This window comes from Somniosus microcephalus, chromosome 27, assembly GCF_052327205.1.
Source record: "Somniosus microcephalus isolate GS21.2 chromosome 27, FLI_Smic_1.0, whole genome shotgun sequence".
NCBI lineage: Eukaryota > Metazoa > Chordata > Chondrichthyes > Squaliformes > Somniosidae > Somniosus > Somniosus microcephalus.
In genome coordinates, this window is record NC_141013.1 from 17,880,013 (window position 1) to 18,013,595 (window position 133,583).

Genomic DNA, 133,583 nt, shown 5'->3' on the forward strand with positions numbered 1-133,583 from the left:
GGGTTGTTAATTCTAGCCAGATTAATGTTAAAGTGGTGATTTACAGGGTATTAGTTATTAATTGGAAAAAAAAAACACTTATTCATCTGCTACAATATGAAACTTATAACATCGCCTTACATTATTATCCTAATTTTCTTATCACCCTTTATCAAGCAGAATGTTCACTTTGTTGATAGGGAACAAACTGTTCCAATTTTATTTCCATGTATTTTGTATTTTACAGCCTGCCATTTAGCTAAATGGATGACATGTGCTGCAGTTGGCATGGCTTTTCTGCATTGCATTCTGGAATGTTTACTCTGGCACAGAGATTGCTTAACATTTAACACTGAGGTTATACTGGCATTGAACTAATCATTAAATCAGAAGCACCAGACATGTTTTTTTATACGCTTATAGTTTGACTTGGAATATTTCGACTGGATGTTTGTACAATTAGATTGGATTTTTATCAGTACAAAGTTTCCAACGTTCCAAGATAATTAAAATAATTTACTAGCTTCTACTTCATTTACTGCCCTTTGTTTCCTCGCAGACATCATTTTGCTAAAGATTCCTGATGACTATTCCAGGAATGGTCTTTTTTGTTTAGCTGAGAAATCTAGGTGAATGCCAAGGTCTAAAGTTGAAAATAAAGTTTAAAAAACTTACATTTATATAGCACCTAATCACATCTGAGGGTGCATTATAGCTATAGCAGTGACGTTAAATGGTTTCAGCCGTGTCTCAGTGGGTAGCACTCTCGCCTCAGAGTCAGAAGGTTGTGGTTTCAAGTCTCACTCCAGAGACTTGAGCACAAAAATCTTGGCTGACACTCCAGTGCAGTACTGAGGGAGTGCTGCACTGTCGGAGGCGCCGTCTTTTGGCTGAGATGTCAAACCGAGGCACCGTCTGCCCTCTCAGGTGGACATAAAAGATCCCATGCCACTCTTTCAGAGAAGAGCAGGGGAATTATCCCCGGTGTCCTGACAAATATTTATTCCTCACTCAACATAACAAAAACAGATTATCTGGTCATTGCTTTTTGTGGGAGCTTGCTGTGCACAATTGGCTGCCGTGTTTCTTACATTACAACAGTGACTACACTTCAAAAGTACTTTGTAGGCTGTAAAGTAGAATCGAAAAGTAGGGAAGTTATGCTAAACCTGTATCGAACCTTGGTTAGACCACACTTGGAGTACTGCGTACAGTTCTGGTCGCCATATTATAAATAGGATATAGAGGCACTGGAGAGGGGGCAGAGAAGATTTACAAGGATGATACCACAAATGTGAGGGTATTCATATCAGGAAAGGATGAACAGGCTGGGTCTCTTTTTTCTTGAAGAAAGAAGGCTGAGGGGTGACCTAATAGAGGTCTTTAAAATGATGAAAGGTTTTGATAGAGTGGATACAGAGAGAATGTTTCCACTTGTGGGGAAGAGCATAACTAGAGGCCATCAATATAAGATAGTCACCAAGAAATCCAATAGGGAATTCAGGAGAAACTTCTTTACCCAAAGAGTGGTGAGAATGTGGAACTCGCTACCACAGGGAGTTCTTTTTACCCCAGAGGATAGTAGATATTTAGGACAAATTGCCAGCTTGTGGGTTGTGTGCTGACTCTGCAAACTTTTAAATGATAGCTGAACCAATTTGTGGCTGGAGTGGAGATCATGCTTTATAAAAGGCATGGTCAATGACGTCTCCTAGTAGTTTCAATCACCTAAGGGGGGGTCAGAGAGGAATTTTCCAGGTTTTCCCCTTAATTGGCCTTGTGTTTCATCTGTCATTTTTGGCTCTCCCAGGAGATTCACGGCTGATGGTAGGGGGTTGGGGGGTGGAGGATGTCCATCAGACTGTGTGAGGCAGACTTGATGGACCAGATGGTCCTCAGTTTTTCTTAAATGAGGAGATTGCCATTGAGAAAGCAGCACTGTCTGCTGCCTAGAACCCATCCACAGATGTTGCAGTATGAAAGCACGACTGTTTATGTTTAATTAGAGGAATGGCCATAATTGCCTTACCAACACACGCGTTAATTTGTGGAATGACTTACCCAAACTGCTGTAAACCTCATTCTCCGAACTGCTCATTGTTAGCGCACTTCACTCTGAAAGGAAGGAAACTTGAGAGATGTAACAACAGAAAACGCTGGAAAAACACAGCAGGCAACATCCGTGGAGAGAGAAACAGAGTCAACGTTTCGGGTCGAAACCCTTCTACAGAGATGTAACGTTGTGGTGACGAACTCAAACACTGGGAATGTACCTTTGCCGACACACCACTGATATATATTAAATCCGTATATAATGAAGGATGGAGGCCTGCAAAGCTGCATGCGATGGCTTCTTTTGTCAGTCTGTTAATTGTATATCATTATATTTCAGTTGAATAATGATCTGTTACAGCCAGAGATACAGGTTGGACGCTTGCTGACTCCTCTCTCACCCCTCCAATTAATTGACGGAACGTGTGGTTTATAATTAAACTGATGGGGTAAAAATAGCATAGGTCAGACACTGGTTAATCTCTCGAAAGATTATCCCTATGGAACATGTCACCCCAACGTAAGCAGAAGCTCAGTAAACAGATTGGTCTAGCGTGACCAAACGTGACCAATGGACAGATGTACAAGGGGCGAAGAAGAAAATAAATTGAAGCTTGGATCTTATGTTTATGTGATTAACAATCCCAACTCAACGCACAACACCCACCCCCCCCCCCCCCCCAAACTGACCTTGACAACACACACACAACCCAGCCATTCCCACAGCCCTGTTCACATGTACATCTTCGAGTTTCAGGGCTCCTGACAGATTTCAAGTAGTTTGCCCACTGTTCTGTCAATAATTATATTGATCACTTCTGTCATTGCCGTGGAGAAAGTTCCCATTCTTTTCAGTATGTAAAAATGTTCCTCTCAATGGATATGGTCATCGTCTAGAAACGCGGATTGTATTTATGGGATGCCCATCAATATTCACCTTGTCGATCAATATTTATCGATTTAATGGGAGGGGCTGGAAACACCTTGAGAAAATCCCGAACGATCTGTTAGAAAGTTAGATTTTGGAGGCAATTTTATGAAAAGTCAAATTGCAATAAGGGAAAGTGATGCTGAGTGAAGGAGCGGTTGAGTTCGGGCAGAAATAAAAGGAAATGTTGGAAATGCAGAGTATCTGGAAATCAAGGGACCAGAGAACCTTTCTCAGGCTTGATGGGGATTCCCAGCATTTTCTGTCTGTATTTCAGATTTCCAGCATTGGCATTTTTGTTTAAAGTTGGGTGACAATGTTTTATTGTTTCGAGACCATTAATCAGGAATTTAATATGCTATTAAATGTGATCTGAGAACAGCATTGCGATAGTTATTCTTAGGTAATTAGCACAGTCAGTCAGGTGGAGCTTTTGACATAAGGCGGCGTGTGGGTGCACCTTCAGTGATTATAGATTTCCTGAACAACAATGTAAGAACGAAGAATGATGTTCCTGTCTGCAGTAACTGCAAGAACTGACCTTAATGATCCGAAATCCGTCTCCTTACGGGACACAGCTGAAAATTCCTTCGATAAAGGATTTTCTGGGAAATAGTGTGACGTTTTCTCAAATGTCTTTATAATATATATATCATGTTCACCAGCCACTAGTTTTAATCTACAAACCATCATCACAATAGCAGAGGACAATAGACCAGAATGATTCTGGATTTCAGATAAATAAGTGTTGCATTTCTCCATTGGAAACCATCCAACGATAAGGAATCACTTAAAAAACCAAATCGCAATAGCCGGTGTACAAAACACGTTAGAATTTATGGCAACTTCTGTCTTAAGCTCTAAGCACTGCAGCCTGTGTCCTATCGCCTTGATGTTCTATATAAAATATTCTACCGCAAAAAATTATACTGAATTAAATTCAAAACACTTAGAGATAAGGAACATTTTTAATGTGTAGCTTTATAAAAAAAATACTGTGTCTCCTGTGGGTAAATATCCCATTTCTTAAATATTGTGACACCTATAAGTGAATAATGTCCTACTATGACCTAAATGCCATGATTGGTATTTAAAATTGCTTACTGTTGGGAATCAGGTCTGGGAGCGAGTTGCTTCCTTCAAACAATCTTGGCGAAAGCGGGAGTTGCAGAAAATGCTCTGTCCAATCTGTTGGAGAGAGGCTGCTGCTCACTCGAGTAACCTGGTGAAGTCAGTGATTACCGAATAGAGCTTCTTAGCAGGATGGACAGAACAAGATTTTCCTAATCCAGCGGGATATTAGGACACAGCTACTACCGTGCGTGTGAAGACATCACCCCCGGCGCCCGGCCCCTTTTTTTTATAATAACAACTGGCATTTATATAGCGCCTTAAACGGAGGCCAACGTCCCAAGGTGCCTGAGGAAATTGAGGGATGATGAAGATTTGAATCAAAGAGCTGACCAGAGACAGGGAATTGGAGGAATCTCCTTGTGAATCAATGTAGCACAAAGAATGGAGAAAAAAAACATAATTACAGAATCACAAGAAAAACAAAATTAAAAGAGAAAAGAGCCTAAAAAGAGAGAAGCAATCACAGGAAACAATAAATTATATCATTCTGTAGTTCTCTTAATTATTTTCTCTGCTCCTTGTGCTATGTTGATTCAAAAAGGAAATCCCTCCAAAAAAAACTATAAAGTCTTTATGCACATGATGGGAACAAATGATCAATGTGTAGGAACACTGTTTTCTTGGAGACAGGACATCTAAATCGAGCACTTTGAATTGGGTCAAAATTCTGATTGTTTCAATCTAAAATATGGCCAGATTTGGACAACTTTAAATTGAGATTCAGAGGGGATCTCATTGAAACTTATAAAATTCTAACAGGACTAGACAGACTAGAGGCAGGAAGGATGTTCCCGATGGCGGGGGAATCCAGAACCAGGGGGTCACAGTCTAAAGATAAGGGGTAAGCCATTTAGGACTGAAATGAGGAGCAATTTCTTCATCCAGTGAACCTGTGGAATTCTCTACCACAGAAGGCAGTTGAGGCCAACTTATTAAATATATTCAAGAAGGAGTTGGATATATTTCTTAAGGCTAAAGGGATCAAGGGATATGGGGAGAAGGCAGGGACAGGGTACTGAATTTGGATGATCAGCCATGATCTCATTGAATGGCGGAGCAGGCTCGAGGGGCCGAATGGCCTACTCCTGCTCCTATCTTCTATGTTTCTATGAGATTGCTCAATGCTGTTCTCTAATCTTATTGTATCCAAATGCAGCAACATCTTAGCCTGCTGCTCCAGGACTAGTACCAGACCGTTCCTGAAGAGTCTAGTAGCATCATACACGACATGGAAATATATCTGCACCTTGGCTACACCGGTTACAAAAAGTCAAAAGTGATCTCTTTCCAAGCATTTACATTCATTTTTGAGGGGGGAAAAACCCACCAATTTCTTTGGTTTAATTATTGGAAAAGTAGTAAAATATCTATAATTTTACAAGTGGGGAGACCAAACGCAGTTTGGGTGACCGCTTTGCGGAACGCCTCCGTTCAGTCCGTAAGGGTGACCCCGAGCTTCCGGTCTCCTGTCATTTCAATTCACCGCTCCATTCCCACTCAGACCTCACCGTCCTCGGGCTCTTGCATTGTTCCACAGAAGCTCAGCGTAAGCTCGAGGAACAGCACCTCATCTTCCGATTAAGCACCTTGCAGCCTTCCGGACTCAATATCGAGTTCAACAATTTCAGATCATAACCTCGGCCCCTATTATATTTTTATATATTTTTTATCCACACTTTTGGTTTGTGCCTTTTCCTTTTTTTTTCTCTCCCACATGGCAGCTGTCTCTCACTCTGCCAGCGCATTTCACACTTCATCTAGAGCCATCCTTTGTCTCTTTACCTGTCCTATTACCATCTCGTCTCGTCTTGAATATCTCTTAATGTCTCTTCACCTCCCAGACCTTCCCTTTTGTTCTTTCATCCCGCCCCCATTTCCCAGCCCCCAAACTGGCCTTTTAATCTGTTTCATTTCCTGCTTTTTTTCTCAGTTCTGAAGAAGGGTTTCGACCTGAAACATTGACTCTGTTTCTCTCTCCACAGATGCTGCCTGGCCTGTTGAGTTTTTCCAGCGTTTTCTGTTGTTATTTCGGATTTCCAGCATCCGCAGTATTTTGCTGTCGTATAATTTATAAGTTACTCCCTTGGAGTTACTGCCACCTGCTGGAGATAGAGGCAAGTTTAGCTGCAGCTCACAAAAGCCAAAACAGAATGGACACAATGTGCTCCTGCAACAACATTTTCTTACCTGCAGAGCTATACCTGAATTTCAGTGATTTCTATTGAACCAAAAATTGATTGTTCTGAATCCAAATGTATCCTTTAAATTCTCTCTCCCTCCCTAATCCTTCTTTGCCTCTCCAACTTGTACCTTACTCTGCCTCTCCTCAAATCCAGCAGCAACTTTCTCACCCGCTCCCCAAACACAACTTCAACCACTTCAAATGCAGAACAAAAATAAATGAAACATCTTTCCCTCCAAATGCAGCAGTGTTGAATCATATAATTTACAGCACAGGCCATTCAGTCCAATTACACCTGTCATCACCTGTCAGAGATCTTAATGATCTCTGAGTTCTTGGACAAGACACCAATAGGCAGCCGCCAGTATGTTTGAGCAATAGATCAAGATTTATTAAGCATACAGCATAATATACTTAATATTAGGCGATAGTTTTAACGAGTAGCTCACAGCCCTTGGTCTCTGGAACCTCTCGGACACAGATGACGTCGTCTTAAGTCTGTTCCTTTGTTCTCGCAGTACGTCTGTGTGAAGTTGTTCTTTGAGTATCGAGGTTTTAACCCTTTTCTTATCAAAAGTTGGTTTGGCCAGTGTCCATATATGGTCTTTAACAAAATCACCTTTTATAATTGGTTCTAATGGTCAAAATACCATTGTCACTCAGACTAAGGTAGCATTCCGACTTTCCAGTATTTTTCCACCAACTTTGCCATGTTCAGTGTTATCTTGTTTATAGTTTTTCGCCCCATTGGAATTTACTTTATCTTTTTCATTTCTAGCTTCCCTGGTACAAGGCCTTTATACCAAGGGCCCATATCAGCGCTGTTTCACTAGTCTTGAGGTATCCAAACTATCTCACTTTAATCTACCAGATAAATACCTTATCTCCATGAACTCTCTCATTTTATGTCCTTACACTAATTATTTTTAAAATATAATTGCAATTAGTTTTGATAAGCGAATTCTAATTTCTACTTAGCATATTTTTTAAATCAATTTAACCTTCACTCGCAGCCTGTGGCTGTTTGTTATCAAAACTTAGTCAAAACTGCTTTTGACTGTACTTGCAGCTGCATTTTGAACAAGTCTTAGCTTTTTAATTACCCAGGAGTAATTATGGGTAATATTATTTGGTCAATGGCTACACTTGAATTTATATGTATATGATTCTCGTCTACTAAATATCAGCCTTTCGTACATCACTGTTTACCCTCTCAAAATCTTTCTGAATTTTTAAACCTTCTATTGGAGCCTTTCTTAATCTTCTCTGTCACAATGAGAAAAGCTCCAATTTTAAGAGCCATTCTTCATAACCATAACCTCTCATTTCCAGTATTCCTTCCATGGCTCTCGTATGCTTCTTATATACTTGCCATTGAGGGAGTGCAACGAAGGTTCACGAGATCGATTCCTGGGATGGCGGGACTGTCGTATGAGAAGAGATTGAGTATTCTCTTGAATTCAGAAGAATGAGAGGGGATCTCATTGAAGCATACAAAATTATTACAGGGCTTGATAGGATGGATGCTGGGAGAATGTTTCCCTTGGCTGGGGAGTCCAGAACCAGGGGCCACAGCCTCAAGATAAAGGGTAGGCCATTCAAGACTAAGATGAGAAGAAATTTCTTCATAGAGGGTGGTGAATCTTTGGAATTCTCTACCCCAGAGGGCTGTGGAGGCTCAGTCATTGGGTATATTCAAAACAGAAGTCGATAGATTTCTGACTAATAAGGGCAACAAGGGATATGGCGATAGGGCCGGTGAATGGAGTTGAGGCAGAAGATCAGCCATGATCTCATTGAATGGCGGAGCAGGCTCGAAGGGCCAAATGGCCTACTCCTGCTCTTATTTCTTATGTTCTTATATGGATGCTCCAACTGTGGCCTAACCAATGTCTTGTGTGAGTTTAACATCACGTATTTGCTTTTATATTCAATACCACATTTATAAAAGCTAGATTTCAATTTGCCTTTTTATCTGCACTCAGAGCTGTAACTATTTATTTATCTGCACCCCAAGCATCTCTTCCTCCAGTTTATTAAGAATCTTACTATTTAGGGTGTACTTTCTTTCGGTCTTTTTGCAAAATGTACTTAAGTTCTTTGCATTGAACTGCACCCAGCACCAATCTGTCCATCTGTAATCTCCTGCTTTCTTCCACAGTTTGCTATGCCCTTAATTTAGTACCAACAGCAAACTTCAAGATCATTCCTTTTCTGCCTACGTCCAAATCATTTATATAATTGGAAATAGGGGTCCTTGCTTCTTGGGGCACATTACGACTAATATGCCACCGATCCTAAAAATATCCATTTACCCCCACTCTTTGTTTTCTATCCACCCCTCTACCCATGCGGCTCTATTTCTTTTCATACAAATGTGACTTAATTTTTCTAAAATGCTTGTTGTGGCATTTGGTCAAAACACCTGCTGAAAGTCCACTCTACAACCATCCCTATATATATATTTTATATATATATGACGTTCTCAAAAAAGGCAGTTAGTCAAATATGCCGTTACCCTGCTTGTCCAGAATCTTCTGGCAACTCAATCGCATCACCCGCTTCAAAATCATGTTGTACTTCAGCTGTAAAGCATCTCCCCTCCCCACTCCACCCCTGTAGCACATCACTTGCTTGCCCACCTACCAACATGTCACTCAGCTCCTGAATGTGCAGCAGGGTCTCATTCTGCCTCTCCCTATCAAAACAGAACTTCATTCATTGGAATTTGTATCATTGGAGATGGCTAATGTGTGAGTTATGCTTAAAGAAAATCTAGGATGTTCTTGAGGTGTTAAGAGCATGTATGATGTGGCAATTATACGACGACCATGGGATTCTGCAAAGGAGTATACCCCAAACTCTCTAGGGTGCCTTAAACAGTATTATCTTTAATATGTTTGTTTTAACTTTATTTTAAGAGATTTGCATTTAGCAGTTGAAATACATAGGTGAAATAGAATTATTTTCCCCTCAGTATTCACAGTACCTCAATAGCTGGCTGGTGGATTGAACCTCCCTAATGGAATGGTAGGACTTTTTACATCAGCCCTTAGGAACGAGAAATCTGAGAATGGGGCGGAGAGAGAACAAGCAACACTGAACTGCACCCAAGCAGCAATTTTATGTTAAGGACATGTGAAATAAGAAGGAATGGAAGCAATAGGCATGATTGCATGCAAACTGCTGCTTTGTAAAATGTTAACCTTCCTTTCTCCCTCTGGTTATATTCTCTCTTTAGGTTCCACATGGCACACAATATTCCCATTTGAAAGTCAATCAATGAGCCAGTGACCAAGGGAACACGAGCGTGGCTAGTCTCAACTGTGCAGCTGCAGAGAGGTAACCAGCAGTCAACTCTCAGTCACATTACGAGGGACTGGCTCAAAAAGTTGGTACTAGGCCACTTACTTGCCCTTTCAACTATTGAATATACATGACCTGGTGGGAAGAGAGGAAATGGGGGAAAAAAACTACACAGGAAAGAATGAATGAATGTGCAAGCTCAGGAAGCTCCTTGGGAGTCTGAAGATTTAAATAAAAATGTAATTTTTTGCACCCCTCAAACACAATCTTTGTACAGACTGTTAAGAAAATATCTTCAAATGTTGAACTAGCTCCTGATCAATAATATTACCCATTTTACAGAACCAGGGGTGTCACTATAGCTGTTAATATGAGACCTCATTAAGTTAGAATATTTAGCTTAACCTGAGACACGTATATTTACTGCCCCAACTGGAGTTAAAGCACAGGAACAAGAGGGGAATAAGAGAAATATGAGAAATTCTGGCTAGAAATGTCACCAATTGAAATATTGCTAATTTCGTAATTCTTTTGAAATACTTCCTGTCAATTTTTTTTCAAATTCCCATGTGCACATTTATAATTGAAACTTCCTCTGTAAAACTTGTCAGCCTGTAATTATACCCTGCCCTAGTGGGTGTGGGAAGGAGGGAGGGGAGGAAGGAGGGAAGGACAGACAGACAGAAAGACGTAGCGAAGACGAAAAGAAAGTTAGAGAGGAAATAGGAGAAAAAGAGGTAAGAGAGAAAATAAACATATTTCAGGGTACAATCCAGAGGATCATCGCTAGATTAATCTAAAGCCTGGCTTCTCTCCCACGCCTTCTACTGATCTAGAGAACGATGAGCAATACAGTAGGAGGGTGCAGCATGATAAATTTATACAGGCAGTTTTTCATTATAGAAATACTAAAAAAGGATAGAATGTATGGCTTTGACAAGCGGACTAATTACTAATTATCTCCTCTCCCTCTAACCCCACTTCAGCTGAAGACAACACTTGGTCTCAACTCCCCAGGAGATCAACTCAAAATATGAAATTTGATATGTCATACACTCCATACTTGGGCATCACTATTCTGTGACACACAGTCACACACCTGCATGGTTCTACCACTAGACGGAACTTCATACGCTCCAGAAACTGTAGATCCCCATATGTAGCATCACTACAGCATCACTAATGCACTGAGGGAAATTTGCTTTGTCCTGCCTTTATGCCGGCAGAAATCCACTAGTTTTATAAATTTGGGATGGTATCAAAAGTCAGAGAACTCTTAAACAAGGTGAATTCATCTTTATTATAAAACAGACACTAATCGTTAATAAAATACTTCAGCCACAGAGAAGAAGGATGAACGGCATCAACTCTCATTCTGTTTGAGTGCAGTCGCCCACGTGTCAGAAGAAGGTGGAAGTGGAAAGACCCAGCCCTGGGGAATACTGCTTCCGTCAGGATGATCTCCTGGCACAAGATATCGATCCCATTCTTGCCTAGTAGGGAGAAAGAGGAAAAACATAAAATCCAATTGCTGTAGTCACCACACCCTATATCTTCAGAACTGCACCATTATGCAATTATTGGAAGTAGAAATTGGTTCCACCTGCTCTCAAAGCAGGTTTCAAACAGCACCTGCAGCAGAATTGCACCACAAGTTTTTGACAGGGGCTAAAAGATTCTGCTTAATCTGAAGCAGAAAAAAAGTGTGTATTGAAGAAAAATGGGATACCTACTTAACAAAAAGTCAACTATTTTGAGCATGGTGACCACACTGGTAGATTACGAGGCCATTCCATTAGAAGGCAGAAAGCAGACAGCAGGATCCTCTGCCTAAACAGGTGACTAGCATCACAACAGATCCTTTGGAAATTAACATGGGAGTCTGGCAAATACTGGGCCTGAATTTGCGGTCGGAGGGTTCCCATGGGCGGATGCCTCCAAGCCGCAATAAATCTACACACCAACTGATGGCCCTGGATCTACGGAGACTCGCGCGCCTGGACCTCTCGCGTAGGCTTGCGTAGAGGTCCATGTATCCCAGGGCACATGCGGCTCGCAAACGCCCCTGGGATCACGTGGACCGGCCCAGCCAAGCAGAAAGGGGAGTCCCATTATGCGTATGGGGATTCCATTTACATACGGAATCCCCATAAGTTTAATAGGAATCCCCTAAAAAATACATTTTTACAGCACTAAAATAAAAAAAATAATTTTTTTAATTAATTAAAATACAATTTCATTAAACATTTAAAACAAAAACTTAATTTTTGAAAAATAAATTAAAACATTTTCAAGGGGCCAAAATTACCAAATTTATTTGACAGGTTTTTGAATGTTAAAAATGATTTTAAAATGTTTATTTTAATATTTATTTGCACCCATATGCTGGTAAAAGAAGGCATTACGCCTGCTTTTACCAGGCTTGAGAGTTTCATGGGCATTTGCTGGGCAAGAGTTGGCCCAAATAGCCCAACTCTCCGCCAGAGGATGTCCACTTCCTGAGCATGCGGAGGATCTGTCAAGAAGATTCTTGACAGATCGCATGTCCTGGGTTTTCGTGCATGCGCAGCGCAGGCATAAACCCGGAACTTGTGCACGTACGCAGTCATAGGCCCCGGAAAATCCAGGCCATTATTATTATGCAGTGCAAGTGTCCCATCTGAAAAAGAACTAACTTTTCGTGACAGTGGCTAAGTGAATTGCTACAGTGAAAGATTAATAGAATGCAAGGGGCTTTGAAGGTGGCAGAGGCCTTGCCTGTCTCCAAGCACTGGCGTCAGGTGGCTACCTATTTCCATTTAGAAACAGCTTGGAGTCTTGGTGACTCCATTACTGCTAATTAACAGTGCAAAATAATCCCTTTCCATGTGGAATTTCTTGGCCAATTTCTCTCATCGCCTTCAACTCCGTGATACTAGCAAAAATGCCTGCCCTCACTTGAGGAGGAACATTTCCTTCCTCAATTCATCCTATTATCCAGGACGAGCTCCAATTTATAAAGTGCATTTGGAAAGAGAGTTATACCAATAAAAATCTCTGAACTGTGTGAAGTATTCAAACTGTTTGAGTAACCATTCCTTTTCTTCATTGTTTTCTAGGTACCAATTACACACAATGATACCAACAGGTCGTAAGGCTTCAGACATCAACATATTCATTAATAATTACCTGATCTGCACAAGCACATGAGAAGAATGCTCCGCCTGCAGATAATATTGGCGAAATGGCTGTAGTGGGTGGTCTGAAGGCAATTCTATTGTAAGAAGCATACACAAATCATTTGGGGTTTGTAATTGCCATAACAGCAATGTTACTTTAACACGGTAATCACCAACACTAATACCCGAGTGAGGTGGGAGAGATATAAAACCAGACACAAGGATACGTGGCACAGATCTCAATGTTATGGAGTAGATGCGCAGTAAGGGAATCTCTGCACTGTTCCTACACTATGGAGCTCTTTAAATAAGGTTTTTTTTTAAAAACAATAAGGAGGAACAAATATTACTGGAGACTGATGTAAGGCTATGTACACTACAATCCATAGCCTTATAAAGATCTTTAAAACGTGAAAAAATCCCATTAAAATAGCACTTCGCCCAAAAAAGGGATATTTAAAAAACCTAACTCAATAATGGAACAAGATGCTGTCTCTGATCTCAGTTATTTGACTTGCTCACGATAACAACGCCTTTTTAAAAAAGTGAATTCATTTATAATATTAAAAAGGTGAAACTGGCTATTACAAATACCTGGATCTCCAAACATCATGGATTCCACTTCACGTTGCTGTTTCTCTAGCTTCTCCCTCTCTTTTTTCAGCTTTTTCTCGTTTTCTCTTTTTCTTTCTTCTTCCTGTTCTCCCTCCAGCATAACTCTCAAGGCTCTTTCTTCTGCATCATACAGGTCACTGCGCTTTTTAATTAGTTTTCTCAGCCTCTCGACATGATGTTCAAAGGTTTCGTCAGCTGGAGGAGGAGGATGGACACCTGTACGAGCAACACTGATCGTTTGAGTCATCAGATTGATTTAATTACATAGTTACAGGTTGAATTGTTACAAAAGCGTCTGATGAAAACTGTGCTCATCAGTTTGGGTCTTTATTTAGCAAACTTGTGCAATCAACAGTGTAAGCCAGTACCATAAAATTGTGGGACTCAGAATTTATTGAAGTTTATAGGTTTGTTCCACCCAAGTTACTGAGTGGGAACTGGAAGTGTAAAACAATGCTGCTACAAAGAGCCACAGTGACAAAAACTGTCCCTGCTTCAGAGTCTTGCACGAGGCTAAAATCCATCAGAAATTGCTACTCAATCAGGTCACAGTTTCCATATGATAGAATATTAAAAATCGCAGTATCTTTTTTCCTCAACGTAGAACTTTGTGTAAAATATTATTTTTCTATTCTTAGCCTATTTGTAGTTAGTGTTCCATATTCACCAAAAGTTGCATAAAATCAAACACAAGACATGATTATTTTTTTAATTTGTTTTTAAAAGTGTAGGGTTCTTAACTTTGAAAGTCGAATATTAGATGCAGATAAATATTACCAATGCTGGATAACAGAAATATTTAGTTCCAAATGGGGAAAAACAATGGAAGTCTGTTGCGAATTACATTTTTTCCTATACTTTATATTTAACAAAAGACAAGACATTCAAATATTTGAGTATGAAGTTCCATTGAATTAATAAGTGGTGAAGAGATGTTTTTCTACCTAGACAATTATCTGGGTAGTCAAGGGTTGAAGGTTAGAGATTACCAGTACAGGAGTCAACCACAGTCTATGCTCGACAAGGCCTTTTGGAAGCAGGATTAATGAGGTAAACGGCCTGTTATCATGTACAAAATACAAGTGATTATAATGGGAAAATTAACCTACTCACAGGCAATGTTCCCATTAACTTTTCTTTGGGTACGCGGCCCCTTTAAAGGGCTGTGCGGCCCCTTTAAAGGGCTGTGCGGCCCATTCAAAATACTGCTCAAGCGTGGATTTTCCCAATGAAAAGCCGGCAAGCCGTCTGCACGGGAGGTGTCCAGTGAGCCGCATGGCTGCGCAGCTCAAAGGGAACAATGCTCGCAGGGTGAGTTTCTATGTGCTAAATTGCCTTTTCGCATCCTTGAACGTTTGTATGCTCTTACGCACACACACTATGTTCTTACCAACAATTTGTATTCAGATAGCGCCTTTAATGCAGTAAAACATCCCAAAGCACTTTACAGGAGTGTTATCAAACAAAATTTGACACTGAGCCCCATAAAGGAGATATTCGGGCAGAAAGGGGTAGGTTTTAAGGGGCGTCTCAAAGGAGGAAAGAGAGGTAGAGACGCGGAGAGGTTTAGGCAGGGAATTCCAGATGCCCTGGATTTCAAAGTTCCAATGCAAGTGCACAACTTTCTAAGGACACGGGCATGTACAGTCAGTCATTTTGTCTTACAACACTTGAAAGCAATCAAAACTTGGATGAAAATATACCGGTACTTATTTTTTGTATATATTTTGGTGCCATGTCTGCAGGAAGCAACTGAAAGAACAGATAGCTTGTGAAATTGCCTAGTTACTGCCGAGATTGAGAGCCAGAAGAATCTTTGCTGACATACCAAGGAATAAGCTTACCGTATGTTGCGGCCTAATGCGTGCTTTAACCATGGCTCAGCAAGACTTTGCGAATTCTGCGCTGTAACTCTGTGTGTGTGAATCAGAGTTCTAGGTGCTAACACTCTCTGGGAGAATAATCTACAGAATAGCACGTTGAGTAGTTGAGGCAGAGACCACGGCATCTTTTAAAGGGGAGAGTAGATAAACATTTGAAACAGAGGAACATATGTGGCAATGGGGAGAGCAGTGGAATTAGATCTGGATTGCTTTAGCAAAGAACCAAAAACAGACAGGATGGGCTGAATAGTGGTCTTCTGTGCTAAAAAACCTCTATCGTTCTATGAGCAGTGTTGTACAAAGCCTTTCTATTGATATTCCATAGTCTGTCTAGTTTGATATAAAATGTTGAGCTCTTGACAGTCTATCAGTATTGTGTAAAGTTGTTGGCTGTCACATCACACCAGTGACAGATGCGAAGCAGCAATCTCAGGCCCTGTGGAAAAGATTTGTTGAACTAAAGCTGAAAATATACGCCTGTGTGTGGACAACTCCCTTCTTACCAACACACCTTTCCTAGCTGCAGCTTCCTTCCTCAGTTTCCGCAGCTTCTCCAGCGCCCGCAGGATATCCACTAGTCTTTTTGCATCGGCCTGTTTTTTCCGCACTTCTGACAAGACAGCGTCTGCTGCAGCTTTCAGTTCCCGTTCCTACAAGCCAAAAAAACAAAAAATAAATCTTGAACAGAATATTCAAAGTACTGCCACGTTAGAACATTAAACAACATGGAACAGGGAATGCCTATTCTTTCCACATCTGACTATCTACATTATCATGACACCTCTTCCATTCACTGATCCGAGAAAAACGATTGCAAATTCCACAATCTCCGTTGCTTTACAGAATTGACCCAGGTATACTTTCCAAGTCTTGTTTGTTTTAATAAAAGTGAAATACAGTGTCTGTGCTCCAAGTAAGGATTCTCATGGTTTTGAGAACTTAGCCACTTTTGGCAGTCAGTTAACAGTAGCAAGTCCTTCATAGGCTCTCTAATTTGCCACTGCAATTCCTTAATTACCGACTGCACATATTCATTTACCACACCAGCCATCCTTGTGGCTGATGTAAGCAAAGTGCGTATGTGAGAGAGAGAGAAGGACAGAGTGCTAACAAACTACTGAATCCATTTTTTTTTTTTTTTTTTAAAGTCCTACGGTGGGCTGCAAGGTTAAAACTGTTACCCAATGATCTGTCAAACATTTTAGTTTTAATTTTACCCCAAAACCGTAGCAATATGCTGGTATAACATACTGTCAAACCCATTACAAATTCATTAGGACCGATCGCTTTTGATAATAGGCTCAAAGTTTGGACATCTCTTTCTATATTTAACAATCTGATAGAACAAGAAACAAATATTATGGTAAAAATATCTAGTGGACATTACCGTGACCACAAAACTACAGAGTAACATTCTGACCTGGAGTCTTAACTTATTTTTATGCTGTATGAAAGAGAATTCTGAAGGGCATACGTTCTCAGCAGCAGAGTATGTGGCTAATTATGGAAACTATTTAGCTTTAAAACAGATTAAAACCAATAAAACTGGACAATTTATTGGATAACCCTTCATTCAGTGTTTTGCAGTTAAGTAATCATCAAATCCCAGCTCAGAGTATTTTGTGCAATCTGAAGAACTGTATCAATACTAATATCCAGATCACAGTTCCATGTTTACAACTGAATGAACTACAAGTTTGTGTTCTATAGTATATCAAGGCTTCAACTGCATTCATTTTATCCACTGATTAAAGACGGCTTTGTGGTACTGAACTACACCAACCAAAAAGGTACGAGTTTCCATCTCTAACCTGTGCTGTGTAAACTGATCTGTGCTGGAGCAGCTGCCAGGGTGCAACAATTGGCCTTAATGCACCTATGCTGGAGAATGGAAGAATCTGCCTGCTTGGTCATTCCAGATTACCATCCAGTGGCCTTTGCTGCAAACAGTGCATGTCGATACTGGCTGAGAATAGAACTGGGCTTGGCTGCGAGGTCCCACACAGCCAAATAGCTGACTGGCACTTGCCATCTGGGCTCACATATGGAGAATGGCCACCAGGGGGTTGTCTGCACACGTGGAACTGTAGCACAGTGCCATCCACCTGAACATGCAACGAACTAGCACATCCCCAATAGCCTTCTAATCATCAGTTTTGAATAAAGGCTAGATGATGACCAGCAGTGAGATTTAAAGTATTTACTGCACTGCGTAATCTATAAACATGCCTCAAATCTGTATGTCTTTATTTACCTCAGTTAACAATGTATTTTTGTAACTGCCTGGATATTACAATTGGTAAGATATGAAGATGACCATGCCCTGGTCACACATGCAATATGATAAAGATACGATTAAGTACCCGCTTTTTTTCTTCAACTTCTCGGACACGCTTCATTCTCCATGCATCAATTTTTGCTTCTTTTTCGGCCGCCCTTGCCTCTTCCTCTTGTTTTTCTAAATACCACTCTTGCTTCTTCCTTTGAATACTGCTTCTTTTCTTTTTAATTGCTTCCAGTTTCTTTTTCACAGCACTGATGTACTTGCTATCATTTAGTGTCTTTAATTTTTCCTGTAATACCGTCTTTATTTCAACTGCTTTGAGATAAGAGTCATTCCAAACTGCTTCATTTTCTACATTATGCCTCAATTGCTGGCATAAAGCAGTAAGCTCAGTCACAAGTTTATAAGCACTTAATACAGATTCCTTTACTTCACTAACTAACGGCAAAGATTTGGGCTTTTTAATCTCGGAAGACGGCAACCTTCGTTTTGACAAGAACCTCATAACCCAAAATTCATCTTGCTCTTTCGGAGTTTCATTACATTTAAAATTATGAGAGAATTGGTCTGGCGATGACATTCTGGTCATTGAGTCATTTCTACGTAGCTGTTCCACACTGACATCTTTCGGACTCGGAGAGAAATTAGCAGCACTGGGCCACGGTGTTGCCATCTGATCATTGTTATACTGCACGCCATGATCGTTTTTCCAAGATGGTCTCTCCCCAGATGAATTTGGAAAGCTTTGCTGATTGTTATGGCTATGATTTATTAACTGAGAATTTTGAGGTCCATATCCAGCAGGTAAATTAAGGCCTCCGCCATGAAGTAAGGTTTGGTTTTGGCAAGAGCTGTTCTCAGATTGAGAAGTCATGCAGTGGATGTGAGGTGGCACATTGTTGGCAACTCCAGCTCTCTCAGAGAAGGGTGGATGTTGCTCGGGATGTGAATGTTCCCGAAACGGATACTGTTGCTGAGAATCCAGGTGCTTGTGTTGAAAGGGATGTTGAAGACCATGATACGACTGCCCCTGCTGAGGATAATGTTCTTGATACTGATGAGCTGAGCGGTCCTGGTGTGAAAATCCCTGCGGGAGGCGAGCTTGGTCTCTGCATTCATACCCCTGCAGGTGGGGCGGCTGTTCCTTCTGCTCGTGACCCTGTGGGAGGGGAGGGTAGTCCTGTAGTTGGGGAGGTTGACCTTGGTGCTCACGATCCCATGGGTGGGGAGGACGCTCATGTCCTTGTGAGTGAGGCAGGTGCTCCTGGTGCTGATGTTCCTGCGGGTGAGGTGGGTGGTCTCCGTGTTGCTGAGCCGGTGGGTGAGGTGGGTGGTCTCGGTGTTGCTGAGCTGGTGGGTGAGGAGGGTGGTCTCGGTGTTGCTGATGTTCCTGCGGGCGAGGTGGGTGGTCTCGGTGTTGCTGAGCCGGTGGGTGAGGAGGGTGGTCTTGGTGTTGCTGAGCCGGTGGGTGAGGAGGGTGGTCTTGGTGTTGCTGAGCCGGTGGGTGAAGAGGGTGGTCTCGGTGTTGCTGAGCCGGTGGGTGAGGAGGGTGGTCCTGGCCCCATGGGTGAGGGGGACCCTCCAGGTGCTGATGTCCCTGTGGGTGGGGAAAGAAACTCCGCAGATGGGGTGGGTGGTCCCGGTACTCCTGATCCCACTGCTGGCTGTGCTCTTCTAGTGGCTCCACTCTTCCCAGACTGGTCCCAGGCCCGCCCGGGGCCCGGCCTGGGTGAAGGTAGCTCTCTGCGGGGGGACCAGGCCGCCAGTCTCCCCCCGCCCGTCCTCTTCCCGGCCCAGCGAAGCCATGCTGCCGGGGGGGAGGAAAGGCGGGGCCGGGTTTCTCCTCACTCAGACTCCCGGGGTTATAAAACGAATCGCGGGCGGGGTTCTGCGGGGTGAAAGCCGCCGCTGGTGGCCCATTGCTCCGCTCGGGGAGGCCGGGATAAAATGGCGGCCGCTCCATCGCCGCCCGAATCAGCCGGGCTACCCGGCGTCTCACGTCATCTAACTGACAGCACTGAGTAACCAACCAGCGTGCAGTATGGGCGGGGCTTCCTAGGTGCCACTCGGAGTCTGGGCTTGAGCGCCCCCTCGAGCCGAGCAGACCAACCCCGCCAGGAGTGGGCAAGCCAGGTATATTCCTGGAGGAAGAAATTGCACCCTAAGATAAAAGGTAAAATCAAAAATTGGTCAGGTGGCATAAATACTGTGGCTACAAGAGCAGGCCAGAGGCTGGGAATTCTGCGGCGAGTGTCTCACCTCCTCACTCCCCAAAGCCTTTCCACCATCTACAAGGCACAAGTCAGGAGTGTGATGGAATACACTCCACTTGCCTGGATGAGTGCAGCTCCAACAACACTCAAGAAGCTCGACACCATTCAGGATAAAGCAGCCCGCTTGATTGGCACTCCATCCACCACCTTCAACATTCACTCCCTCCACCACCGGCGCACTGTGGTTGCAGTGTGTACCATCTACAAGATGCACTGCAGCAACTCGCCAAAGCTCCTTCAACAGCACCTTCCAAACCCACGACCTCTACCACTTAGAAGGACAAGGGCAGCAGACGTATGAGAACATCACCACCTACAAGTTCCCCTCCAAGCCACACACCATCCTGACTTGGACCTGTATCGCCGTTCCTTCACTGTCGCTGGGCCAAAATCCTGGAACTCCCTTCCTAACAGTATTGTGGGTGTACCTACACCATATGGACTGCAGCGGTTCAAGAAGGCAGCTCACCACCATCTTCTCAAGGGCAATTAGGGATGGGCACTAAATGCAGGCCTAGCCAGCGACGCCCACATCCCATCAATGAATAAAAAAAATGTTTTTTTAAACATAGAAGATAGGAGCAGGAGTAGGCCATTCAGCCCCTCGAGCCTGCTCCGCCATTCAATGAGATCATGGCTGATCATCCAAACCCTGTCCCTGCCTTCTCCCCATATCCCTTGATCCCTTTAGCCTTAAAAAATATATCCAACTCCTTCTTGAATATATTTAATGAATTGGCCTCCATTGCCTTCTGTGGTAGAGAATTCCACAGGTTCACCACTCTCTGGGTGAAGAAATTCCTCCTCATCTCTGCCCTAAATGGCTTACCCCTTATCCTTAGACTGTGACCCCTGGTTCTGGATCCCACTTGACTCTAGAAACTTGAGCACAAAAATCTAGGCTGACACTCCAGTGCAGTACTGAGGGAGTGCTGCACTGTCGGAGGTGCCGCCTTTTGGATGAGACGTTAAACCGAGACCCCGTCTGCCCTCTCAGGTGGACGTATAAGATGCCACGGCACTATTTCGAAGAAGAGCAGAGGAGTTATCCCCGGTGTCCTGGCCAATATTTATCCCTCAATCAACATCACTAAAACAGATTATCTGGTCATTATCACATTGCTGTTTGTGGGAGCTTGCTGTGCGCAAATTGACTGCCACGTTTCTTAACATTACGACAGTGACAACACTTCAAAAAACAACTTCATTGGCTGTAAAGTGCTTTGGGACGTCCGGTAGTTGTGAAGGGCACTATATAAATGCAAGTCTTTCTTTTTGTATTCATAGGCAGTATGATAGGTTGGCCTTACCTTTCTGTACAGACTTGGAAAACTCCACAGGAAAAAAAATACTTACAGGAGGGTACTATGATTACCTACAGTGAAGCAAAACTGCTCTTCAAATCCATCCCATCACCCGTCTGTTAATGATTAATTTAGTGCAAACTGTACAAAAGGAAGTCAACATCAGTCTTAATATATAAATATAGTAGATGCCATTTAATCTAATAACAGGAAACACCAACACAATTAATTAATTTCTCTGAAGGTATCAAGAATACAAATAATTTTATTTTTGAGCATTTTTTATCAGTGTTTCCAAAATGTGCTAGAAAATGCTAAATATGAAAAGAAAAAAAAGAAACTTGCATTTCTATGGGTAAACATAAATATAAGTTTATGATTTGTCGTCTTTAAAATTAGGAACATTTTGACAAGTAGATCTTTGATGATTAAATATATTTTTGCTTTCCAAAATGTTAGCAATAACCTGCTAACTGACGCCCAGTTTGGGTTCCGCCAGGGCCACTCAGCTCCTGACCTCATTACAGCCTTGGTCCAAACATGGACAAAAAAGCTGAACTCAAGAGGTGAGGTGAGAGTGACTGCCCTTGACATCAAGGCAGCATTTGATCGAGTGTGGCATCAAGGAGCCCTAGCAAAACTGAAGTCAATGGGAATCAAGGGGAAAACTCTCCATTGGTTGGAATCATACCTAGCACAAAGGAAGTTGGCTGTGGTTGTTGGAGGTCATTCATCTCAATCACATGACATCACTGCAGGAGTTCCTCAGGGCAGTGTCCTAGGCCCAACCATCTTCAGCTGTTTCATCAATGACCTTCCCTCCATCATAAGGTCAGAAGTGGGGATGTTCGCTGATGATTGTACACTGTTCAGCACCATTTGAGACTCGTCAGATACTGACGCAGTCCGTGTCCATATGCAGCAAGACCTGGACAACATTCAGACTTGGGCTGACAAGTGGCAAGTAACATTCGCACCACACAAGTGCCAGGCAATGACCATCTCCAACAAGCGAGACTCTAACCATCTCCCCTTGACATTCAATGGCATTACCATCGCTGAATCCCCCACTATCAACATCCTGGGGGATACCATTGATCAGAAACTGAACTGGACCAGCCATATAAATACTGTGGCTACAAGAGCAGGCCAGAGGCTGGGAATTCTGCGGCGAGTGTCTCACCTCCTGACTCCCCAAAGCCTTTCCACCATCTACAAGGCACAAGTCAGGAATGTGATGGAATACTCTCCACTTGCCTGGATGAGTGCAGCTCCAACAACACTCAAGAAGCTCGACACCATTCAGGATAAAGCAGCCCGCTTGATTGGCACTCCATCCACCACCTTCAACATTCACTCCCTCCACCACCGGCGCACTGTGGCTGCAGTGTGTACCATCTACAAGATGCACTGCAGCAACTCACCAAAGCTCCTTCAACAGCACCTTCCAAACCCGTGACCTCTACCACTTAGAAAGACAAGGGCAGCAGACGCATGGGAACATCACCACCTACAAGTTCCCCTCCAAGCCACACACCATCCTGACTTGGACCTGTATCACCATTCCTTCACTGTCGCTGGGACAAAATCCTGGAACTCCCTTCCTAACAGCATTGTGGGTGTACCTTCACCATATGGACTGCAGCGGTTCAAGAAGGCGGCTCACCACCATCTTCTCAAGGGCAATTAGGGATGGGCACTAAATGCAGGCCTAGCCAGCCAGCGACGCCCACGTCCCATCAATGAATAAAAAAAAAAATACGAGTTGCCACTAGGATTTCCTGGAATACTGGCAAAATATACCCAGTTGAAAAGAGAACACACAGGCGCCATTAACTGAAAATAACAATTTAAGGTTTGAACATCTTTAAGGGTCAAATCTGAGTGTGCTGCAGCTTCCTGTACATTGATTGAAATACCATACCCTATAACTTCTAAATCTATGTGGAGCTGTGTAGTAGTTTCAATACGAGCAATAGCTGGATGAAATTGGATGCTTAAACAGCTTAACGAGCACACGGGGTAGTTCTTCAACATTGACAGGTGTCAGTAAAAACAATACTTTCATTGGCTTTGATGAATTTTGTCCATGCATAGGGTTAAACCGCATGTGTGAGGAACACATTTTAGCACTCCTATACATTCACTGTCTGAATCGACTATGCAAAGGATACAATTGATGCCAATATTCTAGTCAGAACTCAAAGCATTTGCTGAGTGTTGCGACAGAATGAACCTTCCTGATCATTCATTTTGTTGAACATGCAACTTTTTTTCCCTAAGATTTATTTATTCTCAATAAATTGTGGGATAGACAAAACCCTGACAGCCTATGAGACTAGGTTATAATCATTAGTTGCTGTGCCTGAAGAGGAAGTACTTGGATTATATTAGCAGCGAGAAGCACCATGCCCTCTTGCAAGTATTTGAATGATGGGTCTCTTTACTAAAACAAAAATTCAAATCTGCTGGTAGGTCATATTTGATCAATGTGTCCACTTTGTCGATCACTTATATTGTCCGCTGGGTACCCTGTCAATGATTGAATCGACAGGTTCAGCAGAGGGGGTTGGTGTAAAACTGATCAAAAGGGTCTCTGAACCTTGTCCAGTTTATTTATAGTAATGTGCATGGAATGAATACTGTTTGTTACTAGTCACAGCTCTTGTTGGCCTTTTCCCATGAAGAGAGATTGATCACTGTTTTTCTAATTCCTAATCTCCATGGCATGTGCATAAGATTTATCATTACATCTCCTTAGTTCAGGGGGTATGAAACTTTTAAAGAAATGTTACAATTTGGGTTTTTATAGAACTAGTTTTACAGTGAGTCCCATGAACTGAGCTTGTCTCCTACAATCTAGAAGCTGAATCTTTTCAATAATTTGCTCTTAGGAGAGGTGGGTAGCTAACAATTAACAATTACAAGTACCCTACTTGCAGGAATCTGTTCACTGGATTAAATGTAATTTTGTATTATGCTACCCACCTCACTTTGGAATGGCAGCCATTAAACACAGACTAGGTTTACCAGACTGAAGCAACTATTCTTTATTTACAATCAAATAGAAATATGAGGTATAACATTTCAAATACTATCTGTACAATATATGGAATGGAATAAGTATCATACTTGTGAAAGTTTTGCTTTGAATGACTTTTGATATCAACATATTATCTTGTACCATAATATGAGGGTAATATTTTGTAACCCATATATAGGGAACAATAACAGTGATTTGACCATATATGAGTAATCAGAAGAATTGGTGAACTGGAAACTCCTTTCAATTGTTTTCTCTTTTTGAAACGGGGATTTTCAAAGAAATATCATTACGTTCAAAAATAAAGCTACATATAAAAATCCAGTGACATAATGCAAGTGTGGCGCGTAACAGAATTAATATAATCCAATCATAGCAGTTCACAAACTTATCCATGGAAATACAAATCCTGTTAACAAGTCATCAATGAACCAGGCCACTTCAATCCTTTGATTAGACACCAGCTCCTCTTTAATTAACTACATGAAACAAGGAAATTCAGAATCCATAACAGGAAGAATGTCATATTGGAATTAAAATATTTTCAAACATTTGGCTTGGAGCCTCTCATTCTCTTGAGTGATGTGGCTCTGGAGGTAGCCCCGTCCCAAATTAGGATAGAAGAATCATAGAAATTACAGTACAAGAGGCAGACATTTGGCCCAGCAGGGCTTTGCTGGTGCTCAGTCTTCAACTGGAGCTATCTCATTGAGTGCCAATATAATCATAGAAAATAAACTAACTGTGGACACACCTAGCATTTGGCCTTTGACTCTCCAGCTGCTCTTAGGTCAACGATATATCAGTCCAAACAAAACACTTAGGCAGCATTGTCGTCCAGGGAATACTGGTTCATTATAATAATAATTCAACTTTATTGTCATTGCACAAGTACATGAACAACGAAACGTGATCTTGCAAGCTCCCATGACTGGGAGAAGCAAAGCCGCTGCGTCGGTGCGCGCCGCCATTCCATTTCCACCATTCCTCCTGTCCGACAATCTTCAGCCCAACGCCCGGGCCTGCTCACCAGCCGCTCCTCCTTCCGTGACCTTCTCACCAACCGCCCCTCCTCGGGGCTCCTTCCGTGACCTTCTGCACCTGGTCTTCCCTGATGGTCACCCCTCCAGGTACTAACCAGGCCTGGCTCTGCTTAGCTTCCAAGCCTTGCCAGTGACCCTGTCCCTAGTCCCAGGAACAGGGCTTTGTCTTATAAGGACTTGCCTTATTGAGTGCAAGGCCAATTGGAAGCCTGGTAACTGATGGGTAACCTGCTGGGCTGGGGTCACAACTGATCTGGAATACTTTGTGGATTGTGCAATTGGATTGCTATCCTCTATACTGTCCAGGTTGGTGCGTTGAATGGTCCAACAGCACAGGCATGATGGGCCGAATGGCTTCCCTCTGTGCTGTATCATTTTATGATTATGCAGCCCACACCCCATACCCACTAACTTCTGGTAGAGCCCAGAGGTTCACCACTTTCCTCAGGAGAACAGGCACAATACCATTTGCAACAACTTCTATACCAGGGCAAGAGCCTCCATATTTTAAAATTCCGAGCCAGATCCCGCTGGTCTCTAATTACAGAGCATCTCTTGCTTTGGTTTTAGTTGCTTTAAAAACACGAAAGACCTACAATATCTTTCTCATCTAATTATTTCTTTAGGGGATTAAAGAATGCATGCTTCTTTTGAAAATCCATATGCAAGGCAGGAAAAATGCCAATTTTCTCCTGGAATAGCGTTATGTTCTCCATTTCAATCGTGTAATAGTAGACCACCAGTTTTACATTTGCTCTTTAAAGTAGCTGCATTCGGAGCAGGTAATGATGTTGTAGCATGCATAATCTTGAAGTCTTTTTCAACTCAAATAAATCCATCTTTTGTCTTCAGTGCTGTCTCTTACTGCACCGTTTAATCAATTTGAAATATGTTGCTTCACTTCCTGAAGAGGTTTATTAATTCCAGTATATCAATTTGGAGTCTGTTACTGTGCTCGGGACAGAATTGCCTACAAGCAACTGGCCATCTCTTCGAGGACGGTGGTAAAATAACGCTCAGCCCAGTTATTTCCTTAGCAACATTGGGGGGCAGGTCTGACTGCTCATGCTCGCCCCTCTCTATTTCCACTGTTCAGTACTTAATGCTACTACAAATGATTCCAACATTCGTGAGTCGAGAGGTTTAAATGATCTTTTGTGTTCTGTGATCACTGGTCTAATGAAATTATCGCAGGAAACCCTTAGATACATGAACAACAGAATACATGGGTTTCCTATTTAGCTGAAAGGCAGACATCTTTTATGTTTCCACAGTTACTGTAAATCTGGTATATGGTAGTAACGAGGACAGGCACCAAAGCTCATAGTGGAGGACATGACCATGGTGAAAAAAGAGGCAAATCAAGTAGTAAAAGGCTAGGTGACATCAAACTTAGGTTTGAAAACCTAAAGATGATAGATGGAAGAGGCTGAATGGCCTACTCCTGTTCCTACGTTATAGAAGGAAAGACCGAGGGAGGGAAGGAGCTCCAAAATTGAGATCCTAGGATGGAGTGACTCTCAATTTAACACGAGTGCAGGGAGAAGGAAGAGCATTTAGGAGCTTAAGATGAACGACAGAAGAAAATTCAGGGATTGCGGACTACAGTAAAATCAATGAAATAGAGAAAAAGACAAAGTTGGAGAGAGAGAAAAGAGTTGGAGGCTAAAAAAGGATTCCCTCAGCTCAGCTGTTACCAGTATCATGTTCAAGAACATGGGAAGTGTTAGAAGTCTCCAGATAATGGGAGTACTTTTCAAGTCTTTGGGCCTTATAAATAATTAAGAGGAAATTATGAGATGAAAATTATGGAGGTAGCTTCAGCAACAGAGGGGATGAGGTTTTAGCTAATTTTATGTACAAGCCTGTTGATTATGACTGAAGCGGTAGTTTCAAGACGTCCTGCTTTTTCCTTTGGATGGGCGGGGGGCAGGAGACACACAGAAAGGAAAAGGAAAAAATCCCAGCAAGAATCCCAAACCCTCCCGATGGCTAAATGGACCAATATACTGCCCAGTAAGGCACTGAACCATACAAGACTAGGGAAGTCACAGGTTGGATTCTGTGCTCGAGATCCCTAGTCTCAGCTGGGGTGGCAGTGAAGCTGCTCACTTTGCCTCAGAACTCCAGGGTTACTGATAGGTATTCAGTGACTCCTCCTCCAAGTGCACATATAGACATCGAGGCTGATAGGCTTGGATTCAGCTGCGATGCACTCCACGACTGAACAGCTGATACATATCGTGTAAGCTCAGACATGAAGAATGCCATTTGTTAAGGTATCCGAGGGCTGCTGACACCTGTGGAAATGTATCTAAATAAGTCAGGAGAGGAAGGGTGGAAAATTCCTCTCATCTTTCTCCCGTTTCTAAAGTTTGCTGTTCCGAGGCCCAGCACTCTCAATTCTGATCACCTTGGTAGAAATTACAACCTACTGTATTAGAATTATTTGTACCAAAAGTTTTCTCCCCCCAATTTTTAAAAAAATTTTTTTTTTTTTTTTTTTTTTTTTAAATGGAACACAAAATGCCATCTGGCATTTCCCCTGCTGAAGCTGCTCTATACAATACCAGTTCTGGATTACACATACATCTCTGAATGGGTAACTGGATATCAGTTTCTGTGTTTTTTCTAGAAGTCTTCCTTATTTGTTTAAATAGTTCTAATTCTGCCTGTTCATTGTCAGTTCTAACAAGTGCCAAAGTCACAAATGCCACAATTTGATAAGTGCTTAATTTGTACACTTTATTTATACAACCAGAGATTTACAATACAGTAATTCATCTTCAAATCCTTTAGTTTTCCAATGAAGTCAATTTCTAAAGGATTAAAGTCAATCCTGTTTCTGGTCAGCAATAGCATAAAAGGAAATACAGAAAAATATGGTACAAGTTTATTTCTTGTGCTTAGTATTAAAGGTATCTAAAACAATGTTATGTATACTTTAGCACAAGCAGAATGAAACCAAAATCATGTCCAAACTATTGTAATCAATAATTGAAGTTGAAATCTCTGCAATACCTGTGTTAGTAAAACCTGTTTATTGTTTAGTTTGAATGACACCTGCTGTGATCACTAAATCTTAAATGCAAATATGAAATTCTGAATTTTAAAAAGAAACTAAATTTTTGTAATATGACCACAGCACATCTAGCGCAAACACTGAAGTATTCAGATGCATTAAAGAAAATTAAAGGGACATCCAGTAAGTTCTTCTGTTTCTTGTACAAGGGCTGCATCTTTTGTTCCTAAACAGTTACTGTAGGGAAGCAGTTGTTAAAAACTGTAACATATAATAAACACATTCAGAAATGTGTTTACAATAAAATTCAAAGACAGCATAATGTCCACTGTACAAAGTTTTGCTACTTTACATGTACATGATCAGTTTCACTGGTCTGTTGAGATCATGTCGAGGGAGAGGAGACTTTCAACCCTTATCCAAAAACTATTCTCTTCCATCGGTAACTCTCTGATGAGAGCAACAGGTTAATAACACATTAAAATAAAATAAAACAGTAGCTTCAATGTTGTACGAGGCTCATATTTGCACAGATTGCTCCAATTTTTGGCTGTTTAGTTGTTGGCTGCATCTGCTTGGCGATGCCACCGATCATCTTCCACTCCAGAATCGTACTCTTCGTCAACAGGCTCCTTAGGTGGGGCTCTAAATACGAGAAAATATCTATTCAGTTAAAAATGATTTGTGTGAGAAATCTACATTTAGATTTAACATCGGACAGTGAAATCTAAAACCTGTCCTCTTCCACCGGTCTGTCATTTTCCTAAAATATTACTTTTTAAAGAGGTGAGCAGATGCAACAGAGCGGATTCTCAGGGCCAATGTAGTGCTGCCATTCATGGTCAAATTCAGGCAATGCTTGATGAAAGTGTGCGGACTACTCCGTGTTGATGCGTTACAGCTGTCCTTTAGGCAAACAGCCTAAAATGAGTCTGCATTACAAGCAATGATCCAGTGAAAGTGTCACCTACTTTAGGTGTGCTTTTTAAAAAAAATAAAAAGTTTACATATATTGGGATACGCACAAAGGAGGGAGGGGGACAAGACAGCAAAAATTGCTGCATGGCTTCAGAGCCGAAAATATTTTACATGCTGTAAGAGTATCTACTAGGAAGACATAGCAGCTTAATAACCAAGCCACCAGGTGACTGCTGTAGATGGAATTTTGCCAATGAGACAACCCACCCAAGACAACAAATGGAGTCTGAAAGAGCCGGTATAGTTACAAATGAGCTCCGGCAGGTTCGAGAACCAAGTTTCCCCTTGGCTAGTATGCAGTTACCAGAATTAATGTTCTGTCAGCTTGGTCCTTCTGCAGATCAGAGGGAACATTCCGTTACATGACTCCTACAAAAGAATTCGGTCCCGAATCCTACAGAAGAATTTCTCCAGCCTCTGTTCTAAAGAGTGGCCATCAGATCTGATTTACGGTATTTGCCCAACATGAATTCTGCATGGAGTTTGTGAGAAAATGCGCTGCTGCATTTCCTCGGGAACTGCACTCCATCTACTTAAATAAATAAAATGAATGGAAATCAGTGACAGAGCTCCTGCTGTGAGAAATGACTTGGGACGTCTACCCGATATGCTTCAGGGGGAGAGGAGAAGAAATAAAATACATGTTCACATTGTGAGCAGGATTTATTGAGTTAATTGAAAGAATATTTAAAACAATAAAGGGAGGTGCTACACAAAAGTCTCTCGGGAGACCACTGTGCCTGCAGGTGGTCACAAGAAACGCCTCAGACTCGGAGGGTGGCTGTTATACTGTCCAAGGGCTCGGAAATGGGTTTTGACTTGCTTCTTCCTCCCAACACCACCTGGAAACAAGCCCAATCAACCACAAATTGTGGTAGGGTTACAAATGGCTTATCCCAGTTTGTCAGGACTGACAGGCAAGTGAGCAAAGATCTTGCACAGCCCCAGGCACTGCCACACTAGTGGCTTTCAGGGAGTTCACTGGGAAAACCTGTACTCTCAGGAATCTTAAGTGTGTTACCATCACCGACAATAATCAAATCACTTTCTCCTCCACCAATTCCAGTTCTGTGGACAATCAAAAGTGGCTAACAATGTTAATAGAAGCTTTTACCCATCTTACAAGTGATGCACTCTAACTTCAAGGGTACAAATGTGCAGAACAAACCAGGCTCATACTCAAAGTTTGCACCCCATGAAGATTCTAAGTTGTCAGATCTTCACTTTACCCAGAGCTAAATGACCATTGAAAATTTACCGTATGTATCCAGGAGGTTTCTTTCCATCCACTATGTCTTTGTCCACTTCTACAGCTACAATGTCAGAATTTGGCACTTCAAACATTGGCTCCAACAGCAACTTTTCCTGAAAATACATTTTTCTTTTAGGAGTTGCAGTTTTACCTCACCTGAAAAAAATCAACCAACTATATAAACCCCCAAACTAGATTTTATGTACTTAGGAACTTCTGACCATTTCACTTAATTCTAATTCGAAGGGCTACTCTAGTGTCCGGTGCTTCAATAACCCTTCCTTTCAAATAGAAGACTGAAATACGTCTTTGGTGGCTGTGCCTTCTGTTGCCTAGGCCCTAAGCTCTGGAATTCCCTGCCTAAACCTCTCCGCCCGCTACCTCTCTTTCCTCCTTTAAGATGCTCCTTAAAACCTACCGCTTTGACCAAGCTTTTGGTCACCTGCCCTAATTTATCCTTATGTGGATTGGTGTCAAATTTTCTGTCTTAAAATACTCCTGTCTTAAAATAATGCCGTGGGACATTTTACTACATTAAAGGTGCTATATAAATACAAGTTGTAGTAGTAGTAGTAGTTAGAGATTTCACAAAACTGCTAGGCGATGTTCCCCGTAATTTTTTGGGGGCCGTGCGGCCCCTTTAACGGGCTGCGCAGCCCATTCAAAAGTACGCACATGCACACTTTTTTCAATTTGAAAGCCGGCTCACCGGCTGCGTAGGAGCCCTGGAGTGTTGTGCAGCTTAATGGGAACATTGCTGCTAGGATATTAGAAAGTAAATAAAACCCTGTCACACGCTGCTTACTGTATACCCGCGACACCATAACCTGCCAGTGAAGAATTTCAAGTTTGAATTTAAAATATGCAACTAGTAAATGGATTTTTTTCACTCTGACCTTCTGAGTGGATACTCTAATCCAAACTGTCCAGTCAGAAGACTACATTTTCTGAACCCCCCACCACCCCTCACTCTTAAATTAAGTTGTCAAAGGGAAACAATAACCACGTACAAACTTCAAGAAACATAAACTAGACTTTTTAAGCAATTTTTTCAGCAACTTACCATGATTGACCTAAGGCCTCGAGCCCCAGTCTTCCTTTCCAGAGCGAGTCGAGCGATAGCTCTCAAGGCATCCTCAGATACATTAAGATCACACTAAACAAATTGTTAAAAGTTAATCAGTAACACTAACAAAAACAAATATCCAGTTCACAAATTATTGCCTCCAGACATAATTTTTTTTTAAAAGAAAAATGGTTAGATCCAAATTGTACATTCTCTAAATGAAAGCCTCTGGCGATCTTTCATTTTTGGAAAAGACAGGTTTGTATTCAGTTCAAGTCTTTCAATTATTTCATATTACCCACTGTCCATCCAGTATACCTCTTGGGTATAAATTTTCTACTGATTTAGAAATTACATTTTTTTTCCCATTTAAAACATGGTTCTCAGAGGGCAGCTTGTAACATATTGTAATTATGTTAACTGGGAAGATGGATGTGCATTTCGCTTAGCAAACTGCCATTCCTAGCCAAAGCTGCCGAACAAGGCCTGAAGCTTCAACAAAATGGACAAGCAGTAGCTAAAATCAAAGAGTCATTTTTGTGTAAATTAATTAACTGGTTCCCAGCAGAGGAGTGATATATTGCACAGAGAGAATTTTGAGTGGGAAATATTTTACATTTAAAAAAAAGCCACACAAGTTAACTATGAAAGTCTTTAACCTCCTTAATTTTCAGCAAACAGTGGTTCCCAAATGGCGCACATACTTTATGAGCAATATAAACAACAAAGGAAATTGAGAAAATCTGCATTCCAATGAGGAATGCAAAAATGATCCAAGGAAATTATTTAGATAGACCTAAACAGGTCATAGTTAGATGGGCTGAGAGTCTTTTCATTTCTTCCCTCCCACGTTCCACGTCCAATGCAAGATCTAGATGCAGAGAAAGCTACTAATATTTATTACAGGAAACTTTCTTTTATCCGGCACGGACAGGACCGACGTGGTGCCGGTTCATCAAAAATTTCAGATAACCGAAAGTTATAGTAAAAGATACGGAGCTGAGAGCTCCGTATAAAGCAACAAACCCTGTTACTTAGCAACAGGTTCAGAACAATGGCCACAAGTTGCAAGCGTCTCTGTAGCTTAGCAACAGCTGCAGCCACACCCTTGCACAGCAACACATGGAGGAAGGCAAGTAATAAAAGTTACCTGAACCTACTCCTGAATTTTGCCGGTTAACCGACATTTCCGGTTATTTAGGTGCCGGTAAATCGAAAGTTTCCTGTATGTGGAAAAGAACTGCTTCAAAATAAACCCCCTCCTTGATAAATAAAAAAGCAGCTGAGAATAAGAGTAGTGGTTCACACCTTATCCATACTAAACAAAGCCTGGTACTGCGGGACTACAGCGTTTCGAGGTTCGGTGAGAATTCGCACCAAGGTGTCCTCATTTAGACTATGTAGTGGAACTATCACAGGCAGGCGTCCTACAAATTCTGGGATCATTCCAAATTCGATCAGGTCCCGGGCCTCGACATGGCGAAGTAATCTGTCCTTTTCTTCCAGTTCCTGGACAGTATTGTTGTCGCCGCTTGTATTGGCTAAATCAGCAGCAGCTGCTGCCCTTCTCCCTTTGCCGAGGTTTGAGGGAGTGCCAAATCCCAGGTACTGCAGAGAGAGACAGAGAGTGTCAGTGCAAAGCAAGAAACTTGCTAATGCATGCAAATTATTGACTTTGGCAAAAACAAAAGAAGAAAGTAGTTTGGTAAATCAATTACTTAATTCACAAGAACTGTTCACAGAACTCCGTTTACAATAGTGAACACTTTAATTATGGTAGAGTTGATAATCCCATTAGTGCCCCCTATGATTTTTACAAAAACTTCCCTTTCCTAAAATGTATTCCTAATCTCCATAGAGGGTTGTATTCTTTTAAGGAGTTGAACAGTGTTCCAATATGTCACCATCAAGGATCGTGGGAATTTTAACCAGCAACAGTCAGTGTTTGAAGCGAAGGGGGAGAAAATTCAGGGGGAAAAAAAAGCAGTGATTGCAGAGTAATGTGGCCAATGGAACATGCTAGAAGATGCCAGAAGCCTGATCCAGTCAATATCAACCATTTTCAAAGCGAAGATGTAGGGAGAACAAGTCAGGGAAGCCTTACCTTTTCATTCTTTCTCCTGCTGATAATCCTATCCAGACCATTGAAAGCACCAGATGCCACAAATAAAATATTCGTAGTATCGACCTGAACCGTCTCTCCTCGCAATTTTCTTGAATTTTTTTCCGGAACATTTACAATTGTCCCCTCAAGCAGCTTCAGTAGCCCCTAAGTGGAAAAAAGGAAATCATTCTTTAAAAATATATACACACTATGCAAACTAATTCAATCAGAATTTTTAAAAATGCTTCAGCTGTTCCACTATTGTTACATTCCTATAGCACCGTCAGCAATCATAGAATCACAGAATAGTACAGCACAGAAGGAGGCCATTCGGCCCATCGAGTCTGCGCCAGCTCTTTCGAAGACCAATCCCGTTAGACCCACACCCCCACTCTTTGCCCGTATCCCTGCATTTTTTTCTCCTTCAAGTATTTATCCAATTCCCTTCTAAAGGCGAAGCAGGCTCGAAGGGCCAAATGGCCTACTCCTGCTCCTCGTTCTTATTTCTTACGTACTGAATCTGTATCCACCACCCGCTCAGGCAGTGCATTCCAAATCCTAACCACTCGTTGAGTAAAAAAGTTTTTCCTCATGTCGCCTCAGGTTCTTTTGCCAATCACCTTAAATCTGTGCCCTTTGGCTATCGACCCTTCAGTTCCTCTTTATTTACTCTGTCTAAACCCTTCATGATTTTAAACAACTCTATCAAATCTTCTCTTAGCCTTTTCTTAAGGAGAACAACCCCAGCTTCTCCAGTCTCTCCACGTAACTGTAATCCCTCATCCCATTCTAGTAAATCTCTTCTGTACCCTCTCCAAAGCCTTCACGTCCTTTCTAAAGTATGGAGCCCAGAATTGGACACAATACTCCAACTGGGGCCGAACTAGTGTTTTATATAGGTTTAGCATAACTTCCTGGCTTTTGTACTCTATGCCTCTCTTTATAAAGGCCAGGATCCCATATGCTTTATTAATTCTTTGTTAACCTGTTCTGCCATCTTCAAAGGTTTGTGCACAAGCACCCCAGGTTTCTGTCTTCTTGCACCCCCTTTAAAATTGTACATTTAGCATGTATTGTCTTCTCCTCATTCTCCCTACCAAAATGCATCATCTCACAATTTTTTGCCTTGAATTTCACCTGCCATGTGTCTGCCCATTCCACCAGCCTGTCTATGTCCTCTTGAAGTCTATTACCATCTTCCTCACTGTTTACTATAATTCCAAGTTTTGTGTCATCTGCAAATTTCGAAATTGTGCCTTGTGACCCCAAGTCCAACTCATTAATGTATATCAAAAAGGGCAGTGGTCCTAGTACTGAACCTCAGGGAACTCCACTGTATACCTCCCTCCAATCTGAAAAACAGCCATTCACCACAACTCTGTTTTCTATCCCTTAGCCAATTTTGTATTCATGCTGCTACTGCACCTTTTATCCCATGGACTTCAATTTTGTGAACAAGCCTAATATGTGGTACTTTATCAAATGCCTTTTGAAAGTCCATATACACATTAACTGCACTGCCCTCATCCACCATCTCAGTTACCTCATCCAAAACTCAAATCAAGTTAGTCAAATAATAGCAAAATACTGCAGATGCTGGAAATCTGAAATAACAACAGAAAATGCTGGAAATACTCAGCAGGCCAGGCAGCATCCGTGGAGAGAGAAACAGAGTTAACGTTTCAGGTCTGGGACCCTTCATCAGAACTGGAAAAAGCTGGAAATGTAACAGATATTAAGCAGGTGCAGTGACGGGGGGGGGGGTTTAGGAGGGGAGGTAGGAATTGAAAGAACATGCTGTGAAAATGTTGCAAATGGGAATGGCAAAATTATACTGCATGAAAAATGGCGGCAGGGATTATTATCTGAAATTGTTGAACTCGATGTTGAGTCCGGCAGGCTGCAAAGTGCCTAATCGAAAGATGAGGTGCTGTTCCTCGAGCTTACGTTAAGCTTCATTGGAACAATGTAATAGGCAGAGGACAGAGAGATCAGAGTGGGAGTGAAGTGGAGAATTAAAGTGACAGGCGATCAGAAGCTCAGGGTCACCCTTACGGACTGAACGGAGGTGTTCCGCAAAGCGGTCGCCCAATCTGCGTTTGGTCTTCCCAATGTAGAGGAGACCGCATCGTGAGCAGCGAATACAGTATACAGATTGGGCGGATTTGCGGAACACCTCCGTTCAGTCCTATTACACTGCCGGACTCAACATAGAGTTCAACAATTTCAGATAATAATCCCTGTTTCAAGTTAGTCAAACACAATTTGTCCTTAATAAATCCGTGCTGGCTCTCCTTTATTAGTTCATGCTTGTCCAAGTGGCTGTTAATTTTCTCCCGGATTATTGTTTCTAAAAGCTTCCCCACCTCCGACGTTAAACTGACTGGCCCATATTTGCCAGGTTTAACTTCTCTAACTCTTCGGAAAATTTTATAGCCAGGAATATTTAGCTGCTAGTCTTGCCCAGTTGAAGCCAAATTTCTGTCAAAGTCATAACATCACATCTTTCCATTCTAATTAATGCCCAAAGCTTAGTACATTTCTATTGTCCTCTGCAGGCAAAAACTAAAACCAATAAATAACCAGAGTCAATTATTTTATCACAGGCATGTTGAAAACTGTTTATCTAAAAACATTTTCCTATTTGCCAATTTGTTTAATTGAAATTCCTTATCACTCACCTGCTGAACACCTTCACCACCCACATCACGTAGTTGATGAATCCCTGGCACACTGCCAATCTTATCTACTTCGTCCAAGAATACTATTCCTGCAAAAGAATGAATTTTGGTAAGACAGCAGCCAAATTGCACACCAGGTCCCACAAACAGCAATTAGATAAATGACCAGTGCATCTGTCTGGTGATGGCTGTGGCATACATGTTTGCCAGGACACCAGGAGAATGTCTCTGACCCTCTTTGAATAGTGCTATGGAATCTTTTACATCCACCTGAGCAGGCAGGCAAGGCCGCAGTTTAATGTCTCATCCCAAAGACAACACCATCAATAATGCAGCCCCCCTCAGTATTACTGAAGAGTAAGCCAAGGTTATTTGCTCAAGTCTTGCAGTGGGGCCTGAACCCATAAACATCTGATTTCAAGTTAAATTCCAAAAGGAAATAAGACTGCGTAATTTATCTCCAACTCCATCTAGATACAGCCAACTCCAAGTATAGTTACTGTTGTAATGTAGAAAACGTGACAGCCAATGGCTTTGGGGGAACGAGCATCTGGAGGAGGGTAGTGGGACCCTTGATGGAGGAAATGCCATCAAAAGACAGACGAGCTAACCTTTCAATTAGCCAATGGCATCCACCAGCTGCAAGCACCAACACAACTGTAGTACAGAACAAGTAAATGAAAGAGCGACCGTGGACAGTCCAAAACACAGCACCAGCGTTCAAGACCCTGCCTTAAAACGGCGTGGATTGACAGTCACAGGTGCCTCGACGATAGTGGACCTATGATGACGATTCCCCATTTCTATTACTTTCAGGGGAAAATTGTGTTTTTTCTTTTGAATCCAGATCATTCCAAGACAAATATTTTTAGTAGGAATTAACACTGCAATAGTTTAATAACAAATGGAGATTAAATTTAATGTCAAATTTGACAAATTATCAAGTGTAAGTTGAGAGTTCAAGTTCTTGATCAGATAAATCAATGGTAGGAAAAACTGCCTGAGCATTGCCTTTGTTCTTTAAATTAGTTTAATCCCTTCATTGGCTGTAAAGTGCTTTGAGATGTCCGGTGGTCGTGAAAGGCGCTATATAAATATAAGTCTGTCTTTCTTTTCATGAATGTGTGTCTTATTTTCTTTGCTCTGTATTTACAGTTTATGAAGCAGCTTGTATTGTTAAACACCACAATCTTAATTGAAAAGTTGCCAACATAAAAGGCAAAGGCTTCAACCACAATACACCAGCAAATGCAGAGTTTAATATGTCTATCAATAAAGGATGAAACAACCAATGTTCTTCCATGATCTGAGAGAATCATTTTGAGGGCATTAAATTGTAACAACTGTTATTAATTTAATAAATGAAATAGTTGACAAAGATAGCAGTACATACAGTGATGTGCTGAGAGTACACCACTTTTATTTAATTTGGTTGGACAATAAGAATATTTGAATATAAAATTGAACTTGGCCTCAGCAGCATTGCAACGTGCTTAAATACAATGGGCTAAAAATTGAGTAGCGCCTTTGCCGGGGCGCTAAAAGTAGCGCCCCGGAAAAATTAGCGCCCCCGTGCCGGAAATTGAGTGGTTGCACCCCAAGAGGGTGCTACTGGAAGCGCCCTGCATCCCTCTTGGGGCGCTGTGAGTCAATATTGCGGCGTTATGTGCCACAGTGCCACACACTGCAGCACGTCGCGCCGCAGTATTGCAGGCCTTCCTCCCGTTCTTAAAGGGGAGGGGCCTTGTGCAGCGCAACCTTGGGGCCCAGCTGGGCCCCGGGGTTTGGGAATGCAGGCAAAAGAGCCCGGCACTCTCTTGGAGCGCAGCCGGCACTCCGCCGGGGGGGGGGGGGGGGGGCGGGGGGGCGCACGTTTCAGGAGGTCTGGGACGGGAACGCAGGCAGGCGGCCTGCCCCGCACCTCGCCTTTAAATTGCGCCTCCCCGGCCGCAGGTACGCCCCCCTGACCCCGTCGGACATAGCGTCCGGCGGTAAGTCAGGGGGCGCTCCCGAAGATTGTGGCTGGGGCGGGAGCGGGGCGCTGCGCACATCAATGACGTCATCGCCAGCGGCGCAGCGCGCTACCAGTTAGCGCCACCACTAACCTCCCGCTGAATTTTGCGGGAGGCGTGGGCAGTGCCGCGCCCGGGCGCTAGTTGCGTTGCGTCCCGTTAGCGGCCTCTTAAGGCGCTAACGGGAGGCGCAACCAACTGAATTTTCCCCCCAATGATTTGGGCTCTCCAAAGTTTACTATGGCTAAAGTTAATGGCCCACAAATCCTACCTTGCTGTGCTTTATCCACACTGTAATTGGCATCCTGCAGGAGCTTAGCAACAACTGATTCAATATCTTCACCCACATATCCTGCTTGGGTCAGGGTAGTGCAGTCACAAATAGCAAAGGGAACCTCTAGGCATCGGGCAAGAGTCTGGGCTAGCAAGGTCTTGCCTAAAATCAGAAAACAAAACATGTTTTATTTTACATGTCTACTATCTTAACGGCTACACACCTCCATCCAAAGGATGGAACAAACAATACTACAGTCACCTCCACGATTCTAATATGGGTGCAGCTTTAGGAAAGTACACATTGTATGCACAAAGGAAAATCACCATGGCCCTGAAATTGCAATCGGCAGCGTAGCTAAGGAGTACACCGCCGACCTCCGGATGAAATCCACACTTACCTGTGCGAAGGCCCAAGCGTAGTGGCCCCCGAATCCAGGAGCGCGTAAGCGTACCTGGGATCACGTGGGGTGGTGCTCCTTTCACTAGCCAATCAAGAAACATAGAAAGCCCTGTGTATTACAACTTTTAAATTAAATGGTGTAGTACTAATTATATTTATTTGACAAGTATAGTACTTGGCTTTAAAAAGCACAGGGAATACTTTTGAACAATAGTTATTTACTGGAGGACTCTGCAAGATTAATTTTTTTTTTTTTTAATCTCATCCCTCAAACCAAGCCTTTACAGCTGCCTTGTAGGTTCTTTTACGTGTTCTTTTTTAATTATTGTACAATTCTCTCATCCACCCTCCCCTTAAGCTGTGCAAACAGGCCCCTGTGCCTGTTTGCAGCAGCTGTAAAATGTTCCCACGTAATTGATGCGCAGTTGGTGCACTTTTCGTCAGCAATGAGGATTTGAAAGTCGCAGTGGATCATCTTTCTGTTCGGAATTTGACAGATCGCAAGTTCAGGATTTAGCTCATGCACTTAAATCCTGAACTTGTGGTCAATTTCAAAGGCAGTACGATGACGCACTCAGAGTACACAGTCATACCGACCGCATATTCAGGGCCAATATAAACAAGTCTTCTAAGAACCGGAAATTACTTATTGATAAATAACTAAATAATGTCAATTATTTTTAAGTCTGCTTTCATTCACCAGGGGGTATCAAGGCAATATACAATATACATCATGTTTAAAAGCCAACATGCCAAAATAGTTTGAACTTACAACCATCCATCTGCAAGAACAGCCAGCGATACCAGATTGGTCATACGTAGAACCAATATTTCAGCACGTTTCCTTCCCTCTTATTATTCTGAATACTCGCTTGGTCTTTAAGAACTCAAATGTTGTACAATTTTGACAACATTTGCTGAACTAAAACCTGAGCATTGCAGTGTGTGTGCACTGTAAAGACTGCTGCAGCACCAGAAAGACTTAGCTTTCATTTTTAAACTGACCTGATCCTGTGGGGCCAAGCAACAGAATATTGCTTTTCTCCAACTTAATGTCATCGTGAATTGAGTCAAGCACCTCTCCTCCTCGCTTCTCTTGGGGAATCGACTGACTTGCCTGCTGCTGCATGGAAGCTCCGAGTGCATTCCCGTGTGGACTGATACCTGCAATCTGCAGCAGCTCTACAGGAAAGAGAAACAAGTCTTCACATAAGAACGATAATAGAATCTCAATATTATACAAATACTTCCAAAGATCTTATACAAATTGGTATTGTGGCAACATACTTGTAAAATGTATTTTGCAATAGTAATCAACTGCTGATTTTTCTAATAACTTTGTAGCAAGTGTATCAAATGCGAAAATCACATTAAGCAAGAGATTTAAATAATCTGTTAATGGGAGCCCTAAATACCTGTGCTGGCACAATTTTTTAAAGAAAAGCTACATACAATGAAATAGGACAGGTTATAAAGAAAGATACCAGACAGTGATTTTAAAACTGTAATATAAAACCAGTACTTTCAAGGTCACATGAATTTGAATCCCACATCTATATAACTTTTAAACATGTTCCGTTTTTCAAACTGCCTCACTTAGATTACATGCGTAAAAAACGTTTTCTAATGATTTGATTCAAAACCAAAATGAGGAAAGAAAAAGTTACAATATTTAATGGAGGTGGGGGGTTGGGAGAAGATTAATCAACATAAGAAATGGGGAACGAAAGATTTTCCAATTGGTCAGCCAGTATCAGTATCATGCACGCAGAAGGTCAGGTATAACACTGGCACAGTAAAGCCCTGTCTGAATAAAGTGCATTCACCGAAAAGAAACACGTGCTGGACCACTGCTGTGAATTTTATTCTACTCTGACAGTAAACATACTTTCATCTCGTGAGATAAAGTAAAACTGAAAATGCTGGAACTCTGAAATAAAAACAAAGATAGCTGGAACTAAGGTTAAAAAATTAAAAACAGCCTCAACTTTGTAATCCCGATCCACATTACTTAATCTGTCAGCATCTCTGCTGAAGAATTTTTCTTTCCCACTAACTCATGCCTTTTCCTTTTTCCTTAACTTCATCGTTATCCTTTTCTAGGACAGGGAGCTTATTTCCAGCTGTGGAAGCAACAACCATTCAGAAATGGCCCACGGCCCCCTGACACCTCGATGAACTTACCCCACACCAGTGTGTAGCGGAGCCACACTGACCAGGAAGGTACTAGATTTGTTCCCCGATCTATGTGACATTAACTAACACCAGCTGGATCAACAATCAGGGGCACAACAATTGGCCTCAGTGCCCCTGGGTTAGTTAGGAAAATTAGCCAGGGTCCCTTTTCTTGATTGCTATTCAGTTCCCTTGCTGGAAATCTGCACGTATGGATGCCAAATGAGGGCTGATGCAAGATAAAAAATATTGCACTTACTGATACTGAAAGATACAGGGCATCACAAATATATTGGTAGACTAATTACCGAGCACTTTATAAAATTTGGTTAAGGTGCAAGTGACTTTGTTCTTCCTTCCCAACAATCTCTTATTCTGTTACTTAGATTAGATTTTTTTTCTTGCTTTACTTACCATGAAGTATTTTCAGTATTTGGCTCAGATGCAAGTACTTTATTTATTTGTTTAGGTAGCTCTCCTCCCTCCCCAAAACCTTCCATCTTTTTCTCAGTTATTTACACAATGAGGCCCTTTTTTTCTCCCCCTTACTTCCTATTGTGGATTGTAGCTGAGGTTGAAACTGTTGTTGGCGTAGAGTTGCACCAGCAAGTCTCCAATGACAATCACCTTTAACAGGTGGACACTTGCCATGGTCTGGCCCTAAATAACTGTGACCCCAGCCAACTCAGGCCAGTGTCTGAACTCAGCCCTGGCACAAATATCAGCATTCCTCAATGGCAGATAACAATACCACATTCAAACAACGCTGTTAGCTCAACATTTTTAATTAATGGCTTAAAACTGTATACAACACCAAACAGAAATTTGAATTCCCTCCACCGCTTGCAAATAATTTTTCTGCACGATTGTCACTTGACATTGGTTTGCAGGATGTACTCTAGCTATCCTAGTTCCACAGAAGCAGATCGAGAACCAAACTCCCACATCACACCTGCCTCTCATGCACACAATTTGCGCACAAGATCTGAAAATCCCCAGCCCAGTTGAAAGATCCTTTTCCAGCTGGTTGCCATATGACATGGGTTATCATGGTGCGCTCTAGGTATTGTAGATCCACCACAGCAGAGTAAAAGGTACAACTTTCACAATTTATCTCTTACAGAATTTGTTAACACAAGCTGGTCATTCTCAACAACCAAGGCCCAAGTGAAATTTCCAATTATGGGACAGAAGGGGAACTCAAGTCCCAAGGCCCAGAGGGATGTGCAACCTTCTTATAGGCACTTTTAATGTTGAATGACTAATTTTATAGGGCTCTTCAGTGATTTTTTCCCCCAGTGTTTATGCTATAAATGTTAGTGTTTTATCGTTAACTATATATACACACTAACAGCCATTTTAGTATCTAAATGCTAATCACAAACAACTTGCATTTATACAATGCCTTTAACGGAGAAAATATTCCAGGGTGCTTCATAGAGCAGTAGTAAAAAAGTTCAGAAAGATGACTGAAAGCATGGTCAAAAAGATTGGTTTTATGAAGGCTTTTAAAAGGGAGAGCAGATAGTTAGCTGTTATACCTGCGCAAACAGCACAGGACTACACATGCTCATCAAATAAGTTGAATAATTGTCTGCACAGCAGTAACTAGATTGAAGGGTCTATCATAAATAAAGTTACCCATGCAAAATTATTTGCGTCACTCTCATCAGTAATGAATTAGTAACTAGGTCAACCAACCAGTATGTTCATTTAAGTACCATAGCCTTTAAATAGACTTCATCTCATATTTCAAATGTACCTAGATACCAAATGCTTTGACTAAACCTTGGGTTGATTAATAATTATATACAAACCAAAGAAAGTTAGAAACTAACAATACTAAAAAGAAGCAAACGGAACAAGATAAATAGTGTAAGACAAAGAAGAATATAGCTGTTTCAGAATGCACCCATTATCCTCAAGTGCAGTGGCTTCAGATTTCAACCAGTCACTATAAACCCACCTGAAGACACGTGTCATCTCTGCTCTCAAAAATGGGTATAAATCATGTGCACGAGTGCCTAAATGATTTGATTTTTTTTAGTTATAATATACTTGAACTATTATACAAAACATTCTGCAAATGAAAAAATATAGAAAGTAAAATATTTTGAACAAATGAATGTGCATGATAAAATCACTTATTTAAAACAAAATAGGCGATTATATCATATATATTATGGCCACAGACAGTCACAACTTTCAAGTGAACAGAACTGACTGATTTGTTCCTGGCAGTTACTGACAGAAGGAAAGCCTGGAGAAGTGGCACTGGGTGTCAGATTTCCTGGAGGCTGCATGCACCAGGATTCCTGATTCAGCAACTAATGATCAACTTTACATTTGGCCTTCTGTGTCTAAAGGGAGGAGCTCAGGGTGGCAATGCTGTCTGGGAGAAGGTTTGACAGGTAGGAGCAGTGTAAGAAGCTTTGCTGGTATGATGTGGAACTTTTTTTTTTGAACTGCTACTTTTGTGCTACTGGCATAAAACGTGGAGGTTAGGTTTAAGTGCCAGCAACTCTGCGGTGCTACTATAGTCATGATTTTGTAGAGGGCTTACAGCTACCACTTCTCTTTGATATTGAAAAAAAATTGGTCAATGCTAGATCCAAGTAGGCATCCCCTCGAGCTGGACAACTAGTTGGACAGTTACACTACTGGTTTAGTGATATTAGGGCCCATCTGACTCAAAAGTTAAGCTAAACTTTCAGTGTAAATCCAGAGTCAGGCTCAACCTGACTCCCTGGAGGCAGGAGCCGCACAGAGCTTCACTTTGACACTACTAAGTCCAGTGCAATGCCAAACCTGGGTTACAATGTACGCATTGTACAATCTACAATGTCTGTAGATTCTCCCCTCCCATTTAAATATGTAACTGCTGGAGGGGGGCTCTCCACATGAGCGTATTCAAGCAAGTGCTGAGCTCTCTCCTGATCAGGACACTTAGGGGGGAGAAATTCGGTATCGCCCCATTTGGGACGCAATTATCAGCCAGGCGCAAAGTTTAGCGCCTAGCGCTAATTATTGCCTCTGACTGCAAACTTGGCTGTTATCGCCCCAGGATGTGATTGGAGCGCTAAATCAGGCGCTACGCACCTCTCAAGGCGCTAACGCCGGGGAGCAAGGCGCTACCTCAGAGCGCTGGTGAAGCTCACGTGCTGTCAATCAGCAACGGAACACAGACACACTGGCGCCGGCCACTTCTTAAAGGGGTCGATCTTGCTCTCCATCCACACCCTGCTCATTGCAGCCTTGAATTTCATCCTGGAGACCTCTGTACATAAATTCTGCTGGAAAGGACAATGGAGAGGCCCAGGGAAAGAACTCAGAGTGCAGCCCCCATAGTCTCTTCTAAATCGATGCAAGGTCAAATCAAAATGAACCTGCAAAGTGCTGCTCAGTACCCAAAACTCCTTCACACCGCATTGAATCTCTTCAGAAGTCTCTCTCTCTCTCCGAATGCGTGGTGCAAAAATGTTGCCGACAAAAAAAGGCCAGAAGCGGTCGCCTTTAAATAGCGCCCCCCCAGTCCCTTCCCGACTGCAAAACTCTCCCCATAACCTGTCGTTGCTAGCGGCAGGCGGAAAGACAGGGGATGCCACTCAATATTTGGTCCGGGGCGCTATACGCTCGACTGACGTCACGATCTGCGGGCGCAGGAGATCGTGGCGGTAGTGCTTAGCGCCGCCACAAAATGTCTGGTCAATTTCGCGAGCGGTGCAAACATCGCTGCGCCTGGGCGCTAATTGTTTTGCGCCCCAGCTAACGGAAGACGCAAAGCAACCGAATTTTCCCCCCTTAAAGTTCTAGCCAGGCAGCAGCAAATAAATGTAAACATGATTCTGCCTGGCTGGCAGCTGCACTGTAAATGCACCCATTGTGGTCATTAACAACTACAAGGGAGTGTGCAACAAAGCCATGATGCTTTTGTTTCTTGCCACTCACCATACTTGAAGTTGGCAGTTAGGAGAATGGCACATCTTAAGTTAGGTGACCAAATTCGGTCAATGCACTCGACAGCTGAGTGAAAATTGACTCGTAAGCAGATGCACTATTATATGTTGCCAAAAGGATCACTTTCCTCTTGAGCACTTCTGCTTTAATGGTTTCAAAGTTACTAAATTCCAAATCTTGGCAGTAAATGTCTGCAAACTCATGGTTGAGTGTAGGGCTATTCTACCATAAGAACATAAGAAATAGGAGGAGTCGGCCATTGGGCCCTTCGAGCCTGCTCCGCCATTCAATGAGATCATGGCTGATCTTCTGCCTCAACTCCATTCACCGACCCTATCGCCATATCCCTTGATGCCCTTACTAGTCAGAAATCTATCTACTTCTATTTTGAATATACCCAATGACTGAGCCTCCACAGCCCTCTGGGGTAGAGAATTCCAAAGATTCACCACCCTGTGTGTGAAGAAATTTCTTCTCATCTCAGTCCTGAATGGCCTACCCTTTATCCTGAGGCTGTGGCCCCTGGTTCTAGACTCCCCAGCCAAGGGAAACATTCTCCCAGCATCCACCCTATCAAGCCCTGTAATAATTTTGTATGCATATTCTCAATTATTCTTCCCAGTATTTGGGTTTTTGTTTTAACTCTTTACTCTTTGGGTCATCAGATCAACCACTTTTTTTTTACTAATTGGTGTAATTAATATTAAAATACAAGGCACGAGAAATTGATCTGTGCCACTGTAAAAGGTCAGTCCTAGGGATGGTTACAAGTTTGTTCATTATCTGGCCAAATACAAATGCCAGTAGGCAGCATTTCAGCACCATTAGAAGCTGCAGTGCCAGAGAGACGGCAAGCTGGTCTGAAAGTCAAATACTTATTATGCATAAAAGCTCATGTTTGAGACCAGTTTGGACTGCACATAGGGGTTAAGACCACCTTCCTTCAATTAACCCATGTTGTGTCGCTTGAATCTGAAACTTGGACAGAGTTCTTGCATTCATTTTTGCTTCCCCCTCCCCCCATTTGCTGCCCAGATTGAAAACCCATGCTCTAGGGTACAGTCCTAGAATCACTACCGTCTGTAACATTTATAAATGATTTTGATGAAGATATTAAAAGTAATACAGGTTGAGCGTCCCGAATCCGGCAACCTCGGGACCGAGGCCGAGCCGGTTTTCGGGACTTTGGAACGTGTTTCTGATGTCCGAAGTCCGGAAACGCCCGAGCCCAGGTTGCGATATTTCCGGACTTCGGAAACACGTGCTGAGTCTGGAAATGCCTGGGCCCAGGTTACGCTATTTCTGGTTTTTGGTAAGCCTCCCTCAGGGTGTCCGGATTCCGCAACATTTTACGGATTCCGGACCCCTGCCACCAATCGTCCCAGAGTCCGGAACTCCGGATTTGGGACGCTCAACCTGTATGTCTAAGTTTGCCGATGGTATCAATTTCTGTAGGAAAGTGCAATGTTAAGAGGTAAAATACAGAAAGACTTACCAACTTGTACAGAAATGTAAGTCAATACATACTGGTACTAAAAGCAGCAAGAGAATTACAAGCGGAAGGGTTCATTATTAAATAAGACGAGTCACTAAAGAAATTTAGATGCAATAATCAGCCAAACATAAAGAACCATCATAACGTATGATGGCAGTTACAAAGAAAAATATGTTCAGATACATAAGTAGATGCAGAGAATATAATGTTGCCTCTCAGAATTTTTAATAAAGCATCAAGAGTATTTATTTGGAATACAGTCACCATACTGTTCCAAGTGCACCAGCTTATATAAAAGAAAACAACAGATTCACCATCAATTTATTTTGACTATTTTTTCCCTTAAAAAACTTTAAATCTTATTGCCAACATAGTCAGGAATCCCTCCCAGCTCAGGTGATAGCAATTAAGAGGGCATCCCCAATTGTCTCCAGCAAACAGCAGGGCAGATGTGACTTCCAACCAGGCTAAGTGTCGCTGAGCTCAATGAAACAATGCTGTAGGCTGAGAATGCAGATTTGCCCGTCGAGTAGCTTTTGGGATAGGGTGCCTCCACAGCAGCTCTAAATCTGGCTCAAGTTGCACGCCAGCTGTTTGCAATGGAGTCACCATGGGACATTACTGTAACTGACATCAATAGACATTCAAAAGGGAACTGTATCAATTTCTGATTTAGCAAGAGTAGAACGATAGAGGCTTGGAGAAAGAAGAAAAAGAGTCTGATCAAATCCCAAAAAAGGTCCTGGATGATGGGGTGAGTTGGAAGGACTGAATGACTTTTTCTCATTCCAATATTCTAAGAACTGTCTAGTTTCAAAAGATACAGCTGTTATTTTAATGGGAAAAAAGTACAACACGATGATACGGCATTAGTTTTCTCATCATGTGGGCGCACGCACATATGTATACACACACAACGCACAACAGCAGCACTGCAGATCTGTGGAGTCACAAAGACATTTTTAAAATGGTAAACAAAATAATGGTTTAACATACAGATGAAGGAATAAATGTTAACATCACTTTCACCAGATGTTGTATACCAAAAAGCTGAAAATTGTCAAGTTCCATCTTTTCAAAAGTTATGTTCTGTAAAGGCTAGTGTACAGATTATACTTTGTGGGTTTTTATAAACTACAAACATGGTGATTCAACTTTATGCAGTGAATTGATTATGAAATGTTATTGGCTAGCGTAAAAATTGTGGGTGGGATTTACCACACGGAACAATCTGGGAGACGACTACCCTTGTGCTTTTCACCAGCACTGTGTATGCCTCAGATATCATGAAACAAGCCTTTCTCAAATCAAGCTTTCAATGAATGTCAAGAATTTAAAAAAAGAGTTGTAAATCATAAATGTAATCATTGTTTTAGGAGAGGTAGAAGGTGGCAAATGGGAACGGCTCCTATAAAAATAAGGATCAGGCAGCTTTAGAGACTTGCAGAAAATTATGAACTTGTAGAAATTAGTGATGAATTTTAATAAATGTTCTCTTTCCAAAATTAGTTTTCAATTAAGTTTCAGAAACTTGTTCAACATGTTCTGTATTCAGTACAATTTGCTATTTAATGAACACAGAAGTCTTTTCAAATGCAATTTATATTTATTCTTGTCCTTCTGAAAGGGTTTCAGAAGAAACCTCAATTTGAAACAAATTACAGATTTAGTTTTATGATCACCTGTGTCCATTTTTAGACCACCAAGAACTATCCGTGTGGCTGGATACACAATTCAGTTAACAATTGAACTGTTTTCAGTTTCAAACAAAAAAAGAAAGAAAAACCAAAAAAAGGGCACAGGTGAGAAGATGGAGTCAACTTACTTGTAAATCTGTACTCATCCTCCCGTCTTCGGATTTCTAACTCTACAGAGAAAGGTTAGAAATAATATCAAAGAGCGAACTAACTAAAGGCAGCAACAGGCATAGATGAACGTTTAATCTGCACAGTTAATAAGTATATCTGTTGCAGTTTGCTTCTTCACACTAGTCTACAGGCCTTTGAATATACAGAACCGATTCAGACTGGAGTAGTTTAACTGTACACTGATTCCTTATGTAAATGCAAGTCTTCCTTTTAACCACCTCGCACCCCTACAAAAAAGTTTGAAACAATGGATACGAGTTGAGGGCCACACAAAACTGACATTTTGTGGCGGGGCGGGTAATACAAATCCAGCAATGATTTCTATTACAATACAGGACAGACAAAAATTGCCATGGCAGATTAAAGATTTTAAAAATCACCTTCTCCATATACTCGGCGTACCACAGCAGACATCAGTTAATAGTCTACTGCATAAAAGGTAGACCCTTCTGGGGACCTAAATTAAATGGCTTGTTTTTTTTTCTATCTAACTAGAAGTTACAACAGGTTACTCCACTGTTTAGGCAGTTTACAATAAGTATTAAACAAGCTACATTAGTGTTAATAATACGTGCCTTGCATTTAAGTTCACCCCAATTAAATTCTGGTTGGATTAAAAAAAACACAGCTTTAAAGCTGAAATCTCAGTAGTTTCTGTTTCAAACACTGCTGTACTCCACTAAAGACACACACTTAAAATAGTTCCTACAAAATTGGAATTTAAGTACACTTTTGATGCATGAAAATAAAAAAGTTGCTGATTTTTAAAAAATAAAAATGCTTTTTTATTTCTGTGCTCACTAATCACAAATATTCACTTGATACTGAACTGGCAGAGAGGACCTACAAAAGAAGTACAGATAAAATTTGTAAATGGGCAAATCAATCGCAGATGAAATACAATGCGGACAAGTGCAAGATACTACACACTGGAAAGGAAAATGGGCATTACAAGTATGCAGTGCATGGCACAGCTAATGTTAAGACAGATAGTACGTATAGCACTTAACATGGCAAACCACACTTTAGTAGTGATAAACAATGCAAACAGAATGCTGAACTATACTGCCAAGTCAATTGATTACAATTCGGAAAATTACTAGGTAAAACTATATATTAGCCTTGAAATTGTGGATACCAAAGGCCCCAAAATGGCAGGCAGGAATCATGCTGCCCGCCATATTAGGTCAGGATAAATAAGAGGCATCCTTTACCCACGCCTGCAGCAGGCGATAGGCCCTTTGCATTTGCAAATAAAGGGCCTAACGTCTGTTTGAAGTCCCCTCTCCAAGATTGGTTTGATATTGCAGGCTGCACAGGGAGACCAGCCCCAGGGATCGCCTGCAACAACGCAGGTAAGTCACTTACCTGAATGCAGAGCCGAGAGGAGCAGGAGTGCTCCTCCAGACTCCACATTAAAAAGGACCCAATCGCTGCTCCCAACCTCCCCACTACTCCCCACATCACCAGCCCCCATCGCCAAAAGAACATCTAGTACTTTAAGGTTAACGAGTAACATGCTGTAGTGAGGGTAATTGTACCAAGGTTACATCTTACAAAATAAATACTAGTTGCTAGGAGCTCAAACCACAAGGAGAAATTGTACTAGAGCACCAATGGACAACTGATTATTTCTTAGCATAATGCACATTCCAGGAACTCTGGTTCAGTAACGGATGGTTTACCACATTTAAGCTTCTGTATCCAAGGGGCAAAGTTCCAGGAGAATGACAGTCAAGAATTCCACATGCAGAAAAACTTGAAACTTCACACCTAGCAATGTGCAGACATTTTGAACTGAAACTTAAACCGAATGCGGAGGTGCAGCAGTAGCAGCTGGCATGCCTAGTACAAATAAGGCAGTCTGTCTTAAACTCTAACAACACTCGCAGTCCGGCTTCAGTTGTAATTTTGTAGAGATTAACAGCCAGCCTGGCTACATCTCTACTGAATACCAAATACAATGATCACAGTTTACCATTCAAAGCAAATACTGCAAAAATTTAGCATCAACTACTTTATACTTCAGTACATGAAAAATATTTATGCCTCACAATACTATGCTGATGATATGCTATTTTAAACATTAATGTTAGCTGCCAATATTGTTCAGCACACAGTCCATTCATAAATACCATAAATATATTTTACTGCTAAAACAGGTTGACAGCATTTTTGACCGTGGAAACATGTATTACGTTAATTCTGGAATTCCCATTGAGGCCACAAAAAATATTGTCTATGAACAGTGTAAATAAGTGTGGGCTGTCATTTAGCGTGGGTTTCCTCCGGGTGCTCCGGTTTCCTCCCACAGTCCAAAGATGTGCGGGTTAGGTTGATTGGCTATGATAAATTGACCCTTAGTGTTAGGGGGATTAAATACGTGGGGATAGGGTGTGATATGTGTTGGTGTAGGGGTTATGGGGATCGGGTGGGATATGTGCCGGTGCAGGCTCGATGGGCCGAAATGGCCTCTATCTGCAGTGTGGGGTCTCTGTGATTCTGTGATAACTGTGCTTTGTGAGTCCCTTGCTTGTTTTCTTTGGCTTAGTGAGATAAAAAGTAAAACTGACTTTATCTGATTTCCTCTAACTGCCTATGGTTTTTTGGAGGTGCTAATTGCCTCCTGACTGCTTCAGCTTTTTTTATGCTAAAAATAGAAACTGAAAAACTAGGTATAAAATTGGCAATAAAAACTGACTTTATAAGCTTTTGATGTATTGTTACTCACCAAGAGAACACAACAATCACTGTGCAATGGAGTGTATTACAGCCCAGTAACAAAATGGTATTTTGATTAGAAACATAGAAGATAGGAGCAGGAGTAGGCCATTCGGCCCCTCGAGCCATTAGGTTGAAGGTTGTGGGTTCAAATCCCACTCCAGAGACTTGAGCACAAAAATCTAGGCTGACACTCTAGTGCAGTACTGAGGGAATGCAGCACTGTTGAAGGTGCCAGCATTCGGATGAGACATTAAACCGAGGTCCCGTCTGCTCTCTCGGGTGGACGTAAAAGATCCCATGACACTATTTTGAAGAAGAGCAGGGAGTTATACCCAGTGTCCTGGCCAATATTTATCCCTCAATCAACACCTAAAAAAACAAAACTATCCGGTCATTATCACGATGCTGTTTGTGGGAGCTTGCTGTGCGCAAATTGGCTGCCGTGTTTCCTACGTTACAACAGTGACGACACTTCAAAAGTACTTAATTGGCTGTAAAGTGCTTTGGGACATCCTGAGGTCATGAAAGCCGCTATATAAATGCAAGTCTTTCTTTCTAGATCACAAATAACATATATCATAAATAGATCTGTTAGTCATCAATTATACCCGTCAGAAGTATTACGTAATGCATTTTACCATCCTTACAGCACAGTGGCCAAGCTGATTTGACACTTCTTCAGCTGTGGTTTCATCTGAAAGTCAATTCACCCAAGTGTTCAAAATTTAAACTGTGTCTTCTACTTCACGCAATAACACTTGATTTCTTCACACAGAAATGGGTGTTTAGATTGTGGAAATCTTTGCCACAGACCATAAATTCTCTTAAAAGCTGCTTGAAAAAGAATATTAAACAACAAGGAGAGCAAGCAAGAAAGTAGGATGTAGCTCTTTGTGGGGGGAAAACCCACCAGTGCAAATGAATGGTGCAATTGGTGTTTCTGTGCTCTAATACTCTTATGATTGTATTAGCAGTGAGCATCTAATTGTTTTACTTCCCCAGGCTGAGGAATGAAGTCAGGGTTTTGTCAGCCCTCTTTTGGTGGATGGGATCACTCCAACTTGTAAGCAATGGACTGTCCAGGGAGCAGAAGCAATCAGCACGCAAATCATTATCAATGGTATAACTGGAGATTCTTTGTCGCCTTCTCTCAGGAGCAGTGGCTTCAGCTAGTTCAAAGCTAATACTCAGGCTGCCCGAGTTAAAGCTCTTGACCATTAGAGAACTTTTTATAAAGTAAAATAATTTTTAAGAGTCTACTCAAAAGCTTACATTTCTAATACATTGGCCGGAATTTTCAGAGGTAAGAATGGGTGGATTGGAAGCGTGGGGGGGAAGTGAAAGTTGTAAAAATGTAAAACCCGACCCCAAACCGTCCACTTTCACTTTTCACTCAGAACGGGGGGGGGGGGGGCTGCCAACCCGCTACCAGGAGGCGGGTTGGCAATTTAAATATTATAATGAGGCCTGAAGCCTCTACTTTAATCTGACTGCTTCCTCCCAGCCCCCCATGTTCCCCCACCGGGGTCGGGATTGTATCGGGAATGTTGCTCATCCTCCATGTTATTAGTTCTATAGGTGCAATAATTAAACCAAGTACAAACCATTACTTTGAAGAAATTGTTCTCACTGCAGCCTTCGAGAGTCACAAATCTTCCCCACTACCATACAGCACAAAAGTTGCGCCCTCTGATCAATCCTCAGGTCTTTTAGATGGAGTCAGTCTGTACCCATGAGTACATATCAAAAGACACCTGGTTACTCCAGGCTGGGTTGCTGGGGAGCCCAAACGCACCAGTATCTTGTGCACAGGTCAAATCCAACAGTGCTACATCATTCACCTTTAACTTGTCCTTGTTCAGACTGATGCAAGGACCTGCAGGATTGCTAATCCATCTAATCTTTTTTTCACCTTGTAATCATAAAGTGGGACCATTGTTCAGGTTTTCAGAGGATTGGATTTAGATCTCTTGAATCTCTTAATGCTTCAAATGCTAAAAGAACATAAAATTCTGTTGGCCTATTTTCGATGGCCTATTTTCAACAACCAATAAAGTATAAAACTGAAAACTTCTGAAATTTTGTTACCTATCGAAACTGATTTTTGTTTTATACATTAACCTATGTCACAGCAACAGCTGGCACGAAAACCGGCAAGACGCTCCGCACAAGTAAATGCTGCCCGAGAACAGATGTAAAACCTACAAAAATGCCGTCAAAAGCTCTTCTTTAACACTGCTCCCAGAGTAAATGAACTAACCATTTTTGATAACCTTTTAATCTCTCTCGCACCGCCCCCCCCTCCAGGTCAGGCTTGAGTTTTGCTGTGCCAATGTCCTGCTCACTTTGCATGATACTGAATTACTTTGCAGAATGATACATACAAAGAAACATTCTGTTGTTTTAAGCATTATGGCCTAGAAATTGGGTATAGCCCCGCTTGAGGCGTTAGAACTGGCGCTGCGCAAAGTTTATAGCCAGACGAAACTTATCGCTGCCTGGCGCGATATTGGGTTGCATCGCCCCTAAAGGGGATTGAGGCGCGAATTCAGGCGTTACACAGGACTCCTAAGGCACTAAACTTCCGGCGCAACCCAATATCGGAGCAGACGGGCGCAGCGCAGGTGCTCTCAATTACTGATGACCACGAGACTTCCAGGCGCCGGCCAGCTCTTAAAGGGGTGGGTCAGTCAGCTTCAGCATCCACACTCTTCGCCTTGCAGGCCTCAGAATCGGCGCAGGCCCTTCTCTGGCGCTAAAAACTTGGACCAGATGGAGAAGGTGAGAGAGAGAGCAGAGCGCTTCACCAATGAGGCTCTGGAGCAATTGGTGGCCGCAGTGGAGCGCCGGCGAGATGTTCTCTACCCAAACAATGGCACGAAGCCGAATCATAAGGACTACCGACGAGCTTGGAGGGATGTATGCCAGAGGGTCAACTCCAGCAGCACGGTGACCAGGAGCCCTGTCCAACACAGAAAGAAATTCAACGACCTCACTCGGGTCGTGAGGGTGAGTGTTGTTTCTGCAAACTTCTGCATCCCTTCATTTGCACCTGACTTTTTGGCTACAGGGTGGGCTGTGCCCCATTGGCCATCTGCCAGCAAGCACCCATGGCCCTTTCTGGGCACACACATGCACATTTGACTCAAGGCGTCATGTAAGGGCTCTTGCACCATGGGGGGCATGAGATGATCACTCAGGGCAACATGTAACATAACTTCCCCTCCTTTCCCCTGCAGTCCAAGCTGGCGAGGATTGGCAAAGACCAGCTTCGCACCGGTGGAGGACCTCCACAAGTGGTCACTCTCACGGATCTCGAGGAGAGAGTCCACCAGATTCTTGGAGGACGTCTGAGTGGTCCTGTAACCACTGCAGCTGCCGACCCCATTGTCGACAGCGATGGTAAGGTTCTCACCTTTTACAACTGTCTCCTTCCACTTGTTCCCCCCGCCAGCATGCTTTCTCACTGTGGACCCATGTCATAGCCTTGCCGCAATCTGGCATCCCTTGCTGCCAAGCTGTCCTTTTGCTAAAGCCACTCTTCCACCTCCCTGCTTTCAGATGCTGCATCACCAGCTCGGGAGCCGGGCCCTCAAGCTGCCAGTGCCAGTGCCTCCGAAAGCTCAATGAGAAAATTACTGTCCAACAGAAGGTCAGCAACTCTCTCCAGCAACGATCAGAATGGCCAGCCCAAATGGCTGCAGCTTTTATACTAGTGCTGTCCCCTTTAAATAGCGCCCCCCGAGTCCGAGAAGGGCCTGGGAACGCTCCATCCAACTGTCACTAATAGCACTAGGCGAAAAGGTTGCGGGCGCCACCGAATATCCAGTCCGGGGCACCAAAAAGGCGTTGCACACTGAAATGACGTCATGATCTGCCTGCGCCCATGGGCGAGTGAAAAGAGTTAGCGCCGGCGCTAAACGGATACTCAATATGGGAGGTGGCGCTATATTCACTGCGCCCGCCCGAAAATTGGGTAACGCCCCAATTCTTGGGCTCTTTAGGCGCTAATCGCTGGCGCTACCAGCTGAATTTCTAGGCCTATATGTCTTTATATAAACTAGACTACACAAACAAAATTAACTGCTAGTTTTAACCTTGATGATTCATTGTTATAATTTTAGGGAAAGACTATACACATATATTCTTGCTTAATAAAAGCAAATATATACATGAAATACAAGCAGAAAATTGGCAACGCCACTTGAAATTCTTTGAAATTTGAACCTCAGTGGTAATTACCTACCTTTGGTATTGTGTTCCTCATTCATTGAAGCTTAACATACATCAGAGGATAGATCCATTGTTCAATTAAAATAAAACTACAAGAGCAGAGCCCCTGCCAGAATTTTGCTTTCTGTAGATGTGCCAGAGCCACATACATGGTTGTCCCCGGTTCCCACACTGTGCAAGAAATCCAGGCCTAGAACAACCCTTGGTTCTAGGATAGAGGCAAACTTCAGAGTGAATCAAACTTTACAGTGTGGAATAATTTTTCAAATTTAATAAAACTTTTAATCACTGAGTCTGTTTGTATTATGTACGTGGAGGTTAATCAAAGAATGAATACCAAAAGGTGGATAATCTAACCTCTCCCTTGCTTATCCTCCACAAACATCAAGATAATAATGGCTCTGTATCGGTAACAGAAAAAAAGTAATGGCCTATTTACCGTCTGATCATTTTAAAATTTATTCTAGGAACTGAAGCTTAAAATGGATTCTTTAGATTATGTTCCAAACAATGTTTAGTAGAGCATGAGAATGGCTATGATTGGCCACCTTACAGATAGCTCTCTTGATGGATCAAGCAGGCAAGGCTTTTACTTTATGTGGCGGTTGTTGACACAGTCAACTCAGGATATGACCCATGTTACATGACCTATTTAGCAATTCTACAAATAAATATCTTCAACTGAAGTTGTACAGGTATTACCAAATTTAAGTAGCAATTGTCTAGATTGAGGCAGATCGTTAGTTTACAGTGAAACGCTGCTGTCAAGAATGGAAGAAAAAGAACTCAGTTGACCTGCAGCTGTTGTGCTTTTATAATGTCCCAGCAAAGAATGATGACGTGGCTGCTGTGAGGCTTAGTCAGCAAGGGATTTTGCAAGGACACAGTCCCCGTGATGTTGCTCGTTTGATGATGGGCCTAACCTGATGTATATGGAGCATAAGTAATTGAGATATAAAAACAAGTTTTATTCACGACAGATTTTCAATTCAGTGTGAATAAATTATAGTCATATTTGTTTCACTTTTTATTTGATAAATGTATATGAAGATGAATCAATCCTTTCAATATCATGCAGAATCACTGAAGCATGCACAACAGATAGATCTGCAGGGATATGAGTAGCAATTGTATATTGCACACAAGTGATTTCCAGATTATTGTTCTATTTAGTATCATCTTTTGCTGTATAGCATTTGTTGACAATGTGGGCCGATGACCTGCTTCCAAGCTTCTCGAAATTGTTATTTTTATTTAATCTACTAGTTCATGATTTTCAACGTCTCTGGGCAAGCATCTTGCTTGCACCTGATCTCCTGAGTTGTTGGTCTGTGAAACGGTAAGGATATTGCTGCAGTACATTGATGCTATGTCTATTTTTTTCCCCATTCAATAGACATGATAAAAAAAAACAGCTCTATACAAAGGCAAATTAACTTACTTGCAAACAGAATCGGTTATTCTTTATCACCCCTTTCCCAATAATTTTGCAAAACATTAATGAACTAGGGACACCAGCATTTCCATTCAGTTCAATTCAACACCATGAACTATAAAAGTCTAAAAATGATCAACCGATGGGTTCAGAAAGATGGTAAAATACTAACCCCGAGGTGTTAGAGAGGCCTGTTTTTCCACTTCTGTTTGCTGCCTCAGACTAGCTGGAATATTGTTGTAAATACGCTTGTAATGGTTGTACACAGCAACTGAAAGCACTTTCTTAGCATAGGACTGACCAACAACGTATTTGTCGAGATAACTGTATATCTGAAACAAAATTAAAATCAGACTATGTTGAGAATATTTCATCAGCAAGGAGACTTTTGAACATTAGCATGTGGTGAGGTGCAAGCATACAAGGCAGTAATAACATACTTAAAAAATGAACACATAAAACTAGAAGTGAGTCACATAAGGATGGAGTAAAATAGTTCAATAAAAGTACAGTATAAATGAATAAGTAGCAATCCAGGACACATACACGCACAAGTTGAATGTTTTGGTATAACAAAGATGTCATCGAGTATATTGGTACAAATATCAAATCAAATCAACTTTTATTGTCATTGTAGTGCACAAGTTCAGTACAACGAAATGTAGGCTTGCGGCTCCCGAGAGTGTACATTTGGATTAAGACATTTAAACATTCAACATACATTTGGCTTGTAGTATATTAACATAAATATAACCATAATAAAGTGCATTGGCAGATGTGCAGGCTTTAGGGTTTATTTGTGGAGTTCAGTAGGATGACAGCCCTGGGAAAGAAGCTGTTCCTAAATCTGGTCGTACGGGTGCGAATGCATCTGTAGCGTGGAGCTACATATACCATGGTGCGTGGAGAGGAATCACACTTAATCCAGTATATTTTAAAGCTGTGATTTGCCTAACTCAGCCCCTCAGATTACAACCAGTATCATCACTTCACACTATGATTATATAACTGAAAAGGCTGTCTTCCGGGCAGCAGTTTCCAGCCTGTTCTTGGTTAGAGAACGCTCATGAGGGGAACAAAATAGTGGTCATGTCCAAGGCCAATGTAATGTGATTAGTGTGGTTGAGCCTGCAATAAAAAGGACAATTTGGCCACTCTAAAACAACAGCTTCTCCAGATAAATGACAGCCAGTTGGAGATGGTCCAGATATCTCTTTTCCATCCAGGAACCCTACATGGCAAGTCTCCTTTTTGTTTAAATTGACAGAGTGGACCATTAAAAAAAAAATTGTTACCAATTTCCTCCACCATTTTTCCACTCTTTTCCTGAAAACATTTGTTGAGGTACATTTCCATGAGATCCCGACACCCTCCAGTACTTTGCCCAAGTGATTATTCATACAAGTGGACCTCCCATACTGTTGCTCTTGGGAAGTCTTAAATCTGGATTATAGTTGTAAATGTTTAGTTGCTAAATTGGCCTTTGCCTTTAAGACCAATTCTGTAAATAGGCAAATCCAGCTAATTATAAACTGTTGAGGTCAATCAGGGAACAGTTGCAACTGTATTCTTTCGCTCTTTCTAAAAATAAGATTGTTTGTCATCTGTAATAAAGGGCAACATCTGGACTGTGGCAGATGTGTCCTAGATGCAAGACATTTTATTAAATGTACACATACACTTACATACTGTACTTACTCATTCGTGGATCACCCATGGCATTGCACAGAGGAAGTCAATAGGTCAAATGATTTAAATGTCAGATTTACTGCTGCACACTGCTTAACACAATGTGATCATATGGTTGAAGGATATCGGCCCAGAAATTCGGGTCCCAACGCGCGAGTACACACTGGGTACTCACGCGTAGGCCCAACGAAAGTGCCGGTTTCATGCATGCACTGTGCATGCGCGGGAAACCGGCACTTCTGTTCCCCCGAAAGGAGGAGTTGACCGGTGGAACGCGTGTGCCGGAGAGGCAGCACGTGTGCATCGAACTTACGTTTTTTTTTGCAGGTTTCTCTGGGAGGGTAAGTCTCCAGCAGTTACACTTTTAAAAAGCAGGTGCAAGGCCTGCTTTTAACAAGGTAAGTGATGAATTAATTAAAATTAAAACATTTTTTCCACAGGTTTATTATTTTTAAATACTTTAAAGAAAGGTAAGTTTATTTTTAGCCCCGTTAGAAAATGTAATTAATTTTTTCAAAAATTTAAATTATTGTTTAGTTATTTCATGTAATTTATAGTTATTTTAAAAATGTGATTTAAAAAAAAATTATTTGAAGTTTTAGTGATGTTTTGGGGCTTATAGTATTTATAGGTTTGACAGCTCTTCCTGTCAAACTTATGAATGAAGCATTCCCTGCTACCATTGGCTCTCCATGGCCCACGTGATCCCAGGGGACGCTTCGAACTAACTACGCCCCTGGGATACGCAAGCACTGCACGCCGGCAGTTGGAGGAGGCCCAGGATCGGAATCCCATGCGGGCCCACAGCTCAACGGCCGGCGCGCTAGCTAAGTGCAGGTCGGGGGCTTGCAACCGCGGGAAGCCTCCGACCCGAATTTCTGGGCCAATAATTATTAAAACTACATTCTATGCACACACTTTCATCATATGAAAACAAGAAAACCTATGCACTCATCAGAAAATGGGAACTGCAAGATTCAGGGTAACCCTTAGCTTGCTTTAGTTCTCCAAGTCAGAACATTGTGGCTTAAGCCCCACTACAGTTCATAATCTAAGTCGACACTTCTGTACAGTACTGAGGGAGCGCTGCAATAAGGAAACGCCAACATCTCTTCAATCCAAATGAACAGCTGTAATGTTGTCTCTCAAGTTCTGTCTGAATATCAGTGTCATCTCAGTTTGGCAACCCTTCTTACCCTGTGGAATGTTACTAGAGAGCAATTTGTAGCAATCCCATTACAATTATACTACAGTACATGCATATATTTTACCTTTTTTGGAGGTGGTGGTGGTTTCTGTTGGAACGCTAACTTCACAGCTTCTGCCGCTGATTCTGGCTCTTTGTTCAAGCTCTTCTTGGAGTCTGCTTCAGACAGTACCACAAAAAAATGGTGGCACTTTTCACATTTCACAAAGCGAGTTGAAGCTGAAGATAAAATAATAAGACATCCTAAAACATGTTTCTAGAACATCAACTTTGTCGGTCAGCTTCAATTTGTGTAACATTAAAATTTGCTGAATATTGTAAGATGTAGGAGAAGCAAGTCAACTATCATTATTTGTTTCCAGGTTTTTGACCAGCTTCAACATTTTAGTTTCCGTTTCATCAAGAAGTTACCAGACCCCCAGTTTTCCCAAATTTAATAAATGCCTGTCAGTCTTAATTTGGAAAACTACTTCTCAGTTTAACAGGAGAGAAACTAGGAACAGAATCATATCCAGCCTCACATAGAATAGAAATGGCTATATGGCAACATTGTCAGGAGAGAGAGAGAGAGAAATTACTTCCAACATGTAATATCTGTAACTGAGCAATACAGGAAGAAGGCACCCTCCAAATATCAAGCAAATCCCCACCTCTTCAGATTGAGATCTCCTAACTGACAGGCCAATGCTCCACAATTGGCATCTCCACTGCATCAATGACTGCATTTTTATATTCAGGTTGATTCTCACAGAACACAAACAATTCCTCCCTGTAAAAAGATATTTCAGCTTTAACTCTCATCAACACAGACCTAGATTTAAGATTCAATAAAAAGAAAATTGTGGGGTCAGTATAAAAGCTTAAAAACTTCTTCTCACAGCTCCATTTTCTCCTAGTGAAAGACCCCCCTCCCCTCGCAGAGGGGAGGACGAGCACTCCCAGTCACCTGCCAACAAAGCTCTGGGCTGACAACTCACTGATGGGCTATGTGTAACTTTCTCCTGGATTCCATCACCCTTCGATGGATAGGCACTAGTATCCATTTAACACCTCCCCATAGCAGTGTTTGCCATTGGCAATGGGGGGTGGTGGGGGAAGAGAGGGGGAAAGACTATCAAATTCATGTTCCTACAACTTCAATGTGCTACACCACCATGCCAATGCTCGACACCAAACCTTTTTTTATATAAAAGTTTTTGTAAACTATCTTTATTTCAGACAAATGTCATACACATCTAGTATCTTTACAAACTAGTGAATCTAAATGACATACATCACCATAAGGAAATGCATTATTAAGTATCGCTGACCCACACAATTAATAGTAAGACTATTGACAGAAATTATACTGCCAGCCTTGCTACATAATACAACAAAATGTTGCTGTGACCTTGTTACTTTGTACAGAATGCATAATTCAATTTCTCATGAAACTAGCTCCGGATCTGTAAGATTTCTCGCTTATTGCAATATCATTGCGTTCGGAACTAACTGTGCCTAGCCTCTTGAAAGGCCCATTATGTGAGAAACTACCAATCATTTAAAAAATAACAACCTGACCTTGCATTGTTAACGTTACCACTTTTATTAAACACAATAAAAGTTTAAGAGCCACCCATTGGTAACCAAGTACAAATTAATTTGTATTCAACGGCTTTCAAAAGTTTGCACAATGACAGAGTTTTGAAAGTTCAGTTCTAATTCAATCTGAACTTAGTAAATGGTTATTTTAATTCTATTATGTAAAAGCTGATCCACAAAACATGGGGTATATAATTCATTAGGTCCGATCTTACCACTAGATATGACCAGTATTCAACACAATGGTTAGTATAGTACGTAAATAATGCCAGTTGTTGTGGTTACAAAATTTGTTGCAAAGTCCAAATATTTCACAAACAACTTTTGGTCCAATTTCCCTTTCAAATTACCAACAATGCTACGCTTGAACTCGTGCATCAGGGAATTCGTTAATTTTTGACCAGCAGCTGAAAGTGATCATGACCTCTGCAAGTTGGGATTTTAAGTAATGGGTATATTCAACTTCATAAACCTTAAAACCTTGTCGAAAGCTTTTTTCTCCCTTTAGAAGGGAACTATCGTAATTGAGCTGACCACTATAAAGGGCTGGTTGCAAATCAGCAAACAACTTCTATATCTAAAGGTAAGTAATCATTACTCTTCAAATCAATAACCATCTCCATGTTGATATATGGAACTTGGAAAATCAGAGACACACGTAGAATCATAGAATGGTTACAGCACAGGAGGCCACTCGGCCCGTCGAGCCCGTGCCGACTCTCTGCAAGAGCACTTCAGCTAATCCCAACTCCCCCGCCCTTTCCCCGTAGCCCTGCAATTTATTTTCCTTCAGATACTTATCCAATTCGCCTTTGAAAGCCACAATCGAGTCTGCCTCCACCATCGTTTCAGGCAGTGCATTCCAGTTCCTAACCACTTGCTGCGTATAAGTTTTTTCTTGCGTTGCCTTTGGTTATTCTGCCAATCACCTTAATCTGTGCCCTCTGGTTCTCGACCCTTCCACCAATGGGAACAGTTTCTCTATCTACTCTGTCCAGACCCATCATGATTTTGAACACCTCTATCAAATCTCCTCTCAACCTTCTCTACTCGAAGGAGAACGATCCCAGCTTCTCCAGTCTATCCACGAAACTGAAGTCCCTCATCCCTGGAACCATTCTTGTAAATCTTTTCTGCAACCCCTCTAAAGGACTTCACATCCTTCCTAAAGTGTGGTGCCCAGAATTGGACACAATACTCCAGTTGAGTTTGAACCAGTGTTTTATAAAGGTTCATCATAACTTCCTTGCTTTTGTACTCTGCCTCTATTTATGAAGCCCAGGATCCCGTATGCTTTAACTGCTTTCTCAACCTGCCCTGCCACCTTCAATGATTTGTGCACTTATACCCCCAGGTCTCTCTGTTCCTGCACCCCTTTTAGAATTGTACTCTTTAGTTTATATGTCCTCTCCTCATTCTTCCTACCACAATGTATCACTTCGCACTTTTCTGCTTTAAATTTCATCTGCTACGTGTTCGCCCATTCCACCAGCCTGTCTAGGTCTTCCTGAAGTCTATCACTACCCTCCTCACTGAATTTCAGAGTGTAGCGCCGGGGAGCTAAAGGCATGGACCGTCAATGGTGGGTGAAGGAAAGGGGGGATACACAAGAAGCTGGAGTCAGGCCATTGTTTGGGGTGGGGGGGGGGGGGGGTGGTGTTGGAAGGAGGTTACCAAGAAAGGGAAGGATGAGGTCATCGAGGGATTTAAACACAAGGGTGAGAATTTTATTTTGTGCGTGTTGGGGGAACACGAGCCAATGTAGGTCAGCAAGAACAGGGTAATGTACAAGCGGGACTTGGTGTGGGACATGATATAGGCAACGTAGATTTGGATGAGATGAAGTTAACAAATGGGAGACTGGTCAAGAGAGCACTGAAGTGATTGAGCCTGGAGGTGTCTTTGTGATGGAGAGACTATGGGCTGGATTTTCATTGAGGAGGCGTGTAGGAGGCGGGACTACAACTTTCGGGGTTGTAGTCCTGCCTCCATCGAGTTGTGACCAACCCACGCGATTTTCACTTGATTGACCTTGTTGAGCCCGCTAGGCGGGCTCAGCAGGCCAATTAAGGGCCAACCGGCAACAGGTGACATCACAGATTGACATTTCATCTGTGAAGACCTTTTGACAGATGAAATATCAGCATTTCACAGCTGTTTGAAGCTGTCAAACACTGACAATCTGTACTCCAAGTTAATTCCTTCCTCTCAGGCTGATTTAGAGATCTCTCCAGAACAGAAAGCTGAATGCTGCAACTTTTGACAGCTCGCGGCCATTCTGCTTTCTCTGCCGGTGAGATAAGGGACTCCTGAGACCTGAAGGAAGGAAGGCTGTAAAGGTAAGTAAATGTAAGTAAAACTTCTTTAAACACTTTACACACACCAAACACACTTACCTCTTCACTCATGCACCCATCACTCACCTGAACACCGGACATCTCGAACCCTCCAAGTCCTTCAGCCCGACGGCCCATCTCGCTAACTTGGCGTGGTTTGGAGCCGTCGGGAATCCCACACTTCAGCAATAAAAATAGGGATTAGGCTAAAAACTGCCTGTTAACAGGCAGTTAATTGGCACTAATCCCCTTCCCGCCTCGGGGAGGCGAGTCCCAGCACAGGTTGGGTATCTGCCTCCTTTGAAACTGGCATGGAGGCGGGTTGGGGAGGGATGGGTTCGTGCCTGCTGATTGAGATTTTAACCCCCTACACGCCTCCAATTCCGACTCCACGGCCCAATGAAAATCCTGCCCTATGAGGCCATCAGCTCGGGGTTAAATAGGATGCCGAGATTGCTAGCGGGCGACTTCAACCCGAGATACTGGCCAGGAGGAGGATGGAATCGGTGGTGAGGTAACAGAGTTTGTGGCGGGGACTGAAGATGATGGCTTCAATCTTCCCAACGTTTAGCTGGAGGAAATTGCGACTCACACAAGACGTGATGTTGGACAAGTAGTTTGACAGCAAAGAGGCAGTGAAAATGTTGAGCAAGATGGTGAAGAGGTAGAGCTGGATATCATCAAAGTACATGTGGGAACCAACCCCATGTCTGCATATGGTATCACCAAGGGACAGCATGTAGATGCGCAAAAGGAGTGAGCCAATCATGGAACTTTGAGGGACTGCTGAGGTGACTGTGTTAGTTAAAAGTGAAACCAACCAAGGACAATCCTACCAAGCTGGACAGCAGAGGGGAGGCATTGCAAGGTGTGGTTCAATGTGTCAAAAGCTGTAGAGAAGTTGAGGAGGAAGAAGAGACATAATGTACCACTGTCACAGAAACACGACTTTTATTAGAATTGTTTCAGTGCTGCGGGGAGGACAAAAGCCTGATTGGAGGGATTCAAACAAAGAATTGTGGGAGAGATGGGCATGAATGTAGGAAGTGAGGTGTTGAAGACTTGAGAGTGGAAAGTGAGGTCGGCGATGCTGTTGTAGATTGCAAGGGCGGAAGGGTCGATGGTGGGGGGTAATGACATTGCTCTTGAAAGGGAAGAGAACAGTACTCGAGAGAGGGAACCATTTACAGGAAACTTTCTGCTATCCGGCACCAACGGGACCGAGCTGGTGCCGTTAGATCAAAACTGCCGTAGAAACCAGCGCTAATGTTAAAACATACGAGCTCCGTGTAAAGCAACAAACCCTGTTGCTTAGCAACAGCTTCAAAACAGTCGGCGCAGCTTGCAAGCGTCTAGCTGAAGCTGTTGCTTAGCTACAGAGACGCTTGCAGAACCAGGACTGGAGAAAAGAAGCAACGAAAAGAAAAAAAATTATCTGAACCGACTCCTGAATTTTGCCGGTAGATAGAGCTTTCCGGACATTTAACCTCCGGATAAACGAAAGTTTCCTGTACAATGTCAGCTAGCATGAGGGCCAGTTAGGAAAGTTGGACCGTCGATAGTTTTGAAGAAATGGGATTGAGGGAGCAATGGGTGGGAGAGGGGCCTTCATATTACTAGAATAAAAACCCTACAAACAGAAGAAAGAAGTAATGTGGTGTTTCCAAATAGAGTGAACACCAATATGCCTTCCAGTGATAAACCTTATTGATCACAGAATCACAGAAACCCCACAGTGCAGATAGAGGCCATTTCGGCCCATCGAGCCTGCACCGACACATATCCCACCCGGTCCCCGTAACCCCTACACCAACACATATCCCACCCTATCCCCGTAACCCCATGTATTTAATCCCCCTAACACTAAGGATCAATTTATCATAGCCAATCAACCTAACCCGCACATCTTTGGACTGTGGGAGGAAACCGGAGCACCCGGAGAAAACCCACGCAAACACGGGGAGAATGTGCAAACTCCACACAGACAGTCACCCGAGGCCGGATTCGAACCCGGGTCCCTGGCGCTGTGAGGCAACAGTGCTAACCACTATGCCACCGTGCTGCACATAAGCTGATCAGTACCTAAAGAAAAAGTTAGGTCTATATATTACTTACAAACAAAGGTCTCCACATGAGTGCATGGGTCACCACACTTTGGGCAGCGCAGCTGGTTTCCACCTTTCCCAGAACCACCTGATCCTGATGTTCGCTTGCTGCTCCCTTCACTGACAGGCTTCTGCAAACATTTGAGTAGGTCAATCTCAGTGATTACAAATTCTAGTTTAAACATTGATCACTCCATTGGCGAGTTTGGGCCACGTTTAAAGCAGTGACTGTTGCACAAGTTCCATAACGTTATAAATTTGATTGTACAAAATAAGTATCAACAACAACAACTTGTACTTATATAAGAACATAAGAACATAAGAAATAGGAGCAGGAGTAGGCCAATCGGCCCCTCGAGCCTGCTCCACCATTCAATAAGATCATGGCTGATCTGATCCTAACCTCAAATCTTCTATCACTCTGCATCCACCCGAACCCATGTGATCTCCCGGGAGAGGCGAAAAACCAGATAAAGACCCAATGGCCAATTTGGGAGAAAAAAATCTGGGAAATTCCTCTCCGACCCATCTAGGCGATCGAAATTCTTCCAGGAGATCACTCTGTCCCTATATTTTCTACAGTACTTACCTTCTGTAAAGGCGATCTCCACCCCAGCCAGGAACAGGAATAAAACCATCTCCTGAAATCTAACAGAATTAGAACACAGTAGGAGCAGAACAAGGCTACACGGCCCCTGGGCCCGCTCCACTACCCACAGGGCCATGACCATTCCGAACCCAGACTCATGTCCAATTTCCTGCCCGCTCCCCGTAACCCTTTATTCCCTTTACTTCTAGGAAACTATCTATTTCTGTTTTAAATTTATTTAATGATGTAGCTTCCACAGCTTTCTGGGGCAGCAAATTCCACAAACCTACCACCCTCTGAGTGAAGAAGTTTCTCCTCATCTCAGTTTTGAATGAGCAGCCCCTTATTTTAAGATTATGCCCCCTAGTTCTAGTTTCACCCATCATTGGGAACATCCTCACCGCATCCACCCGATCAAGCCCCTTCACAATCTTATATGTTTCAATAAGATCGCCTCTCATTCTTCTGAACTCCAATGAGTAGAGTCCCAATCTACTCAACCTCTCCTCATATGACCACCCCCTCATCCCCGGGATTAACCGAGTGAACCTTCTTTGTACTGACTCGAGAGCAAGTATGTCTTTTCTTAAGTATGGACACCAAAACTGTATGCAGTATTCCAGGTGCGGCCTCACCAATACCTTGTACAACTGCAGCAATAACCTCCCTGTTTTTATATTCCAACCCCCTAGCAATAAAAGCCAACATTCCATTGGCCTTCTTAATCACTTGCTGCACCTGCATACTAACTTTTTGAGTTTCGTGCACCAGGACCCCCAGATCCCTTTGTACTACAGTACTTTCCAGTTTCTTGCCATTAAGATAATAACTTGCTCTATGATTTTTCCTGCCAAAGTGCATAACCTCACACTTTCCAGTATTGTATTCCATCTGCCAAATCTCTGCCCACTTACTTAGCCTGTCTATGTCCCTTTGCAGGTTTTTTATGTCCTCCTCACTCACTACTTTCCCTCCCATCTTTGTATCATCTGCAAACTTTGATATGTTACACTCGGTCCCCTCCTCCAAATCGTTAATATAGATTGTAAAGAGTTGGGGACCCAGCACTGACCCCTGCGGAACACCACTAGTTACTGGTTGCCAATCTGAGAACGAACCATTTATCCCAACTCTCTGCTTTCTGTTAGAGAGCCAATCCTCCACCCACGCCAGAATATTACCCCCAATCCCGTGATTTTTTATCTTGAGCAATAATCTTTTGTGTGGCACCTTGTCAAATGCCTTTTGGAAGTCTAAATACACTACGTCCACTGGTTCCCCTTTATCCACCCTGTATGTTACTTCCTCAAAAAACTCAAGCAAATTTGTTAAACATGACTTCCCCTTCATGAAACCATGCTGAGTTTGCCCTATTAAATTATGTTTATCCAAATGTCCCGTTACTGTCTCCTTAATAATGGACTCTAACATTTTACCAACCACAGATGTTAGGCTAACAGGTCTATAGTTTCCAGCCTTCTGCCTACTACCCTTTTTAAATAAGGGTGTTACATTAGCAGTTTTCCAATCTGCCGGGACCTTTGCTGAGTCCAGTGAGTTTTGGAAAATTATTACCAATGCATCCACAATCCCTACCGCTACTTCCCTCAAGACCCTGGGATGCAAGCCATCAGGTCCAGGGGATTTATCCGCCTAGAGTCCCATTATTTTACCAAGTACCACTTCCTTAGTGATTTTAATCGTATTTAGTTCCTCCCCCCCTAGAGCCCCCTGTTTGTCCAGTGTTGGGATATTCTTAGTGTCCTCTACTGTAAAGACTGATACAAAATAATTGTTCAGTGTTTTTGCCATCTCCATGTTTCCCACCATTAATTTCCCGGTCTCATCCTCTAAGGGACCAACATTTACTTTAGCCACCCTTTTTCTTTTTATATAACTATAGAAACTTTTACTGTCTGTTTTTATATTTTTTGCTAATTTACTTTCATAATCTATCTTCCCTTTCTTAATCAATCTTTTTGTTATTTTTTGCTGTCTTTTAAAGACTTCCCAATCTTCCATCCTCCCACTAGATTTGGCTACCTTATATGCCCTTGTTTTTAGTCGGATACTATCCTTAATTACTTTACTTAGCCACGGATGGCTATCTTTTCTTTTACACCCTTTTTTCCTCAGTGGAATATATTTTTTTTGGAAGTTGTAAAATAACTCCTTAAATGTACACCACTGGTCATGTACCGTCTTACCCTTTAATCTATTTTCCCAGTCCACTCTAATTAATTCCGCTCTCATACCTTCATAGTCTCCTTTATTCAAGCTCAGCACGCTTGTTTGAGATCCAACCTTCTCACCCTCTAATTGAATATGGAACTCAACATAGTAAAACGTCCCAAGGCACTGCACAAAAAATTTGATACCCAGCCACATAAGGAGAAATTAGGGCAGGTGAACAAAAGCTTGGTCTAAGAGGTAGGTTTTAAGGAGTGTCTTAAAGGAGGAAAGAGAGGTAGTGAGGTGGAGAGGTTTAGGCAGGGAATTCCAGAGCTTAGGGCCTAGGTAACAGAAGGCACAGCCAGCAATAGCTGAGCGATTATAATCAGGGATGCTCAGGAGAGCAGAATTAAAGGAGTGCAGATATCTCTTGGGGGGGGGGGGGACTGAAGGAGATTACAGAGATAGATAGGGCCGAGGCCATGGAGGGATTTGAAAACAAGGATGAGAATTTTGAAATCGAGGCGCTGCTTAACTGAGAGCCAATGTAGGTCAGCGAGCACAAGGGTAATGGGCGAACGGGACCTGGTATGAGTTAGGACACGGGCAGCCGATCATTTTAAATGGTACAGGAAACTTTGTGCTATCCGGAGGTGAGCTATCCGGCAATCTGGAGCCACCGGCAAAAATCAGCAGCCGTTTTTTATTCTTTTTGTTTGTTTTTTTTGCTTTGTTTGAACAGTCAAGCTGTGCAAGGTCTGTAGCTATAGCAACAGCTTCAGCTACAGAGCTTGCAGGCCACACCTGAGTGTTTAGAAGCTGTTGCTAAGCAACAGTGTTTGTCGTCAAATACGGAGATAAGAATCTCCGTATCTCTCAACATTAACTCTGGAGAGTACGGCAGTTTTAAGGCAACGGCAGCAGCTCGGTCCCGTGGGTGCCGGATAGCACAAAGTTTCCTGTAGTAACTAAACAGCAGGAAAAACCTAGACATACAATCCATGAGCAAGTTCTGTTCTGTAGAGGCACATCAGTTATGTATCAACAGAGAATAGAAAATAGAATTTCATAATAAAGACAAGTTTCATCAATAACTCAGAAGTTTACCTTGCTGCTATCTCCAGACGTATCTTTAGTACCTCCATCTTTTGAAGCAAGTACAGTAATTGTCTCACAAAATGCTCTTAAAGGAACTTTTCTTCCTCCCTGTGTTTCAAAACTCATCAAGTTTCCCAGAAATGGGAAATGGAACCGTGTAGATGCAAACGCTGAAATAGAAATGCAAATTCGCTATCACACTAAGTAAAACTTCGTACTTCAGTGGCATAAATATTGTTTCTTATTCCCACTTTTCTCTTTTCACAATACAGTACATCATTAGGCACTATCCAACTTGAGTAAATTTTAAAAATGGGCAGCCAACACCTCAAATGACATTGCAGTAATTACTGTGCAAATTATATTCCACGTTTGGTCTCAGTGCAGCTTGACCATCTGCACCCCACTGATACCAAACGTATAGGCTAACGCTGATTTCTGAAAAACAGGCAATTTGGTAGTAAGATTACCATGAATACATAGCCTTATACTGGGAGTATTGTGCATTGGCTGCAACTTAACTGCATCTGGTGCAAAGCTGAACTAGTTCCAAAGGAAAGAGCTATCCCCACAGGAGTACACATGTGCAACTCTACTTCCCCTATTCATGAGCTATATGAGTAGCTATGCCCTTAGCTGCCTGCTTGTGTGCTCAAAAGTGTTCCTAATAATGTACCACTATGTAGCATTAGAGCAAAAAAGTCTTGTAAACCTCACAGTAATGAGATGCCGAAACTCTACTGGCAATAGTATCGGAATCAGTCCTAACTTAAAAATATACCAGCTTTTCCAGCGTTTTCTGTTGTTATTTCAGATTTCCAGCATCCGCGGTATTTTGCTATTGTATTAAAAATATACCAGTCAGTTCAAAGTTACAACGTAGTCTTGAAATTCAGATTTTATGAACCAGCTCTGTTCTTATTGTATCCAGTAGGCATCTCTGCCGGATTACAGCCTCAGAACTCATTTTCAATAAGTCATGTTCAACATGCAAGTACAGCTATAACAATATTCCTGCCTATCTCTACACTGCCCATTAGGTAGGGAGACAGAAAAATGTAGGCTTGATTTTTTTTCCCCTGGCATTGGCCAATCTCTTGCTAACCCAGGAGAAAATGTGAGCGCTGTCTGTGCGCAAAATGACTCCCGTGTTCCTCTACATTACAACAGTGACTATACTTCAAATGTACTTCATTGGCTTTAAAGCGCTTTGGGATGTCCTGAGGTCGTGAAAAGTGCTATATAAATGCAAGTTCTTAATTTCTTGCCTCGAGAAGCTGATGGTGGTCCTTCTCCTAGAACCACTGCAGTTCTAGCGGTGATAGTATTCCCACAATTAGCAAATTTCTGGATATTGACCCAGCATCCAAGTCAGAATGGTCTATGGCTTGGAGAGGAACTTGGAGGTCATGGTGTTCCCATAACATTGCTGCTCTTGTTCTTCTTGGTGGTAGAGGTCACAGGGGAGGGAGATGCTGTCGAAGTAACCTTGATGAATTGTTGCACTGCTTCCTGTAGATTGTACACATATATACTGCAACCACAGAGTGCTGGTGGTGGATATTGAGTCCAGTGGCTGGGGCACAATCAAGCAAACTGCTCTGTCCTGGATGCTATCAAGCTTCGAGTGTTATTGCAGCTACTCCCATCCTGGCATGTAGTGGGTATTCCTGACGTGAATACTCACCTGACTTGAGAGCCTTGTAGATGGTGGAGCGGCTTTGAGGGGTCAGGAGGTGAGTAACTTGTCACTGAGTGCTCAGCCTCTGTCCTGCTTTTGTAGCCACGGTGCTGATATGGACATTCCAGTTCATTATCTGGTCAATGGTGACGCCAGGATGTTGATGGCAGGGAACGCAGTGATGGTCAAGGTCAAGGAGTGGTAGCGGAACTTTCTCTTGTTCAAGATGGTCGTTACCTGGCACTTATTTACTTGCGATCACAATAACCACAAGGTAATTGTAGATGAGGAAGGCCATTCGGCTCATTCGATTCATCCATCCAGAGAGATCCTAATCCCTCTCCCATTGTAGCATCCAATTGTTTCTTAAATGATTCCAGAGTTTTTGTTTCTGGTACTCTATCTGGAAGTTTAACCCATGTATTTGTCACCCTGCATGAAGAAAAATTCCTGATATCTGTCCTGATTTCTAGTTTGGCATGAATGTTACCCACAGACACCCCCTTCTCCATTTCTCATTTTCAATGAACAGGTAGATATTATCAAAAGTGTTTGTATCTTTGGTGATTAAACCACCATCCCAATTTGCAAGACAAGTGGCATCAAGGTCAATGGAGGGAAATAAAGAACTGGACCGCATGCAGGTAAATAATGTCCCACTTTCAGTGTTGAGACGATCAACAACAACTTGTATTTATATAGCGCCTTTAACATAGTAAAACGTCCCAAGGTGCTTCACAGGAGTATTAAAAGACAAAAAATTTGATCAAGTCAGTAACTGTTGACAGTCTGGCATATTATGCCTACTTATCTATTTTTAGACTTTACTCATCAGACTTTTGATTTTGTTGTTATAAACATTAAAAATGAAACAAGTGTTGGATCTATTTTATATTTATGTGCTCAACTCCAAATAATACCATGTGGAAACTTGGTTGGTATGCTGGTATAGGAACCCTGTGGTCTATGGACATTCCACAGGCTGTAGGTTTTGTTAATAAGATGCCGAGGTTGCAAACAGTCGTTTTAACCCGAAACACTGGTTGAGGAGGGGGATGGAATCAGTGGCGAGGTACGGTGTTTGTGGCTGGGGGGGAAAAAAAATTGGCCCGGAATTTACAGTCAGCAATGAAGCGAAATTGTTCGCTGCTGGCCCTGAAGTACACTTCGCGCAAAGATCTTGTGACCAGTGTCGAAAACTTTGGGTTTTCCGACATTCAATTCAAATCAACAAAGTATATGGGGATCCCCTTGTGTGAGCTGCTGTGACATCAACCAGCTGTCTAAGCAACCAATCAAAATGCAGAATTCTCAAAGACAGCAAACAAGGACGTAGGTAAGCTCTTAAAATTCTAACTTTTTTAAAATGAGAGCGCACAAAACAAAGATTGGGGCTCTCACATGGGGAAAAGGCAAACCTGAAATAAAGATGAACAAACTAAAAAAAAATGTTTTTTTAAATTTTTTAAAAAGTTTCTTAACATTTTTGATTTTTATTAAAATGGACAAATTTCACACTGCACAAAATAAAAATTAGTATGTCAGGTCCTTAACCTTTGTTTAGCCGTCAATACGCTGTTAAAACCCCAGTTACACCTAATCCATTTGGGTTTAACTTTTAGTGGGGAATTTAACAGCGCAATTACCGAGGAAGAGCCAACGTTTATGCCAGTTTCCCTGATTTGGCGGGTTACACGGATTGCCAGCTGTGTATGTGTGTGTGCGTATGTGTGTGTGTGTGTGTGTGCGTATGGGGGGGGGTGGGGGAGAGGAGAAGAGGGGGGCACAGCGCAGCCTGTGTCGGAGCAGTTAATGACCAATGACAGGCCACAACTTCAGGACTTCCGCACGCACCATATCCCGGAGTTGTGCTCAGTTTCAAAGGCAGAATGACGGCGAACGCTGTCAGTTTGCTGTTATCCCAACTGCAAATTCCGGGACAATGGCTTCTGTCTTCCCAATGTTTAACAGGAGGTAATTCTGATTCATCCAGGACTGCATGTCGGTTAAGCAGGCTAACAACACAGAAGCAGTAAATGCCTTCAGAGATGCCCCCAAAAATTTGGAAATCCTGATCAAACTTTGCCACCATGATAACACATGGCTGGTCACCACTGCATATATAAGTGACACAATAATGCATTGTGTAATTGCATTACCTAAAAATAAAAAGTTTGCCCAACACTTTTCTTCACAAAAAACAGCGGCCGTCAGTAAAACAGTACAAAGAAACCCACTCCTTAGGGTCAAAAAAAAACCTTGCATTTATATATGGTACTTTCATGACCTCAAGACATCCCAAAACACTTTACAGTTAATGAAGTACCTTTTGAAGTGCAGTGACTGCTGTAATATCGGAAACACAGCAGCAAATTTGCGCACAGCAAGCTCCCACAAACAGCAATGAAATAAATGACCAGATCACCGGTTTGAAGTGTTGGTTGAGGCTTAAATGTTGGCCAGGACAAGGGCGCTGCCATGTTCACCTGAGCGAGCCGGCAAGGGCCTGGTTTAACATCTCATCTGAAAGACGGCATCGCTGACAGTGCGGCACTCCCTCAGCACTGCACTGAAAGTGTCAGCCCAGATGATGTGCTGGAGTGGGGCTTGAATCCACAACTTTTTTTGTGTGGTGGGGGGGGGGGGTGGAGGCTTCAGAGGCGAGAGTGGCCATCACTAACACCCAAAACTACACCGATCAAAAATAAGCCCAGCTCTTACCCAGCCCCGAGGTGGTTATGGACGAGCGGAGGAGCCGTGCCGCCGACGAGCAGGTACACATCACCACGATACAGGACATTGCTGCCTGCAGCCTTTCCCCCCTCCACGACCCCCACTTTGGGCCGGCGCAGGTCTTTCAAAACACACAGCGTTTCTTGGTCCGTCTCTCCCTCCGCACAGCCGAGAGGCCCAGGCGTCTTTAAAACCCACCCACCCTCACACACAAGCCGTCAAAGCTTCCCCCTCAACGCCCTCGACTGAAGGGAATACCCGACGCCGGAGCCGCCCCTAAAAAAAAAATACTTCATAAAACAACAACTAAATAAAAAGAGTGAGAAAGGCTGACGGCGCCCCTCCACCTTCGGTGCAGCAGCGCTGACGCACGGTAACCACGCCGGAAGCGATCGGCCGCGGAGGGTCAGCACTTCCGGTTGACGCCCGCCGGTCGTTGGCGGGCCGCCGCTCGCGCTCCCGCGCTCCCGACATGTTGGAGGCGCAGACGGCGGCAATGATAGCCCGGCACATGGGTAACCCCCCCAGTCATACCCCGCTCGCTGGCTTTTTCGCAGGCATACGTCGAATTAGGTACAAAAACCAAACAAACGAATTCAAGGGAAGAGATTATTTTCCGGGGGAGGGCGGGCGACGGCTTTTTGGTGCTGAGGAGCCAAGCAACAGGTCTCTCTCCCCCAAACTTTAATGTGCCTCTCACATAGAAACATAGAAGATAGGAGCAGGAGTCGGCCATTCAATGAGATCATGGCTGATCATCCAAATTCAGTACCCTGTCCCTACCTTCTCCCCATATCCCTTGATCCCTTTAGCCTTAAGAAATATATCCAACTCCTTCTTGAATATATTTAATGAATGAATTGACCTCCACTGCATTCTGTGGTAGAGAATTCCACAGGTTCACCACTCTCTGGGTGAAGAAATTCCTCCTCATCTCAATTCCTCCTCATCTCTGTCCTAAATGGCCTACCCCTTATCCTTAGACTGACCCCTGGTTCTGGACTCCCTGGCCATCGGGAACATCCTTCCTGTGTCTAGTCCTGTTAGAATTTTATAAGTTTCAATGCTCCCCATTAAGTCTTATGCAACCACTGAATTCAAATTACCCAAATTTGAATCTGAATTTACTGCCACGCTTTTTTTTCTGACATTGGGACAGCCCCATCTGGTTTTTACATCGATGGTTGGCTGCCCTCCATCGTCACAATGGCTTGTCAACACTGTACTCATGGGTTGAGGTTACAAGCCAATTTTTGTCACTAGACATGTGCTTTTCATAGCATCATGCAGCACAGGAGGAGGCCACTCGGCCCATCGTGCCTCTGCCGGCTCTTGGAAAGAGCTATCCAAGTCCCCTGCCCTTTCCCCATAGCCCTGCAATTTATTCCCCTTCAAGTGTTTATCCAGTTCCCATTTTGAAAGTTATGATTGAACCTGCTTCCACTGCCTTTTTCAGGCAGTGCATTCCAGATCATCATAACAGCTACAAACAATAACCTTCTGGGTTATTGTTTGTAGCTGTTGAGGTATCATTGGACTTCACCCAGTGCCAGCCTATGGAGCCAGAACAAAACAGGGGCAAAATCCCAGGGGCCTTTATTTAACTTTGAAATACAGTGTCAGCTACCCACTTCTGTTCCCGCACCTGCAAGATTACCTTTGCAGACAACCAAGGATTTATACTTGGCCCCCTCCCATTTTTACGGGATGGTTTCCTGGACCAATATGTCGAGGAACCAACCAGAGATCAGGCCATCGTAGACTGGGTATTATGTAACGAGAAAGGATTAATTAGCAATCTTGTTGTACGAGGCCCCTTGGGTCGGAGCGATCATAATATGATCGAATTCTTCATTAAGATGGAGAATGAAGTAGTTGACTCAGAGACTAGGGTCCTAAATTTAAATAAAGGAAACTATGATGGTCTGAGGAGCGAGTTGGGTAGGATTGATTGGGGAATGTCACTCAAAGGGTTGACGGTGGATAGGCAATGGCAAACATTCAAAGACCGAATGGATGAACTACAGAATTTGTTCATCCCAGTTTGGCATAAAAATAAAACAAAAAAGGTGACTCAACCGTGGCTAACAAGGGAAATTAGGGATAGCATAAGATCCAAGGAGACGACATATAAATTGGCCAGAAAAAGCAATAATCCTGAGGATTGGGAGCAGTTTAGGATTCAACAAAGGAGGACAAAGGGATTAATTAAGAAGGGGAAAATAGAATATGAGAATAAGCTTGCAGGGAACATAAAAACTGACTGTAAAAGCTTTTATAGATATGTGAAGAGAAAAAGATTGGTGAAGTCAAGCGTAGGTCCCTTGCAGTCAGAATCGGGGGAATTTATAATGGGGAACAAAGAAATGGCAGACCAACTAAATACATATTTTGGTTCTGTCTTCACAAAGGAGGACACAAATAACCTCCCAGAGATGCCGGGGAACATAGGGTCTGATGAAAGGGTGGAACTGAAAGAAATCAGTATTTGTAGGGAAATGGTGTTAGGAAAATTGATGGGACCGAAGGCCGATAAATCCCCAGTGCCTGATAATCTACATCCTAGGGTACTTAAGGAAGTGGCCCTAGAAATAGTAGATGCATTGCTGGTCATCTTCCAGAACTCGATAGACTCTGGAACAGTACCCATGGATTGGAGGGTAGCTAATGTTACCCAACTATTCAAAAAAGGTGGTAGAGAAAAAGTGGGGAATTATAGACCGGTAAGCCTGACATCGGTAGTGGGGAAAATGCTAGAGTCCATTATAAAAGATGTAATAGCAGGGCACTTGGAAAGCAGTGACGGGATCGGACAAAGTCAACATGGATTTACAAAAGGTAAATCGTGCTTGACTAACCTACTGGAATTTTTTGAGGATGTAACTGGTAAAATAGATAAGGGAGAATCAGTGGATGTGGTATATTTGGACTTTCAGAAGGCTTTCGATAAGGTCCCACGTAAGAGATTAGCGTGCAAAATTAAGGCACATGGGATTGGGGGCAAGGTATTGACTTGGATAGAGAACTGGTTGGCGGATAGAAAGCAAAGAGTTGGAATCAACGGGTCATTTTCCGAGTGGCAGGCAGTGACTAGTGGGGTACCACAAGGATTGGTCCTAGGACCCCAGCTGTTCACAATATATATTAATGATCTGGACGAGGGAATTGGATGTAATATCTCCAAATTTGCAGACGACACAAAGCTGGGTGGGAGGGTATGCTGTGAGGAGGATGTCATGAAATTCCAGTACGATTTGGACAGGTTGGGTGATTGGGCAGAAACATGGCAAATGCACTATAATGTGGATAAATGTGAGGTTATCCACTTTGGTGGCAAAAACAGGAAGGCAGACTATTATTTGAATGGCAATAGATTGGGAGAAGGGGAAGTGCAAAGAGACCTGGGTGTTCTTGTGCACCAGTCGCTGGAGGTAAGCATGCAGGTGCAGCAGGCGGTCAAGAAGGCAAATGGTATGTTGGCCTTCGTAGCAAGAGGGTTCGAGCACAGGAACAAGGATGTCTTGCTGCAGTTGTACAGGGCCTTGGTGAGACCGCACCTTGAGTATTGTGTGCAGTTTTGGTCGCCTTATCTGAGGAAGGACGTTCTTGTCATGGAGGGAGTGCAGCGAAGGTTCACCAGGCTGATACCTGGGATGGCAGGAATGACGTATGAGGAGAGATTGGGTCGATTGGGCTTATACTCACTGGAGTTTAGAAGATTGAGAGGGGATCTCATCGAAACCTAAAAATTCTGTCAGGCCTGGACAGACTAGATGCAGGAAGGATGTTTCCGATGGCCGGGGAGTCCAGAACCAGGGGTCATAGTGTAAGGATAAGGGGTAAGCCATTTAGGACTGAAATGAGGAGGAATTTCTTCACCCAGAGAGTGGTGAACCTGTGGAATTCTCTGCCACAGAGGGCGGTGGAGGCCAGTTCATTAAATATATTCAAGAAGGAGTTGGATATATTTCTTAAGGCTAAAGGGACATGGGGAGAAGGCAGGGACAGGGTACTGAATTTGGATGATCAGCCATGATCTCATTGAATGGCGGAGCAGGCTCGAGGGGCCGAATGGCCTACTCCTGCTCCTATCTTCTATGTTTCTATGTTTTCATCTACATAGGATTGTCCTATGAGGACTGATTGAGTAGACTAGGCCTATATTCTCTGGAGTTTAGAATGAGAGGCGATCTCATTGAAACATACAAAATTCTTACAGGGCTTGACAGGGTAGATGCAGCGAGGATGTTTCCCCTGGCTGGGGAGTCTAGAACCAGGGGTCACTGTCTCACAATAAGGGGTCGGCTATTTAGGACTGAGATGAGGAGAAATTTCTTCACTCAGAGGGTGGTGAATCTTTGGAATTCTCTGCCCCAGAGAGCTGTAGAGGCTCAGTCGTTGAGTATATTCAAGACCGAGATCAATAGGTTTTGAATATTAAGGGAATCAAAGGATATGGGGAAAGTGGAGATGAGGTGGAAGATCAGCTATGATCTTATTGAATGGCGGCGCAGGCTCGAACGACCAAATGGCCTACTCCTGCTCCTATTTTCTTATGTTTGTATGCTGCTCCTCCATGACATCATCCGAAAACACAACATCAGATTCCACATGTAGGTTGACAACACCCATCTCTACCGCACAGCAAGGTCCCACAAACAGCAATGTGATAATGACCAGATAATCTGTTTTAGTGATGTTGGTTAAAGGATAAATATTGGCCAGGACACAGGGAGTACTCCCCTGCTCTTCTTCGTAATGGTACCATGGGATCTTTTACATCCACCTGAGAGGGTAGATGGAGCCTCGGTTTAATGTCTCATCTGAATGACGGCACCTGACAGTGCAGCAGTCCCTCAGTACAGCACTGGAGCAGAGAGCTCAATGGGAATTGTGGGGCTGGAGGAGGTTGCAGAGATAGAGAGGGGCGAAGGATTTAAACACAGGATGAATGATTAAATTTAAGGCACTGGTTGGGGGAGTGGGATCCATTGTGTCTCTGTGACGATGGCAATGATGGGCAAGCGGGACTTGATACAGGTTAGGATACAGGCAGCAGAGTATTTAATGAGCTGAAGTTTATGGAGGATGATGGGGAGAAGGCCAGCCAGGAAATAATTTGGAGCGTTTCAGCAGCAGGACGGCTGAGATAGGAGTGGAGATCAGGTGATGTTACAAGGGTGGAATTAGGCAGTCTTTGTAATAGAGAGGGTTTGGAAGCTCACCTCAGGGTTAAACAGGCAACAAAGGTTGTGAACAGTCTGGGTCAACATGAAACAGTGGCTGGGGACAGGTATGGAGTCAGTGGCAAGGATGTGGAGTTTGTGATGGGGGCTGATATCAGTGGTTTTGGTCCAATGTTTAGCTGGAGGATATTACAGCTCATCCAGGACTGAATGTTGGATAAGCAGTCTGACAGCACAAAGATAGCTAAGAGTGGAACCAATCAAAGGCAGTTCCACAGAGGTGGAAAACGGGACAGGTATTAGAGGAGGATGGTTTGATCAACCGTGTTGAAGGATGCTGAGGAGAATGAGAAGGGATTGTGCACTATGGTCACAGACAGTATAGTTCGTGACTTTGGTTAGGGCCAGTTCAGTGCTGTGGGAGGGGTGGAAACCTGATTCGAGGGATTCAAACGGAGTTGCGGGTGAGATGGACACAGATCTGGGAGGTGACAACATGTTCAAGCACCTTAGAGAGGAAAGGGAGTTTGGAGCTGGGATGTTAATTTGTGAGGACACTGGGATCAAAGGTGGTTTTTTTTTGAGGAAAGACGTGGTGATGGCAAAGGAGAATGAACCATTTACAATCCAGTAATTCCGGTCCCAACGCGTGAGTACGGACGAGGTACTCACGCGTGGGCCCGTTGGAACTGCCAGATTTCAGCATGCACAGCGCATGCGTGGGAAACCGGCATTTCCTCCAAGGGTTTCAGAGAGCCAACGCGTGCGCGCAGGACTCTGCGTGCACGCGTTGAACTTCCTTCTTTTTGACAGGTTTGCCCGTGTGCAAGGGTTGAACTTTTTACACATATAAAAAGGAGGCGTAAGGACTGGATTCTTGAAGGTAAGTGGTCTATTATTTAAAATTATTACATTTTTTCCACAGCTTCATTGTTTTTAAGGACTTTACAGTAAGGTAAGTTTATTTTTAGAACCGATTTCTTAAAAAATTATTTTTTTCAAAAATGTTATTAATTGTTTAAAATAGTTTTTTAAAGTTATTTATAGTTTATTTAATTATTGGGATGTTTTTAAAATTTTTATTTTAAGTTAAACTAGTCTTTTGGGCGCCCGTACTTTTCATGAGTTTGACAGTTCTTACTATCAAACTCATGAATGAAGTTTCCCCTCCCCTAATTGGCTGCACAGTGCTCACCTGATCCCAGCCGGCACATCGCACTAACTACGCCGCTGGATCAGGCAAGCACATCGCGCCGACATCTGAACCGGGCCAGTGACAGGAATTCCAAGCAGGCCCAGGCTTCAGATGTCGGCGCGCTGGGTGAGTGCACATCGGGGGCTTGCACGCGCGGCAAGCACCCGATCCTAATTTCTGGCCCATTAGCTGGTATGGGGGTCAGTTAGGGAAGTTGAGTAGTAAGGATTTTAGTGGGAATGGGGGTTAAGGGAGCAGGATGTAGATCCCATGGACGCAATTACATAGAATGTACAGCACAGAAGCAGGCCATTTGGCCCAACTGGTCCATGCTGCTGTTTATGCTCCACATGAGCCTCCTCCCACACCTCTTCATCTAACCCTATCAGCATAATCTTCTAGTCTATTACCTTGCAGAGGGCACCGAGAGAGATGCTGGAGAAACGAGAGAGTGGGAGTTCAGGGCTAGAGTAGCAGAGGGATTGGAAGAGATTTAACTTAGTGAACAAGAGGAAGGGGAAGCAGCAGAGGCAGCTGAAAAGATGACTGCTATCTCGGTGATGAAGGAATCCATAAGTTTCTCACAATTTTTGTTAGAGGTGAGGGCAAAGGGAGTAGGGAAGAGGGGTTTAACAAGGCAGTTGATCGTAGAAAGGAGAGTGGGGTTATCTTTGAACTCCAGGACAATTCTCGAGCAGTGGTCAGTTTTAGCAGAGGGGAGTGAGGCCTAATAAGAGTTTGACGTGCTCTAGCCTGATCTGCCGATAGCTCACTAAACCAGTTGTGAACTAGCATTGCTCAAGCTTTCATCCTTGGACTTGAGGGAGTGAAGATGGAGGCCATACCAGGAGGAATGGCAGGGATGGGAGACAGTGAAGGTTCTGCTGAAGTCAAGACCATCAGAGATGGAGGTGAGCAAGTGGCTAACCAAATCAATAGCTGCCAAGCCATTGTAGGTCAGCGAGCACACGAGTGATGAGTGAATGGGACTTAGTGCGAGTTAGGATACAGGACGATCCCAAGTATGATCACCACTCTGCTGAGTTGCTGATCTCAGCTGTGGTGGTGATAAAAGTAGCATAATTGAGCCCATGAGTTGGGGGGGATTTAGTAAGAGTAGCAGGGGAGGAGGGTGAACCAAAAGTTACAAAGAAAAAGATTGGAGACTGCTAGCGAGAAGAAACTTTGCCTCATAACACAGAGGATTTCTTACTTCATTAGTATCCTTTTTTACAGTCCTGTCAACATCAATACCAACTCCGCTTGGATGAGGACACAACTAACAAAGAATGGATGGTAGGAAAGATTTCAAAATTGCACAGGAAAACATTTCAACTTTTTTGGGAAAAAAAACACACCAAATCAATGAGCCATGAAAATAGGAATGAATTTCATAATGTGAATATAAATATTAGATTTTATTGGAGTAATTTTAAAATCATAATTATCTCAGGATCCTGACCATGATTATAAACTGCATAATTACAGGGAATGGTAGTTACTGGACTATTAATCCCGAGGCCTGGCTTAATAATCCGGAGCCAAGAGTTCAAATCCCACCACAGCAGCTGGGAAAATTAAATTCAGTTAATTATCTGGTTCACTAATGTCATTTAGGGAAGGAAATCTGCCATCCTTACCCGGTCTAGCCTATATGTGACTCCAGACCCACAGCCCGTTTGAAATGGCCTTGCCAGCGATGCCCACATCCCATGAACGAATAAAAAAAAATTACCAACTGGATTAAATTATTTTCCATTGACACTTCATTGCAGTACTGAGGGAGTGCTGCACTGTCGGAGGCACTGACTTTCAGATGAGCCATTAAACAGAGGTCCCGTCTGCGATATTCCTCTTAATTTTCTTTGGGTGCGTGGCCCCTTTAAGGGACTGCGCGACCCAGTCATCAGTTTTGCGCATGAAATTTAACATTGAAAAAGCCGGTCCCGGGCTGTGCGGGACCGGCAGAGAGCTGCGCGGCTGCATGGCCGTGTAGCTTAGAGGAAACGTTGCCTATCTGCCCTCTCAGGTGGCCGTAAAAGATCCCATGGCACTATTTCGAAGAAGAGCAGGGCAGTTCTCCCTGACATCTTGGCCGATATTTATCCCTCAACCAACATCACTATAAAAGGTTATCTGGTCATTATCACATTGCTGTTTGTGGGAGCTTGCTGTGCACAGATTGGCTGCCGCGTTTCCCACATTACAACAGTGACCACACTTCAAAAAATACTTAATTGGCTGTAATGTTGCCAGGTTGTGAAAAGTGCTATATAAATATCTGTTAATAACTATTGTCTACTTAAATTTACAATTTAATTCGCTAGCAAGGCCAGCATTTATTGTCCATTGATAGTTGGCTCGAGAAGCTGGTGATGAGCCGTTTTCTTAAATGCTGCAGTCCGTGTGGTGATTCCGTAGGGAGTTCCAGAATTTTGACCCGGTGACGATGAAGGAACAGCAATATATGTCCAAGTCAGATGGTGTGTGACTTGGAGGGGAACTTGGAGGCGATGGTGTTCCCACACTCCTTATACTTCTAGGTGGTAACGTTCACGGGTTTAGGAGGTGCTGTCGAAGAAGCTTTGACGAGTAGCTGCAGTGCATCCTGTAGATGGTGCACACTGCAGCCACGGTGCGCTGGTGGTGGAGGGAGTGGATGTTTAAGGTGGTGGATGGGCTGCCGATCGAGCGGACTGTTTTGTTCTGGATGGTGTTGAGTTTCTTGAGTGTTGTTGCAGCTGCACTCATCCAGGCGAGTGGAGAGTATTCCATTACACTCTTGATTTGTGCCTTGTGAGCGGTGGAGAGACTTGACGCAGAATATCCAGCGTCTGACCTGCTTTAGTAGCCACGGCATTTATGTGGCTGGTCCAGTTGTATTTCTGTTCATTGGTGACGCCCAGGATGTTGATGGTGGGGGATTTGGCAATGGTAATGCCATTGAACGTCAAGAGGAGGTGGTGTACATTGTGCTGTACATTCTACACAGTTGTGTGGCACGAATGTTACTGGTCACGTATCACCTCAAGTCTGGATGTTATCCAGATCTTGCTGCAAGCGGGTATGGACTGCTTCATTATCTGAGGAATTGCAAATGGAACAAAACACTATGCAATCGTCAGCGAATGCTCCACTTCTGATCTTGTAATGGAGGGAAGGTCATTGATGAAACAGCTGAAGATAGTTGGGCCTAGGACGCTGCTCTGAGGAACTCCTGTAGCGATGCCTTGGAACTGAATTGACTGGCCTCCAACAACCACAACCATCTTCCTTTGTGCTAGGGATGACTCCAGCCACTGGAGAGTTTTCCCCTGATCCCCATTGACTTCAGTTTATGAGGGCTCCTTGATGTCACACTTGGTCGAATGCTGCCTTGATGTCAAGGGCAGTCACTCTCACCTCACCTCTGGAATTCAGCTGTTTTATCCATATTTGGACCAAGGTTGTAATGAGTTCTGGAGGCGAGTGGTACTGATGGAACCCAAACTGAGCATCATTGAGCAGGTTATTGATCCTCTTTTTGTTGAACCAAATTAACTGTGAATTAACTGTAACTTAATAAAACTTTAACTAAAACTTAACAAATGAAATTAAAATTTGGTTTGCCGGGGTGATGATGCACTCCAGCCCCCGCGGTGTCCACCGGTCTCGGAAGGCCTCAAGTGTGCCTGCGGACATCGTGTGCTCCATCTCCAGGGCCACCCGGGCGTGAACATAAGGTTGTTGGTGAATAAGTGCCACTTGATAGCACTGTTGACAACATTTTCCATCACTTTGGATAATCAGATAACGGCATCTCTTTTTAACTGTTTACCCTTTTGTAATCAATAAATTGCTTCATAAAGACAATTCGGACTTTGCTTTAGGAAGATACAGCATAATTCAACATAATTCATTGCCTACAGATTTCTGCAGTGTTAACACTAACATCAGTAATAACAACTTGCATTTATATAGCCCCTTTAAAGTAATAAAATGTCCCAAGGCACTTCACAGGAGCATTATCAAACCAAATTTGACATCGAGCCACAGAGATATTAGGACAGGTGAAGCAGTTAGTTTTAAGGAGCCCCTTAAAGGAGGTTTAGGGAGGGAATTCCTGAACTTGGGGCCTAGGCAGCTGAAGGCACGGCTGCCAATGGTGGGGCAATGGAAGTCAGGGATGCGGAATGAGACAAATTTTGGCTCAAATAACTTTTTAATATCATAAGACTAATGGCTACATTATAGGGCTGTACAAACAAAGATGTAGCAAGCTCTATAAATTCATGTAGTGCAATTCAAGCTCTACTTTGAACAGTATCAATGCAAAACACAGCTTAGGGACTTGGCAGCTGAAGGCACGGCCACCAATGGTGGAGCGATTAAAATCGGGGATGCTCAAGAGGGCAAAATTGGAGGAGCGCAGATATCTTGGGGCTAGAGGAGATTACAGAGATAGGGAGGGGTGAGACCACGGAGGGATTTGAAAACAAGGATGAGAATTTTAAAATCAAGACGTTGCTTAACTGGGAGCCAATGTAGGTCGGCAAGCAAAGGTGATGGCTGAACGGGACTTGGTGCAAGTTAAGAAACAGGCAGCAGAGTTTTGGATGACCTCAAGTTTATGGAAGGTAGAATGTAGGAGACCGGCCAGGACTGCGTTCGAATAGTCAAGTCTAGAGGCAACTTCCGGTGACCGCACATGCACAGTTAAACGCGGAAATCGGGAAGTTTCTGTCCGGTCTGCACAGAGTGGACTTGAACAGAGTGTTTTATTTGGGAATTTTGAAAGAGTGGGCATTGGGTAAGTAGAAGCTGTAAAAACTGAAATTTAGTTTAAGATTTTGATTTTAACCTAAAACTTTAAAAACTGTAGTTAACAGAAGCTGACTGCCAGTGGCAGTTAACTGTCAGTCAGCTGTAAGTGTTTGTTTTGAATAGGCACTAGGCACTAATCACCAGGAGCAGGGGAGCTGAGCCATCATTTGTAAATTGGGTGAGGCTCCTAGAGTATAAAAGTAAACATTTCTGCAGAGCACAGAGCAGTCTTGAACAGAGTGTTTTATTTGGGAATTTGGAAAGAGTGGGAATTAGAGAAGAGGAGGAAGGAGTTGTTGCTTTTTGCCTACACAACTTGTATTGCTTTGTGTTACAGGTCGATATTTAATTTCAATACCCTTAACTTAATCTAGATCAAGTAAGTAGTCAAGAAACTGCACTGTAAACTAAGTTACCTAATTACAAATTTAACTAAATAAAACAAGGTCATATAGGGCTGGCAGTGCAGGTGGTGTGCCACAACTGCAGCATGTGGGAGTTTGTGGAGAGCATTGTGATCCCGGACAACCACGTTTGCAGTAAATGCCTGCATGTTGAGGAACTTCAGCTGAGTTTTTGAGCTGGAGTCTGAGGTGCAGACATTGCGGGGCATCAGGGATAGGGAGAGTTACCTGGACACTTTGATCCAGGAGGCAGTCACACCCCTTAGGTTAGGTAGTGGTACAGGTCTGGTTAGTGGTCAGGGACAGGAGGGTGTGACTGCAACTCAGGCAGGTAAGGGGACCCCAGGTGCAGTGCTGGAGGAGCCTCTGCCTTTGCCCTTGTCCAACAGGTATGAGGTTCTTGCTGCCTGTGTGGATGAGCAAGCTGACCATGGTGCAGGAGGCCATTCAAGTGGGGGGAGTGAAAGGGAATGTAGTTGTGGTAGGGGAGAGTACAGTCAGGGGGATAGATACTGTTCTCTGCAGCCGCGACCGAGAATTCTGAAGGTTGTGTTGCCTGCCTGGTGCCAAGGTTAAAGACATCTCCTCGTGGCTGGAGAAGAACTGGGATGGGGAGGATCCAGTTGTCGTGGTCCACGTAGGAACCAATGACATGGGTAGAACTAGGAATGAGGTTCTGCTGAGGGAGTTTGAGGAGCTAGGATCCAAATTAAAAAGCAGAACCTTAAAGGTAATAATCTCTAGATTGTTACCTGAGCCACGTGCAAATTGGCATAGGGACAAACAGATTAGAGGTGTAAATGCGTGGCTCAAAGAGTGGTGTGGGAGGATGGGGTTTCAGCTCATGGGGCACTAGCACCATTACTGGGGAAAGAAGGAGCTGTTCCGTTGGGACTGGCTCCACTTAAACTGGGTTGGGACCAGTGTCCTGGCGAACCGAATAACTAGGGCAGTAGACAGGGCTTTAAACTAATGAAGAGGGAACGGGAGGATTCAGGAAAGAGTACATTTAAAAGCAGCAAGAGAAATGTGAAGGCTGTAGAGCAGAGTAGAGTTTTGGGTAAAAATAGGAAGTGAGAGTCAGGAAGGGACAGGAAGGGTGACTAAGGTGGCATCAGGGAAAAATAGAAATGTCAAAGCTAAAGGCACTATATCTGAATGCGTGAAGCATTCGCAACAAAATAGATGAACTAACTGCGCAGATAGAAATTAACAGGTTTGATCTAATAGCCATAATGGAGATGTGGTTGCAAAGTGGCCAAGGTTGGGAACTAAATATTCCAGGATACTTAACTTTTAGAAGAGATAGGCAAAATGGAAAAGGAGGAGGGGTAGCCCTGATAATAGAGGATGGGATAAAGACAGTAGAGAGAAAGGATCTTCGCTCCAAAAATCAGGAAGTAGAATCAGTTTGGGTGGCGCTAAGAAACAGCAAGGTGCAGAAAACATTGGTGGGAGTTGTTTATAGGCCCCCAAACAGCAGTTGTAATGTAGGGCAGAGTATAAATCAGGAAATTAGAAGCGCATGTAACAAGGATGATACAGTAATCATGGGGGACTTTAATCTACAGATAGACTGGGCAAACCAAATTTGCAGTAAAAGTGTGGAGGATGAATTCATGGAAAGTATGCAAGATAGTTTTCTAGATCAGTATATTGAGGAACCAATTAGGGAACAGGCTATTTTAGATCTAGTATTGTGCAATGAGAAAGGGGCCCACCATGGGGCACAATGGACATGATTTTCACCGCGCGTCAACTACAAGAGAAATGCAGGGATAGCACCAACCACTGTACATGGCTGCCTTTGACCTCACAAAAGCTTTCAACATCATCAACCGTGAGGGATTATGGAGTGTCCTCCTCAAATTCAGCTGCCCTCAGAGGTTTGTCACCATCCACCGCCTGCTTCACGACAACATGCAAGCCGTGATCCTGACCAACGGATCTACCACAGACCCAATTCACGTATGGACCAGGGTCAAGCAAGGCTGTGTCATCGCACCAGTGCTCTTCTCGATCTTCCTGGCTGCAATGCTCCATCTTGCCCTCAGTAAGCTCCCAGCTGGAGTGGAGCTAATCTACAGAACAAACGGGAAACTGTTCAACCTTCGTCACCTCCAGTCCAGATCCAAGGTCGTCCCATCCTCTGTCATCGAATTACAGTATGCAGATGACGCTTGCGTCTGCGCACACTCAGGTCGAACTCCAAACCATCGTCAACACCTTCACTGAAGCGTACGAGAGCATGGGCCTTACACTAAACATCCGTAAGACAAAGGTCCTCTACCAACCTGCCCCTGCCACACAGTACTGCTCCCCGATTATCAAAATCCATGACGAGGCCTTGGACAACGTGGACCACTTTCCATACCTCGGGAGCCTACTGTCAACATGGGCAGACGTCGATGACGAAGTCCAACACCGCCTTCAGTGTGCCAGTGCAGCCTTTGGTCGCCTGAGGAAGAGAGTGTTTGAAGATCAGGACCTCAAACCCAGCACCAAGCTCATGGTCTACAGAGCAGTAGTGATAGCTACCCTCCTGTATGCTTCAGAGACATGGACCATGTACAGCAGGCACCTCAAAGCACTGGCGAGGTACCACCAACGCTGCCTCCGCAAGATCCTGCAAATCCATTGGCAGGATAGGCGCACCAACGTCAGTGTTCTCGCTCAGGCCAACATCCTCAGCATCGAAGCTTTGACCACGCTCGATCAGCTCTGATGGACGGGCCACATCGTCCGCATGCCCAATACGAGATTCCCTAAGCAAGTGCTCTACTCGGAGCTCCGACATGGCAAGAGAGCTCCAGGTGGGCAGAGGAAATGCTTCAAGAACACCCTGAAAGGCTCCTTGGAAAAAGTGCAACATCCCCACTGACACCTGGGAATCCCTGGCCCAAGACCGCACAAAGTGGAGGAGAAGAATCCGGGAAGGCGCCGAACACCTCGAATCTCTTCGCTGGGAGCAAGCGGAAGCCAAGCGCAAACAGCAGAAGGAGCGCATGTCAACCCAAGCACCCGCCCCTTCAAACACCGTGTGCCCCACCTGTGACAGAGACTGTAGGTCCCGCATTGGACTTATGAGTCACCTGAGAACTCATTTTTAGTGTGGAAGCAAGTCATCCTCGGTTCCGAGGGACTGCCTAAGAAGAAGAGTATTGTGCAATGATAAAAGGTTAATTAATAACCTTGTACTAAAGGGACCTTTAGGGAACAGTGACCATGATATAGAATTTTATATTGAGTTTGAAAGTGATTTAGTTAAATCCGAAACGAGGGTCTTAATTCTAAACAAAACAAACTACGTAGGTATGAGGAGTGTGTTGGCTAAGGTAAATTGGGAAACTACATTAAAAGGTGTGATGGTAGACAAGCAATGGCTAGCATTTAAAGAATGAATGCATAATTTACAACAAATATACATTCCTTTGAGGCACAAAAACCCCACAGGAAAAGTGATCCAACCGTGGCTAACGAGAAGTTAAAGACAGTATTAGAGGAAGAAGGTTATAATGTTGCCAAAAAGAGTAATAAGCCTGAGGATTGGGAGGATTTTAGAATTCAGCAAAGGAGGACCAAGAAGTTGATAAAGAAAAGGAAAATAGAATGAGAGTAAACTAACGAGAGACATAAAAACAGACTGTAGAAGCTTCTATAGGTATGTAAATAGGAAAAGATTAGCGAAAGTAAATGTGGGTCCCTTGCAGGCTGAGACAGGAAAAATTATAATGGGGGAATAAGAAAATGGCAGAGAAATTAAACAAATACTTTGACTGTCTTCACGGAAGAAGATGCAAAAAAGCTTCCCGGAAATAGTGGAGAACCAAGGGTCTGGCAAAAATGAGGAACTGAAAGAAATTAGTATTAAAGGAAACCTTTTTTTATCCGGGACCGACGTGGTGCCGGTTCATCAAAAATTCCGGATAACCAAGAGCTATGGTAAAAGATAGGGATAGCTGAGAGCTCCGTATAAAGCAACAAACCCTGTTGCTTAGCAACAGGTGCAGAACAATGACCACAAGTTCCAAGCGTCTCTGTAGCTTAGCAACAGCTGCAGCCACACCCAATTGCACAGCAACAGATCGAGGAAGGCAAGTAATATGAAATAAAACGTAACTGAACCTACTCCTAAATTTTGCCGGTTAACCGAGATTTCCGGTTATTTAGGTGCCGGTGAATTGAAAGTTTCCTGTAGTTAAAAAAAAAAGTACTTATAGTATGGCGCTTGAGCGGCCATAAGATGGGAAAAGAGAACAGAATAAAAGTGAAAAAGGAAAATAAAAGGAAGATAAAAGGCAAAACAAAGTAATATCGGCAAGGAATAATGAATATCTTGATGGCTGGGTCCTGTGAGTGATAACAGCAAGAAGAAGGAAATTTGAGTAGTCGTTTTCTTCTTTTATGGGATTTGAGAAAGTGGTCGGCTTCTTTTCTGTGGAAAAGTTGAAAACTGTGGACAAGGATCATGACATTATATGAAAAAAAAAGTACTGGAGAAATTAGTGGGACTGAAAGCCGATAAATCCCCTGGACCTGATGGCCTACATCCTAGGGTTTTAAAACAGGTGGCTATAGGGATAGTGGAGCACTGGTTGTCATTTTCCAAAATTCCATAGATTCTAGAACAGTTCCCGCAGATTGGAAGGTAGTGAATGTAACCCCACTATTTAAGAAAGGAGGGAGAGAGAAAATGGGGATCTACAGACCAGTTAGCCTGACATCAGTAGTAGGGAAAATGCTAGAATCTATTATTAAGGATCACTGGGCCTGCTCCTGGGAAAGGTGGGACTTGTACAAGTCGGACGGGTTGCACCTGAACCAGAACGGGACAAATATCCTTGCGGGGAGGTTTGCTAGCACTATTGGGGGGGGTTTAAACTAACTTGGCAGGGGGATGGGATACAGAGGGGAGCTGAAATAGGGGGTGATGTGCTGCCAATTATAGAGAAAAAAACAAGTCAGTTTGGTAGACAGGGCAAATATATAAGGGCAAGGCTGGATGGCATCTATTTTAATGCAAGGAGTCTTGCAAATAAGGTGGATGAACTGAAGGTGTTGATAAACACATGGGAGTATGATATTGTTGCTATCACGGAGACATGGTTGAGGGAGGGGCAAGACTGGCAGCTCAATATTCCGGGGTACAGAATCTTCAGGCGAGACAGAGGGGGAGGTAAAAGAGGAGGGGGTGTCGCAATATTAATTAAGGTGTCAATTACTGCAGTAAGGAGGGATGATATATTAGCAGGTTCCTCTAATGAGGCCATATGGGTGGAGCTTAAAAACAAAAAGGGGGCAAGCACTTTGCTGGGAGTGTACTATAGGCCTCCAAACAGTCAGGGGGAGATAGAGGAACAGATATGTAGGCAAATCTCAGAGAAATGTGCAAATAATAGGGTAATAATAATGGGGGATTTCAACTTCCCCAATATTAACTGGGATAGTCAAAGTGTGAAAGGCTCAGAGGGTGTAGAATTCTTAAAGTGCATCCAGGAGAGCTTTTTGAGCCAGCATGTAGAAAGTCCTACAAGAGAGGGGGCGGTACTGGAACTAATTCTAGGGAATGTGGCCGGCCAAGTGGAAAAAGCGCTAGTAGGTGAGCACTTTGGTGACAGTGACCATAATATGGTGAGATTTAAGGTGGTCATGGAAAAGGACAGGGATGGGCCGGAAATAAAGGTTCTAAATTGGGGGAAGGCCGATTTTAATAGGATAAGGCAGGATCTGGCCAAAATGGACTGGGATCAGCTACTTGTAGGAAAATCCGCATCGGAGCAATGGGAGGCTTTCAGAAGGGAGATTGAGATCATACAATGGCAACATGTTCCCGTAAAGGTCAAGGGTGGTTCCAAAAACCACAGGGAACCTTGGATGTCAGGGGATATACGAGAATGGATTAGGAAAAAAAGGAGGGCTTTTGGCAGATACAAAAGGCTAAAGACGGAGGAAGCCCTAAAGGAGTACAAAAAGTGCAGGGGGATACTAAAAAAAGAAATCAGGAGATCAAGGAGGGGCCATGAAATAACACTGGCGAGCAAAATAAAGGAAAATCCTAATATGTTTTATAAGTATATTAAGGGCAAGAGGATAACTAGGGAAAAAACAGGGTCCATTAGGGACAAAAGTGGCAATCTGTGTGTGGAGCCGGAAGATGTAGGAGGGGTTCTAAATGAATTTTTTGCATCTGTTTTCACTATGGAGGAGGACGATGTAGACATAGAAATAGGGCGGGGGGACTGTGATATGCTTGAACATATTAACATCGAGAGGGAGGAGGTATTGGCGGTTTTAGCAGGTCTAAAAATGGATAAATCCCCAGACCCGGACGAAATGTATCCCAGGCTGCTGTGTGAGGCAAAGGAAGAGATTGCGGGGGCTCTAACACATATATTCAGGACCTCTCTGGCCACAGGGGATGTGCCAGAGGACTGGAGAACCGCTAATATAGTACCATTATTCAAGAAGGGAAGTAGGGAAAAACCGGGGAACTACAGGCCAGTGAGCCTAACATCAGTGGTAGGAAAATTATTGGAAAAAATTCTGAGGGACAAAATTAGTCTCCACTTGGAGAGGCAAGGATTAATCAGGGATAGCCAACATGGCTTTGTCAAGGGAAGATCATGTCTGACTAATTTCACAGAATCTCACAGAAACCCCACAGTGCAGATAGAGGCCATTTCGGCCCATCGAGCCTGCACCGACACATCCCACCCGATCCCCGTAACCCTATTTGATTGAATTTTTTGAGGGGGTGACTAGGTGTGTGGATGAGGGTAACGCAGTGGATGTGGTATACATGGATTTCAGTAAGGCCTTCGATAAAGTCCCGCACAGGAGACTGGTCAAGAAGGTAAGAGCCCATGGAATCCAGGGTGCCTTGGCACATTGGATACAAAACTGGCTTAGTGGCAGAAGGCAGAGGGTGATGGTCGAAGGTTGTTTTTGTGACTGGAAGCCTGTGGCCAGTGGGGTACCACAGGGATCGGTGCTGGGTCCCTTGCTGTTTGTGGTCTACATTAATGACTTGGATATGAATGTAAAAGGTATGATCAGTAAGTTCGCGGATGATACAAAAATTGGTAGGGTGGTAAATAGCGAGGAGGGTAGCCTCAGTCTGCAGGACGATATAGATGGGTTGGTCAGATGGGCGGAACAGTGGCAAATGGAATTTAACCCGGAAAAGTGCGAGGTGATGCACTTTGGGGGGACTAACAAGGCAAGGGAATACACAATGAATGGTAAGACCCTAGGCAAGACGGAGGGGCAGAGGGATCTGGGTGTGCAAGTACACAGATCCCTGAAGGCGGCGGAACAGGTGGATAAGGTGGTAAAAAAGGCATATGGGATACTTGCCTTCATTAGCCGAGGCATAGAATATAAGAGCAAGGAGGTTATGATGGAGCTGTATAAAACACTAGTTAGGCCACAGCTGGAATACTGTGTGCAGTTCTGGTCGCCACACTACAGGAAGGATGTGATCGCTTTGGAGAGGGTGCAGAGGAGATTCACCAGGATGTTACCAGGGCTGGAGCGCTTCAGCTATAAAGAAAGACTGGGCAGATTGGGTTTGTTTTCCTTGGAGCAGAGGAGGCTGAGGGGGGACATGATTGAGGTGTACAAAATTATGAGGGGCATAGATAGGATGGATACTGAGGAGCTTTTTCCCTTAGTAGAAGGGTCAATAACTAGGGGGCATAGATTCAAGGTAAAGGGCGGGAGGTTTAGAGGGGATTTGAGAAAGAACTTTTTCACCCAGAGGGTGGTTGGAGTCTGGAACTCACTGCCTGAAAGGGTTGTGGAGGCAGGAACCCTCACAACATTTAAGAAGCATTTGGATGAGCACTTGAAATGCCATAACATACAAGGCTACAGACCAAATGCTGGAATATGGGATTAGATTAGACAGGGCTTGATGGCCGGCACGGACACGATGGGCCGAAGGGCCTCTATCCGTGCTGTATAACTCTATGACTCTATGACGTGGGAACAGAGCACTTAGAAAATAATAATAGGATTGGGCAGAGTCAACACGGATTTATGAAAGGGAAATTGTGTTTGACAAATCTGTTAAGAGTTTTTTGAGTTTGTAACTAGCAGAATAGATAAGGGGGAACAAGTGGATGTGGTGTATTTTGGATTTTCAGAAGGCTTTCGATAAGGTGCCACACAAGAGGTTATTAAACAAAATTAGGACTCATGGGATTTGGGGTAATATACTAGCATGGATTGAGGATTGGTTAATGGACAGAAAACAGAGAGTAGGAATAAACAGGTCATTTTCGGGTTGGCAGGCTGTAACTAGTGGGGTAACGTAAGGATCAGTGCTTGAACCTCAGTTATTCATAATCTATATCAATGATTTACATGAGGGGACCAAATGTAATATATCCAAGTTTGCTGATGATACAAAGCTAGGTGGGAATGTAAATTGTGAGGAGGATGCAAAGAGGCTTCAAGGGGATATAGTCAGGCTAAATGAATGGGCAACGACATGGCAAATGGAATATAATGTGGAGAAATGTGAAGTTATCCACTTTGGTAGAAAAATAGAAAAGCAGAGTATTTTTTAAATGGTGAGAGATTGGGAAAAGTTGATGTTCAGAGGGACCTGGATGTCCTTGTACATGAATCACTGAAAGTTAACTTGCAGGTACAGCAAGCAATTAGGAAAGCAAATGGTATGTTGGCCTTTATTACAAGAGGATTTGAGTATAAGAGTAAAGACATCTTACTGCAATTATATAAGGCCCTGGTGAGACCACACCTGGAGTATTGGTCTCCTTACCTAAGGAAGGATATAATTGCCATAGAGGGGGTGCAACGAAGGTTCACCAGACTGGTTCCTGGGATGGGGGGAATTGTCCTATGAGGACAGATTGAGTAGACTAGGCCTATATTCTCTAGAGTTTAGAAGAATGAGGGGATCTCATTGAAATATACAAGATTATTACAGGGCTTGACAGGGTAGATGCAGGGAGGATGTTTCCCCTGGCTGGGGAGTCTAGAACCAGGGGCCACTGTCTCAGAATAAGGGGTCGGCCATTTAGGACTGAGATGAGGAGAAATTTCTTCACTCAGAGGGTGGTGAATCTTTGGAATTCTCTACCTCAGAGGGATGTGGAGGCTCAGTCATTGAGTATATTCAAGACAGCCCTACTCCTGCTCCTATTTCTTATGTTATGAGTTTCCCTTCTCCTCCAGAAGCTTCATTGTAGCCGTATCTCGCCGAGAGACTCGCCATTGAAACACATTGAATGTGTGAAGTTGCTGTACTTACCCACTAAGCTTGCCTGAAAAAGTTACGGCTTGTCCATTCTAGTGTAAGTGAAATTTTAATGGCGTGATAAGTCCTAATTACTGCCAAACAACTTCTCTGGCACTGAAAATTAATTTTTACAAGTGTGGAATCTCATTCTTTCAAATTTTTATTATTGTTGGAGTTTTAAAAATATCTTTTTAAAACTTTTTCTTTCTGTCTCATCCCATCTTTCTTTCCCTCTATTTTGCTTTCTGTACATGATTTGGCATTGGCAATATTCAAACTTGCACTTTATGGTTTAGACTCTGCACGTCTCCTTAACCATTCTTCAATCTGATTGGTTAAGGAGATGCACAGTTGTTCACACACGTCCCAGGTCCCCTGTAGCACCAAGCGAGCGGAAATGGATTTCTAATTACTGCAACTTCCAGTGCAAAAGCCCATAGAAAGTCTGTGGGCAAGTGTTCATTAGCATCTCGAACCCTCAACCCAAAAGTGTTTGCTAAAATTACAGCAATGTCTCTGGAGGAGTCTGTGTTCCATGTATATATGGAATGTGAGAGGTTGCAGCCCCTCTTCCACTATTTGAAGGGGCTGCTCCTCGATTTTTGGCTGCACTTTAGTCCCACGCCCCTGATCTTTGGTCACCCTGTGGGTGGGGTGGGGGGGGAAGAGAGCGGGCAGGTCGGGGAACCTCCTCATCGGACTGCTCCCGGGCCTGGCCAAAGTGGCCATCAACTGGTCCAAGTAACGGGTGGTCGAGGGGATCATTTGGCCCGACTGCCTGCCTCGCTTCCGCGGCCGCATTCGCGCCCAGGTGGCCCTGGAGATGGAGCATGTGGTGTCCGCCAGCATGCTTGAGGCCTGCCATGACCGGTGGGCACCGCAGGGACTGGAGTGTATCATCACCCCTGGCAACAACATTTTAATTTAATTAAGTTTTCTTTAATTTGTTTTTAGTTGCAGTTTATTTGTTTATTGTTTTCCAACAAAGAGAGCTGTAGCAATGTCTGCATTCCTAACAATAAATGGCTCTGTCACATACATTCTATGTAATACAGGTATATGCAATTATGTTTCATATATATATACAATGTTTGGGCACAATCACACTCCTTTTGCTATCATTTAGGACAGAGATGAGGAGGAATTTCTTCACCCAGAGAGTGGTGAACCTGTGGAATTCTCTACCACAGAAGGCAGTTGAGGCCAATTCATTAAATATACTCAGAGCATGTCTGCATGCCCGATACGAGACTCCCAAAACAAGCGCTCTACTCGGAGCTCTGGCACAGCAAGAGCGCCCCAGGTGGGCAGAGGAAACGCTTCAAGGACACCCTCAAAGCCTCCTTGAAAAAGTGTAACATCCCCACCGACACCTGGGAGTCCCTGGCCCAAGACCGCACAAAGTGGAGAAGCATCCGGGAAGGCGCCGAACACCTCGAGTCTCTTCGCCGGGAGCAAGCGGAAGCCAAGCGCAGACAGCGCAAGGCACGCACGTCAACCCAAGCACCCCGCCCGCCCCTTCAAACACTGTCTGCCCCACCTGTGACAGAGACTGTAGGCCCTGCATTGGACTGATCAGTCACCTGCGAGCTCATTTTTAATGTGGAAGCATGTCATCCTCGGTTCCGCGTAAGAAGAAGAAGAAATATATTCAAGAAGCGTTAGATATATTTCTTAAGGCTAAAGGGATCAAGGGATAGGGGGAGAAGGCAGCGACAGGGTACTGAGTTTGGATGATCAGCCATGATCTCATTGAATGGCCTACTCCTATCTTCTATGTTTCTAGGTACACCGTGTGTGGCGTGTCTGTATGCTGAGTTAATTACCAAAACTTTTATTGACTGGTAAAATTAGAAAGGAAAAGCGGGAAGGACGTGCACAGCAGGGCAGAGAAAGAGATGGGGCTAGGTGACGGGAAAGCTGCGGGACTGGGGTCAATTGTTGCTGGATTGTTTAGACAGGGCTTGTTGTGTGATTGGCGGGCCGGGGCGGGGGCGGAGTCTGCACGGCGCTCCGCGGAGCTGGTACGAGTGAAAGGCCCCAGCGGCGGCGGCAGCAGAGTTTGGCGGATCCCCCCCTTTTTTTTTAAGCACAACTTCAAGGCGAGCGCGATGGAAGAGATCAAAGAGGAGGCGCAGCCGATCCCGACTGTTGAAAACGCCCAGCACGAAGAGAACGAGACGCCGGATAAAACGTAATGAATCCCCTTTCCCCCGGTGTGTTTTAATGCCGAAGCCCCTTGCCGTCGTTGTTGGGCGTGCGAGTGAATGCGGCCCAGGCCGCAGGCCCAGAACCACTCACTGATCTTTGCCCGCGGCGCTGCCCCGGTTTCAGTTTAAACTTGTTGTGAAATTAGGCGAATTAGCGCACCTTTTGCTTCCACTCGATTTCGGTTTGATTTCTCGGAGCACCCAACAGTTCCTGGTAGGCCGAGAAGCCGGCATTTTTACTTTCACATTCCCCTCCCCCCTCCTCCTCCAAGCTGCCCTCCGGCAGGGTGAATACACGCTTTGTAGTGCGCGCTTGATCCAAATTTTCCCTGCAACATGGTTTCCCCTAATCTATCGCCTGGCAGGAGAGCTTTTGACCAGACCATTTTTTTTCTGCAACGCAAATTCGGCGTTTGTCTGTTTTTCCCGCTTGAATGAAACGTCGCTGCGGTATTTACCTGTGAGCCGTGTTTCTGGCAGTTCAGGGCGGGGGGGAAGGGAGTTTTATTTATACCCTTGGGGCTAATGATTCGTCGTTTAAAATTAATTAAAATGATCACCGGGACTTAAATTTTCCCAGTTGCATTGAAGACTGCTTCATTGCCTAGTACTCTGTAGGCTAGATATTCCACGGTCAGGATCTAAATGTTTTTTTCTGTTTAGTCTCGAGTAATACCTTTTTCCCCCGTATGCTGTAATGGATACGTCATTGTACAGATAACAAAGACAATGCCCACGTGGTACTTTTTTTATTTTATATTAGAATCATGTAACTGCCCATTAGAAATATAACAATCCGTCTGCGTGTATAAAGGCAGTTTTACAGTAACATTGTTTGTAGACAGAACCGTCTCCAGGTTTGAATGTGGAAGAGCTCCTGAAGTGCAAATTAACGGCTTGTACTTGCAAGAATAAAGGTAGCTTTGATCCAACAGCCGATTAACGCCAACGAGTTCAGTGGACACATGGAAAACATTGCGTTTGTTGTCATTTGCACTCGAGCAATGTATGTGCCTTTTTTAAGATGCTTTTCAATTAAAGTTACTAATATTGAGATCCTGTTGCCAGCAAACTGCCGATTAAATAATTATCTTTTATATTACTTACAGATTTCTACTTTTATTCAAAGTGATACTTTTAAGCAACTAAAAGTTTAATTCCAGCACCCTGCCAGACCAACCAATTTAGTGTGGGTGAGCTGAGCAGACTAAGCTGCATCCTTCTGACTGCTTGCTTCCTCAATTTGTTTCACAGTCTGGGACTGACAACTTTTGGATGAACACCATTTATGATTTTTCATTGATAAAATGCGTCATTGATGATTTGCATGTTAGCGCTGATGCCATGACTGGCGTCCAGGGCCTACATTTTCACGGGGCCTAAGAGCCGCTGTTAGAGGGCATGCAAAAGGTGACTGACTCTCCATACTATTGCACCCCAACAGCTCAAACTACAAAATGACAGCTTGATTCAGTTGGGAGTAGTTTTCTGATAATCTATGCTGTAGGAGTGCTGTATTGTCAGAGGTCTCATCCATTTGCCTGTTCAGGTGCGTGTTAGAAATCCTATGGTATTATTTGGAGAGTAGAGTTCTCTGTTCTGCCAAACATTCCCTCCACCAACAAGGTCAATTTAATGTAATTGTGATAATAAAGATCTGTATATAAATACAATTCCCCATTTCAATAGGGATTGACTGCATTATACAGGAGAGAAGATGGAAGAGGGTCACCCATGTCCTGGTTTTCTGAATCACTACTATTCATGTATTTCTAGCATTGCACAATCTATCTGTGGCAGAGGATTTGAATCAGTTTTACTCAAATGATTAATGGGGTTCTGATCTGTAACTTTGTTAAACTTTTTTTAAACAAAAATTATAGTTACATGTTGCTATTTAAAAAAAAAAAAAAAAACTTGCTTAGTTCACTTTTTGGCTCTTTGCCTACAAAACCTACTAGGATTAACAAGGCCCTTTTGATTAATTTGAGTCCCATCTACTTGGTTTTTCTCACTTATTTTTCTATGGCCCAGAATTTGCAGTCAGCGGTGAAGCAAAAGCATTCGCTGCTGGCCCCGAAGTACGCTCCGCACAAGGATCTCGCAATCCCTGTGTTGAGAACTTCGGGTTTTCCGACCTTCAAATCAATTCAACGGAATTTAATAGGGATCCACTTGTTTGAACTGCTGTGATGTCAACAGGCTGTCTAAGCCAATTAAAAGGCAGAATTCTCTCAGACAGCTAACAAGGAAGTGAGTGAGCCTTAAAATGCCAACTTTTAAAATAGAGCAAAAGAAAGACTGGGGCTTACGCAATGTGGGGTGGGTGGTAAGGCAAACCTAAAATAAAGATGGACACTTTATATAAAAAAAAAATTAAAACATTTCTGAAAAGTTTCTTAAGAATGTAACTTTTATTAAAATGGACAAATGTCACACTGCACAAAATTATAATTAGTTTTCCAGGCTCTTAACATTTTTGTCTTATAATACTTCTGTGAAGCACCGTGGGACATTTTATTGTGTTAAAGGTGCTATATAAATACAAGCTGTTGTTAACATTTGTTTAGCAGTCAGTACGTTGTTTAAAAACCCCTGTTGCACCGAATCCCTTTGGGTCTAACTTTTAGTGGGGAATTTAACAGCGTAATTACTGCGGAAGGGCCAAAGTTTTCATCAGTTTCAGTGATTTGGCTGATTACACTGATTGCCGGCTCTGTGGGGGGCGGGGACAGTGCAGCCTGTTTCGAAACTGTCAGACGGACCGCAGCTTCGAGATTTCCGCATTAGACTGCACCGGTGACAAATCCCGACGTTGCGGTCCGCTTCAAAGGCGGAATGACGGCAAACACTGCCAGTTCGCAGCCACCTTGACCGCAAATTCCAGTCCTGTTTTTCTTTCTTTGGCAACAAAGGGCGGTTGGAATGTGGAATTCTGTTCCACAATTGTTTTCAAAGAAGAGTCTATGTAGTTTTTTTAAAAAGGAATTGGATGGTTGCTTCATAAAGGAAACTTATGGGGAGTGAGCAAGAGAGTGGAGAAAACACTGGCACTGATCGATGGATTGAATGGCCATTCCTGTGCAGTAACATTCTATGATTCTATGTTGTCTTTTGAATATATTTATATTATTTGCCTTGATGGCTTTCCTTGCAAGTTTTTCCACAATTTATTTTGTATGAGTTCCACCTGACTTCCCATCTTCTAACTTTATTTTTTTAATTTGTATTTCAAAACTTTGCAATTTGTGTGGGCCTGTCTTTATATCTGTTCGGTTCAACATTAAAGGTTATTCTCATCCAAAGATAAAGAGCACAACTTCCTGGACCTTTCTTCATGATTGGGGTTTCTGTTGACTGGTATCATCTTGGTTACTTGGCCCTCACCTTCAATCTTTTGACTAGAACTGCATGCAATACTGTAGACAAAATCTGATCAGTGCCCTGCATCGTAGCAATGCAGCATCTTTTGGTTTACATAATCCTTCCTTCTGCTATGCAACCAGTATTTCTTATTGGATTGTTTTGTACAGCCAAACACTGGACTAGCAAGCTTGTGTTTAGTGAGAAGGATGCACAAACAACTGATACTAAACCAGCTTAATGTGTTTCTACTGTGTCTATTATCTCCTATAATAGATATCGAACAATTTCTGTTAAACTATTGAGTCTAATTTAAGGGCAGGGGTATGGATTCAGCAATCTGTTAATGTAGCTCTCACACGGGACAAGGGGAATAAATGTCTGGTAAAGACATGTAATCCAAGGCCAGTTAGGGAGGATGAGGAATGGTACAAGCAGGCGCTGGGTCAGGCAGTTGACTCATTGATCACAAAACTGTTTCATGGTTCTGACCCATTCTGCTTTTTGGGGAATCCCATTATGCATGCGCACTTTGAAGCAAAGTTTGTTTAACATTGTGTAAAGCCGTATGTTTTTTTTCCATTTATAAATACCAGTAAAAGATCTGGTTATTACTGGGCTGGAGTTTTGAGACAGTTGATACCTTTGAGAACATTTGATTAGTTTTGTGTGAAGTTAATGATTTATTTTTCTTTAACACCTAGTGAAGAGGAGGATGAGGCTTCAAAGGAAGAGACTTCAAGTTTGAAGGACAAATCCACGGGAAACAAGAAGTCTAATAGATTTCATCCATATTTAAAAGAGAAGACGACAAATGGAGACAAGAAGGGTTATAACCGTAACCGAGTTTTTATTAGCAACATTCCATATGATACAAAGTGGCAAGTGATTAAAGACCTTATGCGAGAAAAAGGTAATTTATGGAAGCAGTTTTTTCATATATGAATAACAATGCTTTCCAAAATAAATCCAAATTTTAACAATTTTTAAGATTTGGGGTTCTGTTTTTTAATTTTAATGATGGCATAGTAAATGAAAACACAACTGAAAAGCAAGCATAAATAAAATTGAAGAAGCAAAACTTTTTACAACATATTAAACAGTGCTAATGACACCATACTTTTTTGAGCTTTGAATTAGGCATTAAAACATTTAGCGTTATGTGAAGCATCTGCACAAGGTAGATCTTTTGCTGTGGAACAAATGTGTAATATTTTATCATGTGTTTGGCCTAATCTGTAATTATAAAATCAACCATGCATAAAAATGGAAATTGTTGCCCTCTAGTGGGGAGGAACGAGAGAGAAGCTGTTTTAAGAGCTCTGCATCATGCTTGCTTCATGTGCTTTAATTGTTCCAATAGCCTGTACTTTACAAGCGGGAATATATTGAAGCTTTTTTGGACAATATTGTCCAAACAACTCAACCAAAAGTCTGCCACCCATTCTATGATGTACAGATAAGGACTTCTGCCTAGTGTATTCTGCCTTGCAAAAACACATGGCAGAAAAATATCAGGCTCTGGATACCTGAAAAGCTGCAGCCTAGGATATTTGTAGTATACAGATATTCTCTCCTGGGATTGAAAAGCCAACACCTGGAGCATTTCTCTTTGGGGAGATTATATAAATGCGAGTTGTTTGTTTAAGATACCTCCTGGAAATATAAGCTTTAAAAAGTATTGAAATTATGTCAAAGGCATCCAAGATGTAGCGCCAGAACAAGCTTTTGTTGTGATCTTTTTTAGAAGACAGGAATTATTTTTTTTGGCCAGTGAGAGTTTACACCAAGATACATATGAGCCATACAAGGAGTGGGCAAGAAAAAGCCTCCTGGGATCCCTGCCTTCTGGGTGTTGACTTGTAGTCCCTACCAGCCCATTACTATTGTAAATTCTAGCGGGTTACTTTTTGGGTGAGGAAGATTTCTAATGAAGGCTATATTCATTTTCACTTTGACCGCAGTCTTTATTGCCCTTGCCCTCTCCCAAAAAAGAGCAGTCAATTTCTCGGGACAGTCAGAATGTGCTGATTCCCAGGAAGTTTTGACCCTGGAAATCCAGCAACTTTTGCTTTTTTGGACTAGAAATTTATAGAACTTGGACTCCACTGGTTACTTTGGAGTCCCAACAAAAATTTGATGGTTGTGCAACCATTGGATCTAAAGATTCTGCACTTGATATGAAAATAATGTTCAAGATAGTAATACCATTGCAGATCATTTGGATAGTGTACCCAAGAGAGGAAATGAGGTTATCATCAGTTCTGGTAGTCATTGAGACTCTTACTTTTGACCTTCATAAAGTGGGACACGTGGGAGTAGCAAAATACATGAAGTTAGATGTACACCCACCACCCGTAGGATAATTGTGCTGATGAGAGCGAACTTTTATTTATAAATAGTGCCACAGCACATTCTTGTCCCAAAATGCCTCACAGCCAAACTTTAAGTGCAGTCATTGTTATATGGACAAATGTACTTAAAAGCAGTTTGATTTAAATGTATGGTAACTCAAAGGAAAGATGCCCACTGCTTAACTGAATGAGAGCCTGCATTTGGTCCAGCCACATGGAGATTAGGGTATAATGCAGTGACCCAAAAATGATTTGGCTCTTGATGCAACTTCCAGTCTTCAGCAGTAGTGGAAACTCTCCTGGAATCATGTAATTGCATTCTAAGAGCCTATAATACAAAGTTAAATTGTTTCTGTCTGGTGTTAGTACCTCAATTACAACCCCTTAAGGTGCACTATCTGGACCATGAAACCATAAAAGAGGAAATAACTTGCTAGGACAGGACTTGGTACCTTTTCTGGAATTTTTTTTTTTTTTTTTTTTTTTTTTTTTTTTAAGGTGGAGTTAAAGAATTTAACTCTGGACACTATAACTTGCCACAAGATAATGCATCCATTGAGTTGCTGCATAATGGGGGCTTGTCAAAGAGCTTGCTTAGCAATTAAGTGGTAGCCACTTTGCCCATTGTCCACCTCTGGTGGGAGACTTGGTTGGTGAATCTGTACTCCAGGTTCATCTATTTTCTTGGGAACCTCACTTAGTGGTATCACCTTATTGGTATTCCAAATCTAGAACACTGAGCTGTAGTGATAAACTGTCTTATCTCATTTGAAATGATAAGATTTCATCCGTTGTCAGCTAAAAATTGTCACATTTTATTTTTCTTAGGAAGTCATGTTTCCAAAGTTTAATCTTGCACTGAAAGAAAGTTGATGTTTGTATCAACTTTCCTTCGATGCACGTAGAATTAAGATTACTTGCTTTCTTGGGAATTCTTTCCTTTAGTGACAAAATCCTAGGTAATCTTGTGACAACGCAGCAAAAGTTGGTAAATTGGCTGTTGGCATGTATCCCCTTGTGTTGCTGCCTGGCTGTTCAGGAACCATTAGAGAAAGTATTGCACAATCAATTCCAGGAATCACACAGAAACCCCACAGTGCAGATAGAGGCCATTTTGGCCCATCGAGCCTGCACCGACACATATCCTACCCGATCCCCGTAACCCCTACACCAACACATATCCCACCCTATCCCCGTAACCCCACGTATTTAATCCCCCTAACACTAAGGGTCAATTTATCATAGCCAATCAACCTAACCCGCACATCTTTGGACTGTGGGAGGAAACCAGAGCACCCGGAGGAAACCCACGCAGACACAGGGAGAATGTGCAAACTCCACACACAGTCACCCGAGGCCGGATTCGAACCCGGGTCCCTGGCGTTGTGAGGCAACAGTGCTAACCACTATGCCACCGTGCTATGCCACACTCGCGGTGCAATTACACCCCCGTTCTCTGTTAGTGGGTCCTTGGAGTAACTTCTATGCTTTGTGCTATTTCCTTGGTTTGTTGGGTAATTTTGCAATTGCATTGGTTCAAATTGGCCTATATACAAATGTGTTCAGACTTTACTTTTGCGTACTCTTTATTTCTGGAATCGAACATGAGGATGAATATTAGATTACCTGATATAGGTGTGGTCTTTTTCATTGGCGTATTATTCAGCTCCACATGCAAACCTTCCTTCCCTTTGTCCCTTTGTTAAATTAAAACTATACACGCACTTATTCATTACTTAGAATTTTTCAAGCCCCGAGGATGCACCACATGTTGAATACATGTGTACAGGTTTTTGTACAGCAGCTGATGAAAGCATGGCACAAAGCTCTTAAGGGACAGTATTCCTGATATTTTCCCTTTTATAGAATGATTTTTTTTTGTTGAGCTGAGCTATATTCGTGAGTACATTGAAGATCGCACCTACGGTAGGTGATCTAACAATGTAAAGACCTGGTTAATGCAGTTCACTGCACACAAGTATTGTTTTTGATTTTAGGTGCTGGTAAATTATTAAACAGTTTGATTTATTATGGATGAGTACAATTTAAAATTTACAAAAAATTTCAAACCTTTTTAATACCCAAAATGGTGCATATTTTGTACAAACTGATTTATGAGTAGACGAATGACCAAGAGCAATTTGAGACTGATTAGCAGAGCCGTGTAGGCATTCCTGAGACAAAGCATCAAACAGTGTAAAGGCCTTCCTAATAAGGATGTGTTCTGTTTTGCAGCCAATTGTATAATTCTGGGCTTTGTTTAGACCTCGGGAAGGATTATTGAAGTCCTATAATTGATGGTTGAGCATTGTAATTTCTAAATACATAGAAAGTGACATCCCCTTATTGTGCAAATGGCTATGTAGGCTTTTTATGGTGTAAGGAAATTGCATCTGGAAGAGAAAACGTAGACAATTACTGATGCTTGCCTTTAAGTCATAGGAGAAAACTGGAAGTTGTTTTACTTCCTTTATCATCCTTTTATTAAGTAAGTTGGACTTTGGTTCCAAGTATCGTTATTTTTAATGCCTTTACTATTGAGCCAATTACTGGAGCTTAAAATGATCTTGAGCTAAGTACAATGTCTGTAACTTTTGATTTCTGCATCTGTTGTAAGGTGACACAAAGTTTAATTGTGAAGCTCAATGTCTTGGATTTGGATTTGGATTTTTATGCCATGATATGGCTGAATTCTTGCTTTTGTGTGTTGTGCAATAAGCATTTTCATTGCAGTATTGTGTTTATGTATTTGTGACTTTACACATCCAGGGTTGTAAGCTTTGTCACCTTAAAACAGTGTATTTTGACTGCCACAAAGTTGGCATTGATAGGAAAATGTAACTTGTTTTAGCAATGTCGGATTGTTTATTAAATGGTAGTAACAATATTTGTTATTTGTTCACCAACTATATCATACAGGCCAAATCTGTTTAATTAGCTGCTATATGATGGTAAATGTTGTTTGAATCCGATTCGGATGATGCAGGTGACAAATCTTTGGGGCAAATGTTGATTTCATTTAAAAATTGTTATGTATTGTAATTATTAGGAGGTGTGCTGGTCTGGTGTTGATTGTTGGTGAATAATGGGCTGTTCCTCTAGTGTTGTGTAAGCGGCAACAGTGAAGTAAGAGTGGTCTTTTAAATGCATTGTTTTTGGTATTTCCCCTCTGTATATCTCATGTAGTTGGTGATGTTATATACGTGGAACTCTTTAAGGATGCTGAAGGAAAGTCAAGGGTAAGTGGGAAAAATCTGCTTGGGGGTTCATAAGGTCCTCAGCAGTTTTATTTTTTACTTACTGTTTAGCACAGGTAGCTCAATTTAAGGTGTTTGCTAGCTAGGATGCCCTTGTATTTATTGCCAACTCTACTTTATGCTAGAGTTTGGTTGTGTTGTCTGGCATTAAGAAAGGGTTAACCTGCAGGCCTGCAGTGGATATTTCCATGTTTAATTGATTGGACTGGTGTTACTATAAACAAGTTGTAATGTATTGCTTGCTTTTACAGAAAAGTAACATAAAATACAGGAGGTAGTTGCAGCAAGGGCTTGTTAGATTATGATAATACAGTAGTTTTTTGTGAATCCTTTTTCCTACATACTGTAATGACGTTTAAAATGAAATTACACCATTTTCTATAATGTTTAATGTGCTAAACTTTTTTTTTCTTTTTCCCCCCCTTTTTGTATTGCTTGTCATCTGGCTTTAGGGTTGTGGGTAAGTAACTGTCTCTCCTTATTAATGTTCAGTTGTTAAATAAACTGTCATTGATGTGTTGCAACTGCTTATATAAAAATGAGACTTTGTTTCCCTTGCATCTATCTGTTTCCTGGAATCATTTATTTCAGACCAAGGGTGCATCATAATTAAGAAGCTTAAGAACCTGTGTATTCAACTACATGAACTTTACACTAAAAATTCTAGACACCATATTTAGGTCCTAGATGTTTCAGTGACCGCTTTTATCTTGACCTTGGAGCGGTGCATGTGCTACCACTTCCCAAGTGCAGGTTGCATGCACCTGTTAATGGCCCCCATTGAAAACTTGCTGGATTCGATTTGCTAAAATTGGCCACCAGGAAGATCTGTTCATGGTGGGTGGTCTTAGTGGATCAGGCAAGTTTACATTGTGATTGCCGCTGGATGTGGAAGATCGCATCGCCCCGCCCCCCCCGGGCCAAGTATCAAGAACTGGCCGATTTTATAAGCAGTCTAGTGTGTTACAAGAATGTAGGTTTCTAACCCAAGAACAAAGTTTGTCTTTTGTAATTGACACCACGTTGCTATATAATTTTAAGAATAAATGTTACATTTGGTATTTTACAGATAGCTAGGCATCCTGTGACGAACTATTATTATTTTGCTGAGCTATATGGTCTTTTACATCCTGTTGATAAAAACATTTTTTTTAAACGTCAATTAGTATTTGGGAAATGATGGGAGAGATACAGTTGCTTATGATGTATTTGTACCACACAGACTGCAGCGGTTCAAGGCGGCGGCTCACCACTGCCTTCTCGAGGGCAATTAGGGATGGGCAACAAATGCTGGCCTTGCCAGCGACGCCCACATCCCATGAATGAATTAAAAAAAAAAAAAGTCCATTCTTCTCTGGTGTCCAGAATGCTACTTGTATAATTTCAAGAAAATGTAGCTTAATTAGCATTACAAATTTATGAAACGAACTGCCAACATATCTATTAAATTCATAATCTGGAATTTTAAGAAGGAATAGCCTAATCCCTAATTTTTTTTAATTCGTTCATGGGGTGTGGGCGTCGCTGGCAAGGCCGGCATTTATTGCCCGTCCCTAGTTGCTCTTGAGAAGGTGGTGGTGAGCCGCCGCCTTCAACCGCTGCAGTCCGTGTGGTGAAGGTACTCCCACGGTGCTGTTAGGGAGGGAGTTCCAGGATTTTGACCCAGCGACGATGAAGGATCGTCGCTATACTTCCAAGTCAGGGTAGTGTGTGACTTGGAGATGGTGGTGTTCCCATGTGCCTGCTGGCCTTGTCCTTCTCGGTGGTAGAGGTTTGGGAGGTGCTCTTGAAGAAGCCTTGGCAAGTTGCTGCAGTGCATCTTGCAGAAGGAGTGAATGTTTAAGGTGGTGGATAGGGTGCCAATCAAGCAGGTTGCTTTGTCATCTTTTTCATCTACATGTTGCCCCATGGCGACATCATCCAAAAACACAGCGTCAGTTTCCACATGTACGCTGACGACACCCAGCTCTACCTCACTACCACTTCTCTCAACCCCTCTATGGTCTCTCAATTGTCTCGCTGCTTGTCCGACATCCAGTTCTGGATGAGCACACATTTTCTCCAGTTAAATATTGGGAAGACCGAAGCTCCGCTCCCTAGCCACTGATTCCATCCCTCTCCCTAACACCAGTCAGAGGCTGAACCGCACTGTTCGCAACCTTGGTGTCATATTTGACCCTGAAATGAGCTTCCGACCACGTAGCCACAGCATAACTAAGAATGCCTATTTTCGCCTGTCTCAGCCCTTGCTTCAGCTCATCCGCTGCTGAAACCCTCATCCATGCCTTTGTTACCTCTAGACTTGACTATTCCAACGCACTCCTGGCTGGCCTCCCACTTTCTACCCTACGTAAACTTGAGGTGATCCAAAACTCAGCTGCCTGTGTCCTAACTCGCACCAAGTCCCGTTCACCCATCACCCCTGTGCTCGCTGACCTACATTGGCTCCTGGTTAAGCAACGCCATAATTTCAAAATTCTCATCCTTGTTTTCAAATCCCTCCATGGCCTTGCCCTCCCTATCTCTAATTTCCTTCAGCCCCACAAACCCCCCCCCCCCCCCACCCTGTGCCTGAGATATTCGAGCTCCTCTAATTCTGGCCTCTTGAGCATCCATGATTATAATGATCAACCATTGGTGGCTGTGCCTTCTGTTACCTCAGCCCCAAGGTCTGGAATTCCCTCCCTAAACCTCTCCGCCTCACTACCTCTCTTTCCTACTTTAAGATGCTCCTTAAAACCTACCTCTTTGATCAAGCTTTTGGTCACCTGCCCTAATTTCTCCTTATGTGGCTCGGTGTCAAATATTTTGTTTTTTAATACTCATGTGCAGCGCCTTGGGACGTTTTACTAAGTTAAAGGCGCTATATAAATTCTTGTTGGATGATGTCGAGCTTCTTGTGTTGGAACTGTGCTCATCCAGGCAAGTGGAGAGTAATCCATCACATTCCTGACTTGTGCCTTTGTAGATGGTGGAAAGGCTTTGGGGAGTCAGGAGGTGAGACACTCGCTGCAGAATACCCAACCTCTGACCTGCTCTTGTTGCCACAGTATTTATGTGGCTGGTCCAGTTAAGTTTCTGGTCAATGGTGACCCCCAGGATGTTGATGGTGGGGGATTCGGCGATGGTAATGCTGTTGAATGTCAAGGGGCGGTGGTTAGACACTCACTTGTTGGAGATAGTCATTGCTTGGCACTTGTGTGGTGCGAATGTTACCTGCCACTTTTCAGCCCAAGCCTGAATGTCGCCCAGATCTTGCTGCATGTGGGCATGGACTGCTTCATTATCTGAGGAGTTGCGAATGGCACTGAACACTGTGCAGTCATCCGCGAACTCACTTCTGACCTTAAGGTCATTGATGAAGCAACTGAAGATGGTTGGACCTAGGAAACTGCCCTGAGGAACTCCTGCAGCGATGTCCTGGGACTGTGAAGATTGACCTCCAACCACCATAGCCATCTTCCTTTGTGCTAGGTATGACTCCAGCCAATGGAGCGTTTTCCCCCCAATTCCCATTGACTTCAGTTTTACTAGGGCTCCTTGATGCCACACTCGGTCAAATGCTGCTTTGATGTCAAGGGCAGTCACTCTCGCCTCGCCTCTGGAATGCAGCTCATGTCCATGTTTAAACCAAGGCTGTAATGAGGTCGGGAGCCGAGTGGTCTTGGCAGAACCCAAACTGGGCATCAGTGAGCAGGTTATTGGTGAGTAAGTGCCGCTTGACAGTACTGTTGACGACACCTTCCATCACTTGCTGATGATTGAGAGTAGACTGATGGGGTGGTAATTGGCCGGATTGGATTTGTCCTGCTTTTTGTGCACAGGACATACCTGGGCAGTTTTCCACATTGTCGGATAGATGCCAGTGTTGTAGCTGTACTGGAACAGCTTGGCTAGAGGCGCGGCTAGTTCTGGAGCACAAGCCTTCAGCACAACATCCGAGATGTTGTCGTGGGCCCACAGCCTTTGCTGCATCCAGTGCACTCAGCCTTTTCTTGATATCACGTGGAGTGAATCGAATTGGCTGAAGACTGGCTTCTGTGGTGGTGGGGAATCTCGGGAGGAGGCCGATATGGATCATCCATTCGGCACTTCTGGCTGAAGATGGTTGCAAGAGCTTCAGCCTTGTATTTTGCACTCGCGTGCTGGGCACCACTATCCTTGAGGATGGGGAAATTCATGGAGCCTCCTCTTCCCGTTAGTTGTTTAGTGGTCCACCACCATTCACGGCTGGATGTGGCAGGACTGCAGAGCTTTGATCTGGTCTGTTGATTGTGGGATCGCTTAGCTCTGTCTATAGCATGCTGCTTCTGCTTTTTAAGCATGCATGTAGTCCTGTGTTGCAGCTTCCCCAGGTTGGCAATGCATTTTTAGGTACGCTTGGTGCTGATCCTGGCATGCTCTTCTACACTCCTTACTGAACCAGGGTTGGTCTCCTGGCTTGATGGTAATGGTAGAGTGAGGGATATACCGGGACATGAGGTTACAGATTGTGGTGGAATACAATTCTGCTGTTGCTGATGGCCCATAGTGCCTCATGGATGCCCAGTTTTGAGCTGCTAGATCTGTTCTGAATCTATCCCCATTTAGTACGGTGGTAGTGCCACACAACACAATGGAGGGTGTCCTCCGTGTGAAGACGGGACTTCGTCTCCACAATGTGCGGTGGTCACTGCTACCAATGCTGTCATGGACAGATGTATCTGCGACAGGTAGATTGGTGAGGACGAGGTCAAGTAGGTTTTTCCCTTGTGTTGGTTCTCTTACCACCTGTCGCAGGCCCAGACTGGCAGCTATGTCCTTCAGGACTCGGTAAGTAGTGGTGCTACCAAGCCATTGTTGGTGATGAACATTGAAGTCCCCCATCCAGAGTACATTCTGTGCCCTTGTTACTCTCAGTGCTCCTTCCAAATGATGTTCAACATGGAGTAATGTTTCATCAGCTGAGGGAGGGCGGTAGGTGGTAATCAGCAGGAGGTTTCTTTGCCTATAGAAAGTTACTGCACGGAAGGAGGCCATTTCGGCCTATCGTGTCTGCGCCTGCCAACAAAGAGCTACCCAGCCTAATCCCACTTCCCAGCTCTAGGTCTGTAGCCCTGCCAGTTACAGCATCCCAAGTACTTTATGAATGTGGTTAAGGTTTCTGCCTCTACCACCCTTTCAGGCAGTAAGTTCCAGACCCCCACAACCCTCTGGGTGAAGAAATTTCCCTTCAAATCCCCTCTAAACCTTCCACCAATTACTTTAAATCTGTGCCCCCTGGTTTTTGACCCCTGTGCTAAGGGAAATGGGTCCTTTCTATCCACTTTATCTAGGCCCCTCATAATTTTATACACCTCAATAAGGTCTCCCCTCAGCCTCCACTGTTCCAAGGAAAACAAACCCAGCCTATCCAGTCTTTCCTCAGAGCCAAGATTCTCTACTCCCAGCAACATCCTTGTAAATCTCCTTTGTACCCTCTCTAGTGCAATCACATCTTTCCTGTAATGTGGTGACCAGAACTGTACGCAGTACTCTAGTTGAGGTCTAACTAGTGTTTTATACAGTTGAAGCATAATCCCCCTGCTCTTGTATTCTATGCCACGGCTAATAAAAGCAAGCATTCCGTATGCCTTCTTAACCACCTTATCTACCTGGCCTGCTACCTTCAGGGATCTGTGGACATGCACTCCAAGGTCCCTTTGTTCCTCTACACTACTCAGTGTCCTACCATTTAATGTGTATTCCCTTTCCTTGTTAGCCCTCCCCAAATGCATTACCTTACATTTCTCCGGATTGAATTCCATGTGCCACTGTTTGCCCACCTGACCAATTTATTGATATCTTCCTGCAGTCCACAGCTTCCTTCTTCAGTATCAACCACACAGCCGATTTTAGTATCATCTGCAAACTTCTTAATCATACTCCCTATATTCAAGCCTAGATCATTGAGCTATATCACAAAAGCGAGGGACCTAGCACTGAGCCCTGCGGAACCCCACTGGAAACAGCCTTCCGGTCACAAACACCCACCAACCATTACCCTCTGCTTCCTGCCTCCGAGCCAGTTTGGAATCTAATTTGACACTTTGCCCTGGATCCCGTGGGTTTTTAACTTTGTGACCAGTCTGCCATGTGGAACCTTATCAAAAGCCTTGCTAAAGTCCATACATCAAACACACTACCCTCCTTGTTACCTCCTCCAAAAATTCAATCAAGTTTGTCAGACACGACCTTCCCTTAACAAATCCGTGCTGACTATCCTTGATTAATCCGTGTCTTTCTACATGAAGATTTATCCTGCCCTTCAGAATTCTTTCCAATATTTTTCCCACCACCGAGGTTAGGCTGACTGGCCTGTAATTACTCGGTCTATCCTTTTCTCCCTTTTTAAACAAGGGTACCACATTAACAGTCCTCCAGTCCTCTGGCACCACACCTGAAGCCAGAGAGGATTGGAAAATGATGGTCAGGGCCTCTGCTATTTCTTCTTTTGCTTCACTTAACAGCCTGGGATACATTTCAGCCGGCCCATGCTTGACCTGAAGCCATGAGACTTCATAGGGTCCATAGTCAATGTTGAGGACTCCCAGGACCACTCCTTCCTGACTATACCACTGTGCCGCCTCCCCTGGTGGGACTGTCCTGCCAGTGGGACAGGACATACCCAGGGATGGTGATGGAGGAGTTTGGGACATTGGCTGAAAGGTATGATTCTGTGAGTGTGACTATGTCAGGCTGTTACGTGATCAGTCTGTGGGACAGCTCTCCCAATTTTGGCACAAGCCCCCAGATTTTGGTGAGGAGGACTTTGCAGGGTCGACTGGGCTGGGTGTGCCGTTGTCGTATCGCTAGCCGGTGCCGAGGTCGCTGCCGGGTGGTCCGTCTGGTTTTATTCTTACTGTTTTTTTTTTACAACTGAGTGTCTTGCTGGGCCATTTGAGAGGGCAGTTAAGAGTCAACCACATTGCTGTGGGTCTGGAGTCGCATATAGGCCAGACCAGGTAAGGATGGCAGATTTCCTTCCCTAAGGGACATTAGTGAACCAGATGGGTTTTTACGATAATCCGATAGTTTCATGGTCACCATTACTGACACTAGCTTTTAATTCCAGATTTATTTAATTAACTGAATTTAAATTCCCCAGCTGCTGTGGTGGGATTTGAGCTCATGTCTCCGAATCATTAAATAGTTATTATGGGAGAATATAGTCTTGGTGTAGGGCAGTATACTGGTAAACATTATCTGGACAACTTATAGACGTTAGTCATTGCATGATGCATGAACTGATTCTCATTTAATTGAGATCCACTGTTGTACTATTTAGAAGTGGCAGCTTCTGGTTGAAATAAATTATTGCTTTTTAATGGAAAAATAAATTTATTTTCTGTTTTTAAAATCTGCAGTGTTGTGGAATTCAAAACTGAAGATTTAGTTTCAAAAGCTTTAGATGCTATGAACAAATATGATCTTGCTGGAAGACCACTTACCATAAAAGAGGTGAGTAGTAATTTATTGCTATAATCCTTTAAGAGCGCTTTCTAGCAACTTGTATTTGATCTGAATATTTCTCATTTATGTAGTTCCAAGCGCACATCTGTTATGCTAATGTAAATGGGGGAGCACAGTTTGGGGAAAGTGTTTTGAAATGGCCTTTTCTGCTTACCCCATATCCATTCCGATATACTGGCCCTGAAACGGCAGTGTCTATGACGGCGTACTCTTGAGTATGCTGTCGGCATCCCTTAGAAATATCACGCGTGCACAAAATCTGGAATTTGCGGCCGCCTTCTGTGTCGTCCAACCTTTTTAAAAAAAAAAAAAAAAAAAAAAAAAAAATGTTGGCTGGTTTGTCAGAGGCTTTACCATTATTAAATTTGTGTTGGTTTGTTTGGTTACACTCTATTACAAATTTAAAATGGAATTGCAAGCTATTGTAAACATTTTCTCCAAAATAAGAACACGAGTTTTTAGGAACAGGGAATGGTCCTGCAACAAAAAATTATATCTTGTCTGTATTAAGTTTTTGATTGGATCTTTAATTACTGGAAAAGAATGAATTTAGATATCGGTTAATACAGGGATGACTGGACATTTTCAACAACAAATGTTACATCAGAGGCCAGATAGACGTGTGTGTGATCAAGAGAGTTGGCGACTTCAGATGTGTTTTTTTTTCTTCTAGCTGCTTATTCTATGCACTGGGCTCTGTTTGACAGGCAGGCTGAGAGATGGCCTTGATACTTCTCTGGCAGTGCCTGCTGTAATTTGTGTAGAGCAACATTTTAAGCAATTGACATGAATGGCACAATGAGCTGATATTGAGCAATTGTCTAATGCTATGGACATAGGAAGTTTAGCTGGCTAAACGGCCCTGTGATTGGCTCAGTGATCTAATATAATTGAGGAAAATTGTTGTCTAATGCTGTGGGCAATGTAAAACAAAAGTGAAATGCTGGAAACACTCAGCAGGTTAGTCAGCATGTAGGGTGAGCAGACAAGTTAACAATAGTTCCAGTGAAGGTTTATACCTGAAGCATTACTTGTCTGCTTTCTCCACAGATGCTGGCTAATCTGAGTGCTTCTCGCATTTGCAGTTTTTTTTACTTCTGCTGTCGACCATATCAAAATTTAACTTGTTAATTGGTTGAGCAGCCTGAGATACCTGTTTCATAGTGACTTTGAGCTTTATCTCTTCCGAATTGAAAGGGTTTGGAATTATATTTCGGTGGTGAAGCTGGATAGTAATCAATCTCTAGTAAGCTTTCAAATCAGCAGAAAGACCGAGTCCGGTAACCCTTTTGGTAATGTTCCACTAGGTATGAACAAGGAGAGGCAATATAAACTAAAGGGTACGATCCTAAAGGGGGTGCATGAACAGAGACCTGGGGGATATATTTTTATTCGTTTATGGGATGTGGGTGTCGCTGGCAAGGCCGGCATTTATTGCCCATCCCTAATTGCCCTCGAAGGTGGCGGTGAGCCGCCTCCTTGAACCTCTGCAGTCTGTGTGCTGAAGGTACTCCCACAGTGCTGTTAGGTAGGGAGTTCCAGGATTTTGACCCAGCGATGATGAAGGATCGATGATCTACTTCCAAGTCAGGATGGTGTGTGACTTGGGGAACTTGGAGGTGGTGGTGTTCCCATGCGCCTGCTGCCCTTGTCCTTCTAGGTGGAAGAGGTCGTGGGTTTGGGACGTGCTGCCGAAGAAGCCTTGATGAGTGGCTGCAGTGCATCTTGTAGATGGTGCGCACTGCAGCCATGGTACACCGGTGGTGGAGGCAGTGAACATTTAAGCTGGTGGATGGGGTGCCAATCAAGCTGGCTGCTTTGTCCTGGATGGTGTCGAGCTTCTTGAGTGTTGTTGGAGCTGCACTCACCCAGGCAAGTGGAGAGGAGTCCATCACACTCCTTACTTGTGCCTTGTAGATGGTAGAAAAGCTTTGGGGAGTCGGGAGGTGAGACACTCGCCACAGAATACCCAGCCTCTGACCTACTCTTGTTGCCACAGTATTTATGTGGCTGGTCCAGTTAAGTTTCTGGTCAATGGTGACCCCCAGGATGGCGATGGTAATGCTATTGAATGTCAAGGGGCGGTGGTTAGACTCTCGCTTGTTGGAGATAGTCATTGCCTGGCACTTCTGTGGCGCGAATGTTACCTGCCACTTAGCCCAAGCCTGAACGTCGTCCAGGTCTTGTTGCATGCGGGCATGGACTGCTTCATTATCTGAGGAATTGTGAATGGCATTGAACACTGCAGTCATCAATGAACACCCCCATTTCTGACCTTATGTTGGAGGGAAGGTCATTGATGAAGCAGCTGAAGATGGTTGGGCCTAGGACACTGCCCTGAGGAACTCCTGCAGCAATGTCCTGTGCACAAATAGTTGAAGGTGGCAGGCAGGTTGAGAAAGCGGTTAAAAAAACATACAGGATCCTGGGCTTAGAGTACAAAAGCAAGGAAGTTATGATGAGCCTTTATAAAACACAGATTTAAGATGATTGCCAGAAGAACCAAAGGCGACATAAGGAAAAACTTTTTTATGCAGCGAGTGGTTAGGATCTGGAATGCACTGCTTGAAAGTGGTGGAGGCAGACTCCTTCATGGCTTTCAAAAGGGAATTGGATAAGTACCTGAAAGAAAAAAAATTGCAGGGCTATGGGGAAAGGGCGGGGGAGTGGGACTAGCTGAAGTGCTATTGTAGAGAGCCAGCACAGTCTCAACGGGCCGAATGATGGCCTCCTGTGCTGTAACCATTCTATGATTCTAAGAAGCGAATATCTGTTTTCCACCTTTTGTGTATGTTGGAAGAGTTTTTTTTATTGTACTGAGTCTAGTAAAGTTTATAAGTACATTTTTTTTATGCTGTATACAGTATTAGTTAAGTAAACCATCCATTGGTTTATAGTTTGAATCTCTGCCTAACTATGTTCAGTCCATCTATAGAAGAGGAGAATCACATGATGCCATGTGATATTATGTGATGCATTCCAATAAACCTGGAGTTCTCTGCTCAATCCTTGGTCTTGCTATCAATCTCACTATAGATAGTGGGCAGGTAATGGACACATTATAAGGGAGGCAAGGAGTGGTTGGTGTCACTGAGCCCGAGTAAAATATTTAATGTAAAACCCAAAACTCTGTTTCCCATTTTCATCAAACAATTTCACCTACCCACCATCTTGCTATATCCCTCAATCCCCTCTCTCTCCAGAAACACATCCAGTTACCACTTTTATTCCCTTTTAATTGACGAACATGCACAGATTTAGGTCCCACAAAAATGAGCATGGCTAAGTGACCTTAATCAGTGTTAATTTGAAGCAGAGGATGAAACTTTAGAGCTTGTGTAATTATTTTGGAATATGCAATTGTATTAGCTTTAATGTCTTGAACATAACTACTTTTATTTCATGTAGGATGCTGATGGAGAGCATGCCCGCAGGGCAATGCAGCGTGCTGGTGGTGGTTCATACCCTGGTGGACCTGGGCCGGATATGGGTTCACCAATTGTTAATTTGCCACCAAATCTTGTCAACAACCCAAATATCCCCCCTGAGGTCCTTACTGCTCTGCAGGCTGGAAGACTTTTACCAACTGTATTTGTTGCTAATGTAAGTGTGATTCATTTTTCTCCTTTTTCTCGCAAAGAAATTTAAAGACAATTGTGCTGTTTTGAACTTCTGTGCAACTACCTCTTGTTTGTTTAGCTTGACTTTAAAGTGGGTTGGAAGAAGCTGAAAGAAGTATTTTCCATGGCTGGGACAGTAAAACGTGCAGATATCAAAGAAGACAAAGACGGCAAGAGTCGTGGAATAGGAACTGTGATTTTCGAACAGCCTCTTGAAGCCGTTCAAGCTATCTGTATCTTTTCCTACATAGTGATAGTAGTTTAAGATAATGCGGTTTGCAAATATTTTTGCAGATAATCTTCAAAATCTCTGAATTTGTACTTTGAAGGAGGAGCTTGGATTGTTTTTAGACGTTAGCGTGGCATTCAAACACATAACCAAGATGAATATAGGCCCATAATTTGCTGATGGGGGGGGCATCTCACGGTGTGCCCTGTTAGACTTGTTGCACACTTCAGCTCCAAAAAAAATTTGCCCACAAACTTGATGGAAGTGCATGCTGATCACGGCACAGCAAGGGCAACATGGCATCTGGGACCTTGGTGAACAACAGGGCAAAACTGTACCTCCTTAACCAATGAGATTTAAGAATTGAGAAATAAACCGTGATGACTGAGAACGAGGGTGAATTCAGTGTCCAATTAGGTATATAGAGAGGGAAAGATCGATTGGATTGGGAGAAAAAAAGAGACAGGAAAAGTAAGATTTTTTTAAATTTGACATTTAAAAAATCTCCCAACAATAATTCATTACCTAAAGGAATGAGACTCCACTCTTTTTATTGTTCACCTTCTAGCCGAGAGGTTGATTGGCAGTCATTAACAATTATCACATCATTAAAAGGGTAGTTGTGCTATAAATTCATAAACTTAACTTTCTGTGGTGAGATTAATGTGCAAATGCAGGAACTTCACAGGAAGGTTAAGGGTGAGATGCCGTTCTCGCAAGGCTAATCGGCCAGCAATTCATGGCGCGTCTCAGGTTGCTGGTTGATCTGCACATTAATAACGGCATGCATTGTCCAAATGCAGAATCATTGCTGCTGTTCCTCGTTGTCATATTTGGGCAGTTGATATCTATGATTTGGCTGCTCTAACCACTTTTCTCTGGTCAGTAACCGAAAATTACTTAATTCATTATCTGAAAAGGAGCCTCAATTTTTATTCTCGAGAGAGGCGAATGCTAAAGCTCCTGAGAAATATCTGCATTTAGATGACTTAATAAGTTATGCTCTTGCAGTTTGTTATTTGAATCTTTTCAGATGTATTATTTCCTTGCTCTTTGTGCACTGTGCCTATATATTTTATAAAACGTGTCACATACACAGGTGAGCGAGACTGGTAAAATGTTTCTTGCCCATGTCACTTTCACTCATGACATTAGATGGAGACAACTGCTAGCCTGCAGTATAATAAACCTCCTGGCAAAAGGATAACTGACCAAAGGGCAAGAATAGAACAATCTGTTCTGTTCCATTTCTATTTTTAGTTCTGCAATTTTTTAATTCTCTGGCTATTTTTATTACCCATCCCTCGTTTATCTTAGTAGATTGTAGGCCTAAGATTTTGTGCTTAATTTGGCAGAAGTCTGGATAGGACTATGTGATTGAAGGTACTAAATACAATTGATGTGAAGAGATCAGCTTTAATGGGCAAGGTAACTTGTTATGGGTCCTAGTCTGACATTTCAGCCATATTTAGTAAGAAATCTAAGTGAAAATTGTATTTAAGTGATGCATGTTTACTGCAGTTTGTAGTAGGCACATCCCTTTGAAATCTGTTACGTATTTCGTAAATAGCCAAGAGATCCTTTTACAGAATTGGGCACGGTCAGTTTGTCTCTGTTTGAGTTTCCTTTACCTGTTTACAGCTATGTTCAATGGACAACTTTTGTTTGACAGACAAATGCACGTGAAAATGGTAAGATTTGATTACTTTTATACAACTATGATGTGGAAGATCTTGGAAATAGATTAGTTCTCCAGTTATAAACCAAATTCTTTACCTTTTTATAAAGGATGATAGATCTGTTCCACATGATGACTTCCGTTCTATGGACAACAAGACCCCACAGTTACCTCGTAAGTCACGCATCTGTTCCACAATAGTAAAGTAGCTGCCATGAAGAAAGTTGCTGCTTTGCATAGTGCCTCAAGTGTACTGGTTTTATGCCTGCTCCTTTGGCTGGTTTCAGGTGGGCTTGGAGGTATTGGAATGGGACTTGGACCTGGTGGCCAGCCGATAGCTGCAAATCAAATGAATATGAACAGTGGAATGGGCAATATGGGATCTGGAGGTATGAGACTTCAAACTTGTCTGTGAGATTCCTAATGGGAGAGGAAAGTTACATACAATAAGTTCATATTGTGTGGGAAATTTAAATAGTTAAATATGAATATATAATTACTGCTACTTAACCTCTTGTTTGTCTTAGGAATTGGAATGGATGGGCCAGCCTATGGGGGAATGAACAGAATGGGCGGAGGTGAGTTTTCTGTGTTTGCTAAGAGCCCAAGTTTGTAAAGTGTAAATTTATTTACCTTCTATTGCAAGTCTCTTTTTCTTTCTTGCCTGAAGGAATGAGTGGCCCCAGTGGTTTTAGCAGTGGAATGGACGTAATGAACAACATGGGAGGATACGGTGGTGGAAACATGGGTGGCATGGGAAATATGGGTCGAATGGCAGGTAACTTTTTTTCCCTGTTTTGCCTTGTGGCTTTATTATTTTTGATCAGTTTGATGACCTTTTATTTTATATTGCAGGTATGGGTACTATGGATGACTTCAGAGGAAATATGCCTGCAGGAATGGGAAACATGGGAGGAATGGGCGGAAATATGGGAGGAATGGGCAGCAACATGAGTGCCATTGGAGGGATGGGCAGCAGCATAGGTGGAATGGGAAGCAATATAGGAGGTAAGGGTTCTATTTTTTTAATGGTTGCTGTATTGTACAGGAAACTCTCTTTATCCGGCACCGACGGGACAGGCGTGTTGCCAGTTTATCAAAATGTCCGGCTGACTGAGAGGGTTATCTATCGAGGCTATTTTTAACAAAGAAAAATAAACAAAATCAAGAAATGTGCAGTATACAGTAATTGGGTACTCACCTACAGAATGTTGTGTTAAATGGATGGTGGAAGATGCTTGATTAAGTACAGTACTGCCAGTTGAGGGTAATGCAATGTAATGACTACCAGCAGCGTGGGAGACACACAGTACCCCTGTAAAATGGCGGATCAGAAGAGACTACCGGCAGCGCGGGAGAGTCAGACTCCTGTTACAGGGGTATTGAGGTGTTCCGACTGCGACATCGCCAAGAAGCCGAGTAGTGGCAGTTTGGAGAACTACCCCACTGACTAACTCTGCCACCGCGGGAGACTCTGACTCGGCAACATTGCCGGTTATTGAGGTGGTGTTTTCAGAGCGAGAATTTTGCCGGTTAATAGAGAATTCTGGATATTTAGGTGTCGTTTAAACGAGAGTTTCCTGTAATATGTCTTGTACATTTATGGTTGTGATCACGTCAGTTTCCAGGTACAGGAAACTTTGTGTTATCCGGCACCCACGGGACCGAGCTACTGCCGTTGCCTCAAAACTTCCGGATAGACCAGCGTCAATGTTATCAGATAGGAGCTTTTCATCTCCGTATCTGACAACAAAGACTGTTGCTTAGCAACAGCTTGTCAGCACTCGGCCCGTGGCTTGGAAGCGTCTCTGAAGCTGTTGCTAAGATACAGAGACGCTTTCTAGAGCCTGCCGTGTCTGACCACAAACACTGTTGCTCAGCAACAGCTTGTAAACACTGGCCCAGTAGCTTGGAAGCATCTCTGAAGCTGTTGCTAAGCGACAAAGACGCTTTCCAGAGCCTGCCTGTGAAAAGAATGCTAGGAAAAGAAAAAAAAATAACCAAAATGGCTGCTGATTTCTGCCGTTAGATCGAAGTTGCCGGACATTCAACCTCCGGATAGCACAAAGTTTCCTGTACTGTGCTCATTAATAAATATCAAACGAAATCACATTACTTGGCTCCCCCAATGATCCAATGAGCTTCTGCATTTAGCTGAAACGTAAACCAAGATGATCCCAGATTCAATCCATCGTTTGTGTGGTGTCCTTAAGTTTATTTTTTTTGGGGGGGGTGGTGGGGGTGGGAAATAGGTTCCTGCTCTTCCTCACTTCCAGCAACCCTCTGCTGGAAGTGCCCATATGGATGTTGGAGGAAGACTGAATCAGGCTGGGTTATGGTGCATCTGAGTATCCTCTGATGAATCAAGGACCTATGGTCGTGCTGTATGATTCCATGGGACTAATTATGAAGAGCATGGTTAACCTTGGTGTCCTAGCCTCTGCAACTTAAATTGCACATATCAAGTTTTTCTTTAGTGTGTAAACTATTCTCTAAAAACAGAACTTAAATTTGTATACAAGTGGGAAAACCCTCTAGAAGCCTTCTGGTTTCTGCTGCAAACATGTAACTTTTAAAACTTCATCTAATTTTCTGTTTAATATTTTATGAATCTGCCTTGCTTTTCAAAACAAGAATATTACTTTTTATTCTTGTTCCAGATATGTACCGTGCAGGAATGGGGTCTACTGGCATGGGAGGCAGTTTTGATCGAGAATTTGGAAGAAGTGACATGGGTATGAACCGTGGCTTTGTGGACTCATTTGGAGGAATGGGTAAGAAACTGAAGACAAGCGTTTGTGATACAGGAAAAGTTCTGATATCCGGCACCGACTGGACCGGCGTGTTGCCGATCTATCAAGAGTGCCGGACATGCAAAGTCAACGTTGAAGCATACGGAGATGAAAATCTCCGTATTTGACAACAAACACTGCTGCTCAGCAACAGCTCGTAAACACTCGGCCTGTACCTTGAAGCGTCTCTGAAGCTGTTGCGAAGCTCCAAAGACACTTTCCAGAGCCTGCCTGTTAACAGAATGCTAGGAGAAGAAAAAGAAAAAAACTAAAATGGCTGCTGATTTCTGCCGTTAGAGCAAAGTTTCCGGCCATACAACCTCCGGATAAACCAAAGTTTCCTGTACGATGTGTAGTTACATGATGTAGATGTTGCTTGGCAAAATGAAGGCCAAGGAAAGGATGTACCATTTAAAATGTTCTTTTGTGACTCATTTGGAGAACCCTACTTTTTCAAAATATCCCTTCCTCTGTCCTAACTTCCCCCACCCCTTTTCCCATACACACCCAAATTTGGAAAATTGTTACATATTATTTTTATATGAGGGTTCAGTGTGACTCTTCGAAGGATCCAAGACTGAGAACTTAAAACACAAGATCAATTTTATATTTGCTGAATAATTTTATCAAGCTCCCATTTTTGTGAAATGGGGAGCGTGTTAGGAAAGTGACAATTTGGTGTTGGTGTACGAGAAGTTTTGACAACTTCATGGAGATTTAGTTCTATCCACCACTTTTTTGTTACAGATTTCTAGTAATTTTCAATATGCTTGCATTGCCTGTGATACCAGTTCCTTTGTACTGCTGGAGTTGAGTGGGTTTTCCAGCAAGATAGTGGAAAGATTGTGAAGCTGCTATAAGCTGAAACCTTAGACATTTTTTTTTTGCAGTTGTTGCCCTAATGGCAAGTTTATCATGTCCTATGAACTGAATTTCTTTCAAAAAGTAATAATTCTACTTCAGATGACATCTTATAAAGCAGACATGTCATCTTGGCTGTTCTTGTTAATTATTTCTGTAAGTAGATGTATTGGAAAGGAAATACTTAGATAATTTATGAAAATCAAAGTTGCCAGGAATTTTGCAAATGGTTTTTTCTGTTTAATTTATATGGAGAACTGGGTGGTGCAAGTAGATTAGATACCGAGACCTAGGCTTAAAGCCTTGCCTACGCTATGACATGAATGTTGTGTCTGCTGCCCAGTGTGAAATGAGTTTGGCAGTCTTAATCTAGTACCCAGTCCAATAACATCTAGCACAAACATCTCTCATCTTGCTGAGTACAAAAATAATCTCTGGTCTTTGAAAAAATTATAGATATTGATAGTTGTTTGGAGTACTTTTGATTTCAATTCCTCCCATCAGTAAAGTTAAATATTTCCTTTTTTTTTAAGCATTCCCCTTCATCTAATTCCTCTTATGCACTGCCTATCTGAAGAAGCCATGCATTTTCTCTCAATTGATACAGATCACTTCTGTGGAGCTGAAAAGTTGAATTAATTTCAATGGCTTTCTTTTCTATTACCAAATTGAATACTTGGAAAACATTTGCTGCCCATGCCACGTGACCACTTCTCATATGAAATGGTTGCTGCAGAAATCTAGCAAGGGGAGATGTCTAATGCAATTTAGCAGGAATATTTGTTCTTCTAATTGCAGTGTGTTCCGAGGGGTAAATGCACAGCCTTTGCTCAAAGATGAATGGCTGCAGTACCTCATGTGAAAGTCATCTTCCTTTTGATCTTATTTGGCATTTGTGATTTAAGATTGAGGATTGAGAAATACCACTGAGCATTTTAATAATTTGCTCTTTTTTGAGCATGGAGAGGAGTTACCGATGTACTTTTACCTCACTTGTTGGCCAGGCAACAAATCTAATTGTTTTTGAGTGATGTGAAATTCTACTTCTGTTTTTTAAGTGAGTTGTCTATAAATAGAAACATTTGGTTTTACTCCTGTTTTAGGAGGTGGAATGGGTGGAGGTCTTGGAGGAAGCATGGGAGGTGGAATGGGTACGACTGGCATGGGCCCAATGGCGTCTGGATTGGGTAGGTTTAATTTCTTAATAGTTCAAATGTTTAACATTTTGCATGGCCTTCCAACCTGGAGTTATCACAAGGTATGTGGAGGACAGCACATCAAGAACTGCTTTTTTTAAACTGCTTTTCCATTGGGAGATGACCACTTTTGATGCCATTGCTTTTAAATAGATGCTTTGGCCAGTAATTGCAGTAAATGTATTCCAACAAGTTCCAATTTGGGAACTGTTGGAGAGAGGGCAGGGGGAGACTCTGAAGTATTGGGTACCATTGTGATAATTCACTTATGGATAGCTTGGTGACCTGTTAACCATAAACAGCATTATCACTGTTCAAAATAATCTGCATAGAAATCTTGTCTGGGAGTTGGAACCTGGATTTGAACGCAGTCCATTCTGGTGCTTTCTCTGCTGGGTTTGTGACCGTTTTGCCTTTGCAAAACCATCAGTTCTGGTCATGCAGTTTCTTACAGGTCTACAGTATTCTGCCTGTTCAGCACTAATTGGAATTTTATTCCAAGATAAGAATGGCTCAAGTGGAAAATGAAAGTTCTCGTCACTACAATAGAAAGTGCCTGTAAGGTTAAGGTTAAGGTACATTGTTCAGAACATAGATGTGGTGCCTAAAACTGAACACTATACTCCGGATGGGGTCTGACCATGGTTCATGCAACTAAAGCATCATTTCCTTCCCTTTATATTCCAACCTCCTTGAGATAAACGTCAACATTCCATTAGCCTTTTTAATTGCTTTTTTTTAATAACCTGTCTACTATTTTTTAATGATGTGTACTTGGTGTATCTCTTTGGTCCTATACAGTTCCTATTTTCTCATCATTTAGGAAGTACTCTGATTTATCTTTCTTGGGTTCAAAATGGATGACCTCCTGTTGAACTCAATTTACCATAGCTTTGCCCACTCAATTAATCTGTCTGTCCCTCTGCAACTTCCTGCTCCCTTCTGCATTACTTATTGTCTCTCTTAACTTAGTGTCATCTGTAAACTTGGATATATAATGCTCTCTTCCTTCTCCCAAGTCATAAATAAATATGGTGAAAAGTTGAGGGCCCAAAACAGATCCCCAGGGAATACCACTTGTTCCATTGATCCAGGGATATTTTCTGTGTAAAAGTCTTGATTAATGACGTGCCTGGAAATGTTTCATACCAATCATTTGATATTTTATTTCATACAATCTCCCCACCACCCCAGAAACCTGAGCAGACATTCAGTCCTTGAGTTGCACGTAGAAGTTAATTTCATAACGTAGTTCTAACTTGACATGAAGTGGCTCTTCCTGAATGAGAAGGGATATAGAAAATGAGCACCTTGATTTGGAGGATGACGCTATAAAGCCTCCTAAACTATTGCACTGCAAGGTCATGTTCTCTAAATTCATTTTGGCAGTTTTGATGCAAGGGTTTTGGTGGAGTGTAACCAGCATTGCAGCTTATTTACTTCAATTCTGCTGCTATGTTGTTTTCCATAAAGTTTGCAGCAGCGTGGAAAACTTTGATACATTGATATCATTCCATAATGGATATTTGTGCAACAACATCTGAGTGCTTATATTGGAGCTTGGCAAATACCAGAGTACAGTTAAAGGAAAAAAAGAACTTGTATTTATATGGTGTCCTTCATGACCTCCGAACGTCCCAAAGCGCTTTACAGCCAAAGAAGTACTTTTATTGAAGTGTAGTTGCTGTTGTAATGTAGGAAACGTAGCAGCCAGTTTGCGCACAGCTAGCTCCCACAAACAGCAATGAGATAATGACCAAATAAATTGTTCTGTAATTATGTTGGTTGAGGGATAAATATTGGCCAGGACACCGAGGAACTCCTCTGCTCTTCGAATAGTGCCATGGGATCTTATGTCCACCTGAAGGGGCAGACGGGGCCTCTACCTCAGTTTAACATCTCATCTGAAAGTCAGCACTTCTGACCGTGCACCGCTCCCTTGGAGTTGCACTGAGTGTCAGTCTAGATTAAGTCCTCCAGACTCTGGAGTGAGGGCTTGAACCCACAACCTTCTGACTGAGCGAGAGTGCCAGCACTGAGCCTAGGCTGAATGTAAGAGAATTTGGCATATCTCCAATTTAAATGATTGAATTGTGCTATAACTTTTTTTTTGGTTTGTTTACTATAGGTGGTGGAATGGCTGCTATGAATAGCATGGCAGGAGGCATGGCAATGGGTATGGATCGTATGGGTTCCAGCCTTGATCGAATGGGAACTGGAATGGGAGTAGGACTCGACAGGAGCATGGATATGGATCGTGGATATGGAAGCTTGAACACTGGATCGATGGGAAGTGGATTAAGAGACCGTGGAAGTGGCTTCCGAGGCTGCCAGATTTTTGCAAGAAATGTAAGTAGCAACTTGACTGTTACAAAAGCTTTCTTTTATATTTAAAAAACACACAGATAACAATTGTAAATACTTTGTTTTCAGCTTCCGTATGATCTGACATGGCAGAAGTTAAAGGAAAAGTTCAGTCAGTGCGGTGAGTGTTTATCTAGTCTTGTTGTTTTACCCTAATGTTCTCTCCAGTGATATGGGAAGATTGATTTTCTCGCTGTGTTGCCTTTTAGGCCATGTAATGTTTGCTGAAATAAAAATGGAAAATGGCAAGTCCAAGGGTTGTGGGACCGTGCGTTTCGATTCTCTAGAAGCAGCAGAGAAAGCCTGCAGAATGATGAATGGTACAAAGATCACTGGAAGAGAGATAGACGTGCGCATGGATCGTAACGCGTGAATGAAAACCATATGATGTACAGAAAAATACAGCATGTCTGATTAGCTTTATTGTTCTGCTTTTTGTTTTGTACCGAAGTGATTTCCAACAGCTTAGTGGAAGCTTACCTGTTGTGAGCTATAAAGTAATTTTAAAGATTGCCAACCTTTGTAATTGGATATTGAGACAGTTGTATGTTTAAGTAATTTCTGTTATCAGGATGTCTGATTTTTTTTTTATATATATAGTAATTTAGACAACACATCGCCAGCCACTTCTGTTTGAATGGATAAACTGTTTTTAATAAAATGTTGTCTAACTTAAATTGTTAAAATTTGTTACATAATTTATTTACAATGTCATTATGACAAAATGGAGTTCCAGACTGTTATAAAATCAGTGCTTAAGGAAAAACACTTCTAATTCATATAGCCCATCGACTTTAACTATACAAGACTTGGATACTTTTTTCCCTTCCCATTTTCCTCTCCAAGTGTAAGGTCTTTGCTGGGGAAGCACCAGGACTCTGCTCAGTTCTTAATAATTAATGTAACTTGAATTTACTGTGTGCTGTTGCTCTGTACTCGTGCATTCTGTTGCTTACTTTATAAAAAAAAAAAAAAAAAAAAATTCTCCTGAGACCCTATGAGAATAATGCAGACCTCTCTCAATGTCTATCAGTTTGGCACTCCATAAACTTTGGTACCTGCTATTTTCATTGTTGCAATGACAAACTTTTACATGTAGATGATAACCTTGATGGTTGCTTTGGTTTTGGTCAAGAGATGATGAATTCAATTAGCATGAAAGTAGCTGTGCTTGGATCTGAACCCAATTCTTCCTGAGGATATCTCTTATTTACTCTTCATAAATTCCTTTTTTTTTAGCTATTTGATCTTGCAGAATTAGATTGTAGATTTGACTAAATGCTACATGTTTTAACCTGCACTGACTGGACAAGGCCATTTTGTGAAACTAGAGTTGATTGAATCTCATGGAAAACGGCATTTAAGCAGTGGCTAGTGGATCTTGATGCACTTTACTCGTATTAAGACTTTACCTACTTGGTGTACAGGAAAACATTGGGGGAAACCTCGTAGTTAATTTAAGAGTTAATCAGTAACATTTCCAATTGAGAATCTTTTTTTTTTAACCTGAAACTAGTTTGCTTCCAGGAAAGATTGCAGTTTTGAATTGCCTGACCTAGTCTGAAAAGTCCACCTGAGTACAGTACTAAATAAATTCTTAGTTGAATATAGGGTGTTAGGAGGTAAATTAAAAAAATAGGACCTCAAAGGTAATCTCAGGATTGCTACCAGTGCCATGTGCTAGTCAGAGTAGAAATAGAAGGATATTTCAGATGAATACGTGGCTAGAGGAATGGTGCAAGGAGGAGGGATTCAAATTCCTGGGACATTGGAACCGTTTCTGGGGGGCGGTGGGACCAGTACAAACTGGGCGGGACTGGAACCGATGTCCATGGGGGGAGTGTTTGCACTAAAATGGCAGGGGGTTGGGAACCTGTGCAGGGAGACAGGAAAGGGAAGCAAGGATAGAAACAAACGACAGGTAGGAGAAAAGCAAAAGTGGAAGGCAGAGAAATCAAGGGTGTAAATCAAACACGGCCACAGCAAATAATTCTAAAAGGACTAAGTGTTAAAAAATCAAGCCTGAAGGCTTTGTGTCTTAATGCGAGGAGCATTCGTAATAAGGTGGATGAATTAGCTGCGCAAATAGATGTAAACGGATATGATATAATTGGGATTACAGAGACATGGCTCCACGGTGACCAAGACTGGGAATTTAACATCCAGGGGTATTCAATATTCAGAAAGGACAGGAAAAAAGGAAAAGGAGGTGGGGTAGCATTGCTGGTTAAAGAGATTAACACAATAGTAAGGAAGGATATTAGCTCTGGTGAAATACCATGGGGCAGAAAACGTTAGTGGAAGTTATATACAGACCCCCAAACATTAATGCTGAGGTTGGGGATGGCATTAAACAGGAAATTAGAGATGCATGCAATAAGGGCACAGCAGTTATCATGGGTGACTTTAATCTACATATAGATTGGGCTAACCAAATTAGTAACAATACTGTGGAGGAGGAATTCCTAGAGTGCATACGGGATGGTTTCGTGGACCAATATGTCGAGGAACCAACTAGAGAGCAGGCCATCTTAGACTGGGTATTATGTAATAAAGGATTAATTAGCAATCTTGTGCGAGGCCCCTTGGGGAGGAGTGATCATAATATAGAATTCTTTAAATTGGAGAGTGAAGTAGTTGACTGAGACTAGGGTCCTGAATTTAAATAAAGGAAACTACGATGGTATGAGGCACGAGTTGGCTAGGATGGATTGGGGAACGTTACTTAAAGGGTTGACGGTGGATAGGCAATGGCAAACATTTAAAGATCGCATGGATGAACTACAGAATTTGTTCATCCCTGTTTGGCATAAAAATGAAACAAAAAAGGTGACTCAACCGTGGCTAACGAGGGAAATTAGGGATAGCATAAGATCCAAGGAGAGGACATAATTTGGCCAGAAAAAGCAGCAAACCTGAGGATTGGGAGCAGTTCAGGATTCAGCAAAGGATGACAAAAGGATTAATTAAGAGGGAAAATAAATTGAGAGTAAGCTTGCAGGGAACATAAAAACTGACTGTAAAAGCTTCTATAGATATGTGAAGAGAAAAGGATTGGTGAAGTCAAGCGTCGGTCCCTTGCAGTCAGAATCGGGAATTTATAATGGGGAACAAAGAAATGGCAGACCAATTAAATACATACTTTGGTTCTGTCTTCACAAAGGAGGACACAAATAACCTCAGATGTCGAGGAACATAAGGTCTAATGAGAGGGAGGAATTGAATGAAATCAGTATTTGTAGGGAAATGGTGTTGGGGAAATTGACAGGATTGAAGGCTGATAAATCCCCAGGGCTTGATAATCTACATATTAGGGTACTTAAGGAAGTGGCCCTAGAAATAGATGTATTGCTGGTCATCTTCCAAAATTCTATAGACTGGAACAGTTCCCATGGATTGGAGGATAGCTAATGTAATCCCACTATTTAAAAAATGTGGTAGAAAACGGGGAATTATAGACCGGTAAGTGACATCGGTAGTGGGGAAAATGCTAGAGTCCATTATAAAAGATGTAATAGCAGAGCACTTGGAAAACAGTGACCGGATCGGACAAAGTCAACATGGATTTACAAAAGGTAAATCATGCTTGACTAATCTGGAATTTTTTGAGGATGTAACTGGTAGAATAGATAAGGGAGAACCAGTGGATATGGTGTATTTGGACTTTCAGAAGGCTTTCGATAAGGTTCCGCATAAGAGATTGGCGTGCAAAGTTAAAGCACACGGGATTGGGGGTAAGGTACTGTCTTGGATAGAGAACTGGTTGGCAGACAGGAAGCAAAGAGTTGGAGTAAACGGGTCTTTTTCCGAGTGGCAGGCAGTGACTAGTGCTAGGACCCCAGCTATTCACAATATATATTAATGATCTAGACGAGGGAACTAGCTGTAATATCTCCAAGTTTGCAGACGACACAAAGCTGGGTGGGCATGTGTGCTGTGAGGAGGATGCAGAGAAACTCCAGTATGATTTGGACAGGTTGGGTGATTGGGCAGATGCAGTATAATGTGGATAAATGTGAGGTTATCCACTTCGGTGGCAAAAACAGGAAGAAAGATTATCTGAACAGCAATAGATTGGGAGAAGGGGAAGTGCAAAGAGACCTGGGTGTCCTTGTGTACCAGTTGCTGAAGGTAAGCATGCAGGTGTAGCAGGCGATTAAGGCGGCAAATGGTATGTTGGCCTTCATAGCAAGAGGATTCGACTACAGGAGCAAGGATGTCTTGTTGCAGTTGTACAGGGCCTTGGCGAGACCACATCTTGAGTATTGTGTGCAGTTTTGGTCACCTTATCCGAGGAAGGATGTTCTTGCCATGGAGACAGTGCAGCGAAGATTCACCAGGCTGATAGCTGGGATGGCAGCAATGACGTATGAGGAGAGATTGGGTCGATTAGGCTTATATTTGCTAGAGTTTAGAAGAATGAGGGGATCTCATTGAAACGTATAAAATTCTAACAAGACTAGACAGACTAGATGCAGGAAGGCTGTTCCCGATGGCGGGGGGAGTCCAGAACCAGGGGTCACAGTCTAAGGATAAGGGGTAAGCCATTTAGGACAGAGATGAGGAATTTCTTCACCCACAGAGTGGTGAACCTGTGGAATTCTCTGCCACACAAGGCAGTTGAGGCCAATTCATTAAATATATTCAAGAAGGAGTTAGATGTATTTCTTAAGGCTAAAGGGATCAAGGGATATGGGGAGAAAGCAGGGACAGGGTACTGAATTTGGATGATCAGCCATGATCTCATTAAATGGCGGAGCAGGCTCGAGGGGCCGAATAGCCTACTCCTGCTCCTATCTTCTATGTTCATGTTACATGGAGGATGTGACCAGAAGAATACTTCCAATTATTAATTAAGCTTTCTTTAAAAAGTATGATTCCCTACCTTGAGATCAATTTGCCTACATAAGCCATTCAGCTTCAAGTAATTCATTGAGCCAAGCACTTGATCTGGTGTTATGGTATCTGATTTTCTTTGTCTTCCCCTCCCGTGACGTTTTCCTTTTCCCCAGAAGCAAAGAAACAGTGGACAAATGTATTAAACACATCTCCCAGATTAATATATAATTAATCTTTTTGAAAGAAACCGAATAAGCTGCTTTGTGATGTGAAGGGTGCTTATATTTGAAGAATGAAAGAGTCTCTAAGGTAGGGTAAGTTTTTTATTTGGTCACTTTTGTTCGAGCAGGTTCTGTAACCAAGGCTGTATAATGTGGAAGAAATAAGTCTATCAACTCATTGGATATTTACTTTGGGTTGGTAATGAGTTAGGTTGTTTAAATTTAATGACTTATATAGTTATATTTCAAATTTTGAAATGCAGTACTGTTAATGTTCTGCATTCACTGGACTAGAAAGGCAATACAGCACACTTGCATTTGGTTTACTGTAACCTTTCTCACTTAGCCAAATTCTGTTGCATTTAAAGCTTGCAAATACTGAATACATGTAGTGAATTCATCTTTAAGAGCAATATTTGCTCTCCAACTACTCTTCTCCCCCCAAAAATTACTATTGCCATGTCGATCAAGAGATTGCAGCTGAAAGCAGGACCATCTAAATGACCTTCCTGGCCCCTGAGTTGGGCTGGAATATTACTCCATTCCATTTGTTTTTTCTGGACAAGCTTTGAAAGCGCTGTTTTGAGCAAGCACAAAAGGAAACATCAGCCTATGTTAAATAGGCACCAATAGAAACTACTGGTGTCATTGGAAAATCGCAGTTTAGAATTGAAAACATTATTGGTTTTCTTGTCTAGACAGTTTTGTAGTTTAATGCGTGCAATACATTTGTGTACCATGTCTAATAGTTTTCATCTATTGGAATCCTCTAATCCAGCTCTTGTTAAATCAGATTCTTATATTCATAAAAACTGTCCAAATGGTCCAGAGCTAGTCTGTAAATTGTTTAATCAGTAACAACTTGCATTTATATAGCACCATTAATGTATTAAAACATCTCAAGCTGCTTTACAGGAGTGGAACCAAACAAAACTTGACACTGAGCCAAAGGTGGAGATATTAGGACAAGTGCCAGAAAGCTTGGTTAGAGGTAAGTTTTAAAGGAGCGTCGTAAAAGGTAGAGATGTTTAGGGAGGGAAATCCAGAGCTTGGGGATTTGACGACTGAAGGCACCGCCTCCAGTGGCAGGGAGTGGGGAATGCACAAGAGTTAGAGGAACACAGACTATTTTAGGGTTTGAGGTGGCTAGAGATGAGGGATTTGACAAGGGTATTTTAAAATTGAGCTGTTGGCGGACTGGGAGCTAATGTAGGTCTGCGAGTACATGGGTGAATGGCACTTGGTGCAAGTTAGGATACAGGCAGCAGAGTTTTGGCTGAGCAAGTTTGTGGAGGGTGGAAGATGAGAGGCCTGTCAGGCGAGCATTGGAATAGTCAAGTCTGGCTGAGGCAGGAGTGGAGACGGGTGACGTTACAGCAGTGGAAGTAGGCAGCCTTGTCATGGAGAGGATGTGGGGTCGGAAGCTCAGCTCAGCTCTGTTGCAAACCGTCTGGTTCAGCCCGAGACAATAGCCAGGGAGGGGGCTGGAATTGGTGGCTAGGAAACAGAGTTTGTAATGGGGGCCGAAGACAATGGCATCAGTCTTCCCAGTGTTAATGGAGGAAATTATGGCTCATCCAGGACTGGATGTCATACAAGCAGTCTGACAACACAATGGAGGGGTTGGGAGAGGTCGTGGCTAGAACTGGGTCTTCAGATGATGTTGCCGAGGGGCAGTATGTAGATGAGAAATGGGGAGGAGGGGGGGGGGGGGGGAAAAGAGAAGCCATTGCAGCAGATTCTCTGGCTACAAATGGATGGGCAAGAATGGAACTAAGCGAGGGCAGTCCCACTCAGCTGGACAACAGAGGAGAGGTGGATGGTGTCAACTGAAAGGCTGCAGACAGGTAGAGAAAGAGGAGTATGATAGTACACCATGTTCAGTCACAGAGCATGTTATTTGTGACTGATTAGGGCTGTGGCAGGGTGGTAACCTGACGGGTTCAAATATGAAGATCTGGGAAAGGTGGGCACGGATTTGGGAGGTAACGTGTTCAGTGACGAGAGGAAAGGGAGGTTGGAGATGGGGTGGTAGTTTAACAGAGGGGTCAAAGTGAGTTTTGAAGGGGGTGAGATTACATATTTGAAAGGGTGGGGGACTATAACAGACTTTCGGGAAGCTTTTACCATAATCGGCTAGCATGGGGTCCAGCAAGAGAAGTTGAGATGTCAGCAGTTCAGTGTTAAATAAGGTTGAGC

The 133,583-nt window shown here is 42.8% G+C and overlaps 4 protein-coding genes across 8 annotated transcripts in view; 1 reads left to right on the forward strand and 3 right to left on the reverse strand.

Annotated features, from left to right (window-relative positions):
• Positions 1-4,248, reverse strand: part of ubap1lb (ubiquitin associated protein 1-like b) — a 39,471-nt gene extending 35,223 nt beyond the window's left edge. Inside the window, exons 1-2 of one of the 2 annotated variants that reach the window (XM_085968595.1) lie at positions 4,064-4,248; positions 2,041-2,094 (exon numbers count right to left, since the gene is read on the reverse strand). In XM_085968595.1, coding sequence (XP_085824721.1) covers positions 2,041-2,077 — 37 coding nt within the window. In that variant the 5' untranslated portion in view covers positions 2,078-2,094; positions 4,064-4,248. Of the gene's footprint in view, positions 1-2,040; positions 2,095-2,252; positions 2,672-4,063 lie in introns of those variants that run through there. The other variant, XM_085968596.1, reaches the window with a different exon arrangement.
• A 6,614-nt stretch (positions 4,249-10,862) lies between these two features.
• pdcd7 (programmed cell death 7) lies at positions 10,863-19,507 on the reverse strand. Of its 2 annotated transcripts, XM_085968597.1 has the most exons (5): positions 17,601-19,502; positions 15,749-15,887; positions 13,334-13,570; positions 12,750-12,834; positions 10,863-11,074 (listed from the first exon to the last, which is right to left on the reverse strand). In XM_085968597.1, the coding sequence occupies exons 1-5, from the start codon at positions 19,482-19,484 to the stop codon at positions 10,945-10,947; spliced, it is 2,475 nt and encodes an 824-aa protein (XP_085824723.1). In that variant the 5' UTR covers positions 19,485-19,502; the 3' UTR covers positions 10,863-10,944. The 2 variants fall into 2 exon arrangements, with proteins under 2 accessions (XP_085824723.1, XP_085824724.1); XM_085968598.1 differs by lacking the exons at positions 10,863-11,074; positions 12,750-12,834 and having other exon boundaries at positions 13,375-13,584; positions 17,601-19,507.
• Positions 19,508-27,903: 8,396 nt separating this feature from the next.
• clpxa (caseinolytic mitochondrial matrix peptidase chaperone subunit Xa) lies at positions 27,904-74,542 on the reverse strand. 3 transcript variants are annotated; one of them, XM_085968600.1, is made up of 14 exons: positions 74,401-74,542; positions 69,649-69,809; positions 65,791-65,911; positions 59,823-59,977; positions 57,035-57,194; positions 48,428-48,469; positions 39,981-40,157; positions 38,571-38,735; positions 36,288-36,376; positions 33,607-33,771; positions 32,811-33,110; positions 31,500-31,592; positions 30,443-30,549; positions 27,904-28,851 (listed from the first exon to the last, which is right to left on the reverse strand). In XM_085968600.1, exons 1-14 carry the CDS (start codon positions 74,525-74,527, stop codon positions 28,761-28,763), a joined length of 1,953 nt encoding a protein of 650 aa, XP_085824726.1. In that variant the 5' UTR covers positions 74,528-74,542; the 3' UTR covers positions 27,904-28,760. The 3 variants fall into 3 exon arrangements, with proteins under 3 accessions (XP_085824726.1, XP_085824728.1, XP_085824727.1); XM_085968602.1 differs by lacking the exon at positions 74,401-74,542 and adding an exon at positions 74,042-74,394; XM_085968601.1 differs by lacking the exon at positions 48,428-48,469.
• A 22,374-nt stretch (positions 74,543-96,916) lies between these two features.
• On the forward strand, positions 96,917-127,001 carry myef2 (myelin expression factor 2). Its single transcript, XM_085968603.1, has 18 exons — positions 96,917-97,103; positions 101,187-101,395; positions 106,023-106,075; positions 106,546-106,553; positions 113,479-113,572; positions 116,993-117,187; positions 117,284-117,437; positions 119,075-119,124; positions 119,222-119,285; positions 119,399-119,500; positions 119,639-119,689; positions 119,782-119,889; positions 119,967-120,119; positions 121,772-121,885; positions 123,868-123,951; positions 126,089-126,309; positions 126,394-126,445; positions 126,534-127,001. Exons 1-18 carry the CDS (start codon positions 97,021-97,023, stop codon positions 126,695-126,697), a joined length of 1,959 nt encoding a protein of 652 aa, XP_085824729.1. The 5' UTR covers positions 96,917-97,020; the 3' UTR covers positions 126,698-127,001.
• Positions 127,002-133,583: the final 6,582 nt, after the last annotated feature.

Coding starts and splice junctions, on each gene's coding strand:
- pdcd7 (XM_085968597.1), bottom strand. CDS start 19,484: ATGGAGCGGCCGCCATTTTATCCCGGCCTCCCCGAGCGGAGCAATGGG. Junction 15,888..17,600: donor AAGTTGAAGAAAAAAAGCGG/GTACTTAATCGT, acceptor TTTGGCTTGTAG/GAACGGGAACTGAAAGCTGC. Junction 12,835..13,333: donor CATGATGTTTGGAGATCCAG/GTATTTGTAATA, acceptor TTCTTACAATAG/AATTGCCTTCAGACCACCCA.
- myef2 (XM_085968603.1), top strand. CDS start 97,021: ATGGAAGAGATCAAAGAGGAGGCGCAGCCGATCCCGACTGTTGAAAAC. Junction 119,890..119,966: donor AAATATGGGTCGAATGGCAG/GTAACTTTTTTT, acceptor TTTATATTGCAG/GTATGGGTACTATGGATGAC. Junction 120,120..121,771: donor AATGGGAAGCAATATAGGAG/GTAAGGGTTCTA, acceptor TTCTTGTTCCAG/ATATGTACCGTGCAGGAATG.
- clpxa (XM_085968600.1), bottom strand. CDS start 74,527: ATGTCGGGAGCGCGGGAGCGCGAGCGGCGGCCCGCCAACGACCGGCGG. Junction 40,158..48,427: donor GGATGAGTACAGATTTACAA/GTAAGTTGACTC, acceptor TCTTTCCTGTAG/AGCTGCTGCAGATTGCAGGT. Junction 36,377..38,570: donor TGTGGATAAAGCACAGCAAG/GTAGGATTTGTG, acceptor ATTCTTTTGCAG/GAATAGTATTCTTGGACGAA.